The 144,179-nt window shown below is 38.2% G+C and overlaps 5 protein-coding genes and 2 long non-coding RNA genes across 20 annotated transcripts in view; 3 read left to right on the top strand and 4 right to left on the bottom strand.

Moving 5' to 3' along the window:
- Positions 1-13,532, top strand: part of ATP8B (ATPase phospholipid transporting 8B) — a 123,667-nt gene extending 110,135 nt beyond the window's left edge. For 5 of the 9 annotated variants that reach the window (XM_011152160.3, XM_011152159.3, XM_025302004.1 and 2 more), the window contains 13 exons: positions 1,666-1,724; positions 1,883-2,095; positions 3,237-3,442; positions 3,781-3,936; positions 4,118-4,760; positions 5,469-5,648; positions 7,384-8,125; positions 8,737-8,929; positions 10,104-10,255; positions 10,326-10,678; positions 10,980-11,205; positions 11,328-11,563; positions 11,651-13,532. In XM_011152160.3, coding sequence (XP_011150462.1) covers positions 1,666-1,724; positions 1,883-2,095; positions 3,237-3,442; positions 3,781-3,936; positions 4,118-4,760; positions 5,469-5,648; positions 7,384-8,125; positions 8,737-8,929; positions 10,104-10,255; positions 10,326-10,678; positions 10,980-11,205; positions 11,328-11,563; positions 11,651-12,070 — 3,779 coding nt within the window. In that variant the 3' untranslated portion in view covers positions 12,071-13,532. The remainder of the gene's footprint in view (positions 1-1,665; positions 1,725-1,882; positions 2,096-3,236; positions 3,443-3,780; positions 3,937-4,117; positions 4,761-5,468; positions 5,649-7,383; positions 8,126-8,736; positions 8,930-10,103; positions 10,256-10,325; positions 10,679-10,979; positions 11,206-11,327; positions 11,564-11,650) is intronic. The other 4 variants (XM_025302003.1, XM_025302006.1, XM_025302005.1 and 1 more) reach the window with 4 other exon arrangements.
- A 5,693-nt stretch (positions 13,533-19,225) lies between these two features.
- On the bottom strand, positions 19,226-22,983 carry Cdk7 (Cyclin-dependent kinase 7). Its single transcript, XM_011152167.3, has 5 exons — positions 22,529-22,983; positions 22,334-22,393; positions 22,024-22,132; positions 20,756-21,201; positions 19,226-20,682 (listed from the first exon to the last, which is right to left on the bottom strand). Exons 1-5 carry the CDS (start codon positions 22,580-22,582, stop codon positions 20,335-20,337), a joined length of 1,017 nt encoding a protein of 338 aa, XP_011150469.1. The 5' UTR covers positions 22,583-22,983; the 3' UTR covers positions 19,226-20,334.
- A 1,936-nt stretch (positions 22,984-24,919) lies between these two features.
- Positions 24,920-27,038, top strand: LOC105189820 (nucleolar protein 56). The gene is made up of 3 exons (XM_011152166.3): positions 24,920-25,070; positions 25,257-25,825; positions 26,058-27,038. The coding sequence occupies exons 1-3, from the start codon at positions 25,068-25,070 to the stop codon at positions 26,950-26,952; spliced, it is 1,467 nt and encodes a 488-aa protein (XP_011150468.1). The 5' UTR covers positions 24,920-25,067; the 3' UTR covers positions 26,953-27,038.
- Positions 25,100-26,342, bottom strand: LOC112589314 (uncharacterized). The gene is made up of 2 exons (XR_003113448.1): positions 26,160-26,342; positions 25,100-25,512 (listed from the first exon to the last, which is right to left on the bottom strand). It is a non-coding gene; the product is annotated as an uncharacterized LOC112589314 (long non-coding RNA).
- On the bottom strand, positions 26,669-27,954 carry LOC105189819 (uncharacterized). Its single transcript, XR_850291.3, has 3 exons — positions 27,729-27,954; positions 27,349-27,562; positions 26,669-26,779 (listed from the first exon to the last, which is right to left on the bottom strand). It is a non-coding gene; the product is annotated as an uncharacterized LOC105189819 (long non-coding RNA).
- A 581-nt stretch (positions 27,955-28,535) lies between these two features.
- On the top strand, positions 28,536-31,037 carry mRpS30 (mitochondrial ribosomal protein S30). Its single transcript, XM_011152171.3, has 5 exons — positions 28,536-28,683; positions 28,757-29,335; positions 29,573-30,165; positions 30,255-30,648; positions 30,798-31,037. The coding sequence occupies exons 2-5, from the start codon at positions 28,881-28,883 to the stop codon at positions 31,006-31,008; spliced, it is 1,653 nt and encodes a 550-aa protein (XP_011150473.1). The 5' UTR covers positions 28,536-28,683; positions 28,757-28,880; the 3' UTR covers positions 31,009-31,037.
- A 35-nt stretch (positions 31,038-31,072) lies between these two features.
- Positions 31,073-77,970, bottom strand: LOC105189822 (glucosylceramidase). 6 transcript variants are annotated; one of them, XM_025302013.1, is made up of 9 exons: positions 77,782-77,969; positions 44,641-44,779; positions 42,889-42,954; positions 37,930-38,245; positions 36,476-36,741; positions 33,628-34,056; positions 33,407-33,486; positions 31,852-32,141; positions 31,229-31,413 (listed from the first exon to the last, which is right to left on the bottom strand). In XM_025302013.1, exons 3-9 carry the CDS (start codon positions 42,935-42,937, stop codon positions 31,299-31,301), a joined length of 1,545 nt encoding a protein of 514 aa, XP_025157798.1. In that variant the 5' UTR covers positions 42,938-42,954; positions 44,641-44,779; positions 77,782-77,969; the 3' UTR covers positions 31,229-31,298. The 6 variants fall into 6 exon arrangements, with proteins under 6 accessions (XP_011150471.1, XP_025157798.1, XP_025157797.1 ...); XM_025302012.1 differs by lacking the exon at positions 44,641-44,779 and having other exon boundaries at positions 77,782-77,891; positions 77,948-77,965; XM_011152170.2 differs by lacking the exon at positions 77,782-77,969 and adding an exon at positions 54,725-54,856.
- Between the last annotated feature and the right edge of the window lie 66,209 nt (positions 77,971-144,179).

Here is a 144,179-nt window from a genome sequence, read left to right as displayed (position 1 = left end):
AGGTCAATCGCTCGAGAGATGAATGGGGAATCACAAACAAGAAAGAAAGTTGATACAAACATAGGTCCAAAAATGCGTTGTTTTCGAGTTATCGCCATTTTTATGTTAAAATTTGAAATTGCTTTGCTTTCGAATTTTTTTGGTTTTGGAATTTCGATGGTTTTTATGAGTTTCAAAACACAACTAAAGTCAAATAAAAGTTGCGGGCTGCTTTAGCACTACCCAGGATGCACCGCGTGGAGGTACAGTCCGCTTAGCAGCCCTTGGCAGAGATCAGGACCCCACAGTTCGTCACTCCTGTGGTAAATACCACAGTGTTATTGTACAAGCTTTGTTTTCGAACACCTCATATAATTTTTACGTTCACACACACACACACACACACACACACACACACACACACACGACAGAGAGGGTTTGGAGTCACTAAATACCACAGAAGTGACGAACTGTGGGGTCCTGATTCTGCCAAGGGCTGCTAAGCGGGCTGTACCTCCACGCGGTGCATTCTGGGTAATGCTAAAGCAGCCCGCAACTTTTATTTGACTTTAGTTGTGTTTTGAAACTCATAAAAACCATCGAAATTCCAAAACCAAAAAAATTCGAAAGCAAAGCAATTTCAAATTTTAACATAAAAATGGCGATAACTCGAAAACAACGCATTTTTGGACCTATGTTTGTATCAACTTTCTTTCTTGTTTGTGGTTTCCCATTCATCTCTCGAGCGATTGACCTCGACTTACGGAACATCTTGTATACAGTCATGACTTGGCGCTGGCCACGTGCTCGCTCGCTCGCGCGTCTCGTTTTCGTCGCCACGCGCCCTGTTCGTGCTTGTGCGCCACACTTTGCGACGGAGTTGTCGGAAACAATAAGCGTACGAAAGTTACGCAACGGCCATGGCGATCGGTGTTACCGGTTTTGATGCAAGTTTCAGCGGCTCGTGTCGTTTCCACGAGTATCAAGGTCGCGCGCGCACCCCGCTTGTGAGCACCCTTGTGGGTGACTTGTTAAAATCCTTAAATAAAACAGTAATATAACACGCGTACTCCCGCGAACATGAGACGGGAAGATGTGTGCCCGCTATGTCATAAGATCGATTCCATCGTTTTTCGTGGTGGTAGTGGTAGTATAGCGGTAATAACAGTAGAGTAGTAGTTTAGTAATAACAGTAGTAGTGGTGGTATAGTACGCCCAGCGGTATCCCGTCGAGTTTATGTCACACTTGGCATGACGATTAATAGTTTATCCAGTTACATGGAACTGCCGCAGTAGGCATATAACAAGCCGGTGTAAAGCAATGCACTTGACTATAAGAACGATTAACTGCGAAAAAGATCAACGGTCATAGCGCGAGCATTGTAGGTCTTCCGTTTCACGGCTGTGCTTACCTATACGTAACGCGGAGCTAATGGACGACTGAAATCATTTCGTTCTCGTGCACGAAATCGTGCCGAGAAGCATCGTCTTCCTCGTCGAAATAGTTTGTCGTGATAATCCCTTCCTCCCTTTCCGAGATACGGTATGGATGGCGAAAGTATGCCTGTATCACAGGCATGATTTGAGATGAGAATCATTGATGACGCGTTGATGACGTTGTTTTATGTTCTTATAAGTGTATAGACGCGCGCGATAAATGTCTTATTCATCGCATTATCTTTGCAGAAACAGAGAGGCGGATTCGCGCCAACAATCGGGAGTACAACTCACAGTTTAATTATGCGGTAGGTGGACAATTTTTCTCTGTCTTATTAATTCGCCGCGCAAGGGAGCTAAGTGCTTCGAGAAAAAAAAAAAATTGAAGCCGGTCGAAGCAACTATCGTAAGATAGATATGTCGTACAAGAGACGAGTCTCTCGAGCGTTTTTTTGTTCTTTTGCAGAATAATTATATCAAGACGTCCAAGTATTCGGTTCTGACGTTCCTACCGTTAAATTTGTTCGAGCAATTTCAGCGGCTCGCCAACTTTTACTTCCTATGCCTGTTGGTGCTTCAGATGATCCCCGCCATATCCTCCTTAACCCCTATCACCACAGCAATACCGCTTATAGGGGTACTCACGCTCACTGCCGTCAAAGATGCCTATGACGACTTTGTAAGTATCTCGTAATTGGTGCGTCCTCATTTTTTTCTTACTTTTTACGAAAACACAAAAACCAAAAGATCTCTCTTCTCTGTATTAATCCTTTGAGTGGCATACTTTTTTTTCTATCTGACAGATTCCTGCAAAATCTGGCATTTCTATGCTTTTTGGCTCTCTGATTACAAATCTGAAGTCAGATTTAAAAAATTCAAAATAGCAGATCCAATATGGTTGGCGTATAGAGGTAAATTAGTGTAAGTTTGTATAAATATAAAGCAGATACGCGATACAAAGGTTTCTCGTTGATTATGAATTTTGAGTCAAATTTATGAAGTTTACTAAACTATTTTGCTTACTTATAAAAGAAATATGGTGCGTATGAGAAATTCTGAAATAAAATATATATTATACTCCGATATATGAAACATATTCAGTAAAATTTTCAATCTCTAATCTTAAATATTCTCCAAAAAATTAAATTTTTTTTTAGAAATCACTTCTTTTTTAAACTTTATTTAAATAATTAAAAATGAATAGTTGGATATAAAAATCATAAAGTACATGAAGTAAATGAGATGCACAATATAAAGATTTTTCAAATCGTTAATTACGAATTCCATATCAGATTTGTAAGATTCATTTAAGTAATTTGTTTATTAAGAAAAAATCAAGTCTGTGAAAAATTTTGGAGGAAATATACATTGTATCTTGACGTGTGAAGAATATTTAGTAACATTCTGAGCTTCTAATTTTAAATATTTTTTAAGAAATTAAATTCTTTTTAATCGCTTTTTTGCAATTTTATTTATAAATAATTGAAAGTGAACAATCGAATATAAAAACCATGGGAAACATGTAAAATAGGTATTAATATATCAGAAAAATGTGAGATCATACTTATCTTCATTAAACCGTAAACAGTACGTAAAAAAATTGAAGAGAATAATTACCACTGCTGGTAAATCATCACTGCCATACAAAGGGTTAATGTTGATGTAATATCGAGTTGCAGAATGTGTCTCTTGCAAAATTTAGATTTAAAATTTATTTTAAAATTTATTTAAAGATAAAATATTTGTTTTTTAAACGTAGAATGTTACTGGCACTCTGCCTCTCTCTATTCCGAAACTCGACGAGACAATTGAATTTTCAGCAACGGCATAGCAGCGATTCTCAAGTAAACAATAGGAAGTCCCGAACACTGCGGGGTACTAATCTTCGTGAGGAGAAATGGTCGCAGGTCCAGGTGGGCGACGTAATCAGAATGGAGAACGACCAGTTTGTCGCTGCGGACGTTCTCCTTCTGACAACGAGCGAACCGAACGGTCTCTGTTACATCGAAACGGCAGAATTGGACGGGTATGGTCCATCAAGTCATTCAGTCATTTTAACCTTCATCCGGATATATAGAAGAGCCTTTGCGACTCTTTGATTAAAAATCAAATATAATGAATGAAATAGTAAATAGCCTATCTTATATATTAACGTTATTATTTTATTAATTAAATAAACTGAGTTAAAAGAAGTAAAATACTTTAGAATTATCAATTTCAGCTATTCTGTATTGAGAACCTCCGAGGTTCTTTCGCCTCCGTTTGTGTTATAAAAGCACCCTATTCTGATAAAAGTTGAGATACAATTACACGTGTTTTTTTGAGTAAGGGTTGCAATAATAAAGTGTGAAAAATCTGTTACAGAGAAACAAATCTGAAGTGTCGCCAGTGTCTGCCAGAAACTGCCGAGATGATGGATAATCACGAGTTGATCGGCCAGTTCGACGGCGAGATCGTTTGCGAAACCCCTAATAATTTGTTGAACAAATTCGATGGAACGCTCACGTGGAAGGGACGAAAGTAAGTACGGACGAAGCAGAACGCAGAAACAAGAACCGTGTGTATCTGCACAGAAAGCCGCGATTCCTGCTTGAAACTGGAAATATCTGGTTCTTGTTTTGTAGAGCATCGAGTTTACTCAACTTATTGTTTATCAAACCACGTTCACGCGTTCTTAACGTCCCTCGCGAACGTTTTGCAGGTACGCATTGGATAACGACAAGATTATTTTACGGGGTTGCGTGCTCAGGAACACGCAATGGTGCTATGGCATGGTGATCTTTGCGGGCAAGGATACCAAACTGATGCAAAACTCAGGGAAGACCAAATTTAAGAGGACCTCTATAGATAGGCTGCTGAATCTCCTCATCATCGGGATAGTGTTTTTTTTACTTTCTCTGTGTTTGTTCTGTATGATCGGCTGTGGTATTTGGGAGAGCCTTTTGGGCCGTTATTTCCAAGTGTACTTGCCGTGGGACTCGTTAGTGCCGAGCGAGCCCATCGCCGGTGCAACAGTGATCGCCCTGCTCGTGTTCTTCTCGTACTCTATCGTGCTGAACACAGTGGTGCCAATCAGTTTGTACGTGAGTGTCGAGGTAATCCGGTTCGTTCAGTCGTTTTTGATAAATTGGGATGAGGAGATGTACTACGCGCCCACGAATACGCACGCTAAAGCTAGGACTACTACGTTAAACGAGGAGTTGGGCCAAATAGAGTACATATTTTCCGACAAGACCGGGACATTGACGCAGAACATAATGACTTTTAACAAGTGTTCTGTGGCAGGCAAGTGTTACGGCGACGTCATCGACGAGGTCACCGGCGAAGTCATCGATTTGAGCGAGGTGAGTCGTTTGTTCCGTCTCTTGCGAAGATCCCTCGACTCGATGCTGACGACAGGGTACGTGTTGCAAAACGTTCACTTTCTTCACATTGTCTATTTACGAAATTATACCATTATTTCCGAGATATGACAGAGCAATACGTTTGTCCCACATTATATATATATATATATAGCTACGCTTTCAACGCTGCGTGAAAACAATATTATTAGTCACACGCTTCCGCTAAGAAGTTTTTGTTATATTGTATAGATTATGTATAGAATATTGTACAGAGAAGAATCACATATACTACACCACAGATATGTAAAACATATATATATATATATATATGTGTGTATATATATATATATATATATTCAACGTCGAGAAATTTGTGTCGTCACATATTTTTTTCTGATAGTCTCGTCTCAATTCGTTACATCCGATAAGTAATAGTCACACGAAGAGAATTGGTAGAGAAATCTCCTGACATCGCGAAACATCTCAACATAGTTCTACATTGCACGTGTCCTCGTGTGCGTTGTTTACGCAACAATCTGTTGAATATTTCTAGGTGTCGATACACACCTCGTCATGATTTACTTTCTACTGTCGTGACTACTTATGTTTTCGTTCAGTTACGTGCAAAACACATAATTTCAATACACGTGGTTGTACCTTTGCAAACGATTTCATATACATCACTTAGCATGTGTGTGCTGCATGTAGACGGACAGAGCCATTCGAACGCCGACGATGCGGTGGAGAAGTGGACAGGAATTCGTACGTCCAGTTTATACACCACTAAGTGGTCCAAATGTACGTCTTCTGGAACAAGCAGACAGAGTATCCAACACTACGCCGGAGCCTGGCATCAACGGCAGCCCAAAGATTCCACACAAGCCTTCAGTACGCATGTTGATAATTAGCACTTGTCTTGTCACGATCACACGACCTGTACTCCCTCATATACGATAGCGAAATTAGTTCATCCCCTTTGCTTATACTTCTGTAATACATACGAGGGTAGTCCCAGAAGTACCGGACCTGACGTATAGATAGCGGTTGTTGTTCGAAAAGAATGACTATGGTAGAAAATACCAACCTTATAAAGCTTAAGTTTGAAGTTTGACGACGCTACGTTGTTTAGTATTTATTTGGCAGCCATCAATAGTGAACGCTCTCAGTGAATTTGTAAATATGGAAAAAATTGGTCATCGTTATGTGATACAATACTTTCATTTGAAAGGCTTCAGTCCAACCAATATCAAAGCGGAGCTAGATTCTACTCTGGGGGAGTCTGCTCCTTCGTTTACAATAGTAAAATATTGGGTGGCAGACTTTAAACAAGGCCGTATGAGCTGCTAAGACAAACATCGCAGTGGTCGACCAAATGAGGTGACCACGCCAGAAATGACGAAGAAAATCCACAAAATGGTATTGGATGACCGTCGACTGAAAGTGCACGAGTTAGCAGACATGGTAGGCATTTCAAAAAGTGCTGTACATCGCATATTGACTGAAAATTTGGACATGAGAAAGCTGTGCGCAGGATGGGTGCCGCAATTGGAACAAAAACAGCGTCGTGAGGATGTTTCAATCGAGTGTTTGGCGAAGTCTCGCAGCAATAAAGCCGAGTTTTTGCGTCGATTCATAACCATGGATGAAACATGGGTCCGTCACTTCACACCTGAGACGAAGCAACAGTCAAAACAATGGACCAAGGTGGCTTGATGACTATTTTGAGGAGCTCGACGATTCCCGCTATAAACAGGGTATCGAAGCTATTGAACATCGCTGGGAAAAGTGTATTGAGCTAAAAGAAGACTATGTAGAGGAATAAAAATATTTTTTCCCAAATTTTTTGTGTTTTCTTTGTTAGGTCAGGTACTTCTGGGACTACCCTCGTATATATATGTATTACAGTGTATTACACTTCTACTTCCAATATCTATCGACATCTATATCACTTTTATTCGTTCGTCGTTGCATTCCTACACACACATATACACACACACACACGCTGTATATTTTTGTGTGTATGCATGTATATGTACATATATAACATCACCCTCTATAAATCCAAAGATTTCCATCTTTATTGCTGTTACTAGAACCGAATAATCATATCGGGTGTCTCTGGATTGACTTAGGAACCGTACTTGTACCCCACATATATTCCCTCTTCTTCCCTCTCTCCCCTCTCCCTCTCTTGCACGCTAAGGATTTACATCATGCTACAAATTAGACAATTACAAATGCGTATGCTTTGCATCACTTCTATCTATCTTCTCTATCGTACTACTAACGCGTTAAGGCTAATTTCTCTTTTACTATTTTCTTGCAATCTATGTGTGGTTTAAGGATAATGATATTCAACTAACAGTATGTACATCCCACGTCTTTCAACGAATCTATTTTTACGGAGACAAGGTATATATATAACCCTCCTTCTCGGTCAGGATTTCTGGCTTCTTTCGACCGGCGTTTTTTTCTTTCTTCTTTTTTTATTTTTTTTCTCTTATAACGGGGTTTCCCGATTTTCGTTCATGAGATTAATTTTCTTCCTTCCATATTAACTCCACGTCTGTGTGCTAGGCAAGACAGAATTCCTGAAAACCACGATTATTCGTACGTTTTACAGACAATGCCACCTCTGGATTTCTCGTTTAACAAGGATTACGAGCCAGACTTCAAGTTCTACGACCCTGCGCTGCTCGAGGCTGTAAAACGAGAGAATCAGGACGTCCACAGTTTTTTCAGACTATTGGCTCTCTGTCACACTGTTATGCCAGAAGAGAAAAATGGCAAGATCGAATATCAAGCACAGTCGCCGGACGAGGCTGCCCTGGTATCCGCCGCTAGAAACTTCGGTTTTGTTTTTAAGGAGAGATCGCCAAATAGTATAACCATCGAGGTAATGGGGAAGAAGGAGATTTACGAACTACTCTGCATCCTGGACTTTAATAATGTACGGAAAAGAATGTCGGTTATCTTAAGAAAAGATGGACACTTACGATTGTATTGCAAAGGCGCTGATAACGTAATCTACGAGCGATTGAAAAAGGACAGCGATGAGATAATGGCGAAGACACTGGACCACCTAAATAAGTTCGCAGGTGAAGGCTTAAGAACATTGTGCCTTTCTGTGAGGGACTTGGACGAAAGTTTTTTCAATAACTGGAAACAACGTCATCAGGAAGCAGCGTTAAGCCAAGAAAATAGAGACGACAAATTAGATGCGATTTACGAAGAGATTGAGAAAGATATGTCGTTATTGGGTGCTACTGCTATCGAGGACAAGTTGCAGGATGGTGTGCCGCAGACCATCGCCAATTTGGGTGTCGCTGGTATTAAACTTTGGGTGTTAACCGGCGATAAGCAGGGTAAGTTTGAAGTATGCGAATGTTATACAGAGAGAGTGTTCTAGTTTAAATAAGGTAGGCAAAAATCTCGAAAAATATGAAAGATATTGGGAAACATTTCAGACAAAAGTTGTTAAAATTAATTGGTAGAAAAAGATGATATAATAAAAAATTGGGATTCCATTAAGAGAAGTAATGATCAGTGAATATATTGAAAGTGGCGCCATCTGTAAACAAAATGATATAGTTGTTTTAGGTCCCCTTTGAAACTATGCAATTTTTGTTTGAAATGTTTCTTAGTATCTTTCATATTTCTCGAGATTTTTGCCTGGCTCATTTAAAATGAGGCATCCTGCATTTAAACGTCATATATATTTACACATGCGAACACTCACTCACTCACTCACTCACTCATTCACTCACTCACTCACTCACTCACTCACTCACTCATTCACTCACTCACTCACTCACTCACTCACTCACACTCACACACTCACACTCCCACCCTCCCTCCCCTCCCTCCCTCCCTCCCTCCCTCCCTCCCTCCCTCCCTCCCTCCCTCCCTCCCTCCCTCCCTCCCTCCCTCGCTCCCTCGCTCGCTTACTCTCACCGGACTTTGCAATTTTCTACAGAAACGGCCATCAATATCGGATACTCGTGTCAATTGCTTACGGATGATCTCACGGACGTCTTCGTGGTGGACGCCACCACTTACGACGGCGTGGAAACGCAGTTAATGCGGTATTTGGATACCATTAAGACTACTTCGACCCAGCAAAACCGGCCGACACTCTCCATCGTCACATTCAGGTGGGACAAGGAAAGGTCAGGCACATGAAAGAGACGGAGTACCAATCTATCAATTTCTTCTATTTTCCAATTCCAATTAACGCATTCATTAAGAGGAAAGAAGAAAAAAAGAGAGAGAGAATAAGAGAATTATCTTTCATATATACTGAATGTGGCACTATGTTTCATATAATGCTTTCTATGTCTTATAGTCGTGGCTAAGAATTGATCGTACTTAACTGCAGGAGAGTCGTGTGCGCTTCATACCCAAGCTAGCGAGTCGCGTAACGCATTCGTTTAAATTTATAATGACTGATCTAGGAAATGTATGAAAGAAAGATATCCATTGATTATCACTTCCGCATAATATAAGGATGCGATGACGAATTATATACCTTTTGCTAGTATTATGCGCTTATAATTCATCGTATATATGCGCACTGATTTTACATATTTTACCTTCCACTTGTCTATCTATCTCGCGGAATCTTCTCTTCGAAACAGTTGCATGCGTATATGATAGTACTCTTACCGTATCTTCTCTATTAAGAAAAGAAAAGGAAGAGCATTTTTTACGAAACTATCCTTCGTATCTTGTTTATAATCTGTCAGTTATCTCCGAGACTTATTACATTTATTATTGACAATTTGTAATAGTAATGCGGCTGTACTTTAGAATGGTAGTAGACTAGATCTGATCTTTTTAAACCACTTCAGATATTTTCCAGATACTGCACATGCTACGTCTGAGGTATTTCTATCTGATTACTCTACGATTCTTAGCGATATTTATAGTCATAGATAGGCTGAGAATTATCTCATGATGCTTGATACTCACTCCTTCTCTTTCTGTATGCTTAATAATTAATCTTAGTCGAATAACAATAACACAACTGGTATGTTGCTTTCATGTCACGTTTTTGTATCTGTAGATATTAATAGAATGCACTGTGTATTCGTTTATAATTAACGTGCATCATTCTTTTTAACGATGATAAGTCCAGTTGCAAAGTTTCTCATAATTTTACCGATAATCACAAGATCGCCGCGATTTATTGTCTCTTGATCCGACTTTTGTTTCAATTTTGTACATCGTGAACCGAAGTAATTCGCTTTAAATCAACTCTTCAAGTCAGATACCAGATCCATTGCCTTCCATTTTGAGAGAAACGATCTGTCTTTACTTGAAAGCTTTATTTTCTCTGCACAGCAGCGATACAGAGTATAATCCTAGCAGGGATGAGCAGGACGAGCACGAGATGGAGCATTCGACGGGATTTGCATTGGTTATTAATGGACATTCTTTAGTTCACGCGTTACATCCGAAATTGGAACATCTTTTTCTCGAAGTATCCAGCCAATGTAAGTCGGAGACGAGTGGCTTACGTTGAAAAAAACTATACTTGTCACTAACGGATCTGGGATCTTTCAGGTAAAGCTGTAATATGCTGTCGGGTGACGCCGCTGCAGAAGGCGATGGTCGTCGAGTTGATTAAGAAGAATAAGTCCGCGGTGACTCTGGCAATTGGCGACGGCGCCAACGATGTCTCAATGATAAAAACAGCTCACATCGGCGTTGGCATTAGCGGGCAGGAGGGACTACAGGCTGTGTTGGCCTCAGATTACTCGATAGGGCAATTTAGATTCTTGGAAAGGTTACTTTTGGTTCACGGTAGATGGTCGTATTACAGAATGAGCAAATTCCTTAGGTATTTTTTTTATAAAAACTTCGCGTTCACCCTCTGCCACATCTGGTTCGCCTTCTTTTGCGGATTCAGCGCACAGGTGAGACGCATATTAAAAATATATCACTACATTATCATAGCGATTACAGCGCAAAAATAATAAAAACACGGCAGTTAATAACAGATAAAAAGAGAGAAAAAGAATCACAGATAAAACGAATGATGATACGAAGGCGAATATGATTCTTAAGACTCCTTTGTCAGAGCTGTTCTTGCTCCGAAGTTGAGATTTTGAATATGCATACAGAATTGTTTTACTGATCGTTCAATCCTTGAGAATAGCGCGTTTGCTGGGAGTAACCAGGACAGCGTGTAATCAGTCATACATGTTTGCTTTATAGACTGTGTTTGATCCCATGTATATCTCCGTCTACAACCTATTTTACACGTCGTTACCAGTCTTGGCAGTCGGCATTTTCGATCAGGATGTCAACGATAAGAACAGCTTAATGTATCCGAAACTATACGCGCCGGGATTGCAGAATTTGCTCTTCAATAAGAAGGAATTTTGCTGGAGCGCTCTACACGGATTCTACGCTAGTTGTGTATTATTTTTAGTACCTTATGGTAAGTATCTGACGTTATCTGTGTGTCACTCTGAATATCATTTCTGTGTCTGCTTATTATTGCGAGCATCAGATTGTTATCGTTGGATCGTGACGAACTAAGTCTCATGTGCTTTTCAACAGGGACATACAGGGATGGAGTGTCGCCAAAGGGTTATGTACTTTCTGATCACATGCTATTTGGCAGTGTAGTAGCCACCATATTAGTGATAGTCGTGACCGTTCAAATAGCCCTCGACACGTCGTACTGGACAGTTTTTAATCACATCATGGTGTGGGGCTCGCTCATCTGGTATTTTATTTTAGATTACTTCTACAACTTCGTCATAGGAGGTAGTTACGTCGGCAGTCTCACGATGGTACGTCAGTCATTCGATTCTCCATTCCCGACGAAGTCGTGTGAAACGATTGAGAACGGTAAAGCTTAAGTCGATCTGTCACCGCAGGCTATGTCGGAGGCGACCTTTTGGTTCACAACGGTGATATCCTGCATAATCCTCGTGATACCGGTCTTGTCGTGGAGATTCTTCTTCATGGACGTCAGGCCGACACTGTCCGACAGGGTTAGACTGAAGCAAAGGTTGGCGCAGTTACGTTCCCGCCAGAGCCAGGACATACTGCGTACACCATCTACGAGGCGTACACGTCGTTCTCTACGCTCGGGCTACGCCTTCGCTCACCAGGAGGGCTTCGGAAGGCTCATCACGTCCGGGAAGATTATGCGCAAATTGCCAAATGGTGCTGATTTTAAGTTCGCTATGCCGTTTACAAACAACGTCACGAAGCAGGTGAACGTTGCCACTACGTCACCAAAGGATAATAGTGCATCTAGGAATTCGCACACACTGGACACAATTAATTTGTAGCTGAAACGTTTAGCCGATTTCTCAGCGGACACTGAAAGTGCAGGTGACTAGCGAGCTCCTCTTGATTTACTTAGTTACGGATGTTAGATCGAGATCTAACGCAAATGTGTCGTGAATTTGCCGGTTCCGGTGTATCCCATTGAAATCGTGTTCCCCCGATATCACTTTTGTGGTGATTGAGAGACGCAGGTGATATTGTACACAGTATTCGAGGGTATCTCGCGGAAGAGTCGATATCTGTGATTTTACGTTATGTTTAATTTATTTCCCTTTCCTTTTTCGTTCTTTTTTTCTTTCCACGCAGAAACGTTAGAGTTGTATCTTGAATTATATAAAGTGAGCGCAAAATTTTTCGGACAATTAGAATCCCTGTTGTGATCTACAACGTATATGCCTATAAACGACGATAGTGATAAACGTTGAAGCAAATGCAGGTAACTTTGTTAACGCGTATGTGTCTTTAACGCAATGGATTCCAGTGGGATACATTGAGTTACACTACAATAGAGGTAGCATATGCTATTTACGTCTATACATACATCACCGTTGAGCATTTACGCATCCGTTACAACTTACGATTTAAATGTTTTACGTATTCACGTGTTCAGTCATTTCTCAGCTATATTTTTGCACTTTTGCCGAGTAATAAATGTACGGAATATGCATATTTGATTTAACATTTTGGTCACACAATGATGATATTAGGCAGGTAAATGTTAATATATGTTCTATAACCGTATGGAAAAATAGCTTATGCTACGATACACAGATTTACGTTTTTAATGCTTAATATAAAATTCCGTGCGTGTGAGAATGATCTTGAATATCAACACACTGTGAGACGTTTGTTCGACGAGAGTCTCGAAGAAACAAACGACTATATTTTTTTCTTTTTTATTTCGTGTATTCAACAACGTTGAAAGCAAGTATTCGAAGGGAGAAGATTCAGCGAAATATATACATTCTCTAATTTTATCTACAATTCACGTTTGTTTTCGGACATCTGATTGATGATCAGGGTTTTACAGATTATAGTTACTTACTTGCGCGTATTATCGATGGTGTGTTAATTTGCGAGGCGACACGCAAAATTGCCGCGTAACTCACTATAGGCATTTCTCTCGTTGCAAAACTTGTTGTTTTGGATGGATGTTTGTTGGATGGATCGGGGAAAAGTATATACTCAGCATTTAGTATTTGCGATTCTGTGGTTAATTTTCGATTCGTTTTACCGGAGACGTTAGTACGCGAGGATAACGGTCATGCAATAACGGCGCAAAAAACAATTCGCGTTGTCATGCACTCCTTGTGTATATATAGAAATATATCGCATAGAGGTGTCAAAAATCTTGTAATATCCTATCTTGTACTATATATTAATCTAGTGCGAACACACACATGATTATTGTAAAAACGAAAAAAAAAGAACATGTTTACACAATATACTATTACGGTATAAGAATTATAGTTACATTGATAATTGCCTTTATAAAACATGGATAAGACAAACGATTTAAAATATTGTACCATAGCGCGCATTCATTGTAAATATTTTAAAGAGAGATAAATATATATATATATATATATATACATATATATATGTATATATATATATATATTATATTAAATGTTAAGTATACATTTTTTAAAAGAAAGTAATATATAGATAGATCGATTTAAAGAAATACGAAGATAGTAGCTATATTGTATTACACTATTGCGAATGAAGTTTGCCTTGGACTGACTACTGAATACATATAATATATTAAAGTGAAAAAAAAGTAATAGCAACAATGGAGTATGTATTTCTACTTTTAATATTACAATGAAGTCTAGGGAGGAATAGTCTATACGCGCGCGCGGGGAAAGTAATGTTCCACAATCAAATTATTATTTGAAACGGAGAGGACATTTCGTTTTGCTTTCGAACGTTGTGCCTAATCGTCGAACCACACACATTACACATACACGCGCACACACACACACACACATACACACACACACACCCGAGTGTCACAAGCTTCCGTAAAATTTCATTGGTTTACCGTTTTATGTTGATTAAATGTGATGTACACTCCATCTTCTATATGAATAAAAAAAGCGTATTACTTTAAATTATTAATTTCAAACATGGATATACATTCGGTGGTTGTACACCGATAATTTCTCTCTCGCATCATAATATGCGCATATCGGAAGAAAAGAGAAACGTGTTAGAAATACAATAATGATTTTTCTCGAGTAAGTTTCTCTGCAGCCTTTATCATTTCTCGTTCATATCGTATGACGTCGAATTTCTCATAAATATTACATTCTTGAGGAAATTACCGTTGCTCATCAGTAAGATGCAGGTTGTAAGCTACTTTCTCTATAAGTAAGTCGTTACCGTTATTCAAGAAGTCGCTACAATTTCGATTACTTTTCTCACGGAGTTCTGAAGACTTCTTTTCACGATTCGCTGTCGCTTACATCTCGCAAATGTATTCTACATGCGTAAAGCAACGATTACGTACTCGTTACTGTCGCACACAAATGTATAATTACGTTACCACTATCGGTACTAACGAAGAAAAATAACACCATTACGAGGTCGTTACTAAGAAAGATAAATGACGGTAATGATGTTACGGATAACATTGATTATATATATGGGGGTTTCCAACCCTGATAATAAGACGATAGTAAAACGATTCGGCAAATTTCACACGATTCGCATACAACTCGTCACGTTATAGATTGTCTCTAAGCTTTCGTGAAGATATCATGTGTTTCTGAAAGACGAAGCTTACAAATCAAGTAATAAGGCATTATCGAACGACTTTTGCATGGTGAAGATAAGATACTTATCAATAGTCATATAAATGGACTGAAAAAAAATATATATATATAAAATTTGACATATATTTATAAACTAAAGACGAGGAAGCTAAAATTGTATAAATATTTCGTCAATGCTACAACTGTGCTGTCACGGCAACTTTTCGATATTGACACGCATGTATAAACGCATTTCTTCTTCACACATGGAAAAAATAAGTTTACACAGTCTCATAAGAAGATGCACAGCCTACGTCTTTCTTGAGGTTAATTTATATGCACATCTGTCTTGGTATAATATATTTTTCGCGCTACTATAAGTAGTCCTTTAATTATAATTTATGCGAGATGGTTATATATATATATATATATAGTGTGCGGTATACGTTGGTTTGTCGATCACGGGTGACAATTTTCATTGTGAGATTGTTTCGAGATCCCGACGTAATCCGACACTTTATTTGTACGTGTTGTATATATTTCGGATGTATATTAAATGGTTTACTTTTAAATTTTCTGTGCTAAAAAACAAAAGGGCTAAGGAGCGTCTTCTACCGGCGTTTGACAATGCCCCTCTGTTTATATTGCGTGCGCGACGAAAAAGGAGAAATATATAGATATTATTTGGAAATCTCGGTAACACATTAAAACATATTGATGTGCTTACTTAATGTAAGAACGGATAAGAATTATAACATAGTCATAAAATGTTGTTGGTTGCATAAACTGTTATATGTATGTTACAATTCAAACGCTGAATCAAATTTGGAAGCGAAGCGTATCGGTCCGCTGCATGTGCTCTACTGATTACGTGATTAATCAATCAACAGTCGATCGGAACACGCGTAAAGTTCCGAAGGAAGTGACAAAAAAAAAGAAACATGTAATGATAATGATACTTTCGTATCTTCAGTATAGTTTTGCGTAACTGTATTTCTCATAGCAGTTTGTGCACACTTTTTTCTTTTGTGAACATATCTTCAAAACGTTTTCACGTTGTACGCGTTCTTTATGGGATACTAGTATATGACAATAATGCGAACAGTTAAATATAATACAAATACGCATTATATTATATGTGATTGCTAAATAGTATCAATTATATCTTTGCCTTATTTGAATATCTCTCGCCTGAAATAAATACTACTCTTTCAGTAATTTAGTTCTTCTTGTCGCATATATATATATATATATATGTATGTATGTATATGTATGTATATGTATGTATGTGTGTGTGTGTACAAAACTATTGCGTAATTATATATATTAAGGGACACTTCTCCGACGACCTTGAACTTCATATGTGTTGTCAAGGACATTTCCTTGAATAACTTGCGAAAAGTTTTAGTCGGCGGTCATTGTTTATTAAAAAGTTATTAACAAAAGAATTTTCATAAATGACACAGTCTCCTTTCCGCTCATATATTTATTTGTTTATGCATGTAAAATATTGTGTACATGTTAACGAAGGAGAAGCAGAATTCCTCCTCTTGCATTCCCCATTTCCCAAAAATAACCTATTTCATTCTAATATAACCTGACCTGACTTGATTTAACTTAAATTGCCGTTACTTTTGGTATTAGGAAATAAAATCAAATAAAATCGTTATATTGTAAGGTATTACACATTTATCTATTTTTTAATTTATTTTGTCATTAAATATAGATCAGTCTGTTTTATAAATAACAATGCGCTCAAAAATATATAAAGAATATTTGCGTTCAAACAAAAAATTAGCAAATAACTTCAGAAATAATATATAATGGTATTTTCGTCGAAGAAAAGTAGTCAGATGAAATGGCGATGTTACAAAGTGTTGTACATACTAACATAACTGAAGAAGTGCAATAACATTATCTCGCTTTGACTATTATTTATATTTATACTTCTTCGCTTACTATTACTTTTCGACGAAATAATTATAGATTTAATAGACATGTTCATAATATGTCCCACTTTACGTAAGGCCTCGCTAATCTTTTCAATATATTCCTTTTCTAGTATATTACAGACTCATCTATTTAGTAAAGCGAAGATTTAATAAATATATTTATTCATATTTTTTCTTTTAGAATATTATTTTTTGACTGACTGGAGATGTTTCGCCCTTCCCCCTATCGGCTTCACCCTTTGGACCTTCATCATTCGTTTGTAAAAATACCTGAATTTATATAGATCTTATAGATCTATATTAGTCTCTATATAAAATATATAAATTCAAATAATTTTACAAACGAGTAATGGGGGTCCAAAGGATAAATATATTTATTAAATCTTCGCCTTATTAAATCAATGAGTTTACAATATACTAAAAAAAGAATATAGTGAAAAGATTAGCGAGGCTCCTATGCAAAGTGAGACGTATCATGGAAAAATTATCAATATTATCATTAGGTAGATATAGGTTGATTTTTTACATAGATTTAACGTCGTTTACGTTTATAGATTTAATGTTTTATTACATAGTAATTATATAGAAATTTGCAAACTTCAGTGAAGTAAACTATTATACATTTAATTTTGCGGTAAAAATATTGGTCGATGTAGAACTTATATTTTCGGATTTTTTTCTATAAAAACTTACCTCTGCCCCCTTCCTTGAAACTTTGTACACATGCTTTCTTATAGTTAATTCTATTAATTGCTACAAAAAGTCGCGATTTTTAATGGAGTAATAATTTTTGGATATTTATCAAAACTTTTTTGTTAATAACTTTTTAATAAACAATGACCGCCGATTGAAATTTTTTGCAAGTTACTCAAGGACATGTCAAGGACCTTGATAACATATATGAAGTTTAAGGTCACCGACGAGGTGTCCCTTAATATGCATAACTACCAATTATTGTTTCTTTTTGATACAGTTTCTCTGATACACAGCATTTCCTCATTGACGCACCTGTCTTTCGTTTCTTCTTGTAGAAAGTCTCTTCCGCCGTCTTTTTACATTGTCTTCACGAAAGAGAATCTTTCATCAGCGTTAAGATTATTAAGATCAACGTATCGCACGATAGAGCCATGCAGAGGCGCGTTAAATCAACATTACGATTTAAGGTGGTCTTTGTACACAATGTACGCGCTAATGAGATCCAATATGGTCGCAAAAGTATACATGTTGTAACACACGTAGCGCGATAGAAGGACAACGTAGGAGAATAATCGCGATATCGAGTAGCGACATAATTAATCTTTATCATAATTCTTAGTTACTCGCGAGAACGACCAGACACGAGATCATTCCGTCGACGATATATTTCGGCGTGCCGACTGAATCGCTTCCGCGATCAGACGTGATCAACGCGTCGTAACAGGAGAAAAAATTCCTGTGTACTCATATTTCCTCCTGATTTCTCCGTGTGAATCACGATGTTCGAACGTTTCACAAGGAATCATCTCGATCATGTCCGACAAAACTGATCATCTAGACTACATTCGCTTCCGCATCGCGATCATCGTGTCCTTTTTGCTTCACTTCGTTACTCCTCCGAGGTTTCCGACGATTTAAATGCTGTAATATCAGCACGTACATTTATAAGAGCAATTACTCTCTGTCGATCGTACGAGGAAAATATCGCGCGTAGACATTACTTGTAGTTCAATCCGAATGAAGGGGACCACAGTACAATGCATTTTAACGTCGACTTATTATTTACACACTCCACTATGCTCTTCGGGATCGCTTCTACGAACGTCGATGAAGTGTTCGTTTTCGTTGAAAGAAGTTGCTTATAGAAGTTATTTCCAAGATACTCGCGTGATATTGGTCTAAAGAAACGAAGGTGTACTTGTAATATAGCTGACAAAGCGCATCGTGCAAGAGAAGAGACGTATAAATAAAAGGAGAAAAGGAAGAGAAAATGTGCTCCGTCACGGATTAAAATAATTTTACGAGAATCGATGTATATTTGTATGTAAATTAGCCGAGATGTAAATGAAAACTGTAATCTCCCCAAACGCATCATATACGACGAAGCCGATGGGTTGTGCGATTTATTTGACGAGACTTTGCATTGAGTTTAGTGATCAGGTCGGGAAGAAGACAGGACATACATATACACGCGCGCGCGCACATACACACAGAACACAAAGTATCAAGTCGTATTCATAGTATCCTCGGATACGTCTGTCACACTAAGTTGCGCTTCTTGTACGTAAGATGTGTAAGATACATAATTTCGCCCGGCTCTTCGCGCGGCCTGTCGTTAAATTTAAGTTGTCCGTTTTGCGTTTTGTACATCGAGAGACAGACAGGGACGAGGGGATGGATTTCCCGTTTAAAAGTCCGTTTAAAATTCACGGTCGACTCATGTTGATATGTGCATTAATAACGTAATAAATTAAGGATGATCTTGTACCTTTATTGCACAACAGCGTTTATTTACAACCGTGTGTATGGGTATACACAATTTGTGGTGTGTAATGTGTAGTACACGGGATGTACCTCGCGACTCAACCGGGAATGGGGCAGTTCTTCGCGAGAGAATGAAGTTTTACCGAAGTTTTACTATATATCTTTTGCTTCGCATTATGCGCATCTCTCCCTTCATGAAAAATCATCCTACTTTTAGCTGCACCAACATTTAGCACAATACGTATGCGAATCGTACACGTTGTGGCGGTAATCAGCCATTCTCGAGACGCAATGCAATCAAACGGTATAATAAGAGCGTGGACGTTTCACAAAATAATTAGCAAAACCACGAATTTAATGACATATCCTCTGATCAAAATTCGGAGTTCCCGCAAATTCTTTCAATAACTTTCCGAAATATTCACAACTTATTTCGTTTTCTCTTTTTTACTTTTACGAAAAAAATAAACATCTGTTAACAATACAGTCATATGCATTCAATGAGATTAGCGATTTGGATTAGCTACACGACGCTCTCGTGTTACCATTTTTTAAAGATCATTTCACGATTCACATTTCATTCGAATAACGAACATTTTTGATCTGTTTTTAAATTAGTAAAAATAAAATAAAAATAACAGATAGCAATGTTGTACTTTTTTCATATGCGTATTGTCCCTACCCGTTTTATACTCTCATTTATTCAGATTATTATTGTCGGTAAATACCTGCTGACGTGCTTAAGAGAAAATTACTAATTTATATTAGATACGGCCTTTCAAATATCAGATTGTTAAAACCAGATATGCCTTAATGTATAATCACGCATGTTCCGTACGCATGTATAAACATACATGTATCATTGTTTAAATTTTAGTAATATAATACTCTCGTACAACAAAATCGTCCATCGCGATGTGGTGCAGTTTGCACACACCAGACTAGAGATATATATATATTCCTTTAATCACCTTGAATTTATCACTTGTATTTTAATACATTTATGCATGACCGAAGAAAACATGATTAACTAATATAATAACTAATATACAAATTTTGACAGAACGATTTTATTTGTTCTAATATTAATCACTGTTAAAATTGCAATCTTTTGGCTAACGAAGCACCGTCTGCTGATTCTAACAATTTTCTCTTTAGACTGGGCCTTTCTTCTGGTTGCCGTTTAATAGCTGTAGGCAGAGGTAACTTGGGTCCAGGTGTTGGGGCAGGCTTGTTATTGAAGTACGGCATCTGTAACGCCTGATCGCATGTGCATCTTTCCAGTGGATTCACATTCAAGAGGCTAGCGATTAAATCTAGGAGGTCGTCACCGGCGGCGGTGAATATGTGCTTCAATGGCGTGCCGGGAAAGGGCTTAAATTGAATAAAATCCGGTAATTCGATCATCCCCGGCCACGTTTCTTCCGTTGGAGTACCTAAAGTCTAAAAATGATAAAACATTCAAAATGTGTTAACAGAAGAATTTATCAACGTATTCTTTTTTATATTGAACAACCTGAAATATCCTTGTAAGTTGGTCCAAATCAGATTCTCCAGGCAAAAATGGTACCCGCAGTAAAAGTTCAGCCAGTATACAACCCACTGCCCACATATCAATAGCAGTTCCATAAAGTCTAGCACCATAAAGTAATTCGGGTGCTCTGTACCACCTTGTAACTACTTGATGAGTATTGATTCGATTAGGTGAGCCAAAGAATTTTGCCAAGCCAAAATCTCCAATCTTCAGAACACCTTCGGAATTCACCAATAAATTATTTGGCTTTAAGTCTCTATGAAGTATCCAATTAAAATGGAGATAATCTAAGCCTTGCAATGTCTGAATCATGTATGCCTTGATGTTCGCTGCAGTTAGGACTATATTGTTGTCCTTTATTATTACTTCCAGATCAGTATCCATGAAGTCAAATACTAACGATACATTTGATTTATAACCAAAAACATCTAAAATTAGATAATATAATTGGATAATTATACATGTATAACATATACTGCCTCACACCATTCAGGCACACTTCGTTGCACTGAACTTGGCGCAAGGCACTGTCGTGCCTCTTGATAACTGGATAATTATACAGGATATCCAGGATTTTTTGGAAACGAGAAATTGTGAAGATTAATAAGGTAAAACTGAGAAGAAATGTCATGTACCATTTTGCAAAAATCACAATAGTTATTAATAATTAAAAATGACCACATCTAGAGGTTCTTTTTTAATTGATAATTTTAAAATTTGTGTACTTATTTGCAAAATGGTATTTAACTTTTCTTCTTAGTTTGATTTGATTAATCTCTACAATCTTTCATTTCCAAAAGATCTTGGACACTATGTATATGTATGTACACATATACATATACTGTGGTGCATCGTATTGTGCTGCATCAGAGAAAGTACTTTTCCTTCAGCAGTTCCCATCTACTGCTTTGTTTATGCTTCCTTCTCTAGCGAATCCGCTAGAGAAGGAAGCATGGAGGAAATACGCAGTAGACAGGGACCGCTGGAGGAAAAGTACTTTTCCTGACACAGCACGATATGGTGCACCACAGAGTATATATACACACACACACACACACATACACATATGTACACATATATGTATATACACATATAAATTATATAAGTACTTGTGTATATATGTATATATATACATACATACATATGCATATATACACAAGTGCTTATATTGTTTATATATGTATATATATATGTATATATAGCCTCCATTTTATACTTTGCTTAAAGAAATTTATATCAGAAATAATTACCCAATAGGCCAATGATATTGTCATGTTTTAATTCTTGCAACAGCTTGATTTCACGTAAAGCAGTTCTATTTATACCATCTCTGGCTTCTGCACGACTCCCTACTTTAATCTGTAAAAAAGAATGACAATTTATTATAATAAATTATATGAAATCATAATCATCATTCATTTTTAGTTTAGTCCAAAGTCGAGATCAACATGTGGTAAAATATGGAATAAATCTGCATATGTAATAAATTATATGAAATAAATATAATTATACAAAATAAATATAATGTAATGAAGTATATTATACAAGAAAGTAACCAACCTTTTTTACAGCTACAATATTATTTGTTTCTATATCCCTGGCTTTATAAACTGTGGCAAACTGAAATATGTAAATTATACATATGTATAAATTTATTAAGCAAATCTCTATGTTATATATATTATGAGATTATAACGAAAAAATACTTTCATATAAGTTATAATGTAAAGTACAGAAAAAAATATCAATTCTAACCTGTCCTTCTCCCAAAAAGTCGATTTTTTCATATCTTCGTACTTTTTCTGTCATTGTGGAAATTTGAGCAACATACAATAACGTCTCACTCTTTCTTTAGCATCCGCAATTTTTTCGCAAAAGTTTGAAAAGTTTTAAATAATGTACACTTCTAAAACAGAGACAATGACGCAACTCCGCCGTTGCGTGAATGCACTTAACGATTGAAAGTATTTTACATTCGTTTAACTCTTTTTCAGAATAATTTCATCGAATGAATCACTTTCTCGATGTTTAAAAATTTAATTGATTCCTATGTAGATAGATTCTTCAATTTCATTTCATGTTACTTAATTTAACTGTTATTTTAAGGGTCTACAGGAGCCAGAGACAAATCCAGCGTTGACTTTGGAGGCCTCGTGCGGCGAGATCGCGAACCAACACCGTGCGCGCGAGCGCAACAGCAGGAAGGTTGGGTCAAGTCAGTTTGACAAGGCTGTCACAATAATTTTTCGACTGATTCGCTCCAACGCCTGGTATTACGAACACTTTATTTATATATTATAAATTTTTGACGACCGAATTGCAAAATCCGGCTTTGTACCGATTTCGGAAGTAGTACGAAGAAGATGCTGCAACAATTTGATAATAATACGTATTGTCAAAGAGACGAAATATTGCATCCCGTAAAATAATATTTCGAGTGACTCGCAGCGATGCTTGATACGGCGGATGCTTTATTAATGTATGATAAACTTTTGACGGCCGGATTGCAAAATTTGGCTCTGTATGGACATCGATAATAGTTCAAGGAATATTCCATATCAATTTGGTGGTTACATATATCGTCAACGTGGCAAAATATCTTATATTTTAAAGTGGAAGCTGGAAAGTATTCATATACATACACACGGCAATACTTATGCACTGCTCATATATACGCTAATACTAATGCATTGCTCGCACGAACGCAAGGCAGGAAGGTTAGGTCATATAGACTGCACTATAGTGCAACCGGACTATACTTTCTGTGTTATCTACACTTACAAATTTTGCCATACGTACATCATATTTGCTTATCAAACATACATGGACATCTTCCTTATATTAATATCTAGGGTCGTACAGAGCCCGATTTTGCATTTAGGTTCTTGAAAATTTGTAATAAATGAAAATATAGGTTCGTGCTGCACCGCGAGATAAACGTTCATTCAAATTACTGAATCGATTTTTATTTCGACTTTTCTTCCAAAAAAGCGCTTTGTACGACCCTGCGGACGTTTTTCCTGATTGCAAATATCATACATATAAGGTGATTCTCTTCGTATTTTGTTCATAATTTGCAATATAATTTTGCCTAGTTCGCGAGTCTCCGCGAGAAGTCTCTAGTATGGCTCCTGTAGATCCTTAATATCATTTAATTTTGTTTATTTGGTGGTATTGTGCTATATATACAATTTAATGTATCATCAATAATAAGAATGTTAGTTTGTGCAAATAATAAGTGTATCAGCTTTTAAAGGAGCAATTTAATCTCAGAAAAAGCTTCGATTTCTTTATTTCATTAAAAGCCATTCATCTTCTCATGCTTTCCGTTGATTTTCGTTCGATCGTTCGTTCGGTAGGCAGAGCACAGACTTCTGCATAACGTCTTAAGGTCATTCTACAATACGTGTCGTAAGTCGTAAGCCGTAAGAACTGACCAATTATAGCCGATTATTTTTGTAATAATCGACTGTGATTCGCCAATTCTTACGGCTTACAACTTACGACACGTATTGTAGATCAGGCCTTAAACTCCGTTTAAAGCAAATTGTGGAACTGGGCCGTATGTATTATGTATTATGTGTTATGCAAAAGCCTGTGCTCTTGCCCTTTCTCTTACAGCTAATGTAGACGAGCCTTAAGAACTGACCAATTATAGCCAATTATTTTTGTAATAATCGACTGTTATTCGCCAATTCTTACGACTTACAACTTACGACACGTATTGCAGACCAGGCCTAAAGGCTCGTCTACATTAGCTGTAAGAATAAGGCTGTAAGGTTGCAAGACACGAAATGAAATATTTTCATTCGCTGACAGCTTACGTTACAGCCTTACAGCCTTACTCTTACAGCTATTGTAGACGAGCCTTAAGGCCGGTTGCACATAAAACAAGTTAGGGAATATCAGTAGCCAATCATTGTTCCAAAAATCGCGTGTTCGTAAATACTGACTGCGTTCCGATATTCACTGCCAGTACTGAAAATACATAGTTTATGTCATATATACTATAGATTTTCAGTGCTGGCAGTGAATATCGAAACGCGGCCATAAAAGGCTGCGTTCCGAAATTCACTGCCAGTACTGAAAATCTATATAGTTCACGTTACGTATATTATAGAATTTCAGTACTGGCAGTGAATTTTGGAACGCAGCCAAAGTCTGTGTTTCCGCCTATTCTTTTTGGGACGTCTCCGATGTATATATGTACATATCGGGCATCGTTAAGTCAATATTGAACGTGCGTTTTAAGAGGTCGTAGTATAAAATTTATTGAAAGAGTGAAGAGACGAAAATGGTGAGTACAAAATAAACAATTCTTACACATAATTACATTTTTTTTTAATGTACTTGTTTCTGCAGGTTAGTATACGACAACTCCATGTACATAACATATCGATGTTACCACTTGTAGCATCTTGGATTTAAATATATCAGGTGTACATACATAGATATCTAACGTACGCATTTTGGATTTTTCCAGAGGAAACTATATATTCTGTTTGAGCATGCCTCTGGTTATGCTGTGTTTTTCGTCAAACAGTTCGAGGAGATTGGAATGTTATTGCCCCAGGTGGAAGAATCCGTGACGGACTTGGCACGTTTTCGTTCCATTGTGAGCCTTGTTAGTTTCTCAGCCTTCAAGACTGCAGTAGCTGCACTAGAGAATATTAACAGCATCTCAGAAGGGATTGTACCAGAGCAGCTGCAGGTCTTTTTGGATTCTTGTGTGCCAAAATCTACAGAGAAGAATATTGTCCTTGGTGTTTCTGATCCCAAACTTGGTGCCAATATCACCGAAGTTCTGGGTATAAAATGTGATCACACCAATGGGATTCCTGAGATCATGCGTGGCATTAGATTTCATTTTCATGATTTGATTAAAGGCTTTACTTCCCACAGTGCATCAGTTGCACATTTGGGACTTGGACATAGCTATTCCAGAGCTAAAGTGAAATTTAATGTTAACCGAGTGGACAATATGATAATCCATACTATAGGATTAATGGACCAATTAGATAAAGATATAAACACGTTCAGTATGCGCATACGGTATGTATATTTTTCTACTTAACTACATAATTGAATAAATATATTTTGTCTTATATAACTTATTAAGATTAATCTTAAAGATTTCCACATAATTTAGTCTTCAATTTTGCTTAGTCAGTTTTAATTTGGTAGAATTTATATGAGAGCATGTCACTTTTTAGATAAAATTTATTCCCGTCCTTGTTTGAAATAAACAGGAACATAAAAATACCTTTTTCTGTTTATATTTCAGAGAATGGTATGGCTATCACTTTCCAGAATTAGTGAAAATAGTTCCAGAAAATCATATGTATGCAAAAATAACACAGGTGATAAAAAATAGGAAGGAGCTTACAGAAGAAAAGTTGGAAGCTCTTGAAGAAACTGTTATGGACAGTGCAAAGGCACAGGCGATCATTGACGCATCCAAGTCGTCTATGGGTATGGACATTAGTCTGGTCGATCTTATGAATATCCAGATATTCGCTGAACGCGTTGTTTCTCTGGCCGAATACCGCGAGCGTTTAGCTCAATATTTGCGAAGCAAGATGTCGGGAGTTGCACCGAATTTGGCATCTTTGATTGGCGATCAAACAGGTGCCAGATTGATCGCGCACGCTGGATCGCTCACCAATCTCGCCAAATTTCCAGCATCAACTGTCCAGATTTTGGGCGCAGAGAAAGCGTTATTCAGAGCGCTAAAAACTAGAGGAAATACGCCCAAATTCGGGCTGCTCTTCAATTCCACGTTTATCGGGCGCGCCGGTGCTAAAGATAAAGGCAGAATATCGAGGTACTTGGCGAATAAATGTTCCATGGCTTCTAGGATTGATTGTTTCTTGGATATACCGACCAATGTGTTTGGTGAGAAATTGAGACAGCAGGTGGAAGACCGACTGAAATTTTTCGAAACTGGAGAGATACCCAAGAAGAACATCGACGTTATGAAAGAAGCCTTGGAGGAATCACTGATTTCTATAGAAAGAGAAAATAAAGAATCTCCTAAGAAGAAAAAAGACAAGAAAAAGAAACGCAAGATGCTAGAGAATGGCAAAGAAAATGAATACCTGGAGAACAGTCACGCTGAACAGACTGACACACTCCCATCGAGAAAGAAAAAAAAGTCAAAATCAATATCTAATGATTAAATTAAAATGTGAACATTTAACTGTTATGATTTTTGTTCTACCTTGATTTGCCATTATTTACCATATGCATACATCATTCTTTTATTATTATTAATAATGTTAATAATATTATTAATAGTGTATTAATAATATTAATATATTGGATATCTTGCAACATTTTATCCTCTCGATAACAAAGATAAAATGTATGGAATCGTACTGCAATGTTAATGCGTGACTGTTCCATGTCTAATCTCGATTCATTATCTTTTAAGATTTGACATTATATACTTGGATTTTTTTCTGCACACGCGGGATTTTCGAAATCATTCGCGTATCCTTGTCGGAATAACTTTCAGCTTTTCGTGATTTTGATCCGGTTACTAATTATTAATTCACGATGTTATGTGTAATTACCGTCGTGTTTGAAAACTGGTCTTCCGGTGCAATCAAACCTGAGACGATGAGCTATTTTCCTCGGCGGTTTTTCGGGTGGAGAGCAACGTGGTATGGCAGGAAAGTAGCAGATTGTATAAGTGGCTCTATGAAAAATGCACTCATTCATTCATTTAATAAATGGCTGTGCGCTGGAAAACCCCAGGCTAACGCCAACCCGTAGACCAAATGTAATCTGTGTGAATAAAGTATTTGGAATCAATGACTGTTCCAAGAGATTATTCTTTGTGTACTCCTCAAGAAATGAATGTGAATTCTGGTTCAGATTCAATAAATGGCTCTGGGTAGAGCTGTTACACTCTATCCCCTACGCCAGTAAAAGAAAAACGGACAATACGTACGCGGTCCCCACAATAAAAAAAATATGCGCAGTTACAGGAACCACATCCAACCACGCCACGGAAGCGAACAAAAGACTTTGAAAAATGCATGATACCAGCGGCGCGATTCTTTAACTCGTTATTGGAGTTAACGACACTTTCGTTATCGTTAACTCCAATAACGAGTTAAGGATCGCAGAGAAACTTGAGAGCGGCCAATACACACGACATTTTCTGCGACACCGACTTTCCGCACTGGGAAAGGACGCCATCTGCATCCATTTTGAGAGGAGAACTACGATGCTACATCCACTTTCAGGTAAAATCTGCATGTGGTGGAGTCTGTGCTACATCCACTTTCAGGCGGTTTATGTCCGTGCTGCAACCACAGCTGCCATTTCCATGCCAGACTATGCCCGGAGCAGTGTTGGGCTCTGGCACGATTTTTCGCGCAGCGGAGCCTCCGTGCGCATGCGTAACGTGACGTCAGAGGTAGAAATCAGCTGCGTTCACAGTCGTATGTTGGGTATAACAGTAGGAGCTAAAGCTGCTAAAGGGGCCCTTTCTTGTACTTTTACCGTGTGTTCAAAGTGAATTCAGTGGAAGCAATGGAGATGGATGATCCACAGCCGTCGACATCAACTGACATCGAGGAAAAGAAGAAACGAAAATATAATAATATTTTGTCAATATCTATTACAATGCATAATATAGCAGGGCCCTAGCGATACCTAATATTTTTACGTCTGTGACGATTCTAAGCGTTGCCCAGTATGCATGCGCGAGAAAATTCTCGTCAGAGCCCAACACTGGCGCGGGCTCGTTTTCGCAGCACTGTAGCGAGGGCGCCACAAACGCTTATACATTGAAATACATGGGAGATTAGAATCCCTGCAAAAAGTATCGGAATCCTGCTAAACCTATAATCTAGCAAGTTGAAACTCATATAAATTTAATGTTTTTCATGATATAACTTGTAAGTATCGTCATGCCAACTTGTTTGTAAATATTGACGCCAATCAATGTTAAATGTACGTTACTCTTTTCAGATTAGAGTTATTCTTTAGAGGTTAGAGAAATTAATTTACGCTATTAGGTCAACTAATTGCCGGCTGACATAATCTCGTCAAGTTGTATCGATTATTGTGTTGTGAATCGTTTTTACTTAAAAGCATGTTTGTTCAAACTCGGCACAAGTTATTAAATACGATACTAAAATATGGCAAACAGTGGAAGTACAGTACTTCAGCGGTCACTGAAGTCAAGGATACATCCAATACAGAATCATTGTATTTACCTATTGAAGATACGAGCTTTAAAGCTAGAAAGAAAAAGATGAGACAAACATGGTACGAGGAGATCAAAAATTTAGAAACTGTGGAAGAGAAATTATTTAAGGTCAATATGCCACGATATTATGGCTGGAAACTGATACTTTTAGAAGAAAGCAAAATACCATACAATTCATTGAAATATATACAATATATCACGAGAACACATGTTATGAAAGAACCTGGTCTTCCAATTCATTACAACAATGTGATTTCCACTGAACAATTGGATAACATTGTAGAAGCGGTTAAAAATAATATAGCAGATGACATAGCTTTTGAACATTGTAGTCGATGGTTAGTATATTTATACTGTTTTATAGAGATCAAAGATTCTTTTGTTTATTATATATAGGGATGAGCAATTATGCTCAAATCACAACTATTATAATAGATTAGAAAACGAGATCATTTGATTGTTAATATTATAATTATTGACTATCAGTAACTTAAGATCATTTGTCTATATTCAAACTGCATATAGGCATTTTATATAAGCTTTATATTTTATACTAATAGTCTATAATACTGCAGGAGAAGACATGAAATAAGTGGTGAGGATTTTGAAAGTGAAAAGAAGCTAAAAGATATAGTCTGCAAAGCTATAATTGAGAGAATTAATAAGACAATGTTGGTTCATCTCTCTTTTAAATATTTGCATTTGTTAAATGCTGAAGTCAATATTGAACCAAGGTTGGAAGCATCTTGGGTTATAGGTTTAGAACCTTCAAACAGGGTAAAAAATAGCAGAAAATATAGAAAGTTACCAGAAGATTGTATTGATGAACCCTTTGATTTTCCTGTTCAATATCTGGGCCAGCCTGTTGTACATTTGAGACATAAGCATCCTCTGAGAGAAATTATTCCTTTAAGTGAGTGTGAAAATCCAGATTTGGATGTACCTACATACAAATATTCCCCTGTAGCACTGGGTTACATGTTGGATCGACGACATGTAACTAATATACCTGGATTTTGGCCTGGTGATGAAAATGAATTTGGGTTATTATCTTATCACAATTGTATTTATACTCAAAATAGAAAATTTGATGATATATCAGAGGCAAAAATAGTACAAGCCATATTAGCATCCTACAGTTGGTTATTGACTCAAGCTTGTTATCAAGGTACTTTTATACAGAATTATATTTTAAATATGAACTATATATAGATCTTGTATCTTATATATAATTACTTTGAATCTATACAATTTCAGGCTTTTCTACATACAATGACATCACATATCCACTGACTACTCAAACGATCATAACAGATGGACACTTGTGGTCGTTTTCCACTTATCAACTTAATACTCTATTAGTGCATTCTGAACACATAGATACAAATCCAAAGCGCAACATATGCTGGATTACTGAGCCGATGAAGTTGTTTGACAAGATAGAGGGTGAGAAAATTCACGGCTTAAATGAAGAAGTTCTCAGGAACCTGGTCAAATTCTACGTAAATGTGCCTAAAGAGAGGATAGGTGTGGATTTGAAGCCATATTTAGGGAAATCCACGAGAGTAATAGCTGATATAGAGCATGATGAAAGAAGAAACTGGCTCGAGAAACACTACAAGCATCTTGTGTGTAATAGACCACGGCATAGGTGCATATCAATGAATATATATATATATATATATATATTATTATCATTTTAAGAATTAACTTTCTACCAAAAACTTCATTTAAGTAGCAAACGAATTCATCATAAGGGACATACTTTATTGACTAATTCACGATGTATCTCTTTTTCAGACGAATACCTGAGATATATCAGTGGCAAAAGTTCTATTTAATTGATCATAAGACTTGTCCGATGCACAAGAAACGAGAGCCATTTGAACATGGAATCGATATATTCAAACGTAGATTAGACGATCATCAGCCATCTTATATACCAAAGTGCTTACGAGAGAACCCTAAAAAGAAGAAGATAGGACGATGGGAAAAGACGTATTATCCGTAATTTGAGGTATACACATATATGTTGGACACGCATAAATATAACAGATTATATAGAAAGGCGATCATTAATTTTTAAAATGATATTTATTTCGTACAATCCGTACAATTCTGTACAATCCATACCATCCATCTTGACATCTCAAAAAAATTTATCATTACCAACATTTTTATACAGTTTTGATTTCTTTTATTTTTTAACAGAGGGAGGGATTTATAGATACGTTTATTCCCGTTCAGCATTTGAGCTGTCAGATTTCCATATTAATGATTCGCAAGCTTTATATTTCAACTTTATGTTTTAGCTTTATATTTCAACGTAGTGAAAGATTTTGCGGGTAGCTGCAAATTTATATGTTTCCCTGGTATAGCCTTATCTTGAATGGCGATATCATAGGACTTCTCATCTCTGTGACAGAAAAAATGTGTTGGATTATTTCAAGAAGTTTAATGTGTTATCCTAAAAAATCGTACATGAGTCTAGGAAGAAATTCGGAAATTCGATTCCACATTCAATCCGACGACAGAATGTCCACGTACTTTTTATTTTTGGATAACATACATAATATTTATCGTGTCTATTCACACATATCGATATTCGTACTAACCAGAAACTTTATTGAAGTATTTGAATCTTGGCAATGCATGCCAATGAACCAAACTGATAGGATACGTATCAAGATAATGTGTCGTATCGATTTAATATATTGTTTAATATATTGTTTTCTTTCCATATTTTTAAAATAAAAATAGTTTAATATATAAAATTACTAGTTTGTATCCTTATTAAACGAGCAGGATAAATAGGACTATCGATATTATCAATATAAATGTGCTTTTTACTAACTTGTTGAGCAACACTAGTACAATATTATTCTCGGGCGTCGAGAAAGCTATGGCCTGAACAAGGTCGCTCATATCGGTCCCAAGACCAGTGCACCCAATTCTTGTGGAATTGGGTGAGACAAATTTGCTGACGTGATAAAGCGCATAATACATAGGTTGTTTGTAGAATTCGTCGTTCTCCGGCATTACAATAATAGGCGCATCCACGAAATTATTAGCCCAATTCGGTCCGCCGCTTTTGTTGAGCGCTAAATTCCAGTCCACCCATCCAGTAATCCAATGCGACAAACTCTAGAAACATCACTAATTCTGCTAATAGAACTAGATATACAAATAGCCATGCATACTGCTGTTGCCTCTATATACAGGATGTTTTAGATCAACCGCTCATCCTTTTTAAAATAAAGGGCAATAGTTTTTAGTAAAAATCCCAAAAAATGTCATGTCTAAATCGGGCTGTACTATTCAATGATATTTTCAACTTTCGATACTGACCGGAAATTGGCTATGCAGACCGAAAGTTGATTTTCTTTTTTAACGAAACCACTTTTTATTGCATATCTGGATTACATTAAAAAAAAAAGGATAAGAAACTTTTGTCCCGAACTTTTTTCTGAAATTCCTCCAGTGACCTTGAAATTATATTGAATTTGTGATGAAAAATAAACTTTTATTGTGTTTCTGGGTAAGTTTATTCAAACAGTGTTCAAATCGAGTACTGTTTTGTGCGATGCAAGCATCTACTCTGGTTTGGAAGAAATTTGCTTGAAGAATTTCATCAGCACCTAAAGATTGAATTGCTTCATTTATTTTGTAATCATATTGTCATTTGTAGTCAGATGTTCACGGTACCACAACATTTTTTATCCTTTTCCACAAATAAGAAACAAATGTGATCCATTGATCGGAGTGGATAATTTATCGGACCATATTTGTTTATCCACTTGTTGGAATTCGCACACGGATAGCAAGTTTGGCTTAAGCTTTGCGTGTGAAACACACTTTGATCACACTTCTAATATTTTAAGATCACTGGTGGCATTTCAAAAAAATGTTTAGGACAAAAGTTTCTTATTGGTTGTGGTATGTAATTCGAATATATAATAAAAAACGCTATGTTCCACTTAACATACTCGATTTCTGACTTACATAGTTAATTTTCGGTCGGTACTGAAAGTCGAAAATATCACCATTAGGTAAAGCGTACCCGATTTAGCCATGACATGGATTTTTACGGGATTTACGGATTTTACGAGATTTTTGCCAAAAATTATTTTCCTTCATTTCAAAATGGGTGAATGAGCGGTCTGGGCACACTTGTATAATAGTTATTGCATAATGTGGGAAAATTCCTTAATATCATGTAGAATTTGATTAATTATGTAAAGTTACATGAAATAATTTTTGATGTTTGTGAAAATTCTCACCGTGCATCTAGAGCTAAATAACGTAATTGATAGATTTTTTATCTTATGACTACGTCGAATGTTTTTCAAGTAGGCAAAAGCTGAGAATAAGCGTGTTTTCAGTTTCTTCGATTTTACATATGTACAAACCTCGATTATGTCCGAGAGATACTGCTCCCCTCGTAGCCAACACCCAAGAATCACTTTGTGTTCCTCGAATAAGGTACTACCTACAAGCAAGAAGGGAGAGGGATGGTTATGTTGGCTTATTTTGTGAATCTTTCCAAAAATGTTATTGTCGATGAATTATTAATGTCTACATCACCTCGATTTATCAAAACAATATGATGATACACGTGGCGTGTGCTTACCGGTGCACGCTTCGGTCATCAATATAAACTTGTCCGGATACATATCGTGCAATTCGTCTAATCTTAATGGCGAGATAAACGTGTCCGCGTACCAATGGACCGCGGTGCCACTGAATAGTTTCTTGGCTTTCTCATTCTCGAACACCTTTTTGGGGTACCATGGTGTCCCGTAACGTTGATCGTCTAACGTCATGTAAACAAGATTGTACCCGGCCTTGGCCAAGGTCGGAGCTAGGTAATTTGCACTAAATATCGCTCCCGTCTTGGACGACCAAAACATAGAGTTGAAAGGGAAAAACGGCCATATTCCGTTAAACGGCTCGTTGCCCGTCGTTATGCCCCACATCTTAATACCTGTCTCGTTATATGCGTCGAGAAATTTACAAATATAATCAGCATACCGTTGATAATATTCAAATTTTAGAGCACCTGTTGGATCATTGTATTGTATTACGCGATTTTTTTCGTATATATAGCTGTGACTTATCAAAATTACAAATTCGATTTGATTTTTCCTCAGAGATATGTGTTGTTAAATATAAAAATCTAAAAAACATGTACTTTTTGTAATACATATCTAAACTTAACTTTAAGGAGTGAAACCCTCAAACTCACCACCAATTAAGCTAATTGAATTAATAAAGCTCAACGCCCTTGGATACATTTCGTACATATGTATATGTATTATATGAATCAGCTATGTATATTAGCCAGTGTGGAAATATAAGGAAAGTGTGTCTCACGTATCTTTGTATTTAACAACACATTTTAAGGAGAATTACATCAATTGCAAGCAATATAAGTCCCTTGTAAGTTAGTTATCCCCTGTTTTTATCTCCTTAACTGTTCGGCGATAAAAATGCTTGTGTGCCCAAAGTAGTGATATTGACAATGGAGTTAAATTATAAACAAGGTAAATCTGAATTTGAGGTCAAAATTTCAAAATTTTAAATGACGAATTCAACATAGCGAGTCAAATATCCAAAAATTCATGACTCTCATAAAAATGTTTATTGGATTTCTCGAATTTGCCATTTTGAATTTGTGAATTTTTATTTTGAATTTGAAATCGGCGGCTTCAAAAATTTTTCAGTTATAATTTTTATGCAAATCGAACGATTTTTCGAATTTTCGATCTGCCACGTTGGGTCCGTCATTTTGAATCTCGCAATTTTGACCTCGGATTTAAATTCAGCGATCCTAAAAACAAAAATATAGTGTCTTATCTAATGTTCTAATATAGTTCCAATCACTTCGTTATAAGTATTTTTTTTTTTAATGCGCGGATATTTCCGTCATTAATAGCCAAGGAGTTATTAGGTAAATCGGGAAGTTCCGTCCATCTAGCGGCAAGTAGCTATGGCTAGAACTGTCGTTAACCTCTAATGTCTAAAACGAAGTTAATCGTTTGTTTTGACATCTGTCAATAATATTCAGTATATAAAGGTATATGTTTGCATTAATAACATTGTTTTTTACATTGCATCGAAAATGTCGAAATTTGAGCCAAATAAGCGTCATTTGCGCGAAGTGTTAATCTTTTGCTTCAATTGGAAGAAAACTGCAGCTGAAGTTCATCGAAAGCTTGTAGACGTTTATGGTGATAATGCTCCTTCCGATAAAACATGCAGAGAATGGTTTCGACGCTTTAAAAGTGATGATTTTGATATAGAGGACAAAGAGCATTCTGGACGGCCAAAAGTATTCGAAGACGAAGAATTGCAGGCATTGGTAGACGAAGACCCATGTCAAACGCAAAAGCAACTTGCAGAAGCATTAAATTGTACTCAATCTGTCATTTCCGATCGTTTGAAAGCCTTAGGAAAGGTTTACAAAAAAGGAAAATGGGTCCTATATGAACTGAAGCCAAGAAACATTGAAAGGCGAAACAACCACCTGCGAAATTCTGCTTGCTATGCAACAAAGAAAGGGGTTTTTATAACGTATCATCACTGGGGATGAAAAATGGATTTATTTTGACAACCTCATACGTCGAAAAACTATTTGCGATCCCGGTCAACCCTCAACATCGACACCAAAGCGGAATATCCACGGAAAGAAGACAATGCTCTGTATTTTATGGGATCAGAAAGATGTGTTGTACCATGAGCTGTTGAAAAGTGGTCAAACAGTCACAGGGGATCTCTACAGAGAACAAATGATCCGTTTGAGCCGAGCATTGCACGGAAAACGACTAGAATATGAAACGAGACAGCATAAAGTGATTTTGCTTCATGATAACGCCCGGCCTCACGTCACAAAATCTGTCAAGGAAACATTAGAAGCACTGGGAAGTGTTACCCCATGCGGCTTATTCACCAGACAGTGTCCCTTCCGACTACCACTTGTTTCGGTCGATGGCACACGCACTTGTTGACGAATGCTTCAATTCTTATGAAGACGTCGAAAAATGGGTCTCTGACTGGATAGCCTCCAAAGATGAGTCATTCTTTCACCGCGGAATTCGTTTGCTGACCGAAAGATGGAAAAAAGTCATCGCTAATATGGACAATACTAATATGGACATCGCTAAGATGGACAATATTTTGATTGATGTACTTTTTCATTTTGTTCCTTATAAAGCCATACGTTTTGCAAAAAAAACAGACGGAACTTTCCGATTGACCTAATAAAATAAACGAGCGCTTTCGGCAACGAAGCTCTCATAAGCAGACTTTATTTTTTTTCAATTCTCTCCTTTTTCCTTTCCTTTTCTTGTACGAAGACAGTATATTATCGTTTTTTTATTATTATTGTTATTTATTATTTATATTATATATTACTATTTATTATTATTATATATTTTATATTATATATTTATTATAATTATTATTATTGTTGTAATTACCCCATTTTATGTCGTCAGTATTTTTCATCCATGGTGGTGCAGACCAGGCAGTGGTAAATATTTTCAAATTCCCCGGCTTGGACATAACGCTTTTCATTTTATTCAAATAATCCATTTTGTAGTCGTCCTCCTTCGCGAGGTGGAAATGGCTCAACGTAAAATCGTCGGGCACGTCGTCGTACGTGTACGGTCTCGTCGAAAAGTCTGTACCCGCGATAGGTATGCGGCAAAAGACGTATTCGCTACCTTTATCACTATAATACGATCTGAAAATAATCATACATGAGAAGCAGTTACATGAAATGGGTGAAATTCATGTCGGATAAATTTTCGACAATGCAACACGATCGTTTTTGAGACACGCTTCTTCTTTCAATCTTATTTTTTTTCCTTCGAACGATACTGCATAAGACTCAAGACTCTCAATGAATCGCAATTCACATTTTTTGCACTCTGATTTTGCACTCTGTATAGACCTGACGAGTATAAACTTGTAATTCAAAGCGCAGCTTCTTCGAGACAAAAACGTATCTTCCAACAAAGCACGTCGCTTACGTTACGCGCAAATGTCCTTAAAATTTATTTTACTTATTTTTCTACCTCTTCGTCTGCGGCCTCGTGCAGACGTAGTCGTCTTATAGTTAATTGTTTGGATATAATTCCGGAGGGCGCCTATACATTTGTAATACACTTCTAAGTATCGGAAAGGTAAAGATAAAATATTAATTCCGGCAATTAAACGGAAGCTGAGTATAATGAATTTTGCTTTCTAATTATCAAATAATTGTACCCTTTTTGACGTCTACGTCAACATTTTAAGATTTAAGTAATTTAAGTAATATTTCCATGATCCCACAAAAAGCAAAAAGTTATTGAACAAATAAAGTTAGCAATTCAAACGATCTAACCTAACCTAACCTAACCAAACCAAACTCCTGACTCTAATCAAACTAAGCCTAACCTAATCCTAACCTAATCTAAATCTTACCCTTACCTAACATAAAAAGCCTACGACATACTTGAACATAAAGAATACAATATCCTTAAAATGAATTGTAGCATCAAGTTTATTTGCAATAAAATCGGTGCCAGTGCCTAGATGATTGAATCCTAGTGGAGACCTTTACGACTCAAGTTGCAAAAAATGGCAGTGTCTCATCAGAATAACTCGATTATCCTCAGAATTGATTAAAGCAATTAGACAAATTTATCCCGGCAAAGGTCGTTAAGTGAACTTATCACTAAGAAGCAAAACCCGGCTGAAAGAAGCAAAATTCGGCTTTTAACAAACAAATAAAATATTAATAAACAATTATCGGGACTGATATTTTATATTTAACATTCTCACACCTACGCAAGTGTATCCCAAAAATTTCAGCTCGCCAACTCATAAGAGCCCCTCGGAATTGTAGCCCCATTTGTTTATTTTTTTTTACTACATTTCATAATCATACTCGAGCAGCTTTTGTTGGGTCTCGTTGCTGAGTGTTCTGATGTTAAGCGCGGCGGCGTCAGTCATCGCTCCGCCGAATCCGAATATTTTTTGATATCTTTGAGTAATGTCTACTGTAAGAATAATTTCGTTGGATATGGGCTGACTGGAGAAGTTGCCGATTGAACGCTGCAACCTTTTGCCTTTCTTGGTGGAAGTATATGTGACATACTGGTTCTCCTTCACCTCTACATCCTGCACGGAGTCGCAGTACGTTGAATTACAGACACATACGATGGCACCCGGCTCGATTACACGACTCACGCAATCGTCATCACCTGCAACAAGGCGAGGCGATGAAGTCGGAGGACCTGACGATTCACTACCATCGTCGACACGCTCTACGCGACGAAAATCCTCGCGGAGGGTCTTTGGAATATCGAGCATCGGGCAGTCGGGGAGAATCGAAAACTAGGTTAGCAAAAAAGTTCTGGACTTTTTTTTGCAAAATTCAATCTTTATTTAAAAACAAACAAAAAAATATTAATCAGCGAAATATTCCATGCTTTCATCGTTGACCTTTTGCCATCTTTCGAGCAGTTTGCGAATTCCCTGATGATAGAAGCTTACCGGCTTCGAGCTGATAATTCGATCATCAATGCATTTTCGTATCTTTTCAAGTCACGAAATAACATATATATTAGCTAAGTGACGTTGCAGCGATCGGAATAAGTGGTAATCAGAAGGCGCCATGTCTGGGCTATACGCTGTGTGCGGAAGAAGTTCCCAGCCTAATGCTAAAGCTCGTATCAGACTACGGATTGGGATTGAGCATTGAATTGAAATTTAACCAATCAGGGCTATGTTTACTTATATATTTGAGATTATTTTCTTTTTTCCAATTGATCAAATATCAATCCAATCTCAATCCCAATCCATAGTCTGATACGGGCTTAAGGGTGCCGTCCCATGTAAAACGGAAAAGCGGAACGGCAAAATATCTAGTGGGGGTTAACCAATGAGAATAACTGTAAGAGATGCTAACATATATATCTCAGAAATATGTTACTTTCTATAGCAAATGTTAGTTTGACAGAATTCTAAACGTTTGGACAGCATTGTAATAAAAACATGTCATTGGTAAATTTTATCTTTGTAATATTATCACATTATTAAACGTATATTTACATTCAATTTCTAAGTACATGTGTTAATAACCAAAATAGTTTTATGAGTACAAAAAATAATATATGGCATATGATTAAGCTATAACAAAATATTTATTCTATTACATTTGTTGATATGATCTTTCTTAAATTTCTTACGTATAATAACATAATACGTAAGCTTTGTTCCGATTTCGAATAACTGTACCCCATGCACCGGAAAAGCAGAAAATCGTAAAAATGAAAAGTAAAATAAAAAGTAAAATAAAAAGGAAAATCATATAAGTAAAAATATTTATTAATCAGTATTTATCAATCACAGACAAAAAATGATTCAATCTTATAAGCAAAATATGTTAGTATATTAAATCGTACAAATTGTATACAATTTAGGTACCGTTACAATGAATTAATTAAAATTATAAATCAGTTAAAGTTAGAATTCTCCACTTTTTTCCGTAAAATATGCTCCATGGGGACAACGCGTAATCTGAAATCGGAATAGAATATTGGATGATTCGTTGCTCCCATCAGAACAGAGTGTTACATTATACGTAAGAAATTTAAGAAAGATCATATTAACAAATGTAATAGAATAAATATTTTGTTATAGCTTAATTTTATGATATATATTGTTTTTGTATTTATAAAACTATTTTGGTTATTAACACATGTACTTAGAAATTGAACGTAAATATACGTTTGATAATGTAATAATATTACAATGATAAAATTTACTAATGATATATTTTTGTTATAATGCTGTCCAAACGTTTAGAATTCTGTCAAACTAACATTTGCTATTGTTACGTCCGGAAAATTCCGTGCGATTAAAAACCTAATCACAATAGTATGACTAAAGGTACTTGGTGAATTTCCGTGCGAGTCAAAAAAATACTGACGCCAAACATGTTATCACGCGACGCGATAGCTCTAGAATCTCTGGAAATTTCGATGCTCCGGAAATATTAACAAAAATCCTTGAACCGACTCGGATTTGTTTCCCACCTAGCTCTTAGTCAACGTTAACAATATCACAAATATCCTAACCATAATCGAACCCAACTATTCCTTAACTTATCATTATTGGGCAACTTGGATAAATACCGATGTTTCCTTCTTCCTTCAAAAGATTGCTGCCACGTTTTTTCGTAAGAACTAAAAAATCTCGAAATTCTCTTATTGCCATATGTATTTTATCTCCTACAATAATTATCTTCGAGATACTGCAACGTACTTTTAAAATCCACGTAAAAGAAATCTTCGCAGCACAGTTCTATGACCATATTTGGGCATAAAATTTAGATTTCTGAAGCAACTCTCCCAGCCTCACCCTCTCAACCGAGCTGACGACTTGAGTAAAGTCAAAAGGTTTCTTCACTTCTCGACAGTCTCGCAAGCTGAAAAGTTCAAAAACTTCTCTTGACTTCTCAGTTTTGAATTTTCCCTTCATACCCCGCGATTTAGAACAAGTGTGGTCAAATGATCGAGATATACCTCACCCGTACCAGCCTAAGAAGCCAACCTCCTACAGAAGCCAATTTGGACGACCAGTTCTTCTGTTCAGGCCTTTTGCCGTTTCTACATCTCCATCAAGGCAGCATCTAACTTTCCAAGTCAGTGAGTCATTTCATTTCTTTTCTTTTTTCTTACTTAATTATAATTTCGATTTGTTTCTGTCGGGAGGGAAATCTTACTCTTCACTTTGTTTTTTCTCTGGATCCTTTCTCCTTTCTCATCATCGGACTTCCTTATTTCCTACTATGCGGTACACACTCCGCTACACAACATACACCCTGCCGACCGTTGTTATAAACATGTATAATTTTATACCGATCATGCGAACCTATTGTATATAACCTCGTTCCGGCAATATTTGTTAAAGTTATTTTAAATTTGCTTTCAATTCAACTTCAATAAAATGTGCCGTCAATTTTTTATAATTTATATTAATTTTATTTTATAATTTAAATCACGTTCTCTCTCTTTCCACTTCATCCCCGATTTCAACTATCAACTCGCGGTCCAGTATCAGGTAAAGAGATTTAGTTCTCTGACCTAAAAGTGGACCACCCGCCGTACATCGCGATCGGAGTAAACGGACTCCTCTGGTCCCTGTATCGCGCATACGTAAGTACGTGCGGGACTCGCAAGCGCGAGTACACGTTGCGTCTTCTTCCGGACGTAATTATAGAAAGTAATATGTTTCTGAGATATATATATTTGCATCTCTGATAGTTATTCTCATTAGTTAACCCTCACTAGACTTTTTTCCGTTCCGCTTCTCCGTTCTATATGGGACGGCACCCTGAGATATGATCCTGAGTCGCTTTCGCAACATGTAGTCGGGCATTATCATGAAGCAGGATCACTTTTCGACATTCTTGGCTAGTAAATGGCCTTTTTTCCTCCAACGCATCGCTCACATCGGTTAATTATTGTTGATAATGGTCTGCCGTGATTGGTTATCTGGCTGTAATAACTCATAATACAACACATCTTTCCAATCCTACCAGATGTAGAGCAAAACCTTAGCGTGGATATTGGGCTTTGGCGTCGATGTCGAAGATTGATCAGAGTCAATCCATGATTTTTTGTGCTTGGAGTTATCATAAAGAATTTACTTTTTATTGCCTGTAATGATTTTGTGCAAAAAATCCTTTCTCCGGAACTTTCAAAGCAAAGTAAGTGCGATGTCACACCGTCGATTTTTGTTGTCTTCGGACAGTTCATGCGGAACCCATCTGCCTTCCTTCTAAATCTTTCTGATTGCATGTAAATGTACGGAAATGGCTTGCCGCGTAACGCCAAGCTGCTTTGCAAACTCCTTTACAGTTTGCGTAAAGGATATATCCAGCAATGCTTGTAGTTTGTTCGTTTCAATCTTTTGAGGGCATCCAGTACGCGGTTTATCTTTAAGACTGAAATCACCTTAGCGAAATTTTTGATACCACCTTTTATATGTAGAATGACTTTCAGCGTTCTCACCATATGCAGCACAAATCATTTCAGCGGCTTTAGCAGCATTTTTCTTCAGATGAAACACGAAGTGGATGGAAAATAGAGTATGCTCTTTTGTTATTGCCATTGTGAACATTACTGATTTTTGAGGTTATGTGCATTAAACGCCAAATTGTGTGGCATTTTAAAAGGCCAAATATAAATGCCTCTAAACCGCAAAAGAGCGGGAGAATAAGTAAGATTTAAATTGGTGGTTTCGATTGTATGAAATCTAAAACCCAGAACTTTTGTGTTCACCTAATATACTCGTATCTCCCGTCACGAAATTAGGTTCGCCCATTGCGGTGTTGTTTCTACACGAGAGCTGCAAATTCGAGTGAGTCGTTTATCCTTGAAGTGTCGTAAGTGTCGTAGTTACGGAAATCTCGTATCAGGAGATCGGCCCATCGACGTCTCGTTGGGATTCATGACGGAAATTGGTGTCACTTTCCACGAGTGAACAGCTTGAATGTGATTGAGAGAGCCCACGCGTCGAGAAGGAAGCGATTAATGTTACTCAGTGAAACTCAGCGACGGAAAAAGAGCTAACTGTCTGCGATAACCTACTCCGTTAAATATATAAGTATATGGATAGTGAAGTTAATGTATAAGTCATGTTACTTGAATATGTATATAACGAAAGTTTCATTATACATGTGCCGATAATATGAAATGCGTAGAATTTTTTTTCGCGAAAGAATCTTGGATAAATTTCTATAGACCGCGGGAGCTCTAGTCCAGTCGTTCGTGTTCTTCGAATCGAAAAATGAAATTAAATAATAGCAGGTACAGTCGTGAAACTTCACTGTGCTTACCTCTTATCGTGACTGACGCGGCGATCAGAAGAATCAGTACGCGCATCATCCTTGATAATTGTCGATCTGCAAATGATACAATAATTTTTATGATAATAGTCACGATATACGGTTATTAAACGGAGTGCTCGTACGACCATCGATTTACGATAATATTTTTACTATCGGATCGCCATTACTGTACGCGACGCGTTAATCTGCAATATTAACATCCGCAATAATAACCGTTGTGCGTCGAGTTGCTCGAGCAGCAGTTTAATTCTGCGCGATGTAATGCCATCTTGTTTAAATAACTGTCTATTAGAGTACTTCATTACTGTGTAATTATACTACTTTATTACTACGTACTATTGTACTATTGGATCGTACTGGTAATGCATATTTATGTGTTATTTGTATAAACTTGTTACTTGCTTAGTGTCGATTTATCAAATCGACCGCACCATTTAATTGGAACCGTGATCTATCATCTGTCTTAATCATTCAAACGTACTTTTTAAATACTTTGAATTGAGATTTCGCTTAAAACGAGCGGATAATTATCGTACTCCGACGATTCTCGGAGTGGAAAAATTCACGGTAATTAATTAGATTAATGAACCAACTTCCACCCCTTTGACTTTGACATATGCTGTCAAAAAATGTCATGCTCCTGAATAATATGCAAAAAGTTTCAATCGTTGCTCATTGCTTATTAAAAAGTTATTAAGAAAAAATATTTAAATGAAATGTATATAATAATTTTTCTTTGCATACATATGTATACATATATGCGAGTTATGAGCTAGTCCCTCTCCTACATCCTCAAAGAATGTATTCTAAAAAACTTTATCTTGACCTAACCTAATCAATATTCACATTTCTTAAGAATGCACTTCTTCGTCTATCCGTGTACTAATTTTGAACATAACAAATCATGTCTTACAGCATTGACAAATTATTAAAAACTGTTATAATATAATATAAATAATATAGATTAGATTAAGGTTAGCTTTTTGAACGTTAGACATTAGAAAGTGCAAAGGAAATACACTCTCCCTTGTACTTTCCTCCACGTATACACGTATACATTATTTATAGACGTACTCGAGAAATCTATATGGTGTAAAATATGTGTCTTATTTATGAAATTCTTTTGTTCATCAATTTGACTGATGGGATTTTTTAATGTTATTCAAGATGATTTACTCAACATATGTCAAAGTTAAAATCACTGGAGGAAATTCGCTAATGTGAATAAATACTCTTTACAAACTTGTTTTGTTAATAAATTTCTATTAAACGACGAATGACACTTTATAAATGTTATGAATAACGGTTTTTAAATGTTACTTACAATAATGACCGTAATAACATATGTCAAGGCCAATGTCGTTGAAGCTGGTTTGCCAAATATTACCGAATTCACTTTTATGAGTCTACATGAGCCTCATTCTAGATGAATCACTCAGTCTCGAATGAATCGATAGTCACTCAATTTTCCGGATGAAATTTCACTCGAAAGAATTTAGAGATTACGATAAGTGGGAGTGTATCGAATGTATATTAATTGAATTCTGGATTTCAATGTGAGAAACCAAGGGTTCGGCCCATTAACTGTTCGATTGTTAGACGTGCGGTTACATTTATCTTGTCGAATTAAGTACATTATTTTAATTAATTATTTCAATTATTATTTAAAAATCGTTAATGCAATAAAAATCTCCTATTTTATATGTTGCGCGTGATTTTCGTGTTACGAATGGTTCGTACCTAAGTATCCTTTTGATAGTTTTTCAACAGTCGTATTACTCTATCCTTCGTTCTTTAGTGTTCTTCTGACGAACCCAGACTGGCAACGTCATTCGGCTAGTGGCCCCGTAGTTATCGGGATATGCGTGTTTAAGATAAGCTGTAGTGTGTTATATTTATCGTTAACATTTTAACCAATGCACATAGTATTAGTATAAACTTTAAATAACAAGGTCATTTCATCCCTGAAGTATCCTCCTCCTCGCGCTCGCGTTATGATAGGCAATAGCCGAAATGTATTTCGAGTAAAGATGATACGACGAATACTCTTGATATAATTCTTGGACATCATTAAGGTCCGTTTTCTGGCTTTTTCAATATATTTTAGTTTTAGTAATTTCCTTAGGCATAAAATGTCGATTATCGATCATCAAGTCAGGTAAGTAATACTATTCTCTGTTTTTAGTTGCAAAGAATCAGATATTTTGAGTGAATAATTATCATCAAATCTTCCGATTGAAATAGAGAGCTACGTTTCGGAGATATTTTTTCCGTTTCCCTTACGTAACTGGTCTAGCGCAAGTCGTTTATTTACGTATTCTTACAAACATATAAGTATAGAATATTATAAAAATATGATTAAGTTAAAAAAGAGCTAAATGTTTATTTTGACACGAAAACTGGTATTTATGCGTACTTGGGACACCTTGCTAATGATCTTGAACTTTATATATGTTGTCAAGGACGTGTCCTTGAGTAATTTGCAAAAAGTTTCAGGTGGTCATTTATTAAAAAGTTATTGATAAAAGAATTTTCATAAATGACATAGTCTCTTCTCCGTTCATTTATTTATTTGTTTATGCATGCAAATTATTATGTATATGTTGACGAAGCAGAATTCCTCTTGCACTGTACATTTCCAAAAAATAACTTGATCGATCTTAATATAACCTGACCTTACTTAATTCAACTTACATTGCTGTTACTTTTGGTATTAGGAAATAAAGTCAAATAAAATCGTTATGTTGTAAAATATTGCACATTTATCTATTTTTTAATTTATTTTGTTATTAAATATAGGTTAATCTGTTTTATAAATAACAAAAATAATGCGTTCAGAAATATATAAAGAACATTTGCGTTCAAAAATTCAACAAATAGATTCAAAAATAATATATAATGATATTTTTGTCGGAAGAAAGTAGTCAAATGAAATGGCAATATTATAAGATGTTGTACATACCAACATAACTAAAGAAGTGCAATAATATGATTTCTTTTTGACTATTATTTATACTTACATTTTTCTTGACTATAATGCACGATATTGTTACGTGCTATACAGGGTGATCCGGAGCAATTTCTTATCCTTAATATACCACATTCTTGAACAAATTTTAAGACCATTTTTCCTCTTGAAAAATGTTATCCGATGCTTAGTTACTGGCTATTATTAAGATAATTAAAATAAATGAAAAAAAATAATAAAAATAATAGATATTATTAAGATAAACAGTTCGTCTGTTATGGATCAGACATAGAAAGCAGGCAGGGACGGAACAATTGACCGTTCGCGCGCCTGCCGCATAGTTTGCAGAAACTTTGCCAGCAGCTTATGTATTTTTAAATAAATAACTTTATTGGAATTTCTACATCTATTTACTTGTAAATGTTTTACGCAGAAAACTTTGATTTGCACGATAGAACTATTTGTTATTAATTTCGTCTTATATTGCTCTCACAAATAAAGAATAATTACCTTAGTTATTCTTAAAAAGTCAATAAGTGAGCCGTTTCCTTTAAATACATTAATTTTTCTCTCTCGCGAATCTTTTACATTTCAACAAGATATATTTATGTAATATTTGCTCGACGTTTCATAAAGAACTTTTAGCTACATTTCTTCTGAAACTTTTAAACGTAACGTGAAGAAAAGAAAATTAATTCCTGTCTCGTAAAGAGAATGTGTAAATTATATCGATATTCGGTGCATTCCTTGCATTCGTAAGAAATAACGTGTATATATATCTACGACGAGAGAGAATAGTGCTCTCCAATATGTGTTTAAATAAAAATTGAAGATTCTGTTCTACTCAACACAGTCACGATGATATATGCCTGCCAATTTATGCAAATATCTGATAAATACGCATTTAAGTAATGCAAATATGAAAATTCACATTTATCATTTCTGATATAATTTTTTTAGGAATATTTTCCAAAAATTTGCATATCAGTATTATGGACTTTACGTCCGAAGAGTCCATGCTTTCGTCGAATTACAATTATATACATACATATGTGTATATATATATATTTCTTTTTAATACATATACATATATGTATATATAGGGTGTTCGGAATCTTTTAGAAACGAAAAATTATGAAGATTAATCAGACCAAACTGAGAAGAAAAGTCATTTTGCTATTACATTTTGCTACATTTTGCGTACTATTTTGCAAAAATCGCAATAGTTATTAAGTTATTAATGATTGAAAATGACCACATCTAGAGGCTTTTTCAACTTCTAATAACTTGAAAACATGCATATTTATTTGCAAAATGGCAAAGAACTTTTTTGTTCAGAATTATTTAATCTACAGTTATACAAGGTGTCCGGTAATTAGCTGCCAATCCGAAGTGTGAAGGTAGATTGGGTTGAGACAAACATAAAAGTCCCATACCGTTTTGCGAAATTCGCAATAATTATCAAGTTATTAATTATAGAAATCTGAGGAGTGGGAGCGCGCCGACATAGATGATTGGAGAAGCATTACAGCTGCTCAGGCCACATGGCCTCGTCCGCCAAGCGAAGGGGAGGATAACGCGTTGTTATTCGTTATTTTATCTCGCAGCACGCCGCCAACAGTTGCTGGGTCGACTGGGCCGCGTTGTAACCCGAGAGGCTGCGACGCTTCTCCAATCATCCATCTCAGCGCGCGCTCATTCGTCAGATTTCTGTAATTAATAACTCGATAATTATTGCGAATCTCGTAAAACGGTATGGAACTTTTATGTTTGTCTTAATCTACCTTCACACTTCGGGTTGGCAGCTAATTACCGGACACCCTGTATACAGGGTGTTCCATAATTGTAACACACCAACTCCATAGGGGCGTAGAACTAAACGAGAGGAACGAAAAAGTTCTTCATGTTCGCATGTACATGCGAGATATCGCTAAATGGAACAGATATTTTAAATCATGTTTATGCAAAATCTAGATTTCACAAATACGATACAACGTATCAACGATAAGATACGTGCAAATTATTAAACGTATCGAGGAGATCTAATTAATTATTTTATATGTTATTATCTATTATACGTGATTAATTTCTCGTGTATTATATAAAATTAATTGATTATTTTATTACAATAAGTAATTTTTGTTTGAATAGTGGCATGATATAAATTCGTAAATGCTTTATTATTCGCTATCAGGAGTTATTAATAATTTTAATAATTAATAATTTTTGACCAGCTAAGTCTGTTTTTAACACATTGACTGTCACGGAATTTTTCACGATTCTGGTCTAAAGAGCCAATTTGATTTAATCATGTTATATTATTAAAAACTTTAATATTAGTACATAGTAATAATTAAAAAGCTTAAAAAATGTTTTTTTTTTAAAAACATTTTTTTTCTCTTTCCTGAGGCCATCTATTCACATTTATACTGTTATGCTACGAGTTTCCTCATAGCTGTACAAATATGGCAAATAATGAAGGGACGAGATAACTCGTAGTTAGGCGTCCTGGACAAGTAAACAACCTACGAGATATCTCGTAGTTGGCAGTCAACGTGTTAATTAGACGTTTTTTATTACTTTTTCTGCTAATTTATGGAAGAAATTGTACAACGTTTTAAATCAAGTACATGACTCTTTATCAGTTTTACATTTCGTTTCACGTCAGCAAGCAAGATTATCCGTTTATTTATGGAAGACAACCTGTCATTGCAGATAAAAATCGGTTCAGATAATTAATGTTGTAATAATTACAAGACATATGTATAGAATGTTCGTCACAACATACATAGTCTGTCCCAGATACGATGAGACTGGTTCCATCAAAGTTCTTAGCGCAGCGATATCTATGAGTGAATGATGGTAGGTGAATGTTCTATCCTTCATCTACTTAACCTCAAAATTTGAGCGGATTCGGTTGATATTTCACTGTGGTTTGACATTTTATGTAAAGTCAGTTTGTGTACATACGTCGGTCGAAAAACCAACTTTTAAATTGGGTAAAAGTGGTGCAGAAACGTACGAAACGCTAAAAAATGTGTACGGGGATAAATGCATGTCCCGTGCACAGGTTTTCCGTTGGTTTGGCCGATTCCGTGACGGTCGTGAGGACCTTGCAGACGATGACCGAGCACCGTTGCCAAAAACCACTCGCAATGAAGAAAACATCGAGAAAGTCAAAGAAATTCTTCGAAGCGACCGCTGTGTGTCTGCCCAGATATTATCTGGGAGTTCTACAGCAATTGTGGACCAGAATTCGACGAGTTCGACCGGAATATCGAGAGCCAGGCAGTTGGTTTTTGTTGCACGATAATGCACCATCGCACAAAGCCATCATGGTACGTGAATTCTTGACCAAAAAAGGCATCATTGTTATCGATCATCCACCGTATTCACCTGATTTGGCTCCGTGCGACTTCTGGCTATTTCCCAAACTGAAATTGCCGATGAAAGGAAATCGTTTCGATACCATCCCGGTCATCCAAAAGACTTCGACCGCCATACTAAAGACCATTCCAGCCGATGAGTATAAAAAATGTTTCGAAAAATTTGTTGAACGTTTCCAGCGCTGTATTGACTCAGAAGGAGACTATTTTGAATAAACAAGAATAAAAAATCGAAATAATAAACGCTTTGTATTTTTTTAGACCAGTCTCATTGGATCTTGGACAGACTGTGTACGCCAAATATGCAGTAAGTACGGGTGAAAGTGAAAAATCTTCGGTAAGAATTCCGTAACCAACTCTGATCCGATTTTAATGAAATTTTACAGACATGTAGCATTTACTAAATGTAGTCGAATATCACAAATGCAAATGTGCGAATATGCGGGAACGTCTCGTTTCCAAGATATTTAATCTGTAATTATGTGGTTAAATGATTAATTTTTCCAGGTTTCCGTGCAAAAAAATAACTAGAATTCAAAAATATTTTGCGCTGATATGTTTTATTTGATTAATGTCTTACAAGAATCTAACGATAGGTTCAATATTTAGGGTTCAAAGTTCAATATGTTTGTATCTATCATTAGTAACAATAGCCGTTATATAATTGTAGATTAGGTCATTTTGAGCAAAAAAGCCATTTACTATTTTGCAAATAAATACGCAATTCTTTTGCGATTTTTCAAAATGGTATTTAATTTTTCTTCTCAGATTGCTTCATGATTAATTTTCATAATTTTTCGGTTCCAAAAAAATCCCGGACATCCTGTATATATAGGATGTACCATAACTCAATATGAGAAATTCGTGGAGACAGAGCAGATATGGAACTTTCATGTTTGCTTTGATTCGTTCTACGCCCCCACGAGCTGTATTAAAATTGTTCTGGGATACTCTGTATATTACATGCATACATACACATGATATATGCATAACTTTTAATTAAATATTTATATTAATTTCATATTAACTTTTTATTTATTTTTCTTAGAGCACTTTTCTTATAACGGAACTTGCTGTATAAGTTCACGAATTATGATATAAAATATGTTGTAAAAAAATAATTCTTTCTCTCTCTCTCCTCAGAATTCTCCATAATTATACTTTCGGATGTTTTCTGGTTTTCTCTTGTAATTTTCTGCGTTTTCCTAATGGAAATATGTCATATACTCCTGTACAGCATAATTTAATATCTTCTTAGTACATTAGCTTAATAACTAACTGCACCACCCAAAGATTTGCTGTGCACTGACTTACAGATGTTCGGATCAATCAGATGACAATTAATGTTGGTAGTAGTTAGAAATATTTACTCATGATACGTTGTAACCGGAAGAAATCTAAGTCTTGTTAAATTAAATTAAATATCACAATGTCGTGAAATACACACACACACACACACGTGCGCGTGCGACTTCTAGTTGTGCTACGAAGAGTCAGAGTGCGGTTGTTCTTTAAAACTTTCGTATTTTTTTAAACGTTCGTATTAATTTAATACGCGGCGAAACTCCAACCTTGACCTTGACGAGACACATAAATAAATTTTGCTGTTTTGTAAATTACAGATAATTATTCTCGTAAGAATTAAGAACAATTCCCGTGTGTGTATGTGTATGCATGTGTCAGATCTATTCTTTAAATTTACATCTGTACACTGGAAAGCAAAACGGTTTCGACAGTTTTTTCTTTACATTAGTAACCAGTCTAATTGTAAAATTTGGGAATTACTGCTCAAGGACTTGCGCAAAAGAGCGTAAGTCTCTCTAACCCCAACTGTGTGTGTTTCTTTAACCCCATTATCTTAAGACTGCTCTATGCATTAAGCAGTGATTGTCAATGATTGTCAATGTGATTGATTCTCAAATTCACAACTATACGGATTACCAATGTCACTGAAAAAAAAAAAAAAACTGGCGAAACTGTTTTGCTTTCCAACATACAGTTCGTCGTTGATCCACATTTATTTCCTGCGTTGGCAATAGTAGTTTTCATGAAGAAAAGCTCCTCCTCTTTCAGTTCATTTCTAAGGAGAAAATCGCGTATACCGTTCTGCTGATAATATATCATTCGCCGAAGTACTAAGTCCGCAAATCTCGTCATGAAAGCTTTATATTCTCCTACGATAATAAACCTTAAAATTGATTAAATCAGCGGGTCAGTGAGTCCAACGGGCATCCAACGAGACTTGCTTGTTTGTCGAAACGATTACCGATTAAAAAGTTAAAAGATATCGATTGAAAATGTTATACTGTTGAATAATCGTGAAACTCGCTATTGCGATAACGACTTGTTCTAGATATTTATCTCCAAAACATGTTTTCGTAAAGTAGTTTCCCGAGGGAGATAATCTGGTAATTACAACAACGATAGATTAACAATTCTCAGTTATGTACATGACGAATTAAACGAAAACCAACTATCTGTTACGGTATAAGTCGCTATCATATACAACGGTATCTCCTCAAAGTTACGTTACTCGTGATACGGGTGTTTTATTTACTCGGTTACAAATGATTTCTAAAAAATAGGTTAGATATTAAATACTCATGATTGATAATAATGGTGAAATAAGATAAAGTGAACAGATTTATGATAAATGTAGCACGATAGCTAAAATAAACGCTATTATATCAATAATATTTCGTTCAAGCAAGTACCTGTATATCGTTCCGTGAACATTTTTTTTTGGTTCTTAGCTAATTCGGTTTTAACTAATTTCTAGCACTTTAACATTAGCGATTTTAACTAATTTCTAGGTAGTTATAGTCGATCATATTATTATTGCACTCTTAGAAAAGCATAAGAAAATAAAAATAAATAGCATAAAGTTTAGATGTTTAATTATAAACTTGCTAGAAACAAATAAAAATGGAAAGAAGCATTTTCTTTTAGAAAAATTCGTGAATAAACTATTAGAAATCGACACATCGCAATCTTAACGATTTGTTAAGGACACTTGACAATACTTTACAAATTTGTTTCAAACTTTATCAAAATTAGGCTTCATCTGTAATAAGTTATTGAAATACTAGTATTATCTTTATTTTAATTTTTTTGGCAAATTTATCCTTTTCATATCAGGAAATATTTCTTGAACTAAAAAATAAAAAACCAAGAAGTAAATATATAAAAAGACATACAAAACAAGATCAATATAATTTTAAAAACTTAACATCACTATTATTATCCACTAATCCACCATTTTAAATGTCGACCTCTTTGTTGTTAGCAATCCAAAAAAAAACTTATATTTCAGATACAAAAAGATTTCGAGAAATCAGAAGTTTTAAATAATTAGTCCGTCATATTGGATCGGTCATATTGGATCTTTGAATTTAAAAATTCTGATTTCAGATTCGTATCAGATATCACAGAGCTCGGCAAAATATGCACGGCTGATTTTCGACTATCTCCGTCCACCGCTATTCCCTTTACCTCGCCGCTCAAGCCTCAGGAGCGTGTTTCCAATAGTTTTCACGTCACCCATGAAGTATTATTGTTGACGCGTTTTTTTTTTAAGTGGTATCCCTCTAGTAGTAGGCCTCTTCATTTTTCAAAAATGAAGTTTATAAAAAATGAGAAGTGTTCTTCTTTAAGCGACGATTCCTTACCACGTCTTATGCGGCTCGCTACATGCAATATCCAAATTGACGTTTCCACTCTTACCAATAAAAGACGTCGAAAATCAAATTGAATATTCTTCATTTAACATATCTTATTTCGCTTCTGTTCAATTAGTTACGGGTTGTTACAATCATCAGTGGATTAGGCTTACTGGGGATTCCACTTAAAAAAAAAACGCGTCAACAATAGTACTTCACTGGGTGACGTGGAAAACTGTTGGAACACGCTCCTAAGACTCGAGCGGCTTGTAGGCAGCGCGCGGAGCGGCGAGGTAAAGGGAATAGCGGTGGGTGGAGATAGTCGAAAATCGGCCGTCGCGTGCACATTTTGCCGAGCTCTGAGATATCAGATATCATATAATCAGTGACTCCGAAAATACTTAAATGCCATATTTCAAAAAATCCCATCGACAAATAAAATGTTAAAATGTTAATACGTTGTATTCCGTAGGAATCATCAGTGATCGGCGATGTCAATATTAGTAAAAGCATTTAATTTAAATAAATTTAATTTAAATAAATAAATATGAAATAAATTATGTTACAAATGATATTTGTGAAATCTTTAATATTGTCATTGTTATTACAATGATATAAAGAAACTAATGCATCATAGAGTATATTTAAATAGTTTTATTTGTAATTATGTACATGTCATACGCGCGTATTGTATTAAGTAATGTTGCGATGCATTGTATTAAAACATGGCAAGCAGAGGAAACATGAACCAGTGCAATCTGCACAGAAAATGGACGTTTCTTGTACGATTTTTTGCATTTGACGACGTATCAATTATAAGGGGACGATCTAAGAAAATAAATGCAGGAAATAAAATGCAAATCAATCAGCAGCATGTAGGAATACAATGGATATCATTACCTGATCGTTCGATAGACTCCACAAGAATGAGAGAAATAACTGAACTGTGAGAGAAACAATTGAAGTAATTGAAACAATTGACTTTGATAAAAATATGTAAAAGAAATCGGTTGAACATACTTCAGTGCTGTTGTGGATTATTGATGACTTCCAATAAAATAAATGCGTAAAACATGATAATACAGTTTAACTTACAGTTCAACTTACCGTTGTATAGAATTGGCTCAACATTCAACGTGTTAAATATTTTATCATGCATCGCTATTGATATTCGGTTATTTACATTCTTGAATTCGTCAAACGCATAAGTGACTTTATTAAACTTTTATTAACAGGAGAGAATAATTTATCAACATTGCTCGTGTCAAATAAAAATTATCAGAAGTTTGGCCTGATGTAATGTGTGCAAATTGAAGGGGAAGAATTCGCAATACTCTCTTTCTCAGATCGAGTTTGGCTCGTTCAAGCGCACGCTGGATGTAACGTGAAGTTGACACGTTTCGCACCAGAGAAAACGCACTGCGTTCGCAAGGGAATATTAAGCGTAAGGTCATGAAAGCGAAATCACACGACAGGGATAAAAACGAAAATAAGCGCGTGGAATAAACGCGCTCATGATAAGGACGTCCTCGACGTTTTCATCTCGGCGTTTTCACAATTCGTTCGGGATCACGGTGGTTACGTCACTGCCGCGGAGTTAATCGAGGTAATTACCAGCGCAGGCGGATCGAATATTACTATATTATAATACTATCTGTTCCTCATTACGTTGTAGCGCATGCTCGCGGGGAGAAGTTTTTTGCAATTAACTCGCTGCCCGCAAAATATCACACCGCCGGCTACGACCGGCCGCGACTTTTTGCCGTCGTCGTTTTTCCCTTCTCCGTTCCGTCGACTTTTCTTCTACGTACCTGTCTTCAAATCAGGCGGCTCTTACGTAACGTCATGAGTTTCAGTAGGTACGAACAAGACTCAAACGACCATTAAAAAGGACTCCATCGTTCATCGTGAATATAACACTGCGGAGCGATCCCACCGCGTAGCGCTGTATACAGTCATGTGCATTAATTCGCGCTGCGAGAGGAGAAGCGTCGTTCTCCCACTCCAGCCGTCATCTTCCGCCATCTGTCGGAAATCGGTCGAGTCTAGCGCGAAATGTAAACAAACACTTAGCGTGGTAATAAATGCCGATCTGCTAATAAAAATTTTCTTATAATATTCTGGAAACGTATATCGGCCTTAGAAATGTCTATTACGACTGTACTTGTGCGCGCGCACATGCAGATAATATTATTGCTTAGTGCTTGCACGCGGTCGCGTCTGGCTGATAACGGATACGTTTAAAATGTAGGTACGTTTAATAATTTACTAATTTAGAATTTTAGTTAGAATTTCGTGTTATATCGCGGCGTCAGCCGCCACTCATTTAATCGCGTTGACAGCCTGTCCGCGACTCGACTCCCATCTTGTCGATTTTAAAGGCTCTTTGTCAAAGCTGTTGCTCTTCTCTTATTAAACCGGTCAATATTGATTTCCAACGAGGCATAGTCGCTACGATATGTCTACATTATCATCGATGCAACGTCGATACGCGCGCGCTTATGTGAGTCTCGTGTATTTGCATCATAAGGAAATTTCCTGTGTATCATATCCTGAGATGAATATTTTCCCCTCGTTGAGGGCTGTATTCTCCTGTAAAGAGAATGGGCAGCTAAGTAAATAGATTGGCAGGTAGGTAGGTAGGTAGGTAATTAGGTCCTAACTGCGTTGTTAGTGGACTGCATGCAGACCGCATGCTATTCTTATATGCCTCTGAGTTACAATACGCGTTTATTCTCGCGAGTCGGTCTGTCTGTCCCGAGGAACTCTCGCCCGAATATAAATTAGAATAAAAGAGGAACTAGCCATTAGCCAACATACAAATCGATCTCTGTGCTCGTCCCTTTGGTAAGTGCTGTTTAAGAATTGTCATGAAAAAATAATATAAGCATTTTATCAATGACAATAAAATAATGACAACCCAAAGATATTCTGTCGATATGCAAATTTTATCCTGGGATATCCTGAGAAAAAGAAAATAATAGCTGAATTCTAACTTTTAAAATTTTTCAAGGATATCCTATCGAATATCGTGAGGACTTCTATAGGATATGTTATGGATATTTCTTAGGCGTCTAAAGAAAAAGGAAAAAATATTATGTATTGAATATTTTTGTTAACTCCGAATTGTGTTAAATTATCTTCCTTGTTTGAACTGTAAACATTCATGTGTGTGTGTGTGTGTGTACATTAATAGTTCAATTTTATTTTTAGAAACAAACAATTTTTGAATCTTTTTAAATCTTAATCTCTTAGAATTCTAAAATCTTTTGATTCTAAAAAAATTTATTAATATTCAATTTGCTAAGTCCGATTTAGGATCGAGTCAAATTTTTTTTATATTTATAATTTAAACGGGAAAGGGAGAAAGCACATATACAGGGTGCTAAATTTCAAACGTAACAGATAAAAAATCTCGAAAACTATGAGAGATATTAAAAAAAGCTAAAACACGTGTTCCGTGATTTCGGAGGAGAAAGAAAATGGCATTATCAGTTTTTTATTTGGAGGACATTTTCAAGGTCAGTTGAAGGTTAACTTAATTTTTTTAAATAGAAAGCCCAATTTTTTATTATATCTTCTTTTTCTACCAATTAATTTTAATAACTTTTGTCTGAAACATTTTTTATTTGCCTAATACTTTTTGCCTAATATTTAAAGAAAACTTGATAACTTTCTCAACATTTAACTTACGATATTTCGCTAACTATTCGTCGAAAGAAAAAATAGTATTAAACTTTTTTACTTTATTTACTATCAAGAATATATTACTATTAATAATGCCCTAACTTTTGTTAATTTAATAATTTTGAAATTTCCAAAGGCCGATAAGCCGATAATGGTCTTGTAACCATCATTATAAGCAGAATTGTCATGAAAGTATAATATAAGCATTTTATCATATAATAATGATAATACATGACACAATTGTCTACACTTGAGAAATAACAATTAATTATACAAACATTCATATTTAAGATGATAGGAAAAAGTAATAAAACATAAAATATAATTAACCTATATAGATATTCTTTCCATTTTTAACCATTTTGTAATCATCATCATAAGTAGAGTTGTTACGAAAGAATATTATACGCGTATTTTTTATAAAATAATGATAATACATGATGCGAAAAAATATTTTCTATGATTCAGAAATATAAATTTAACAAATATCCATATTCAACATGATTGAAAAGAATAATATCATTAAGTATGATTACAGTACATAGAAATTTTTTGATACGTGATAAATCATATAAATCAACATAGAAATTCTATCCACTTCATTCATGTTCAATTATTTTCTATCAAAAATTTTAAGTGGGGTTTATTCAGACTTATATCAATTTACCTTTAAAGCCGTATTAGATCTGCCATTTTGAACTTTTGAAATCTGATTTCAAATTTGTAATCAGCGAATTAGAAAACATAGAAATATGACAGAAATCCGTCTGGTAGGAAAAATGTGCCACATGAAAGGTTATGACATAAGAAATGTAAGCAATAATGGATTTTCTACGACAAGTCTTGAACCACAAGTAAATTGACCAATCACGATCGATTATTTTTTGGAATAATCGATTGTGATTGGTCAATTTGTTTATCGCTCAAGACTAACGGCTTATTATAGAAGACTTGTAAGACGTTAGCAAATCAACCAATCACAAGTGAAACGCAAGTTTTCTCACCGCTTTTGTCTAAGGCTGCATTCGGCCAGCACTCTACTAATGCTATTATCGAAACGGAGACGTTTTTCGGCGTTATGAAATCGATAATGACGTCACTCGAAAAGCAGCGTCACGTCATTACTCGCGCTATTTTTCGTTATTATCTTCGAACTGAGGCATAAAATCCCATTAGCGCTGATTAGCACTTATATTCTTCTCGAACGTTTTCTGTGATAAGATCAGTGTTCCAAAATTGAAATTTTCACTGAAAATTTACTGTGCTTCAAAAGACTATAAATTGGATAACGGAACGCAGCTATTGTCAATAGTACTTGTTTCTGAAATGAAAACTATTTACTGTGTAAAAAATATCAACCATGGCCCAAAAATATAAAACTATTGAACTTAATTTTGTGGATGACATAGGAGTAAATTATTACATTCATATATCGCTATATGCTATACGTGCACGGAAAGGTAAATAATTTAAGATAGGTTATGTAGGTATCCTATTTGCTGTGTGATCCAATTAAGTTGTAAGTAAAATAAAATCACGAAAATCCCTCGCCACAAGTGCGAGAAAATTGATTGCTCGTCTTTGATTCATATTGCTTTGTTTATACTAAGATCGGCCATATTGGAAACTTTTACTCTAAACTGTATTCGGGGTGCTTGCTATTGCTATCGCGCTATTGGCTGGCCGAACGCAGTTTTTAGCGTTTGCGTTTATAGCATTCATAACGTCTTCTCGAATACAGCCTTGCTGCTGAAGGTTTTTTGTTCGGACCCTTAGATTGCTGAAGATTGCTCAGTGTCTTTTTAATTGCACTTTTAACGCAGAGTAACGTACGAGAGCAGTTATTCTGCGCGTAATTCTTTTCCCCCAAATTTCTCCATTTCCCGACGGAGATTCAGACTCGCGTTATTCTGCTTGCACGACGCCCGATGAATATTCACGCGCGTCAAGAATATAGAGAACGCGCGAGATTCGGTTCTGAAGCGTTTCGCGTCGCTCCTGCGTCGTCTAACTTCACGTGCGAATCTAACCTTGCGCGAGAACGCTCGCTTCCCATGGTGGACAGACGTTTCCTCGACAATCGTACTTGCGAGAAGGAAGACATATATCCTAGTTGAACTTCCGCCCGCGAGACGCAATTTCGTCGAGGACGAGTCGGCTGAAGAGAATGACGTCGACATTGTCGTCGTCGTCGTCGTCGTCGACGTCAACGTCGACGGCAGCGATGGTGACGGCGGTGGCGGCGGCGGCGGCGGCGGCGGCGGCGGCGGCGGCGGCGGTGGCGGCGGCGGCGGCAGTGGCGGTGGCGGTGGCGGCGGTGGCGGAAACGACGGCGGGGGTCACGACAGGCGAGATAAAGGTAAGGATTTGAGAAGTGTGACATATTCAATTTTGCAGGAAGCGATACGTCTCTCCGGCTGAGTGTCGCGCGGTCTTTCGCTCGCACGGCTCTACCCGGACAGTCGTGCCCGCGCGTCTTTCATCCCGGAAAGACGCTTATCTCCGTCCGAGAGAGACCGAGGATCTCGGCTTTTTGCGAAACGCAACGAAATTTACGAGGCGAATTCATCATTTCCGTCACGTAGCCGCACGTCGATGAACAGAACGTGCCGCGCCACGTCTGCCTGCTCCCGGTAGTGTCGTCCCGAAACGCAGGAAATTGAAAACACTAAGGACGCGCGCCCTGATATCCCTCGGCACGTGCGAATGCAGATTGCACGCCCCGCGTTTTCGGCATATGCGAGTAGATCCCGCGGAACGGCAGATGCAATTCCGCGCGTACGTGGAACGAAGCCTTATAGATTCCTGCACGAAGGCTGTATCCCGCCGTGTCTCTCGCCACGATTACGTCTCTTAATTACGAACGGGTTTTTTGCTACGCGCGCGCTACCCTCTTCATTTGCGCGACGACCCCTTGAACGCTTGTCCTCGACAGATTATATACAATCCGTGTAAATAAACTTCCCGAGATGCGTTAAGGGAGAAATGCAAATAACGAGCAGACAAATACCAATGGTTTGCCAGCGGTTTGTATGCGGGATCGTGAAATGAGTATTACGGAGAATGATTGTTATGCTTTAACTTCAGGGAAATGCCGCTTTCAAATTTATGGAGCGTACCAACGTCGCAATGAATATGACAAAATAAATCGTTGGATGATACTAGAGAAAGAGAAGATAAATATTTCTTTCGTGAGTCTTGTAGAGAGAGGATTACAACAGGACATTTGCATTTAACTAATTCATGTTTTATGTTTCATCATTTCTTTTGTGTGATTGTATTACATATATACGTTATATGTCAATTTATCATTTTTTACTTTATTTTAAGAAAATGAGATTCAGCAAACGAGAGATTCTTGAGTTGCTTTCAAAATCATCAGACATAGATGTAGTCCTCACATACATTTATTATTGTTTACATTGTTTATAGAAAATTTTGCAAATTAATAATAATGATAATAATAATAATAATACTGAATCTCCCATGTTGAATTAAAAAATTTTTACTTCAGCAAAGTCGAAATAATCGCCCGCCATATTGGATTAACTATTCTTTGGATTTTGCAATATTTAATACAGATTCGTAATTAGCATCCTCAAAAACCCCTATGTGCTACGGTTAAAGTATATCCAATAATTTTTTTTAAATAATCTTTTGCCATATTGGATTCGCCATTTAGAATTTTGAAATTTTGACTTCGAAATTGGAATCAGCAACCTAAGAAACCATATATAAGCATAATTACAATTTATTTTTGTACATTTTAATGGGTTTGCCAACTTTTGGCCACGAAACTGATTCTCCTGGCCCACTGTGCAAGGTGTGAATCCGACCTTAGGGTGCATTCACATCTTAGCAGAAAAGCAGAAAGCAGAACAGCAGCAGCCAAGAGAGTGACAAAGAGAAAAACTTTCGCAAGAGAGAGACAGACTATCAGCGCCATTTCCGATTGGCTGCTGCCTTTCTGCTTTCTGCTTTTCTGCCTAGGTGTGAATGCGCCCTATTCTTCAACGTTACATTTTACATCTTACGGACAAAAGCGAAGGGGTTACGGAGAGCTAGATACTTGATTGGGATTAGTCGATTTCCTTATGCTTACGTCTTACGTCCTTACGGAATTTTATGTGTAATGGCCTTTACCCGCCAGACATTGCCACATCGCTGATTTTCATTTATTCAGATCGATGCAACACGGCTTACCCGGCACATGATTTGCTAATGCCGAGGAAGTCCGAAAATTGGTTGGTAATTTCATTGCCTCAAAAGATGTATCGTTTTTTAGAAATGGGACTCGACAATTACCTGAAAAGCAGCAGTGACGACGGATATTTTGATTAAAATGAATATGTATCGTTTTTTACCGTTAATCAAATAAATATATCTAAAACTTCGACGAACTTTTGTGCAGGCATCTGATATAAGCCAAGTCAAGTAGAATTAGATTCAGCCGTTATTCCGTCTCGTCTCTAAGTGGACAAAGCGAGAACATTTAATTAATTGGAATCAACGTTAATAGACGTTTGGCCGGGTCTTAACGTGATAAACGGCGTATCGCCGCGGTCTATTGCGCAAATTTGCACGATTTTGTTACACATCAGTGATACCGCGCGCGCGGCTGACGGCGGTATAATTCTCTCGTCTCTCTCGCAAAGTGGTATATATTTTAATATAACCGCCGGACGGGGGTTTGAAGCACGATCGACACGGAAATCCGTGCCATATATGACAAACTGTTCGCCGCAATTAGGAATAGGTGGACGCAGGACAAGCTCTGCGAATGTGTCGCGATAACGGCGAGTGTGTGCGTGCGTGCGTGCGTGCGTATGTGTGCGTGTGTGTGCGCGCGCACACGGATTGCAACGTTGTGCCACCAGTACCGATTGCGATGTGACCGATTGCGCGAATAGAAACGATAACACGAGCCCGAGATATAGATCGATCGATAAAATGTATCGGCTTCCCTCTTACATCGTATTTGTTTAAACTCCCGCATGCTAACGAACTTCTTCGTAATTTTCACGTAATTAACTTTAACGAGGACTCGAGCGACGCGACACCCGTAATTGCAGGCCCGTCGTTTTGACTTGGTAATGCTCCTTCGATTTGCGAGTCGTACTTGGCGAGACTGATTGATTTTTACCAACGATATGCGGTAGACGCGCACAGCTACTCTGGTAGGAATCGGTATGCAAATTTGTTGGCGCGCCCGCACGCGGGAGATTACCGAAATTAATAACGACGCGTGAAAGGCGCGAATCACATCAGCGGAATATGCGCTGCCGGCTGATTCGAGAGCGAAACTCGCTCCCACGTTGGCTGCACTTATTGTCGGAAATTTCGGCGGAATTCGTTCGATTTGCGTTATTTAACCAGACGACGTATTGTGCGCGCCCGACCGATAATTCAGCGGATCTGTCCCCGTATCGCGCGCGAAAATATGCAAAATCTGCGGACCGCGCGCGCGCGCGTGAGCACACAATACCAACTTATGACGCCATTCGCGACGAATAGCGACGACGTCGCGCGGCAAATAATCGACGCGGCTCCGTGAAACCGCACGTTGCACACGCGTTGCCGAGCGTTCCCTTCGTCGGGAATTCCGTTCGTATCTCGCGTAATTCATTTTCCGCGCTCCTGTGCGCTCACGAGAGATGTAAATTTCACGTTATTATTGAAATCAGTAGATTGAACCGTTAACCACAGCTGCCTGTACACGGATGTTGTCGGTTGCACATGAGGCCGTCGTGAAAGAAAAAAAGCTGAATAGTAAAGGGCGAAGAAAGGCAAAGAGGGAGAATGAGAGAGAGAGAGAGAGAGAGAGAGAGAGAGAGAGAGAGAACGAGAGAGGACAAGAGAAGGGGGGTCGGTGAAGGTGCTTTCCGAGCGGGGATGCATTTCGCGATTTTATCTCGTTCCCGACTTCTGCCAGCTCCTGCGAGCGCTTATGTTCACTTCGCTTTCATCGAGTACATTCGGTCGTTCGTCGCTTTATAATGCCGAAATTAGCGTCGAGACTGTACAGGATGTAACAGCAACATACAGGTCAGTATGACGGGTTGCTTGCCCCTATTCGGATGATAATGCAGAGTTTTCCGAAAAAGTCACTCGTTAACTTTGTTGATAATGATATCAGTTTGCAGTGTTCTCAGTTATGACAAATGCAACTAACTTTGCACCGTGATTGTTGTGACAGTTTATCGACCGTTTACCGACAGAAGTCGAGCCTCATTGAATTAAAAAAGATATTTAAAAAATGAAACTGAGAAATAAATATTGTGGAATAAAGCAGAATAAATAAGAGTAATATTTAAAGAGATAAATAATACAACATATTTCCTGGTTTTGCATAATTTCTTAATTGTTTTCTCACGTTAGAAAGTTCGATAGAAATTGGAGATTAGAAAGAACGATATAGAAATATTTAAAAGTCTTATATATTGTATTTCATCCATGTTTCTACAAAAAATCGCTTCTGTAAAAGTATGAATAGACTACAAATGCGGTATACATATTGGTTGTAACTTAATCGACCGCAACTATCGAACTGCAAAAAATTTCAAAAAATAGGCCCTATTTTCGATAAGAGTTGCCAAGATACAAGACTAATAATGTACCGAAAATATGTCGCTTGATAGTCGCGGTCGATTAAATTGCAACCAATATTTATACTGCGTTTCTAGTCCACTCATACTTTTGCAGAAGCGATCTTTCATAGAAACATAGATGAAATACAATATGTAAGACCTTTAAATATTTTTGTATCGTCCTTTCTAATCTTTAATTTCTATCGAACTTTTCAACGTGAGAAAACAACTAAGAAATTATGTAAAACCACGAAATATATTGTATTATTTATCTCTTTAAGTATTACTCTTGTTTATTCTGTTTTATTCCGTAATATTTATTTCTCAGTTTCATTTTTTAAACATCTTTTCTAATTCAATGAGGCTCGACTCCTGTCGGTAAACGGTCGATAAACTGTCACAACGATCATAGTGCAAAGTTAGTTGCATTTGTCATAACTGGGAACACTGCAAATATCATTACTAATAAAGTCAACGAGTGACTTTTTCGGCAACCTCTGCATTATCATCCGAATAGGGGCAAGCAACCCGTCATACTGACCTGTATGTTGCTGTTACACCCTGTACGTGGAATCGTATTAATATACGCGGACATGTGTCATTCGATGATCCGATGAAAGGTAAGAGCTTTGATATTTAAATCGAGAGAGATATATTAGGTGTTTCGGCTAATTTCCGCTATTCTTTTTGCTTGAAAAACACATTTATTTCAATTACAAAATGAATCGATTAATCAATTAAAGTATTTTCCATCGTTTTGTATTACTTTTTCCCATTTTTCTGGTAAAAGATGAATTCCGCGGCGAGAGAACAACTCAGGTTTTGAAGCAATCCTTTCATCCACCCTTTCGGATTTCTTTGTAATTTCGAAAGCGTGTGTCTTGAAGGCCATGCAGCATTGAATGGAACAAGTGGTAATCAGACGGGGCCAGATCTGGAGAATACGCGGCATGTAGAAGAACCTCTCATTCGAGCTCTGTCAGCGTTCCCTCGACGATTTTTGCAACATGTGTCCGGGCATTGTCGTGTAACAGAATCACTTTTCTTTTGTTGTGTGCGATTTGTGGTCGTTTTTTATTCAACGCTAGCTTCAAACTGTATACTTGTTGTCGGTATCGGTCAGCCGTAACAGTTCGGTTTTAAGAGCTCATAATATATAACACCTTCTTGATCCTACTGATCCAAATACAGAACAATATTTCATGACCATGAATATTGCATTTTGGCGTCAATGTGGATGATTGGCCTGGGTCTATCTATGATTTTTTGCGTTTAGGATTGTCATAATGAATCCACTTTTCATCGCCCATGACAACCCGGTATAAAAAACTCTTTCTTTTCTGCCTGGAAATTGGAGCAGCGGCGATGGATACACGATTTAGCATGTTCGTTTTCATGTAGCACTCATTTTCTTTCTTTTTTAATTTTTTTCATTGCATGTAAATGGTCAGAAACTGTCGAAACTGCAATATTTAGTGCCTCAGCCAATTTCTTGAGTGTTTGAGACTGATTTTGATCCAATAATGCTTGCAGTTCGACGTCTTCAAACTTTTTTGACTGTCCTGGACATTTCTTATCCTTTACATCAAAATCACCACTTTTGAATCATCAAAACCAATCTCTACATGTTGTTTCTGATGGAGTAGAGTCATCATAAGTTTCCACTAATATTTGATGTATTTCAACTGCAGTTTTTTTATATCAAGGTAGTGGAGAAGAACATATCGAAAAAACAACTTATTGCGTCCATATTGTATCCATATTGAATTGATTTAAAAACAATATTACTGCTTGCAAAAGTAAATCTTGGTGGACTGAATATTATTGAAAAACGTCCAACCTTTAATGTAGCATGAGTTCCGGCTGTCACAATTCATTATATTTGCAGCTGGAGCCATTTAAATGCGAACAGCGGAAATTAACCTAACAATAAACAGCTAATAATAAAGCGTTTTTCTTCGAACAATACCATCGAGTTGAAACACAAAACGGATGAACATCTTACAAAGGAGGAGCGTCAATAAGGACGTTTTTCTGCCCTTATAGGATTTTAAAAAAACAATTTTTTTTTATATTATATAATTATTAAGAACGTCAAAAATAACCATTAGGTGAGATTAATTATTAATCTGGGTTGCCATAGTATCTAACTTCTTTTTATGACTAATAGGTGGACGAATAAAATATTCTCGCTCATTATACTTTTCTGCCGTCATATTAACGTCATTTAGATGAAGATAAAGAAGAAGAATCGTCAAATTCCGGACAATCATCACTAGAAGATGCTTAAAAGTCACGATCGTAGTGTTTAATGTGTCTAAAAAAAGAAACAAAAACAAAAAAGGGAAACAAAACTTAAACGAAAGAAAACAGAAAACAAAAAGTAAAATAAAGAAATTAAAATAAAAAAAAAAGAAATAAAGTATCCACAATGATCGCAATCTTGACACAGTGTAGAGACTTAAGTTTGTAGATAACTAATAATGATCACCTATTTGTTCGGCACCTACGTGTCAGGACTGTCAGGAGTAATAAAAAATTAATTTCTTCACTATGAACTGTATCCATCTTCACCTTGGAGACGATACATCTTATGGTCTAAAATGACATTAATACGAAGGCGGAGAAATATGATGAGCGAAAATATCTAATTAGTCCATTTATTAGTCATGAAGAGGGCTTAGATATCATAATGATACATCTAGACTAATGATTAATTTATGAAATGAGTTCTTCTCATCTAGTGGTTGACTTTCCTCATATAATGAATGATCATGCAATATAAAAATAGTGTTTTTTTAAAATCCTAAGGAGCAGAAATCCTTATTAATCCTCCTCCTTATATTAATAGTTTGCATATGCTGAACGTGACAAAGCGACTTGTCAGATAATAGATTTTGCATATGAGCAATGTATATGATAATAGAGTACCGGCGATGAGTAATAGACAATGACTATCATTTATGATATCATACAGAAGCAAAACACGGCGTAATCGAATATTCATGACGGTGCCTGATTATATCCGCGATCAGCTGTTGTCGAGGAAAAGATAGCAAAGAAGTGACGAAGTCGCAAATATTCAATGTTCTATTTAAAAGTCATTCCTATTGTTAAGATTCCGCGTTTCGGTGTGTTTTTTCCCTTTTCTTTTTTTTCCACTTTTGTTGTATAATATTTTCGCTGTGATAAGAAACAAGACGATATTTTCGGCCTTACTAATTTTGTAAGATTTTGCGCTAGGATTCTTTTTATTTATGATGCTACTTATGCTGCTTAAATCATATATGTTTAAACTTGATAACTCAAATGCAGAAATGGTAACAGTATGCTGTTGTTATTTATATAAATGGTATCGTTTGTTAAATTATGTAAACTTATGTGAAAGAGTCTTGAATACAAGTGACTTTTATTTACGTGATAATTACAATATCAATTATTGTGGAAGATTATCGTGAAAAAACAAGGTCGCTTTTTATTGCGAATTTCTATTCATAGCGCGAAAGATGCGTCAGCTTTGCACCACTTCGAGTAAATAAAATGTATGGAAATAAATGCCGAATGAATGAAAATCATTCGGCGTCAAGTCAAGTCTGAGTTTCGCGAATTTCCTGCGACACGTTTCTTTGTTTTGTACAATCGATGTAAAAATTTGACCTCCCTTCAGCTTATTTTTATTTGACATTATCTCCTTTTCTCTCCTCGTTTTTAATCCTAGTAACGTTTTCAGACTTAGATAATCGGATTGTTCCTCTTACAATTCAATATTTTATATTCTACATCTAATGTTTCTCTTACAGACTTCCATATTTCTTCCTTACCTTCTTTATTTTTATTTATACCTATATTAACTAACAATCCTCTGATTACAATATTACCGTTATTTTCGTCTCTTTCCTTTTCGGCCACCTACTTCTTTATTTTATTCACCTCTTTACTACTAAACTTATTCTCATTGCTTCCCTCCTACTATTAGTATATCCATTTCTTCTATCACTATTTACATCTTCCTTTTCTTCTTCTGTTGTCCCATTTAATCATCTCTCCATTGTCCATTCTAATAAATCTTTTCCTTACTCCTTCTCTCAACTCTCCTAATTTCTCCTCCATTTCCCTCAACCTACTTTTCTTCCCCTTAATTCTCCTTTCTCCCAAATATTCTATATATACTTGTTTATCCTCGTTTATTCTCTTTTCCTTTTTTTTATTTGCTTATTTATCTTTCTTTTAATATATTTCGTTACATCTTTGCTCAATTCATGTCCTCTATTTTGAGTGATACTTTCTTATCATTACTCGTTTCCTCGTTCGGTAACAGTCTTTGCTTTCCACCTTGCCTCTTCTTGGCTTACCTACAATTCTTGAGTTTCTCGACTCCTTTCGCTGCTATAACCTCTATCTTCATCTTTACTTTTCCAACTGAATCCTGTCTTCCTACTGAGCGCTTATCTTCGCCTACACTTTTATCTCTTTTCTATTCCTATCCCTTTGTATTTATATATTTTCTAACCTATTTACTATTTATCTATTCTATTTATCCTGTATTCGCTTCTTGTTCTCATACTATATACATCAGTTTCCATGCTCCCACACATCCCTTAACCCTTTGCGGCATAGTGTTGCATATATGCAATACCTTTTAAAACTTTGAAGATTCATTTTTCTATTCAAAAGTTTTTCATGAAAATTTGCATTTGAGGGTTTTTGGGGTCACTGATTATGAATTTACTGACGGAATTTCGAAATTCATAATGGCGAATCCATTATGGCAAACCAAAATTTAAAAAATTTTCGATTTCTGTGAAAATTGGTACATAGAAGTTTTTGGGGTCGCTGATAATGAATCCGCTGTCGGAATTTCAAAATTCAAGTTGGCGGATCCAATATGATGGACCAAAAATTTACAAAATTTTTGATTTTCATGAAAATTGATATATAGAAATTGTCAGGATCGCTGTTATGAATCCGTTGTCAGAATTGGAGTAGTTTCGCCAACCTATGAAATCCGATAAATAATAGTATCCAATGTCGGAAATTTAAAAAGAAATCTAAAAACATATCTGTTTTTATTTAAGAAAATTTTTATTTTTGTCTTATTTTTTATTTTGTTTCTGTTTCCCTGTTTGTTGTTGTTTTTTAGTTTCTGTTATCTTTTGTCCTTTTGCTATTTGTTTTGTTTTTTGTCGTTGTCCTTTTCCCTACTTTTTTTTATTTTCTTGATTTTAATGCTTTCATAATTTTTTGTTTTCTCTTATTTCATTTTCCTGGACTTCTTATTTTTGTTTTGAGCGACCACAAAGCTTCTCCCTTTTGTGCACAGATGACAGCAAATCCGTAATCAGTGATCCCAAAAACCCCTCTGTACGAATTTTCATGGAAATCGAAAATCTTTTAAAATTTGGTCCACTATATTGGATCCGCTATCTCGAATTTCGAAATTCCGACAGCAGATTCAAAATCAGCGGCACCAAAAATTATTATATGCAAATTTTCATGAGAAACTGTTGAACAGAGAAATATATGCTTCAAAGGGTTAATCAAGTATCTTTTGTAGCCGATGTAATTGAACGTCTTTTCGCTGCTCGGACATAATATGCAAATTTCACAGTAAAAAGAAGAAAACGCAAAATTATTCAGCAACAATTGTCAATATTCTATTTTTTTCATCAAGAAAAGTTGGAATCCTTTTTGAGCTTATTACGTGAGACCTCAGAAAGCGTTAGCAAAAATTCCGAAAACATTTATGCTCCGATTTAGTTCGAATTTTGTAAATAGGCATTCTTTTTAAATAAAAAATAAATATCCAAAAGGGATATTCGACGACTTTAATGTTAAACTAGTTTTTTAGATATTTATATATATTAAAGGACACACCTCACCTAGCTTAACTTTGACCTTGATGTACTTGGTGAACAAAACAAAGCGTTTCGAATTTTTATCTCCAAAGATATTATTTCTAAAGAAGATTGTTTTAAACAAAAATTGTAAAATAGTATCTAAAGGGAAATATAAATTAACATTGTAGAAATGTTTTTAGGTAACGTTTTTCAAGCTCATTTCAAGATCAACTTAATTGTTTTAAACGGAAATGACTACTCCTTTATTGAGTATTTTTTATATCGAAAACTGAAAGACAGTTTAATTTTACGTAAAAAAAAGGTATCTTGGAATTCTTTTTCTAAAATAAATAATTTACAAGATATCCGTATTTTATAGTAGAACTGAACAAATCTCGAAAGTGCTAATCCTAACTTATCTAACTTAACCTAACCTAACTAAATCTACTCTATCCTATCTACTTTACCTAACTTCGAGGTTGTCTTATACGTGTATGCATTCCTCTCTCACAGTTGAATCCATGATCTTCCGAGTCGTCAGAAATCTTCTGGTATACTTCCTTATTATCTGAAAGAAATCTATTTACCAAGTTCGGCCTAAGTCGGAGCATGACCGTTTTCGGAACAACTGTCAAATTAGGAATAATTGTTAGAAAAGTTGCTTAATCTTTAAATCACCGAAAATCCTTCTGGTATACTTTTTTATTACCTAAAAGGAACCTATTCGACAAAGTTTGAACTAAACCAGAGCCAGATGGACGTTTTCGAAAGAACATTCAAAGCGATCGACCGATGCATTTCACGACAATGTCGCCGTGTTAATTACGCGCTGTCGGTTTCTTCGCCGACGAACAACGAAGAGTCGTACGTTCCTCGCCAGCACTGACTGTGCGTGTTGAGATCACGAGTGGCGGTCGTATACTTCCGCAAATACGTGCGAGAGCGAGTTTGCAATACGGTAAGGCGGCCAAAACACGCGATGGATGGACTCCGGGAAGAGTAGGCATTTTAACGCGCGCTCCATCGCGCGCAGCCAGCGGCTGCTTTGCATGGCCGCTTTGACCGCGCCGCGAAGCGTATTTTGTTTAACCATAAAACGCCGTTGTTCCCGCCGCCAACCGCGTCGAATTTCGTCTCGGACGTCGAGCTGCCGATCCTGCCGCGGGAAAATGATTCTCGCTCGTCGAGACCCACGGTAATCAAAGAATCTTTGGTTGCCAACAGTGCGAATTAATGCAGTCCGTGCTTGCGAAGAGACAAAGTAAAAACGTAATCCCGTTATCGTGTCCGCTATTCATCGACATTTATGCATTAATCATCTCAAACGAGTGTTTAATTACGCGTTTATCACTAATCGGTGAGCCATCATCGTCCCCCCCTTCCCTCTCGTCCCTTCAAAGCGAATAGCTTTTTTACGCCCGCTGACACACAGGCGGCGCATAATCTCTCGCGTGTCGCCATGTTTCGCACGTTGCCGCTATTCTTGCTCACGTCACCGTACGGCCTTTTATTAATTCTCGTCACTCGCCACTCGCATCCGGGACCACCGATGTTACCGGATAACGCAATAACGCCCCAATGCCCGCGATCATTCGAGCGCAAATTTCGATGCCGTTCGAGCTGTCCCTTAAAGACGCCTCGCCGGCAAATCGAAAGCCGATACGCCGAGCTCTACCGAGCTCTACCGAGCTCTAACGACGCGCATCATATCTCCTTCTCGCCGAAAATAAAATTCGTGTCCCATCGTCGCCACCTTCTTTCCTTATGGGATTAAGGATACTCTGTTCTCTTCTCTCTCTCTCTCTCTCTCTCTCTCTCTCTCTCTCTTTCGTGCGCGCGCGTGCACCCTGAGGGCAGGCGGATCGCGATTTCCTTTGGAGATTGACGATAAATCAAGCTTAAAATTGTTCTCGCGCTATTCTCGATTATTCGTTCTACCGAAAGCACGCCGTGCCCCTTATAACGCGCTTTAACGTAAAATACCCGAGCGATTCTACATTACCGTTCGGTGAAATCAGAACGCGGCGAAGGAGCCGATTAAATGCGCAGCATTTTATGCGGGTGGGTCGGCGATGGCCGATCGGAAAACGAGGGGAAGAGAAAAAAGATGGAAAAAAGGCTGACTCGATTTTTGGTCGGTCGCTATTTTATGCGATATCGCGTTACACGGCTCGATCTACGCGAGGCAGCGATTTATGCTCGCTATAATTTTAATAGGGAAATTATTATTCATTTCTCGTATCACGTATTAAATTCGCGAATATATAAAATATTTTGCTCTCTCTCTCCCCGCCCCCCCCCTCTCTCTCTCTCTTTTTCTGCTTGATTCATGAAATTTCATTCCATTCGCGTCATTTCCCCCCAAATTAAATAAATGTCGAGGGACGATAGATTCTCCTCTCTTTTTTTCTTTCTTCTCTTATTTTAGACGGACCTACGCACGTCGAATATTAAATCCCGATCCGTATTTCGCGGGCGAGGTTATTCCCCGTTTACTGCTACAAAACGCACACCTCGCGCTCTGTTGACGAGAGCTATCTTGCGTACCTTTGTTCTTTGTGCATATTACGAGTATTATCTTCGTTGAAACGATTTAACTTTCAATTGCTAATATTATCTGCACGTGGGCGATGCCGTCGGCGATACGGCGGGTACGACGTGAATACCGTGCGCGTATATCGCGAGGTCTGGCAAAGGAGAGAATGTTGTTTCTGTGTCGTTGTTGTTGTTCGTACAGGCTCGAAGTGCGCGGCCGTAGATAAGTCGAAGCGGCCGATCGCGCGCGTAATGCCAGGCGTGTGGGCGATTCGTTTTCTCGTCAGCGCGCGGCGGCGCGAACGTCCCGGCTGAATCCCCTCGAAATTGCTTCCCGGCTGGATGCCGGGGGCATACGTCCTGCCTTTTGTAACGGCACGCTGAACAGCTCGTTCCGGCGGGCGGACAGCTCGATAAGTGGCTACGATACGAATGAGGAATCCCCGCAGCGCAGCTTGCTTTGTATAAAACGACCAAGGGTCGGCCACGTCGAAGTATATGGGACTTGGTAGTGACCAGGCTGCAGGGACGAGTCGGGGGACGATGAAACAGCTTTCATGAGGGGATATCACGAGGGCAGCGGATTGCGGAATTCGCGCCTCTTGCTTCCGCTAATTCAGGCTTTTATGCCGATCGATGTACGTGTATCTCTGGAATTTTTCGAATATTTTACTCTCTCTCTCTCTCTCTTTTATGAGAGATCGTTGTTACCAAACTTGGACTTAATTTTAGCTTGGTACTTGAGTTCGATTTTGATAAAGTTTTACAAGCAGAGTAAATCCGGGATAGATAGACATAGGGGATAGATGGTCAATTGCTATAATTTCGTTAATATATGCTAGGCGTCAGCGCTGATCGGTCAGTTGTGAGTTGGTTGTACCACGAGTATGTATGTCTCTTCCTAATACACAAAAATACAGTTATTGTGAATAAATAAATGTTTTATGTTTCTAGTGACCTTCAAAATGTTTCGCACATCGGACAAATACCTTACAAATACCTTTAATATCTAAAATACCTTACGGTTTATTTTGAATAACAACATTAGACCTGGATTTAAACGACTAACAAAACATCATATTTGCATATTTAACCTTGAAATTCGTCACCGAGATTATGTTTCACGCGATATACGCTATCTCTCCAAACGGGGATACATGGTCCATTTTTTTCAGGACAGCCTATTTAGCGAGAAATAGCAAGCAATGGACATCGGATCGACGTTTTCTAAATACAGGATGGGCCATTTTCATTTATCCACACTGATAACTTCGAAGATTATGGAAATATCGAAAAATGTCCAAAAAAGTTATGGAGATCGTAGGGGGTCAACTGATGGTGATCTTGACTTTGACCTTGAAGGGCATTTTTAAAGTCAGTTGAAGGTCAACTTAATTTTTTTTTAATAGAAAGCCTAATTTTTTATTTTCTTCTTTTATTATCTTCCTTTTCTACCGATTAATTTTAATAACTTTTGTCTGAAACATTTTTTATTTGCCTAATATTTTTTGAGATATTTAAGGAAAACTTGATAACTTTTTCAATATTTAACTTACGATATCTCGCTAATCATTTATCGAAAAAAATGGTACTAGGCTTTTTTACTCTTTTTAATTACAAGAATATATTGTTATATATAAGTGCCTTGACTTTGTTAACTTACTGACTTTTGGAAATTTCAAAATCATCAAATTAACAAAAGTCAGGGCGCTATTGTAACAATATATTTTCGAGACCAAGTAGAGCAAAAAAGTCTAGTACTACTTTTTCTTTCGACAAATAGTTAACGAGATATCGTGAGTTAAATATTGAAAAAGTTATCAAGTTCGTTGGCCTCCCCCTCCTTTTCTCCACCCTACTCTCCCCCTCTTTCCCTCCTCTTCAACCTCTTTCCCTCCTTTCCCGCCTTCCTCCATTCTCTCACCCTTCTCTTCTTCCTCCACTTTTACCTTACTTTCCTTCAAATTTTCCGCGTCTCTCTCCTAGTTCCCAACCACACTACCAGTCTGCGCCACCTTTCTCAATCACCTATCTCTCTCCACCGTCCATACTCTCCCCGCTTCCTAACTTTACCAGCCCGCTCACTCTTCTCATTCTTCTGCCACCTTTCCACTATTTCCCTCCTCTTCCAGCCCTTTCTTACCCTTGTTCCTACTCTCTCCTACTATCTCCCACACTCTTCCCTTCTCCCCCACACTCACTATTTGCCACTGAATCCTTCGTCTAATTCTCGCCCTGTCACTCTCAACTCACACTTATTCGTCGCCGGAAACGGAAGTCCTATTAAGTTTTATTATTAGATTGAGTTAGGTTAGGTTGAATTGATAAATTCTGAATAGCGACTGAAGCTAACCAAAAAAATGAAATAAAAATTAGGTTCGATTATATTTATTAGGTTTGATTGTATAAATATATTATATAAATATATTAGATCAAATTTTAACTGTTCTTATTATTTAGATATTGATACGTGCATTTAATAGTTTTGTAATAGACTATAAAATAAAAATTTGTACTTGAATATCTTTCAATTCCCATTATTTTTCCATATCGAAATCTTGAAAATAATTAGTGAATTTGGATATTTAAAATTTAAATATCTCGAAAATCAAGCGTTTTTGCATGTACCCATCTCTGATATTTGACTACATTAATTATCATATGCAGTAACATACATTAATTCGTGCCGCGAAAGAAGAAGCGTTCTTGCATTGTAACCATATCGGTTGCAATGGCAATTATTTCACGATAGGATATGAATGTCAGAATAAGCCGTAAATCCAAACAATAGGCGTCTCTAAGGCAGATGCGCGTTTCCATAAAATTCAATTTCATAATAAATAATTAAAGCGTTTATTCTTGTTATTTTTTATACAATAAGACAGATATTATTGCATATGTGTGCATTATACTTTTGTCCTATAAAATATAATAAAAATATTTAAAATATTATAGAAATATTATAAAATATAGTAATACATAATATTATAAATAAAAAAAAAAGTTGCCACTGCGAGGACTCGAACCACTTCTCGGACGTAGACGACAAAATACTAGCGCGCGTCTTAGCTTCCGCGGCTTCCGCGCTTCATGATTATTGTTTCCAAGTTACTGTACTTAACATGTAGCTGCTTTTTTAATTGCAAACTTCTCGCTAATGAAGGCCCATGTACGCAAACCCTTTTAGAGTTTTTATATACTCAACCCCCCCATTCGAATGAAATATGACTCATTCACTGATCGCTTTTACGTGTCTTGCCATCTCCTTGTTAGACTGTGCGTTCTTCCAAATTTGAAGAGTGAGGGTAGAGCTTACGTAGAAAAGGATGCACGTAGAAAAGGATGCACTCTGTTTTGTCTGTGCGTTCTCTCTTGCACACTCTTGATGGAAAGGGAATAGGGGAGGCAGTTGCTAACCTGTACGACAGCACAACGGCTGTACCTACCTGTATATATCTTGGGGTGAGCTGAATGCACAGTGATCTAGGTTGATCATTATATTGGAAAAAAATAAAAAACAGACAAAAAAAAGTGCATCCTTTTCTACTGAACCTTACCCCCACTTCTTAAACATGCAGTCTAGGCATTTACTATGTTTATGGCTTTTTCTCTCGCGGCGCAAATTAATGTACATGACTGTACGTGTCATCAAAATTGGCATTGGATATCAAACTAAAGTCATACCCAAATTCGTTAAATTTCCATGGATGTAATAAGTTTAATTTAACGTAACATGAGGGACGTAACATGAATCGCACGAGGAGGGTACCACACGTGGGAGAGTATCTCGGGGTTAGAAGCATCAGCCTAAAAGCGGTTGCGCGACTTACGGTAAATGTGATATGATCCGTAAAAGTGGCAAATTTATCGGCGTGCGAATCGCCGATCTGGCGAGCATGTAAAGCGCCGATAATACTATCTTCGCGCGACCGAAGGAAGGCGACTCGAAGGGCGGGGAAGCTCGACGTCATAACGAGTTACAACCAGGACATTCCTGGCGGGACTTCGCCGATGAATTACGTTCTGCGTGCCAGTTTGATTGCTTAATGTTATTTATAGGTCATCGAAGCGACCGAGTGTATGCATAAAGTGCTTGTAGACGGGGGAAGGGAGATTAATGGATCAAAGATATCGGCGAATTTATGTTTACCAAGCTAAGCATTCCTTGAGCGTCTCACACAGCCGCGGGAGATTTCCTCCGCCGTTTCCGCGGGCGACTAAACGCGCGTGACTTTTATCTCCGCATGATCGCGTAAAAGAAACGCGAACGCTCGTCTGGGATTTGCAAATGCACGCATTTGTATCCCAGTCTGTTCGCATCGTTGACTTTGATCGCGTGAGTTTTCGCCGACAGAGTGATTAACACGACAGCCGCCGGTTACTCACGCGGTACAATTAGAGACGACGCAGTGATGTGATTACAAGCCGTGGCCACATTGAATTATGGCGGCGAAAAGCCAGTTGCGAAGTCAGTCTCTCAGCTATCTACAACGTTATTTCATCTGTTTGATACCGGCCAAAGTCCTTTGTGCATACGTCTGCCAATGGTCGATCATCAATCTGTCGACGCAACTGAAAGCGATACGATTTGATGTCGGTCGTTCCTCTTGACACGTCGGGATCTGTCGCGACACTGCGTAATGACTGCACATGAATAATAGACGCAGATTATCGGGCGCATTTTCCGCATGCGATCTTTCATCTTCTTCCATGAGGTAAACGCGTGCGCGATGTGTGCGCTTGGAAATGGGATTTACCTAACAGCGCTAAATGCACTCGAAACGCGTCAGACGCGTGGGATGTATTAGGCGACAGAGGAAAATTCAATGTTACTTTGGCAAGAGTTGAGGGTAAACTTTTTAACTATTAGGGGACTCAGATTCTATGACCTTGACCATGATATATGTTATGAAGGTTATCTCTCCGAATAATCTTCAAAAGATTTTAGCCATCGCTTATTGTTTATTTAAAAAATTATTTTAAAAAGTTTAATACGTAGAACGTACATTTTTTACACACACATATATATATATAGTTGAGTTAAGTTGAAGTAAGTTTCATTAACACTAAAGCATCTACAGCTTAACCTAACCTAATTTAAATATCTATTGCGAAAAATGTATGTTCCATTTAGGGAAACCTTCTTTGTTAGTAACTTCTTTAAAGAAAAAGAATAACAATTAATGGCTGAAACCATTTGCAAATTACTTGATAGGGAACTTATATACAGGGTGACCACTGGGAAACTGCTGGAACTAATCAGATGTCATTTTCGAATGTATTTAGTTATTATAAAAACAAAAATTGCGTTGAAAAGAGGACATTCTTTTTTTAATAGAGTTTTTAATAGATATAAATGAAATTTAAAAAAATGTTAGTGTATTAGTTTATTTTATTGATGAAAAATGATGAAAAATATGCTAGTGATAAACATTTTCAAAGTGTGCACCATCTGAATTTGTACAAAAATCTTCTGCAAAAACTCGTAAAAACTTTTTCTATTAATCAATTAATGTCTTTAATGTCATTTAGCCAGAAATCGTCGAAAACGAATAGCCTCGTCCGTGTAAATGATCAATTTTTCATCAAGATCTCCATTTTCAAACATTCCATTTATTGTCTTGCAAAATTTCACACGTCATTTCCTTATAGTGCGTTCGGTTAGCAATTTTTCTGTTGTATTAATATTTACTTTATATATTTCCCGATTTTTATATCCGATTGTTCATATTCAATTATCTATAAGCAAAGAAAATTGATAAAAAAGTGATTTAAAAAAATTAATTTTTTGGAAAGTATTTAAGATTAAAGGCTGACAATTTTTATTAAATATTCTTCACATGTAAAGATATAACATGTTTTTTCAAAATTTTTTGCACGCTAGACTTTTTCTTCATAAATAAATTATTTAAACTTTTGTAAATTTGACATAGAATTTGTAATCAACGATCTGAAAAACCTTCATAGCGCATATCTGATTTACATTTATTCAGACACAAATCAGCCCTTATATAACAATCATATTGAATTTGTCATGTAAATTTTTTGAAATCTAGCTTCAGATTTGTAATCAGTGAGGCAAGAAACATGGAAATGTGAAATTTCACAGAAATTCCTCAGCTAGAGAAAATATGGGACACGAAAGGTTAAATCAATTTTTCATGATACACGTCTAATATACGATGTCACTCAAGCGACATGAAAAAACGAACGTTCAGTTACCTTTAGACTTAAGAGACTGGCATGAAATCTGGCGCAGGATATCGGCTCTTGCATAATCTGCGCTCGCACAAAGGAGTGGCCACTTTTCTCTAATGAATTATTGAATATTCCTGGAACGAATTCAAGTTTTATGATGTACGTTACGCGTTATATACTGCATACTGACCGTGACCGCACGCGACTGTCGCGTCGTCGCAGCCGACGATCCACGCGCATCGTCGCTGATGAATCAGCGACGTGCGGTGAGTTAATCGCGTGAGTTACGATTAGTTAGCCCCACCGTGACGCAGCCCGAATTCATCTACCGAATTATCTATATTAGCGTTTCTCGCAGATGTCCGCAGAACGACCCGATTGTTGTACCGTATAGTAAGACAATAATCCATGTCGAATTTCGCCGAGCAGTGCGAGTTAGCGATGTCGAGCCTAATGATAAGACAGGCCATATCGTGTCGTTATCGGAATTCTATTTGTGGCCGATAAGTCGCCGCCGGTGAGCATCGCGAAGGTGCGCTCTGTTGTTCGGAGAGTTATGCGTCGGTGTGAGTGAAACAGACTCTTCTCTGATGCGAATTAGCGAGATGCGTTGCTGGAGCACGCGCGAGTGCACGTGTTCGTCAGGATGATTTTTGCGTTCGGACCACGGCAGAGCGCTCGAGTTTCTCGACCGCTGCCGTGAAACCGCTCTCAGTCGATAACTATAACGACTACCGCGTCTGCTCGATTCGATTACCGTTGTCTTTAGTTCGGTGTATTCGCGTGCGTTTGTGTGTGTGTAAAATAAGTCGTCAGTATCGGGCCACTTTTTTTGAGCAATATTTCTGAAACGATGTGAGCTAAAATTAAGCCGAGGAGGCTGTTACAAAAGCCTTTTGTAAAACACATTTCAATAAAGATTTGGTATGATGCAAGTCAGCAATAACTATGAGTTATCTGAGAAAATATTAAATATGATTCGTGACTATGATTGAACACTGGCGTTTTTTAGGCACATTGCCACTTTTATCGTTAGTAGAAAATTAAGTTATACATTTCACGAATGAGATATTTATTTATGAACAAATGTTATCGTAATAAAAATTAGGTATTTGAGAAAAGGTCACTTTTTATAAATAATTGCTTGTCTATATCCTTAGAATTATTTAGGTATTTGACTTTTAGCGTTGTGTTATGATACAGTGAAAAGAAACAAAACGGTAGTAATAATAGCCTCTGTATAGACAATCTTATCTTAAAACTATTAGGTTGGCAAGAAAGTCATGTCGTTTTTCACGAATAGTTGGCTTTATTCATTAACACTAAGTTTACGGACATTTCTTACATACCTATCTTTACGGACACGCGTCAAATTGACACATGAACGAAACCGCATATATTATTTAAAAAACAACTTATTTTATTTGAAAGCAACATAATTATACATTATTAACTTATAAATGAAACTATGTGATATTAATATTTACACAGGGTGTCCGGCAATTAGCTGCCAACCCGAAGTGTGAAGGTAGATTGGGTGAAGACAAACATAAAAGTCCCATTTCGTTTTGTCTAGACAACGTCGTCTAAATCAAAACGAGCACTTTCGCCATATTTTATTTTTTTGCTTTCAAAAAGGAAAGAACGCTATGTAAGCCCGTCGAATGTTATGTGTTGTACATGGCGAAGAATCCTTAACGCCACTGTCAGCGTTGATTTGCTCGTTTTCGTTCAGAAGATGTTTCTGTGAAAGATGCACCACGGTCAGGTCGGCCAATTGAGGTTGATGACGATAAAATAAAAACATTGTTTGAATCCAACCGCCATTATACGACACGGGAGATCGCTGAGAAGCTAAACGTATCACATACGAGTATTGAAAACCATTTAAAATAACTTGGATACGTCAACAAACTCGATATTTGGGTTCCACACGAGCTCAAAAAAATTCATTTCACCAAACGCATCAGTATCAACGATTTTCTCCTGAAACATGAGCAAAACAATCCGTTTTTGAGACGAATATTAACTGGCGATGAAAAATGGATTGTTTACGACAATATGGAACGGAAAAAATCATGAAGCAAATGTGATGAGCCGCGACAAAACATCTTCTAAACTAGACATTCACTAGAGGAAGATTTTGCTATCTATTTGGTGGAATTACAAGAGTATTTTATATTTTTTAAACTGCTTAAACGTAATCAAACGATTGATTTGAAATTGTACTGTCGTCAATTGGACAAATTGTACGAGGCAATCAAGCAGAAGCGTCCCGATAAGAATCAGAAGTTCTATGAGGCCAGAATCATGAAGCTACCAAACAGATGACAAAAGGTCATTGAATTAAATGGACAATATATTATAGAATAAAGTTTTTGCTTTGTATGGAAAAATCGCTTTTCATTAACACAGAAAAGAAAATGACATGACGTTCTTGCCAGCCTGATATATCTCAAATATATAATAATATTTTTAGCATAAAGACTTCTTTGATAATTAAGTTGATTAAACTCTGAGATCAAAGTTAAAATAAAAACTAACAAAATCTTTTTGTCTTCTTAAGCCTTGCAAAATGTGCAAAAATATTTTTATAAGTGAATGTTTTATGGGGTTGCTCAGGTTTATTTTCCATCGGTGACTCAATCACATTTTACAATCTACATTCTACAAATAAAAAAACATAAAGACTAGTTTAATTCCTTCTCTGGACAAATTAAATTGTAGATACTTATAGATAATTCAATAGTAGTAACAAGGAATAAGATCGCAAACATAAATTGAAATTAGGTTATGTTACAAGAAATTTTTAAAATTCTCCATAAAATATTAAGCTGAATATATTATGTGACTAAAACTTAAAAAAATTAGCGATATGTGAATCAAGAATTTTTATGTCGGATCGAATCTCATTTTTTAAATTCGATTTCGAATCGAATCGAATCTATGAAATTTCATTCGAATTCGAATCGAATGAAATCGTATTGAATCATTAAAAAATTTAACATGACTATTAAACATGCAAATAACGATGGAAGATTTTAATATGAAAGGGAATTATTGATATTGATGTAATATCATCTTAAAGTAAAATATATATTTAAATATTTAAAATAATTTATAATTAAGTTATTAATTATTAGTTAAGTTAATTACAAGTTAAGGGTTCAAACATACAGGCCCAGATGGCCCGTTTTGTAGCTGATGCACGCAAACGATAATGTATTTGATTCCTATTCGTATTATTCGGATTCGAAGCGAATCGAATTACGAGTACATTAGATTCGATTCGATTCGATTCGAATTCGAATAGTTCACACTTCTCCAAAAAAATATATATAGTAATCCTCGAAATTTTATATTTACTATTATTTGATTGGTTAAGTTAGGTTAGGTTAATAAAATATTTGTTAAATCAATTCACGTTGATACATGTCGATCAGTAATGACGCTCGCGGCGGTAGGGTGTTGCGTTGAAAGTTGCAGAGGATGTGAGCTAACTTTTCGAGTAAACAAATCGTCACACTTATGTATTTAGTTTTTCAGCTATTTTAGTGGTCCAATGAAGGTGTTGGTCCAATGGCGGCAACCTTGCCCCATATGTGTGCCCCATATGTGTGCGATTATCTCGAAGCTTCTGCAGGCGAAGTAATTTCGGCGGAGCCGCCACGCGAATTCTTCCGCTGCAACTCGGCAGCCGATCCTCGAAAGCGGCGCTGCGGGTTAGCCGTGCATATTTACAGGCGCGTTTATGCATATACGTAATGGGCGCGCGAGGAATTTTAAGCAGTTCGTCGGTGAGCATAGTTCGCGGCCGACGATACACACGTGCTGCGCCCGAGATATTAATCGCGACAGACGAACGACCGCGAGGAAAACCGTCCACATAGCCGTCCTCAGCGTGACGCGGTAGCGATGATGACGGCAGCCCGGGACTTACGCGGGGACCGCGCGCCCGCCGAAGTTTTTAATGAAAATTTGTAATTTCGCGGATCTTCCGCGGAACGCTGAAGTTTCCGGCCGCCACCCACGACGAAAATGTTAATCAAATGGTGAGCGGGCGCGCGCGAGCGACCAACCGACGGCTGTGTCCGACCGCGCGCGGTCTCGTTTGCATTTAAATATCAGTGCCGCCTTAGACTCGCATTAGATTCATCGCTGCGTCGCGATCTTCCCACGGTGATGAAGATATTACGGCCGATATCGCGTTCTGCTGGATAAACGAGCTCGATTAGTTTGGAGTAGACAGGTTCTGTCGAGCGATCTCAGTGATCTTTTAAGGTTCCTCTAAATCTTCGTTTCTTAAAACGAATAAAGTTTCACGGGAAGTAATAGCGAAAATACTGACTGAGTGTGTTATTTCTCCTTTCACAAATGTGACTGTTTAATTCGAACAGTCAATTGCAGTTTTTTAATTTTTTGTTTCCTAGCGACGGTGGAATCATCAGACATCCTCAGACGACCAATTACGCTCCAGTCAGCCAAAAAGATTTGAAGACGAGGAGTTGCAGAAGCTACTGAACGAAAATATGGCACAAACACAACAAGAATTTGCGGGAGTAAAACAGAAAGCTACTTGCGATCGTTTACATCGTATGGGAGAAGGGAAGGAAGTAGGTATAGTAGTTCCATACGAGCTACCTATTGACAACAAAAAGAGATTTTTTCCACAAAATCGTAATTGGTGATGAAAAATGGATTACGTATGAAAATCCTAAACGCAAAAAATCATGACCCTGGTCAATTGACAACGTTGGCAGCAAAACCCAAACGTTTTAGAAAAAAAGTTCTCTGTATATGGTGGGACCAGAAGGGTGTGCTGTACTATGAGCTCTTGGAATCAAATAAAACCATTAACCCTTTGTGGCGCAGGCGGACATCCAGAAACCCATCTATATTCCGTTAGTTTTTTATATTTTATGAGCAGTTTTAATTATCGATTTCTTAGCAATTATATTTTCTAGCTTCTTAAGACCCTAACTAGTGTAAAATAATTGTGATTATTTATAAATTCTTTAAATTTATTATTGCTAATAGTAAATAAGTAAACACAAGAAAATGTTTTTAAGAATAAATATATGGTAAGGCGAAGAATTAACTATTTTTGTTTGACAATTGATACGCAGGAATTTTTTTGGGGCGCTGATTACGAATCCATTGTCAGATTTTAGAAATTCAAAATGGCGGATCCAATATGGCGGGCCGGACAAATTCTACAAGAATATTTTAGAAATATACATTTTAGAAATAGGTGGCTACAGGTGAGAGAAAAGAGCGTATTCTATTCATTGTAAGGGTGCAAAAAAGTTATATAAACATTTAGTTTAGAAACGCTTCTTTTCCAAATTATAAATACTTTTTATTAAACACATCTCCAGCACATTTCAGTCGCATTATATTCGAGAGTTTCTGAATAATAATTATATCAATAGATGGATTGGGAGAGGAAGATTGTCCATTGTTTGGCTTGCACAATCTCTCAATTTGAACCCCTTGGACTTTCATTTATGGCGACATCTGAAGATTCTTGTTTATGAGACTCTTGTTACTATTGTGGAAGTACTCTGAGATCGTATTATCGCTTCGTATATGACAAAATATAAAATACTCTGAGAATTTTTGAATGTCTTCGACAATCCATGAGGCGAGGGATGCGTTGATGCGGAATGAAATAATTTCTAACAATTTTTTTAACGAACTGTTCTTATCAAAGTCTGTTATAAATAAAAAGTGGTGTTTATAATTTGGTAAAAAAAAGTCCCCGGATATTTATATAACTCTTTTTCATCTTTACACAGTGAATAGAATATTTTCTTAAAAAGCGCGGTCATCTATTTTTAAAACACCCTGTATATAATTTGCTCACGACGTCAGAACAAATATTTTGTTATGTGATGTGTATTATGGTAAAACATTATATAAGACGGTTAATATATTTTTTATAATTATATAAAAGTTGAATTGTATAGTATCACATATGTTTTGAGTATTTATCTTAGTGAGGCCACTGGTAACCCCCTGACCATTAATATGTCATTAATTATGAAAAATTATATAAAAAAAGTTGTTATATCTCTCTGTGAAGATTGTACTGACCCACATTTCCTTTGTTTGCTGTATTTTAATTACCATACATTACAATGTGGTCATATAACATATACATAGTTACAAATAAAACTATTTAATATAAATATGCTCTATGATGCATTAATTTTTCACATCATTGTAATAACAAAATGACAATATTGAACATTCTGCAAACACTATTTTTTTTAATTGAATGCTTTTATTTTTACTCCTGATATCGTCGGTCACCGGTGACCTCCAGCCACTGGTGACCCGGCGCTCTACGTATTAATCCTTAAAAGTTATTATAAAAAAAATTACGTTAATACTATCATGGACAAAATTTCACCCCAGTAAATATTTTTTTATTTTAGAAGTCAAAAAAGTCAAATACAAATGCGATTCAACATTTTATTATTGCTGAATATTAAATGGAAAGTAGAGAAGTTACATATTGTTTGCAGCGGATAATTTAACATTCAATAAGATCAAAATATTTTTTCGTATGAGATGAAATTTCACCTATGGTAGCCTTTAAAATAAGATCTTTAAATTAATGCTCGTTAATGTGCTAAAGTTAAGTGTCTCTTTTAATTATCGTTCCTTTCATTTCATTAATCAGTTACACAAATATAAAATACAAACTGTAGCAACCTTTGTGAACTTTATGATTTCGGAGATTTAATTCTTAAAAGTTATCACCAAGAAAAATTACGTTAATCCTATCATGGGTGAGAGAGAGAGAGAGAGAGAGAGAGTGAGAGAGAGTGAGAGTTAGAGAGAGAAAGAAATTTCACCCTTCAGTATATATTTTTTATTTTAGAAGTCAAAACAATTGAACGAATGCAATTAAATGTTCTATTATTATTGAACATTAGATAAGAAATAGAGAAATTATTGTTTTCAGCGGATAATTGATCACCTAATAATGAGATCAAAATATTCGCATGAGGCGAAATTTCATCCGCGATAAGATTAATTCTCTTTGATTTTCAATTATCTGCTGTTCTCGTGAGAGGGAAACACAAGTACTAACAAGTTCTATCAGCACACAGACGACTCGAGATCTGATCCCTCCGGCGATTGGTTGAGAAATGCGTGGCGCGTAACGCATAATTACGACTCGTACAGCACGCGAGCCGTGCATCGTAAACGACTTTACGATGCACGGCGCAAGAGCGGACAGTCTTATTTAGATAGCGCCCTATCTTGTGCGCAAGCGCGCGTGAGCTTTATCTCCCTATGTTTGTGGACAATTTTCGCGTCCATAACAATGGGAACTTAACTGCGTTGATTCGCGCGATCGCGTGGACTCGTCAGGCGGCGGGATAAAATGCGCTCGCTCCTCTCTCAACACCTCCGTGGCTCGGGGAATTTTAGAACAATTGTTATTGCAGCAGCATCGTTAAAACTATACTTAGACGTGCCGTCTTAGCCGCGGATGGAGATGATAAGAGTTAAAAATTCCAAGAAGGAAGGGATTAAGGAGCGTGTAATCCGCCGGCCCGCCCTGCAGGTGGCAAAATGCGGAAACGGTGCTCAGTGTATTCAAGACGGCGGCGGCGGCGGCAACGAAGGGGGTCGCTCCGGAAGAAGCACGGGATCATCCGCCGCGGGATAATGTAGAACGACGACGGAAACAACGCGCGGAGCACCGCGACTAAGCTCGCGCGCGCTCGAGCCGATGCGGCGCGTTCTCGCGACGTTCGTAAGAATAAACGCCCCGTTTTACTCGAGCGTGGCGAAATTAAATTCAACCAAGACAAATGGCACCGCCGGGCCCGAGGGCTGGGTGCGAACATGTGAGATGTAAATTAGTTTAAATTAAGGCGCTCACAGCGCGCGCGAGACAGACAGAGAGAGAGGGGGCGGGAGGGAGAGAGAGAGAGAGAGGGAGGGAAGGAGGGAGAGAGAGAGAGAGGCAGAGCGGAGGGAAGTACAGTCGCGGACGTCGCGCTATTAAATATATAAATACCGCCGTCGCAAAGCACACATACGGGCCGGTTTTAATTAACCGAAAGGGCACCTCCCGACACCGACAAATCGGCCGGATCCATCGTCCCGATAGCGCGACGACTTGCGGCCACGATAATCGCGCGATTTCAGCGAAATCACGAGGACGATTGCCGTCGTGAAGGCGAGATACCGTCGGCAGTGTCTCGCCGCGGGAATAAATCGCCCACCGCTGCGCGCGATTTGTACGAATCGCGCTGCCCTCTCTCCGTCGGAAACGCCTCCTCGTGCGAAAGCTCCGCGTGGGTCTGTCCGATTAAAAGCGACGTTTCTGAAAGCGACTGCAAGATTCGTGTTGTCGCAGAAAGAAGAGTCAATAAGGGCGTTTTTCTTGCCCCCACAAGATTTTCAAAAAACAATTTTTTTCCTTTTATTATTTTGTACGATCATTAGGAGTGTCGAGAATAACCATCAGGAGAGGAAAAGCTCGATCCATAAAGCTAAAATTAATTATCAGTCTAGGTGTATCATTATGGTGTCTAAGCCCTCTTCATGACTAACAAGTGGACTGATAAAATTTTTGTTTATTATACTTCTCCGCCATCGTACTAGTGTCATTTTAGACCATAACATGTCTTTAAGGTGAATGTGAATACAACTCATAGTGAAGAAATTAATTTTTATTATTCCTGACATATAGATATCAATAACAAATAGGTGATTATTATTAGTTGCCTACAAACTTAAGTCTCCATATTTCAAGGTTATGTTCATTGCAGGGATTTCTTTTTTATTTTAATTTTTCATTTTGCTTTTTGTTTTTATCTTCTCTCGTTTAAGTTTTGTTTTTTTTTTGTTTTTTGTCTTTCTTTGGACTTATTAAACACCACAATCGTGACTTTTAAGTATCTTCTGGTGGTGATTATTCAGAATTCGACGATTCTTCTTCCTCATTTTCATCTTTCTAGTAAGACAAATAATAGGCAATATCATCTGTATTATTTTTAATATCTCTTTATGGTTTAAAATGATATTAATATGATGGCAGAGAGGTATATTGAGCGAAAATATTAGTCCATTCATTAGCCATAAAAGATGCTTACTTACCATAGTGATATATCTAGACTAATAATTATTATAATTTTGGATTTATGGAGCGAGTATTCTGCCACCTAATAGTTATTTTTGACACTCGCGATGATTATTTAATCTTTTTATTTTGCTTTTTACTTCTTGTTTTTTCTTTCAGTTCTTTGTTTTTCTGTTTTTGTCTTTTTTTGGATATATTAAACACCACGATCATGACTTATGGTAAAATGCTAAAAGCACAACCTTGTTAAAAATAATAATTATTAAATAATAAAAATAATAGCAATGATAAAATGCTATAAGCGTAACATTACTTATCTATCCGTGCGCTTTTCGGCCGAGAGAGCCATTTTTCGTTGAGGATCAGGTGGAAGCATTGATAGCCGTGCGAGTGTCGCTACGTCCAAGCAAATATAACGCAGCTGGGACGAGGTACAACACTTCGAAAAGTTCGTATCGCGAAAACGTGGAGGAGTGATAGAAATTAATATTTTATTCGGAGAAAATTCCGTCGCCGGCACCTCGACAAGCCGCGCGAGCTAAGCCGAGCTTAATTAACGTAGAAACGTGGAAACGCAAGTTATTATTTAACCAGTGCAGCCTCTTGCGCTCGCATCAAAGAAATCCATTGTGCCATGCAATTTCTGATGTCAGAAGCTACATGCATACGATAACGGAGTAACGACTCTTTATTAACGGATCGGCGCGCGGAAGTTCTGCCGGCTACGCACTATCGTCGCGGAACAATGAAATCCTTTCTCCGTGTTTAGGCAGCGTCTCCACGCGGGATAACGATCTCGAAATTAAATTCTTTATCTATGGGGCGCCAGCTTACTCGCACGATGAGTCCCGATGAGAAGAGAGCGTGCGAGCCTCCTTCTTTCCATTCCGCAAGAAAACTTTCCAGCTGGCCCGAAGCAAAACGCGCAAGATTCTTACGGCAGCAAGCGCTCCGATATCTTCTTTTTTCGTACCGCTCTTTTTCTTCGGCGAGCTCAGCTCGGCAGCAAAAACTGCAGATTCAAAATGCCGCTAGGGTTTCGGTATTTCTAAATTTCTAATATAACCACGAGATTGTCGGCGGTTTCCATAAGCGGAGAAACAACATGGAGAAATTAACGTTTCAGAAAGAATTACGCATGTTCAGTCTTGAGAGCGAGGGAGGGGAGGGGAGATCAGAGATTCACGTTTATAAAAACATAAGAGAAGGAGAATCAATGAGGGCGTTTCTCTTCTTCCACAGGATTTGCAAAAAAAAACATTTTTTCTTGATTAGGATCATTGTGATTAGGATCATTAGAAATGTCGAAAATAATCATTAGGTGAGAGAAAATTCGATCCATAAAGTCAAAATCAATTATTAGTCTAGGTATATCATTATCATATGTAAATCCTTTTCGTGACTAATAAGTGGACCAATAAAATATTTTCGCTCTTACCGTTATCATCATTGCTATATCATCATCATCATCATCATCATCATCATCATTGTCATCGCCATCATCATCATCATCATCGTCATCGTCATTGTCATCAACATCATCATTATTTAATAACAATAATTTGTTAATAATTTGTTGATGTTGTGCTCATAGCATTTTATTATTTTCATCATTACTATTGTTATTTTCTATTGTTTTTGTTATTGCTATTATTGTTATTGCTATATCATTGTTATTTCATTGCTATTTCATATTCTTGACTATCCGAGCCATTCATTTCCCTCTGTATAAATCCTGCATAGAGAAATTATACGTCAGCAAGAGCTGTTTTCTTCGATAACTTATTGGGCACAGAGATCTCTCATGCGCTTCTGCTCAGAGAATTCCTAATAATGTAGCGTATGATAATGCAACGTGGAAACGCATGACGTGAGAGAGAGAGAAACGAGAATCTCCAGATTTAGCGTAGCCCGCTTCGTCTTCCTCACGGAAGTCGATGATCGTCCTCATCACATCCTTGTCAATAATCTCCGATGGTCTCGTTCCCTCTTTCTCAGCTTCTCCCGCGGCACGGGTCTGCAAAAATGACGACGGCTCGCCGCGCGTAATATGTGCCGCGCGGCAGCCCGAGCTGGAGGGGATATGCGGCAACGAGTGGAGGAAGGGAGGATACCCCTTTCCGGCGGAGGGTTCATTTCAGCACGTGTAAGCCCGTTTCACTTGCTCGAGCAACGGGACGCGAGCGCAGCGGAGGGGCCTTCCTCCCCTTCGCGGCTGGGGCGGGATTTCGCGTGGCTTCCGTAATATTTTCTGGTCACGTCCGGGATATGCATGAACTTTAAAAGTGGCGCCTTCGTGCTTACGGAATATTAAAGCCATTCATATTTACCGGAGACTAGATACTGTAGACACGTAATAACGCATTTCTTCTTGCCGCTCTCTCGTCCGTGCCCCCTATCCCTTACTCACTTTCCCTCCCCCCTTCCGCGCCACGCCGCTGAGAGTTGCGCCCCGCGTCGCTCCTTTTGCCGTTGCACTCGTTAAAATTATCGCTTCGCCTCGGATACGCCGCCGCCCCATCTCCGTCCCTTTTTCTCTCCTTTCCTCCCTGCCCCCAACCCTCACCTCCTCCTTCCGTCGCTACCATTTCCCTCATGCTCATGCACATTCTTCCTCTCGCCGGGCGTGATGTCGTTTTTATTCAAAAATATCGCGTTATCCTGCGCGAGTGTCACGCGGAGGAGGCGCACGAGCACGCGAGCACGTCTCGTAAGGACGCATAAACCGCGTGATAATGTCCCACAGCCGCGTTGCGTGTTCTGGCACATATATCACATTGACGGATTTAAAGGGGAGGCCATCATAGGGTCTCGCTTTCTCATTCTCTCGGGGACCCGCGAGAGAATCTCTGGATATATCTCAGTGGAATATCGCATGGTTACCTCTCCCCCTTCTCCCCTCCCCTTTCTCCCCCTCCCTAATTCCCTCTCTCTCCTTCCCCCCTCTCTCCCTCCTTCTCCCTCAGCTCCCCTCCCCTCCCTCTTTCGGCTCTCTCTCCTTCTCCCTAACGCCACCCTTCTACCCCCCTCCATATCCCTGCACTCTCCCACTCCCTCATGACCTTCTCACTCTCCCCCCTCACCTCACACCCTCTCCCCTCCCTCCTCTATTCCTCCCCCTCCCCCTCCCCCTCTCCCCTCTTACTCTCTCCCTCTCTTCCTCTCTCCCTCTCTTCCTCTCTTCCTCTCTTCCTCTCTTCCTCTCTTCTTCTCTTCCTCTCTCCCTATCTTTCTCTCTGCAGCCAATTTCGGATATCGCGGCATGAAGAAATGCGATGGAGAAACAAAAAGGATGAGAGATTATTGCCGTGAGAAGCTCCTATATCGAAACATAACCTCAATTTCTAATTCTTCTAACAACAAATCTTAATTCTGCGATGTCCGACTTTGAATCCGTGAGTTGTATTCTGCGTCTCGCGGTGCGAGAGGATGCGCAAGGTGTAGAAACGATCAAACGGCACCCGACGGACACAACACGGCTCCGGAAATGTCCGAGGTCTATCCTGGACGCGCTCATTATTTACCGGAAAATGTTCTCATCCTCGGGACTCACATCGGCACTCGTCGATAGATCGTCGAGTGCCGGGCGACAATATATCATATATATATATATATATATGTGTATGTGTGTGCGCGCGAAATCGATCGCCGGCGTGTGACTAATGTGCTCGCTCCACCTTATTTCTTGCTGTCACGACGCATTAGAGGTCCTCGGACGCTTTGAGTGCCTCTTTCAGTGCCGACCGGGTTTACACACGAACTCACTTTGGCAGTGCTCGCTATTTCCTTCTCGTTCCGTTAGCCGATTGTAAGAGAGAGAGAGAGAGAGAGAGAGAGAGAGAGAGAGAGAGAGAAGGAGAGGCGGCTTGGTCGATGGCCGCGAAATTATATCGATAGACCCGAAGTTCTTTAAGAAAGAACGAGAAGCGGACATGACACACGACGATATATTAGCCGCGAGCGCCCCGAGAGCGCAGCGGCCGACAGGGACATTGTTGAAGGTGCAAGGAAGAGAACTCGTGCGCGACGTCGTCAATGTAACGAGCTGTTCGAGGTTAACAATGAGACACAGCTAATGACACGAAGCGTGCTATACGCGCTTCGTTATTATTCTGTCGTTCATCTGAATTTCTTTCGCGCGCGCGAATGGACCCATGCGCGTTTCCAAGCGCAAATGACAGCGTCGGAGTGGTGCGGGGCCCGGGAAATGGCGCGGGAGGTAGCCTAATTCCCAACGCTGACATCGCGTGGAGTCTCGCGGATGTGGAAAGTGCCTGTCTCCCCGCTATTTCCTTTGTCCTCGAGTTTATTCTTGAGTGCTCGCACGTAGGTCTTCCTTTTTTACAGCCCGAATACCTGTACGAGGTATACCGGAGGAGAGCGTCTTTTACAGCACCGGTTACGACACTGCGCGCGCGGATCATGGAACCCTGCTCTCTCTCTCTCTCTCTCTCTCTCTCTCTCTCTCTCTCTCTCTCTCCCTCTCTCTCTCTCAGCACACTCCGAGTTATCCCGAGCCCCTCACTCTGCGGGGCTATTATCGCGCACGGGAGAAACCACCGGGAATATGCTTGCCGTTCGTATAAGGGGATTCACGACGCCAGAAAGTCTCTGTTTGTACGCCAAGAAGTGCTCCGAATTATCAAGGCTATGCGTCTTACTCGCGCCGCGCGGTCGAGCAATTCAAGCCGGCGAAACTGAGATTTTTCTCGCCCGCAAGATTGCATCCGCACACCGTGTGTATACACACGCTTCTCGCCGCCGTACAAATGGCATCCGGACATATGTGTGCATACGGGCACGCGTGTCTGTGTGTATGGTGCGCGTTCAGCACATACAAAGATATACAGGGTGTCCCGGAACAATTGTTAAGATGGATCCAGACTTGTGTCGTATTATCGTATCGTGGGATAAATACGGAATAAATGGGCATAGGGGATAGATAGTCAATTGCTATAATTTTTATTTAATTAATTATTTAATTTAGTTAATATATGATAGGCGTCAGCGCTGATCGGTCAGTTGTGAGTTAGATGTATCACGAGTAAGTGTGTTTTATTCTGATGCTCAGAAACACTGCTACTGTGAGCAAATAAATGTTTTGTGTTTCTAGTAACCTCCAAAATGTTTCACACGTCGGAAAAATACCTTGTGAATACGGTTTATTTTGAGTTACAACATTAAACCTGGGCTTGAACGACTAAAAAATATCATAGTTTAAACACATCACTTCGTATCTGGCGGTCACGGCTGATGCTATGGAGTAGTCATAAGAGAAAGTGATAGAATCAATAGATTTTTATAAACAAAATAGTACTCCTTGAAATCCAACGGATCCCCATCAAGTTTAATAAATTAAAGAAATATGATGCATGGGAGGAAATCGCATATGACACCGGAAGATCGGCTGAGCAGTGCAGAAAAAAGATAGAATATCTTCATCATCATTATCGCCATAAATATATTTGGTTAATAGGCGCTTCCACCGTAACGGAGCACCCATCCAACAATACCGACTCCAAGTCGATCATAGTCGTATCGTTTCATCTTGATACGCAGATACAATACGCAAAAATGATAATGTTTCGTCCACACTTGGCTGATTATGATATGCGATTATGATATGGCGATACGATATGGTGATTTGACACAAGTCTGAACCCACCTTTACAGAGCTCGTGGAGACTCTGATCTTGATTATGTAGACTGGATCAAGACAAATATAAAAGTCCCGTACCGTTTGGCGATATTCACGATAATTATCGAGTTATTAATTACGGAAAGCCGACAAGTGAACGCGCGCCGAGGTGGATAATTGGAGAAACGTCGCAGCTTCTCGGGCCACAGCGCGGCCCAGTCGATCCGGCAACTTTTGGCGGCTTGTGGCGAGACATAGATGCGGTGAGATAAAACACGAATAGCGGCGCGTTGTCCTTCCCTTCGCTGCGCACCAGCAACAGTTGCTAGATTGACTGGGCCACATTGTGGGCCGACCAGCTGCAACATTTCTCCAAGCATTCACTTCGGCGCGCGTTCACTCGAATACCTCTGCGCGCACGTACACACACACACACACACACACACACACACATACGCACACGCACAGAGAGAGGGTGGAGAGGGGGAGAGAGGGAGGGAAAGAGGGAGAGAGAGAGAGAGGGGAGAGGGGGTGAGAGGGAGGGAATGAGGAGAGGGAGAGAGTGGGAGGGGGAGAGAAAGAGAGAGGGGGAGAGAGTGGGAGGGGTGAGAGAAGGAGAGAGGGGGAGGGAGGGGGAGGGATAGCCGGGGGGGACATACATACGCATACATACTTCTATTTGAACTTTCTTTCTCTTTTACATACTTTTTTAACATACCTCATGGGCCTTTTCCTTAAGTCGTTCTCGTTATTTATCGCGGGCAGCCTTGTTTTTTCCGCCACATGATATTACTACCGGCGGCGGTTCGCGCGTGACGTAGCCCTTGTTTTAGTCGACTGATAATTACGCAGCAAGATCAATTGGGTTTAATCGCGATGAGCGCGGGCGCGCGAGCGAAACAGCGCAATATTTGCGCGGCCGTTGGGCGGGAGGGGAGGGCCGATATCCATCATTTTTCAATGAACAGAAATCGAGTTTTATCGAATCACTTGTTCGCCCATCCGTTCGTTCGTTTTTTCGTTCGTTCGTTCCGATTAATGCCCAGCATATTGGCAATTTGTATATCCTTCTACGCTCACTTGTAGCATTGTCTGATAATTTGGTGACAGTTACGAAATTAATAGCGATCCTTTACTTAGTGGGAAATTAATCTACATTAATTCCGGACGGAGTGTGATGAATGGACGGCTGCGCTCCCTGCGGAATCGCCGGGTTATCGTGCGACGCTCTCGCGTACACGGCACCCGCGACGGTGAAGTGTGCCAGCGTCGTTAGCGCTGCATTTTCCCTCGCGACATTCTCTCTCTCTCTCTCTCTCTCTAACTCTAACTCTCTCTCTCTCTCTCTCTCTCTCTCTCTCTCTCGCAGTAGATATAACTTAATTATTTGGACCTCGACGCCCGGAGAGAAAGAGAGAGAGAGAGAGAGAGAGAGAGAGAGGGAGAGAGAGAGAGAGAGAGAGAGGGAGAAAGACAAAGGGAGAAAGTGTCTTCGAAATATTAAGTGTACAAATGAATAATCCCAACTTTTTTAAGTGGCTAAGAAATGAAGTTTCAAATAATGAAATTTTCTCGCTCTTTTTACGGTTATGTAATGTTGACACATAGCTATTAAAAATTACATTCAATATGGCGGAAGGCTCAGCATAACCTTAAAAATTATTCAGTTCAGTACAGTCAAAAATAGAAACAGATAAGATGCATATCCGATACTGCATTCTTTACGAATTTTAACAAGGGAAAAATGCTGCAAGGGTATGCGAATCGATTTGTTCCTTTCTCGATGAAAGTGTTGTATCATACGATGTATGTGCATTTAGACGTTTAAACGGTTTAAAAGCGACGATTTCAATCTCAGTGACAAAGAATATCCTGGAGGCCCTCGAAAGTACGGCAACAATGATTTGGAGCAACTGCTCGCTGAGAATTCAGCACGAAAGCAAATAGAGCTTGCAGAGCAGTTAGGAGTAACGCAACAAATTATTTCCAAACGTCTACACGAAATGGGGAAGATTCAGAAAGAAGGGAAATGGGTTCCGCATGAACTCACTGAAGCCGACAAAAATCAACGAATGGCAGTGTATTTTTCTCTTCTCAATAAATAACGTAGAAAATATTTCCTGTGAAAAATTATTACAAGCGATAAGAAGTGCGGATACTCCGTGACAATCCGAGAACGCAGAAAGTGGGTAATAGGTAAATCCCGGCGAACCACCAACATCGGTCGCAAAGCCAAAACACTTCAGAAAGAAGATTCTGCTCTGCATTTAGTGGGATACGAAGGGCGCGATTTATTATGAACTATTAAAACAGAATGAAACAATTATTGCGGACCGCTACCAACACCAATTAATCCTTTTGAGTCAAGAATTAGAACGAAAACGCCTGTATAGTAGCAAGGGAGAACGTCCTGTGAAATTGTTGCACAATAATGCTGGGCCACACATTGCTTCTACGACAAAAGACATCATAATGCGTCTTGGCTGGGACGTCTTGCAGCAACCGGCCTAGACATCGCTCTTACCGATTACCACTTGTTCCGGTCGATGTAACGTGCCTTGTCCGATACGCACTTCAAATCAGTGTATGAAATCCGAAAATCGTTTGACGACTTTATCGAAGACACAACATTTTTCCGACATGGAACTCACCAGCTGCCTGAAAGATGGCTTAAGGTTATAGAAAACAACGGCGAATGCTTCGATTGATAAATTTGTTTTACTTTCTTCTAAACCTTCTTCTAAACTTTCTTCTAAACTAAAATAAACCTTGAATTTAGCTGAAAATTTTGAATTATTCATGTATATACACCTAATATAAACTTACAACTCTCCTCGCTTAGAAAAATATATTCGTTCGCGTTTGAAGGCCGCGGGAAGGGGAAAGGAAAGGAGGGAGAGAGGGGGGGGAGGGAAAGAAGGTAGAATGTAAATTCTCAGGGCATCGTCGAAAACGAGGGGGTCGCCTTGCGGGCCGTTTGGGCAGAATGAATGTGCTCATCCGCCGCGTAACTCGCCGCGCGAGTTGTCGAACGCAATTGGCGAAATGCATGCGAAGCGCGTCGCGCGCGTAAACGTCGGCCATAATTTACAGCCGGATATGCTCACGCGCGACAAGCCTGACGTCACGTAGCGCTCGGTAAAAATGACACGGGGAGCGTTTTAAAAGTCCCCGGGCACATATATATTCGGTGTTCCCGGCCGCGCGCGTCCTTCCCGTGCGCGGCCGCCAGAGACAGAGAGAGAGACTTTCGACGGTAAAACTGCCGCGCGCTGCGCTGCGATACAAATTAAACGTCATAAGATTTTACGAGAGCCAACATATTTTTTTTTTCGACGACCTACGCCGACAGTGGCTATCTTGCTGAACGACAGGCTGCGGAATATAAAGCGGCGAATTTGGGCGCACTTTCGCACGACGTGGATTGCCGGCAGTCACGGCGCACTTCGATTAAAACCGGGAGAGATGCACCCGTTTGAGGTTTCGTCTCTTCGACCGTGGACATTTCTTTTTTCTTTTCTCGCAGATTTGTAGCTGTTCGTTGATTTGATCTCGTGCGAATTCTCTCATCCAGAGTTCCTGTTAATCCTTTGCGTGTGGCGCATTTTTTCCCACCTGAGGCGGATTTTTGTGAAATCTTGCATTTCTATATTTTTGAGCTCGGTGATTACGAGTCTGAAGTCGGATTTCAAAAATTCAGAATGGCAAATCCAATATGGCCGCCATATAGGAGTAAATTTGTAAGTCTGAATAAATGTAAATCAGGCACACGATACAAAGGTTTTTCATATCATTAATTACGAATTTCATGTCAAACTTACAAACTTCATTCAAGTAATTTGTTTATGGAGAAAAGAATTTAACCCGCGAAAATTCTGGAAAAAATATATGTTATATTTTGACACATATGAAGAATATTCAGTAAAAATTTTGCCTCTAATCTTAAATACTTTCCAAGAAATTAATTTTTTTATCACTTTTTTCTACTTTATTTGTTTATAAATAATTAAAAATAAACAATTTGATATTAAAACCATGGGAAATATAAAATATTAATATACTAGAACATTGTGAAATCGTGCTTATTTTCATTGTAGAAAAATCGAGCAACGAAAAATTCAAAAGACTGATTTTTCAAGGAGGAAGATCGATTTTCTGAAGATCGAGTTTGAGATAGACCGTTTCTCGCTGACTCTTACGGTTACGGTTCATTGACGTCGATCGTAATTTGTGTCGTGCTCGTGCGACGACTTAAGCACAAGTTAAAAAGTTTCCCACGGCACACGTTAAAATTTCACCTCCACTCCAAGCAACTTTACAGCTTTGTCGTTTGTTTATTTGCCGAAACCGCCGGCTACTAACTTCGCAGGCGATCAGCGAGACGCGCCTTGAAGGCGTTTCGCGTTTGCATTCCGCGACATATTTTGCCGTCGTCGAGGGGTGCGCTTGTCAGGGGCGGCTTATTAATTTTCGTCTCGTCCGTCGGAGAAGACAGTAACGAAAGATGCTTCTCTGCGAGTTTTAAAGAACGGCATTGTTTCCTTGCAGCGGCGGTGGCGGTGATGGCGGCGCGCTCGTGCGTGCGCGAGTGCGAACGAGGCGTGAATAATTAATTAGATCAATAACAATCCCGCGAAGTGCTTGCGCGTACACCTCGCATGCCCCGCCCCGACGACCATACTTTACAACGCTCTCTACGGCTTAATTCGTGTCGTCGACGGTCGGCGAAATAATAAGAATCTCGGAATAGACCACCTGTCTGCTATCGCTTTTTTTTTTTTTTTTTTTTTTTTTTTTTTTTTTTTTTTTTTATTTTCACGTTTCTGCCGGAAAATGGAAAAATCCTGCCATCCTGCCAACGTACGTCGCGCCGTTACACACCGTGAATATCCTGAAGTTTTCCTGCAGTTATTCCTGCTCTCGTGTCAATGATTCTCGGCATTAATTAACATCAATTTCCAAGATCGCGATTCATTCGAACGAAAACACATGAGCCGCGGGCAGAAGGGTGCGCGATCGGACTTCATTATCTTGCGCTAACGCTAAATGCGGTTTTTTTTAATAAAGTCAATATTGTTGTCGAGCGAGCGCGAAGAATAATCTCGCTGGTGCGGCGGCGGCGGCGGCGCTGCGAAAAATACACGTTGCGCATTCTCGGATACGCTCGAGGGAAGACGCGCGGGAAATCGTTCGCGACCGGCGACCGCCTGCGAGATCTCTCTCACGCGCACAAAATATACGTCGCTTTTTCGACGCGAAGACTCCCACTCGCTTCTCCGTCGCGCGAGAATCCTTTTAATTGCGTTTTTATCACGGTGTCGTGCGTCCTCCGCGGCTCTCCACGCGCGATGCATTATTCCCTTGTCAGACACGCGCGACGGTCTTCCATACTCATCCCATGTCTAAATTACTATCCACACGCACGTGCACGCGCACATGCGCACGTGACGTATACAGGGTGTTTAAAGAAAAGGGTTCAAGACTTTAACGAGATCGCTGGTAACGACTCATATGTGAGCATCATGAATAGCTCTGCCAATTTTTAAAGGATTTGCATCAAACGTGATGTATTCATGTTTTTTTTGGGATCGCCGACTATGAATCCGGAATGAAATTTGAGAAATTCATAATGGCGGATCCAATATAGAGGCGCGTAAATACTTAATGTTGTCAGTTTTGGGAGAATATTTATTAAGATTCATATGCCAATTTGATTTTGTATGAAATCTTCTTTACGGATGGTTTTTCGGATCGTTGGCGACGAACGCTGGGGTCGAAATTTCAGGATTCAAAGCGGCAGATTCAATATGGCGGTTTCTAGTGACTAATGGTATTCCATTATGGGTACTTCTAACTTCGTTATTAGTTGGTGAAATATTATCAGGACTTCAGAATGCGTCGCAGAGACCGTGGTAGGATTTTACATTCCATTTTTTCTATTTTTTTTTATTTTTATGTGTTTAATTTTTCCATTTTTTGTTTTGTTATGTTTTTAATTAAGAGAAAAATTTTTTTGTTTTTGTCTGACTTTAAAATTCCTTATGCATGTTTTTCTGAAACATTGTTTATTTTAAATTGTATATCAAACGATATAAAAATATTCAGAACTGATTTTGATTTTATGGTTAATTTATTATAACGATTCGAAAATATTATACTAGTCTTGAGTGCATATTCAAAATGAAATATATGGATTCAAAATTTGGATGTTTTGAATTAATCTGTTATCTACGACCGAAAAACATATAGAGCTTGATATGTATCCATAGTGGAATATCAAAGTTAGTCACTTGAGGCTTCCATGTTGGTTCCGTCGTTTTGAGTTTTAAAATTTCAATCCTGGATTCATCAACGACCTAAGAAATCCCTTATAGATAAGTTTCCATATAAAGTACGAAATTATTTGCTCTCTCTGGTTTTGGCATAAAATGATTTCGGATCCACCAGAGAACAGGTTAAGAATACTTAATGGAGGGAAAAAGCCCTAACATACATGGGTCGCAAAATTAATATTGTCCGACTTATAAACAATTATTTATGTTGTAATTAAAGCAGGTGACTTACTCATTTCTGGTGTCTTCGTATTCTCTGATGTAATTTGTCTATATGTCATTTATCGGTGAACAGAGTACTATGCTTTAAAGAAAACTCCCTAAAAACTACTCTTCGCTCTTGCTCAGAGTTGCTAAACAAACATCTATTTTCTTCTCATTTATATATATATATATATATATATATATATATACACGTTTAACCAAGTAATTATTAATCACATATCCTCGTGAATAGTGAACAGTTGCAGAAAGCTATCACAAAGTTTTCACGGTACGGTAAGAATGACATCGCATCATTCTAATCAAGAAATAGTAGAAATACATTTCATGTATGGCCGTGCATCAGAAGCGACTGAGTCACTTGCTTTAATTAAGATAAATAATTGTTCATAACTCGGACAATATTAATTTTCCGACCCATGTTTATTAGAACTTTCTTCTTCCATGTTGTAAGTATTATCTGCCGTTAAAATCCTGAACCCTTTATTTTAAACACCCTGTATTTCTCGCTTCTCTGTCGAGTCTTTAAAGGGACCGTCTCGCACGTCGTATCGGTGTTCCGCAATGCGGCTGCTTAATGTACTCGCGCACCTGACAGCGTGAGCCGCGCGGAACGAGCGGATTTCCTTCTTCGCGATTAATATCGCTGCCGCAGATGTAAAGTGCATCAGTTACGTCATAGACGACATCATGTACCGCAGACGAACAGATCCTGATATAAAGCGATCGACACATGACACGAATAATAGCGACATCGATTACGCCGCTTCGACGGAGTATTCAGTCAATCTGCGAGGGAACGATAGATTGCTTTATCATCCGCGAGAAAGCACTCGTTCCGCTTTATATCCCTCGAGCGACACTCGGCGAGTATAACCTCGCTCGTTGAGCTTTTCGATTCGGAATTCTCACCTACCTTGGCTGCGACTTTCCAGTGCGAGGAGTCGTCTCGCGATCGCGGCAGAAGTTTCGTGGCCAGAATACACGCGGAGAGTAACCGCGGTCGCGAGAACTTGGAATTTCCTTAATGACGCACTTCTGGAACTTGTTGTGCGCGCGTGCGCGCGGGCGGCGGGGGGGATGGGGGAGGAGATCTAACTCGGCTGGAAGCAGGAAGTTATGCTTTATTACGTTTCGCTTGCATTAGCAGTTTCGACGCTCCGCGATAACCGTTTCCATTCCGCGAACGTTGCAGGGATGCGCGTCGCGTCCTGTATTTGTTCCCCGTAACTTTTCGCGCTCCATCTTCCTCGCGCGCGGAAACGCGCGATTTCACGCGGAACAAGCAGAGCTGCGCGGCATAGTCGAACGCCGACAGTTGCGGCGCAGCCGGTGAAAAAAATTTGCCTATCTAGACGCTTTCTCCTCGGCCGGTATTTTACGTCATTATGTATAATGTAATTATGTATACGTTAACGTTTAGACATGTACGTCTCTGTACGTTATTATATACAGGGTGTCTAAAAAATACCGGAATACCCCCTGGAAAACTTTGCAGGATCAAATTTTCATGAAAAACTTTAAATACAAAAGTTGTAGGAAATCGAGTAACGGACTTGATGGTGACCTTGAATTTGATCTTGGCCATGACCTACAAGGTCATTTGAAGGTCAACTTGAAAAATTTAAATAGGAATCCCTGTTTTTTATTACACTATTTTTTTTTACCAATTAATTTGAACAACTTTTGTCTAAAACATGTTTTTATTTGCCTAGCTTATTGCCTAGGTTATTATTTAAATAAGGAGATAAGGTTACTTCTAATTTGCGTCTCTTACCGAGTGTTCTCACAGTCGTTGCTTATCTGTAAGCAAAATCTTTTTTACTCAACATCGCGGATTTGCAATATGGCGAATCAATGTAAAATTAGCTTGGATTTGAATGAAACTCCTATTCCATTTTTAGGATTTTTAGGATCTCTTATTTAAAGTATCAGTTGTTTCCATAACTGCTTCTCGTCAATTGCGATTGTAAATGATTATTTTTTGTAGGGTCAAAGAGAAAATGCCTGCTCAAAAGTAACCGCATTTTCGCTTCAAATCGGTTGGTCAAATTCGCTTCAAAATAACTAAGTGATAGATATACAGGCTGATCGAACTAGGAGTGCAGAATTTGTTTTGTAAATGAAACAACGAAATTACCTGCCATTATCATTTTTATTACACCAATGTGTTCATTAGGAATGGGAATTACGTATGCAGAATAACATCTTGTAAATGACCGCCTCTACTATTTTTACAAGTTACTACTTGTTTAGTAAAGTTTTCAATAATTTTTTGCAACATAAAAGGTTGAATTTCGTCGATTTCTCGTCGAATATTTCTCTTTGAGTGCTCCGTAGTTTCAGGATTGTTGGTATAAACTAGCTCCTTCAAATAACCCTAAAGCAAGATCTTGGAGGCCAGTTAATGTCATCATTCCGCGAGATGACGCGACCGGGAAATGTACCCGATTTGTCAGCTTCAATTCTTGAGTCAGTGAAACTTTGTATGCGTGTAATTGCAAGTCTTTTGTTAAAATTCGTTGCGTAGTGCCATACGAAAGGTTAGCTTGTTAGCGAACGACGTCGAATTGAATTCGCGAAGCATATCCCACACTTTCATTAACAGCCGCAATGTTTTTTATCGAACGAGCATTACGGCGTCGTACATAAGCATAGGTTTATTACAAATTAAACCCTCGTTCTCAAATTCCTTAATTAACTTGCGAATTATATTGTCAGATGGGAAATGTTTTCTTTAAAAAAAAGTCGCAAAGTTTATGTTTCGTTTGCGTTATCAAACGCTGATTTTCATAAAATCACTGTACGGCACGCATGCGCTGCTGCACAATATAACGCTCCATTTCGATATTCTCTAACTTCTAAAACACAACAGACGAAGAATCGCGGCGTTGCAGCGCACACAATGAAAACGGCGCCAAATTTAAATCCTGCACCTTTTATTGGATCACTCGTCGTTCTCGAAGATGCAAAGGACGTCCACTTTCATGTCAAAGACACAAAAAAGATTGCGTTCGATCAATGAGAAAGAAAGAAAAACGGTTTATTAATGCACAGCGTGTAATGTTTAATGTTTTATTTTATCCCTTTCTATACTTCACAAAATTTCACGAAATGTAAATAAAATTGATTCGACTTTTTTATTTACATTTTATCAGCTACATTATAAATAATTAATTAATTTACATTGACATTGTAAATTTGAAAATTTCATCTTTAGATTCAGGGACTCGAAAAACCTATGGAAAAAGAGTTTCACTCACACTCAATAAACTTTAGCATTTTGATCCGCCATATTGAAATTAAGTTTTTGAGTTTGAGCGTAATTTCAATCAAACACGTATTTCTTTAAACTGTTTGTCTTTATCCCTTCACAGTTTTTAAATCAATCACATCGGTGCGACAAAGGTACAATTTGGGAAATCCCATGGTACAATTCAGGCAACCAGTTACCAAAAATATATCACTTGCAGAGGCCTTAAAAAAGACGTATTTGCAGAAAATATTGATGCAAAAAAATCTCCAAAAATCTCCAAAAATTGTAGAATCTCATAAACAAATCAAGGAGAACCTCCAATTAGTCTTTATCTTATTTTTATTAAATATTTGCAAATTATAAAAAAAGAATGGAAACTGGTCCAATATAACTGCCCCCCCCCCTCCCCACCCAATTGACACAGGACAACGTGGCTTGGCAGCAGCTTGTCAATATAAATTGATATCGAACTGGGCAGAAATATTCATTTTACGCGGGAACCGAAAACCGCGCGGGCAAACTGCAGCGAGTGCTTCCACGGAGCATACGATCGGCTGCGCATTTGCTTGGCTTCTATTTGGTTCCGACGGAGTTAACCTTCGGCAAATTTCGCACCAGGCTGCTCCACTCCGGATGCTACGATTTGCTTTCTATACCCTTCGGATCTCGACGTAATCCCGGCTTTGCCAAGCATTTGACCACGTGGCTCTCGTCTAACCGGCCGCTCGCTCGGCTATTACTCGGAGGCGGACTCTCGTGACAAACTTTAGTCATTACGATCGCTCTGTTTTCGAACACAAGGCCCTTTGTGCGGGCAAACCTTCCTTATTACCGATGCCGCGGCGGACGTAGGCGCGCGCGTGTGCGCATGCGCATACACGCGCGATCGCCTGTTTTTGCGTGTACGTACGTACCGCGAGCAGGAAGCGGCACATAGTTCGGCAAATTGCTATGGATTGATTGGAAAATCTAGCGTTTGGTGGAAATTATTTGGAGTTCGGCTCTGCGGACGGTGCGCAATGGAAGAGAGAGGGGGGGTGAGGGGCGGAAGGACGGGGCGGGAGAGAGGGAGGGGTGAGAGAAGCGAGTCGGTTCGGGGCTTCCGTCGATTAAACGAGCCGCTTGTCCGAGTCATTGTCTTCAGCGACTGATTAAAATAGCGCCGCGCGGCTTTTTCCGCTCGCCATTGAGAGGTCGCTTGATTTTCGGCTGTTCGCTAAATAGATTAATACAGCACTTCTCCGACCCCTCACCTTGCGCCATTGAGTGCTTGTTGCTCGCAGAAGTTTCCGAATGTCATTAATATAAGATTATCGAGCGCATGCGCGCGCAACTTCTATGAATTTAAATTAAACTGAGTCACACACACACACACACACACACACACACATACACACATCCAAACAGCGTCGCGTCTCTCTCCGGCTGTCGAGCAGGCGGAGCTGGCTCGTGAGCTGCTGAAAAGTCTCAATCGAGCAGCTCGCCCGTCCGAAGGACCGATCGTCCATCAAACGGCGGCAATGGCTGCGGCGAAAAACGCCGATCGCTGAGTTACACGTCGATTACGGGGTTCTTGCCCATTCGCGAGAGCTGGTACGCCGGCACAGCCGAGGCTTTGTGGTGGGGAGCGAGCATTATTATTAGCCGTGAGTATATTTATGGGCCGTGTTGCGCATGCATTACGCGCGGTATCGAAACGGCCCGTTCCTGGCTCTTACAGCAAGGCGACTCCGCGATACCCTCTATCCGCGCTATTAATCAGGCCGTAAGAAGCCGGACGAAAAAGCAGCGACCTATGATTTATAACCAGAGGCGCACCGAGAAAAGGAGACGGACGTTCGGCTTTAGATTGCGCCGCGATGTATGCCCATTGCCGCGATAAATAAAGTCAAGCGGCATTATTCCGCAAGTACGAGCGCACTCGCGTGAAAAATGATTTTCGTCGAGCTGGGCGATATTAAGCCGTAGGCCGAATTAATTACGCCCTTTATCGAGCGCCAGAGATTTAAATGCGTATCCGCAGCGAGCGGAGTGGCCGGCCGCGAGATGTGAGTCGAAACAGTGGCGGACGAAGATGCTTGGGGCCCCAGACTGAAGAATGACGTCAAAAGTGTTTCAAAATTGTTTCGTGAGGAAAGTCGAAGCTCAGATTTGAGTCAAATGTTATTATTCTTTACAATAATGTTATTGACAGGCAAGTGCATATTATTTGACAATAAGATAAGTGTTGCTTGTAACATTAAATATTATCGTCGTTTACTGCGATAATAATGTTACTAATGTGTAAGTATGATTCTTGCAAACAACATCTATATTATTTAGCAATAAGATGAGACCTAGACAACATAAGACTTAGGATGATCCTGAATATGTGTGTGTCCAGGATGTCTTGGGATATTTTCAGAATATGGAAATATTTTGAAAGTATCCCAGAATATCTTTTACATATTACGATAATCCTATTTTTTGAGATATTTTCAGAATATTTAATTGTGTTATTGTAAATATTTTAAATGAGAATTTTATATGCATATTTGATTTCATTAATTATAGTGTAACATTAGAAGTAATCATACAGAATGTTAAGTACTGTAATAAAATATAAATTTTCCATAAACATCCACTGCATATCGGCTAGTCTCAAATAGCACAAGAATTTAGACAGCATAATTTTCTGAAAGATGTCTCAAAAATAAACAGTAGAAATATAGCCTATTAAATTCACCGATTCCGAGTCGAGATATGTGTACTTCCTATTTTCCTCGTTTATATTATAAATTGCATTCGCAACTCGATCCTAAATCGGACATAACAAATTGAATACATTAGCTCGATTTCTTTTAGAATAAAAATATTTTAGAATTTTAAAGAGATTAAAATTTAAAAAGATTCAACAATTTTTTGTTTCTGATAAATAAAATTGATTTGCTGATGTATTCAATTTGTCAGTTCCGATTTAAAATCGAGTTAAATATTTTTTTTCTTTATATTTATAATTTAAACAGAAAATACATTTTGACACAATTTGACACAATTCGGAGTCAGTAAATTTAATACATTATATTTTTTTCCTTTACCTTCACCCCTCCTTCGCACCTTCTTCTCAAGAAAATCCTAACCTAACCTAACTTAACTTATTACATCTTTACATGTTGTTGAGTGTAGGTTTTAAAAATTTTAATCTTTTCAAGAAGACCCAACAATATATAAAGATACAATAAATTAGATTAGGTTAGGATATTCTTGGGGAGGGGGAGGGGCGGAGCTCCTCTCTCGCTCATATGTATTATGTTCCAAAATAACTTCCTGCAAGTTTTAGGTGTTAAATGTACATTATGTCGAAAAATTACGTTCTATTAATGAAACTTTTTTGTGAATAATTTTTTAATAAATGACGAACGACGGCTAAAATCTCTCGAATATTACTCAAGAGGCTGTCCTTAATAACATATGTCAAGGTCAAGGTCATTGATAGAGAGTTCGCTAAAATAAATATTTGCCCCAAATTTGGATATCCGCGAAATATCTAAATGTCCTGGCTATCCTTAGGATTTCCGAAGAATGTCATTGTGCTATCTGGCGTGTTTGCAAGAATCATATTAAACAATATCGTCATTCGCTGGGCGATAACAATGTTATTAACGGACAAATATGATCCTTGCAAACAACAGATTATTATTTAACGATGAGATAACTGTTGTTTGCAAAAATGATTAATACTTGCCTATCAATAACACTATTCGCACAGTGAATAGATTATATTCAACGATGATAACTTATCGACGATTCAGTTATAATTTATCGAAATGGTCGAATGCTTGCACGGAAATCCGCCAGTAAAATAACATGACGTCATCGAAGAGAAGCGAAGAGAGTTGTGCCCTAGAGAATATAACGACGCGTTTCTACCTGCGGGAGTACTTATGGATACGAGGGGCAGGATTATATTAACATTGTTACAGTCGTTGACAGCGGGACGCTCGACGAACGTACTTTTATAAGCGCTCTCCCGTAAACATAAAAGATCATAAGCACACGAGTTTATGACGGGGAAGAATGTCGACTATTCTTTACGAAAGTTTAATGCTCGGCCATCATTCGTCACGACTTCTTAATTTTCGGCATTAAATATGCCGGCCGTGAGGGCTCAAATTAAATTTCTGTTAAAACGAGGTCGGTTGAAATTGGCCATGAAATAACTTGTCCTTTTCACGCCATCGATGATTAAGCCAGTAAGCTTACGCATCTTATTCTTTTTTGTTTCTTTTTTTTCTTAATATCAAACTGCAAACTCGAAATTCTTCGTCGGCGCCGATTGTTCGCGCGCGATAGCCGTTGAAATTACGCGAAAAGAAGGGCCGCTCACATCACGCGTGTGCGCGCGCGAGACAATAACGAGCAGATTTGAGAGGAGATGCTCAAAATGTCAGGACTATGCATCCCGCCGCGATACGAGAAGTTTCGCAACGTTAAGCCTTACAGATCGAGGCGACGCGCAGCGTATTATATTTATATTTGCATAACGACGATACTTGCCGCGCGAGTACGACCGCTCGGAAAGCCGTGTATTCATGCCCAAGTACGGTCTTATGTATTTATGTATGAACGATATGCTAAGTGAGAGGGAAGCCCCACGGAGGAGGCGTCTATTATTCGTCGTAGCGAATTCCGTTCGCAGTCTCTCGAACGCGCTCCGCGAAATTCAATCGCACGTGCGCGCGCACGTGCGCTCTCTCTCTCTCTCTCTCTCTCTCTCTCTCTCTCTCTCCTTGATCCTTATTTCTTGATCATATCAACCGATAGGTGGATATCTGCAATTAGACGCCTCGCTAGCGAGGCTAGCGAGGCGTCTATTCATTTTGAATGAACTTCGCCGCGGAGAGGCGCCCCCGTAACGGCGACCTCGCGTAACAGCCGCTTAATACAACAAAGTTCGACGTTTATAATAATTGTAACAAGCGCAGCAGCAATATTATAGCGGCAACAGAGCACGCGGTAACTCGCGGGGCCACGACCAACCGGTGGTAACAAGTAATTCAATTAACCCGCTGTACCCTCGCTTTACGAGAGACCGTGAGCCGGCGGTGATCCGACGAGCTTGATGAGGTACGCGGCCTCTCCAAGCCGATAAAACGCGACCGCGCGTATTGAAAGATCATCGTAAATGTCCCGCGATAAAGTTTACAACGCGCGCGCGCGGCCGGCAAATTGTGCCGCTGTGGATTTACATAAGAATTACGCGCGCCGTAAACGTCGGCTCTTTATGATATCGCGAGCTTTATTGCGCGCGCGCGACGGCGACGCGACGCGTCGAGGTACACGCGCCGTTAATTAAATTCTCGTTACGATTTTCTCTCCAACCCCCTCCGTCGCTCCTTCTCTTCTCCTGCTATTCTTCCATTTTCCTCGTCTCCTTCTTCTTCGCCGGCCGCCGGAGAAAGGTATTTTACACGGCGGCCAGCTGCGGCGAGAGAGCGAGCTATACGCCGCGAATTGTACGCTGCAATGCGTCATTAATAACGGTCCTCGCGCGTCAGTTTACCGAGAGCGCTTCCTGCGAAGAATGCGTCATTGTGCCACTTAATGAGCCACGGCCGTGAGGCTGCGAGGCGGTGACCGCCCGGCTCAAACTCCCAGCTCTCGTGGCGAACGAAGGCGCGCCGCGGTGTCGCTGTCGACGCCGCTGGCTTTTTACCGCTCGCTCTCTCGCGTGCCTCGCGAGGGAGATTTATGCTCGGACTCGCTGTTTAGGGTGAAATCGTTCCGCCGGAGAGCTTTTATGCGCGCTTCGCCTTAATACGCGACGTCGTTATCCTATTTTCTACACTTTGCAGGATCGGTTGTATCGCGCGCGCATTTTGCGTCCGCTGCGCGCGAGCACCGTAACGACCGGCACGAGAAAATTAAAATTAAGCGAGTCTACGCTGCGCGAGCAAAGAGCGTCGGAATCGGCCCCGCGAAAGAGACCGGGGAATCGGTTGAATCCTAGTTAACGTCTACTAATATTTGCGGTGAGTCGAAAAGTGTATTTGCGCAACTTATCCTTTTTGGGAGAAATTTCTGTGAAAGAGAGAAGCGTCTCGCGGGATGTTTCCGTCGGCGGCGATATTTTTCCTTTCTACATAACTCCTTACTCTCCTTCTCTCTCTCCCTCTCCCTGGGAAAGTAAGATGCGCAAACACCTTTTACGTTCATTGCACGGCAGCCTTTTACGACGGCCTGTGCAGTTAATTTTTTACTTCGTTAAAATGACACGTTCATCAGACTTTCAGACCAGCTTGAGCCTCTCTTCTCAGGGATGATAGCGGGTATTACAAGTTGATTCTCCTGCAGAGAAATGGGAAAAAACAAAGTGGAAGAAGGAGGAAGATGGAGAGCCCGATTAGAAATTTGTGGTTCTGATCGAGTTAACCTCATTTGGTCATCAAGTTCAAATAAGGTGATACTTTTTAATTTATAAATATATACGCATACGACGTTCTTTGAATGATTAATTCGATATTGAAACGATAATGAAATTACGATCGAAGACAGGTCTATATTTATATATTTTCGACGTCGAATCAATCCGAATACCGAGATTGGATTTTCGATATTGATTCGACATCATATGAACCAAATGTTTCTGACTTTTAGAAGAGTTTTAGCCTGAAATAAAACGTGAGGAGGATTCAATAAGGTAACTTGATAAGGACTTGACTATGAATCCTTAATAAAATCTTGATATCCACTCTGTGTTACACGTTACCAGGATAATATTACCTTACTTGGATCTGATGACCAAATAAGGTTAACCCGATCAGGACTATAGGATAAATTTTTAATTGGATTATTTATTCAATCGTCATCAGGATATTATACGGTCTGACCTGATTAACATCCGTATTCATAGTCAGATCTTATATTTGAGGCCTCCTTATATCCATCTTTAGATGCTGCACGGATTATTTTATTCGCTACAAACCATCTGAAGATGAACTTAAGGAAGCCTTAAATATAAGGCCTGACTATGAATACGGGTATAAGATGGATAATATTATCTTATCGAGACCTGATGACTAAATAAGATTAACCCGATCAGGACGAGATAAATTTTTAGGCAAATTCTTTATTCAATTGTCATCAGGATATTATACGATTTAATCGGATTAAGAAGGTTAGAGGTTAGGTACCCCTCACTCACCCTATTAAGTCCTTGTATAATATCAGGTGTACCTTATCAAAATTCTAGTCGGGAGAGAAAGAGGCAGAGAGAGAGAGAGAGAGAGAGAGAGAGAGAGAGAGAGAGAGAAAGTGGCAGGCAAGAAATAACATATAGAATCGGTCGGATGCTCGTCCGTTTCCATTGTCCGTTAAAAGTCATCGAACTGCCAGTCAGTTAACCAAATCGCCGCGGCGTATAACGCGCCGGCGAATCGCTCGAAAACCTCCTGTCGGCCGCGTGTTATTTTATTACGGCCGTTGAATGGCGCTTGATTGACCGCGCCGTGTTTGCCAAACGAATTCCTTTTGAAATTCGCGACGCGACTTGTCCACGTGCAGGAGAGATCGATTTTTCGTCGCTCTCTCGCGGCAGCGGCCGTCGTCGGGCGAACCATTGATTTCGTGCCACCGTTGCCTCGGCCGGCGGCGGACGATTAGTACAATTGTAGATTCGATGGCCATTGTCTCGCGATTCGACCGGAAAAGCCGGTGCGATATTCGGTCGTCGCGCCGCTCGCGATCATCGGCGCCGCCATGGGAGTGAAAGGCGCTCGTGAATAAACACTCGCGAAGCGAACCTTTCTCTCCAACCCGCCGAGGATACGCGGTTTATATACCGCGTATAGCGAGTGGGGGCCATTCACTCGCGTAACGTAAATTATGTACATATATATGTGTGTATTTAGAACGAAGCAATTTGACAAGTGGGCATTCATATTTTACGGCGGTAATAGGGCGGCGTTTTCCCAGCGGGGAAACGGGGAGCTCGGGAATTCAATGGCCGCAAACGAGAAGAGTTTAAAATTCAATCGTACCGGCAAGCATCGATATAAAAAATAAATTCTCCGACAGTTTCATTAAGGTCACATTGTGCGCCCGATAGCCGTGATACGAATGTCTCGAAAATTGCTTTTCCCTTTCCCTTTTATTCCATTTCGCTCTTTCGCCTTCTTTTCCCGGACGCGGTCATTTTTCACGTCGGGCGCGGAATTTCGTTGATTCGCGCGCGCGCGAGTTTCTCGGCGTCGCGCCACGCGGCGGATCGGATTCCGCTCTTTCTATCCGATAAGGGATAATTGAACAGACGCCTAGGCTCGTTGCTTTACAATTGTAATGTCACGTGTCGCAAGATAGCCGCCGACGTCTCCATCTCACAGGGACAGCCGGCGGAAGTCCCGGGTAATAGCGGTTTCGGCTACTCCCATGTCGCTTTAGTTATCCAGGCGAATCTGTTTGCGCTCGCGGCTTCGTCTATTTCGCTGTACAAACGCCACGGGCGCGCGGATCCGCAGTTCACGCCGTAGTCGCATAGATGATTTGTTCGCGTTTTCTACACACAGAAAGAGAGACAGAGAGAAAGAGGGAGAGGGTGTGCTGTATGACAGTTCTTTTTGCATAAAAGGATATTTTTTAATCGAAAATTAAAATTGTTTCTACTTTTAAAGGATATTTTTGAAGGTCTTTTGCCTTGGCTAATTACATGTCATGTCTGTGTCGAAATGTCTGTTTTGTACTCCTGCGAACTTTGTATTTCGGGTAGTAATTTTAGTTTGCGCGAGTTGATTTAATTCCGTTGTCTAAATCAAGTTGAATTCCGTCGTTAAAGAAAGAGAGAGAGAGAGAGAGAGAGGTGAGAAGAGAAGAGTAGAGTAGAAAAAGTGGAGTAGAATTTGTCTTATCCCCAGGTTAATAAAATTCTTTAGAGTTACAACTGGCTGACACAAATTATATCGAGTACCAAAGTTGAAGAATGTTTATTAACAATATTGCGATAAGCAACACTTTGATAAAGAAAAATGAAGAATGTCTGAAACTCCAGCACATGCCGGTGTATAGCAATGCGCAAAATGAGTTTAATATTAGAAAATTACTTAAGAATATAATATGGTGGTTCGCGCGTCGAATCTTCGGCATATGTGCCAGCACGAAAGTATAAAAAACAATTTATCATTAAGCTCCTCGTTAGACTATTAAATAGCAAAAGGAATAGCACAAATGTCTTACTACTTAGCATAAAATTATGAAGAATGAGAAGTTGTCCTTTGCACATAAGCAACTTATAAATAACTTAGCCACTATTGTTAATAACGTTATATAAAAAGAAGGGGAGGAAAGTTTCCACGTGAGATATTGTATACACAGGATACGACATTTATATTGAGATGTCTAAATTATATGAGATATCCGAGATTTTTTGGAAACGAAAAATTATGAAAGTCAAAAGAAGTCAAAAGAAAAGTCAAGTACCATTTTGCAAAAATCGCAATAGTTATTAAGTTATTAATGATTGAAAATGACCACATAAGCCATAGAAGCTTTAATTGATAACTTGAAAGTTTGCGTACTTATTTGCAACATGGTACTTGACTTTTCTTCTCAGTTTGATCGGTTGAAGTTAATCTTCATAATTTTTCATTTCCAAAAGATCTCAGACACTCTATATGAAAAATAGAGCAAAGTTCTGAAATATTTCAGACAAAAGTCGTCGAGTTTCAAAAAGGACATGTGGCAGTGCTGTTGATTTAATTCTCGGGTAGAGTGTACAGATGAATTTTATATTATTAAGAAATACTCATTTTTTAAACACACACTCGTAGCTTTTCTCGGTGGCGAATTCAGTGGCCATACATTCAAAGTAATTCGAGGTCAAATGAACAGAGTTCATGAATATTTCTATCTTCTGAAAATTTCTTTCACGATATAAAATGAAGAACATAATGGAATATTTTCCTCAGAATACATAAGTCATTGGCCTGACTTAACCACCAAACTTAACATTTCCAAATGTTTTTTATCGGAGTTTCTTCAGGGAAAAATGTATCCAGATGTACTAATAATGTCAGAATGAAAGAATACGTTAGAAATGTTTGTCGCGATATTGACAGAAATACTTTATTAAACGTTCACCAATTTCCGTTAAACATTTATCAATTTTTCATTCAACATATTCAAAAGCATATCGGAGTTAATGGTCATCTCATTTCGAATATTTAATAAAATAAATTCAATTAAATTGAAAATTACCATGATTGAATGATTTAAATTCTGTTTCCATCATTCGACTTTCATTGACTTCGGATATGTAATCACTGAATTCATCATGAAAAGGACTAAAAACGGATTGACGGACGGTCGTGAAAAAGACTAAAAAAAAGATCTTTAAAAAATTAGGGTCCGTTGAATGATGCGAAGGTCAAACCAAAGCTCCATCGTACATTCTTTTTGGAACCTTGCAACTTTTGTCTGAAACTTTTCCTTTCATTTCATTTTGCTTTAATATTTATTATTTAATTTTTATGTATTTGGCGTCTCAATTTAAATATGTCACATGCTGTTGGAAAAAATATTAGAAAAAATGAAAGCTAGAATAGACTGCAACACAACATCGTTAGGATAATGATGGTTAGTAGAACGCAAAGCATGTCAACTACAATTGAAGGACGAAAAGTTACAGCTAAGAGCGTTATCTATATTAACGGTTGTATAAATATTATTTTATAGATGTGTTCAGCACTAAATAAATTCCCTTTATGTACGTAGATCATTGCGAAGTGGCCTCAAAGGCCCTTCTTTCTATTTCAAGAAGGTATTACCAGAGTGCACGCTGGAAAATTACAAGGGAAGAGACATGGATAATTATATCAGATAGGGGGTTCCAGAAATAGACAGCCTCGACAGTAAACGACCTTTCCGTGCATTTCCGTGCGAGAGGTAGGTACAATGATTCTGTGGCCGTTTACCCAAGAGATACATATTTCAGGAGGAAGAGTGAAAAAGTAAAAATATATAGATATGGAGGAATTCGAGTCTACAGCATGGAAAAAATATAAGTGCTTCACGTAAAAGAGCCTTCCGCACTTAACAGATAGCCATTTTTCCGCAATACCGTATGGAGTTGTACGTTCATCCCATCGAAGGTTACATAAAGCGAATGTACAGATTAGAAGACCGTTGAAATTTTATGTTAAACTCTCCTATGAGACCATTGTGGGCGACTGGATGGTAATCATAGTATGGAGTTATTAACCTGTAAAAGTTATCATCAAAGAAGATCAATTAATTAATGCTATCATATGTGAAATTTCATTCCAGTGTATATTTCTTTATTTTAGAAAGTAAGAAAAATCAAACAATGCAATTAAATGTTTTATCGTTATTGAATATTAGATGAAAAATAGGGAAGGTATTGTTTGCAGCAGATAATTTAATATTTAATAGGAGCAAAATAAAATATATTCGCGCGTGGGTGAAATTTTATCCATTAGTAGCCTTTAAGGATTAGGGTTGTTACAAGTCTCCTACGCAATTTAACATTGAACAAATCCCGATACAGTTTTAATTGGCATATATCTCTGCTAATCTTAGTGCATATGCGGTTTATATGTTTATATTTATATGTTTATATACATAACACGCATTTCACGACGAATGTCTAGTTCAATCCACAACACGGGAGACCTATGGTCGTCCCATAAGTAATGCGGTTTTTTAGAGTAAGCTCTAAAATAATGCAAAAATAAAACACATTCAACTTTAATTTAAAATATATTTACTGCTACTATTTACAACTCTCTTGTTCCCATCTTAATTTTAAATTTACTTTAGCGATAGAAGCTCTTATATCTTAGACTAAAGAACAAATCGAATTCTCTTTAGACATCATATTCCGAATCCGTTGGAACCATCTTTGACATTATTTACTCTCATAATATCTGCTTACACTCATAATACTGGACCATAAATTTTGCATATTTCATTTGTTGCTGCTGTAGCAATGGTTTCCTGGCGAAACTCTTAAAGCAAACTTTATGCCTTAAATACTCTTTCGACACTTTCAAAATAACATTTATTTCTTCACTCATAAATTTATGTGTTAAACATTTGATGGACACACAATTATTTAAGACACTTTATAAATCCTAATAATACATATACATTATTTGATTATGCAATAACTGTAAAATATTGCATCATTCATTTTCACCAATAAGAAAATACCGCATTACTTATGGGATGACCCAATATTTGTAAGTACGCGACGGAGTGGAGCATGCTTGTTCGCAGCGCCTGAGATATTTTCACTTTGTCGATCATTAGTTCCTCAAGAAGATCAACATTTTTCAGCTTCTCGATTTCAACACTACCGAAGAAACCTTCCCGATCTTTAGAAGTCAGATCGTTACATAATACGTCAGAGTCAATGTTACCAAAGTCTCGGTACGTTATCATTCTGTCAATATACATGCAAATCCTGACCGCATATTCGAGGTAAATGAGGTCGTGCCCTGAAAGGGAGGAGAGTAGATCGTCTCGAGGATACGATTTTATTTTTATCGTCTACGGCGCACACGTCGGGTCATATATGAGACGTGTGACTGGTGTGACATCATAAGACACTGTTGCGAATCCTAACCTGAAAAGATCTCAAAGATATCGCGACTGAAAGTTATCAATTGACAAGTTAGCGTTAAAATAGATAATGGAAGGAGTTTATAATTTACAACGAAACGTGAGAAAACTATTTGGGAAAACTATTTGGGACTTGTCAAAGTATCCTTCGGGTAATCACGGCAATCAACAACTTAAATGCAGACGTCATTAAAAATTCCACGATTAGATTTTGATAATATCATAATAAACGTCTGGTAAGGCGACCAGAGTGCATGCAGTAAGAAAAATTGTGATGGAAGAGCGCAACATCTTCTCTTCGTTTCTTCCGTTACGGTCGTTTTGTAATAAGTTATAATTATCTATATATAGAAATATTAATTATATTCTGAACATGCGATTTCAGCCATGTTTCTGAACAGCAATAATGTAGTAATATCTGTCCTTCAAATACGGAAATTCATGAAGATGCACGAAGATAGATCGTGAATTTACGTGACGTAACTTTACAAAGGTATTAATATTTCGATTTTCAGAAAATTGATTCTTTCCCCTCCAAAAATCGATCTGTTAAAGTGATTTTTCCTGTTTGATTTTGATTGTATAACCCAGTTGAATTCTTCACTCTTCAAACGAAACAACATTGATGAATGAGTATATCAACGGATCGAGAATCGATTCTCTGTTGAAAGAATTGATGTGTACGAGAATTGAAAAGAATCGGAACAGAAAAAGATCAATTTTCTGAAAATCGAGTCAAGTTCGCTCATCAAGAGTGTTAATAACTCTTCTCGGAGACTGCAATGAGGAGTCATTAGCGCATATTCGTCGGAAAGTCAAGGGTCAAGCGTAATTATACAGAGAAATTATACTATCCTGAACCTTTCAGCCATGTTTCTGAACAGCAATAATGTGATAATACCTGTTCTTCAAAAATACGGACGAAATCCGTCGAGATGCACAAAGATAGATCGTGAGTTTACGTGACGTAGCTTTATGAAAGTACTAACATCAGCGTTAATAACTCTTCCCGGACACTGCAATGAAGAGTGATTAGCGCACACTCGTCGAAAGGCTACAGGTCAAGCGTCCAGGCGAAAATCCTGCCTCTGACGGCTTCTGATGGGTCGTCATTCTATATTCTTGCGTACGTAGACTGCGCCGTTCTTCACTCAAGTGTGCTGCCAGTTATTGGAATGCACAAATTTTCGTGCCTCAAGCAGCAAGCCCCTTGAAGTCGAGCTTCTCACTGATATAGATGGATATAGTTCTAAAGGGCCCCTATGAGCCAGCGAGTAGAACTTTTTTGTAGCATACTTCTTTAAGTATGGGAAAGGTAAATATAAAATATTAGCCCCGGGGCAATTAGACAGAAGTTGAGTTTAATGAGTTTTGCTTCTTTTCTTCTTAACCATTAGACAATTTTTTACTTCCACATCAACCTTTTAAGAATTTAAGTGATATTTCCCCGTAATCCTACAAAAAACAATAAGTTATTGAACAAATAAAATTAGCAATTTAAACGACTGTTTATTGTCTTTATATCTTTCTTTAAAATTCTGAAATTTACTTAACTGTTGTTACGTAACAAACAGTATTAACAAGTCAGCAAGATTATTAATAATGATTAACGAAATTTAAAGATTGCATCATATCAAGATATTATTTAAATCTTTCGCCTTACTAAATTGATGATTCTATTATATAATATATTAAAATAACGAGTCTATCATATAATCTAACCTAACTTAATCTAACCTTATAACCTTGAACACATAAGGGATATAATCATCTTAAAGTGAACCTTAGCAACAATCAAGTTTGTTTATAAAGAAACCGGTTAACATCTAGGTGATTAAATCCCAGTAAAAACGATTCAGGTTGCAAAGAGGCAATGTTCCATCAGAGCAACTCAACTATCATCTCTGCGAGTATCTTTGGTGGTGAGAGAGGTGCGTCAAGTGAAAGCGTTCTCAACTGATTAAAGCAATTAAGAAAATTTATCCCGGCAAAGGCTCTTAAGTGGATCGCTTAGATTTATCGCTAAGAAGCAAAATCCTTCAAATTTGGTTTTTAAAAAACAAATAAACTATTAATAAACAATTAATAACTTGCCGGAACTAATATTTTGTACTTAGCATTTCCATAAGTGTACTTCAAAAATTTAATTCAGCTCTTAGTAATCCCTCGGAACTACAACCATACAGATGAGGCTCAGAACCAGATTCAAAAGATATGTAAGAGGATAAAGAAAAAGAGGGTCGAAGATTTTGATGAGCAAAAAAGAAAAAAAGATAGTCGGGTGAAATGCGTCATCTTTCCGAATGTCAATCTTCAATTACATATATTATACATTTCATACATATATTTTGGATATGTTACTAAGTACAGACTATGATAAGTCACTATATATAGTGACCCAGCCCATCTGACAAGCAAAAAAGGAAAAAGATTCCTTTGCAGTAGGGAAAGACAAATAGCGTTCTCGGCAGGACATGAAAATTTTGACTAGAAAGAAGGACAATCCTTTCCAAAGAAGGACATGGTCACCCTACGTAAGAACCTCCTTCTCGTTGAACGAACTTATTTCGATGAGTGTTGGAGGTGAACTCAGCCAAGATACTGCAGAAGTGGTACCGAAATAATATACGTCCGTGATGTCTATCGGAATCGCCTCGAAAGTTGCACAGTCGCCCCGATGTCGATAAGAATCGCCCGTAGGCTTCCACCATGCTGCTCGGTGAGCCCCGATATAATGAGCTCTTTTTTACAAATCTACGATAAGGGCTCGAAGCTCTTGGAGTCTCTTTCGAGTTGCAACGTGTCTCATCACCGAGACAACTTCGCAGTTACTTCGCAATTCTTCGCAGAGGTCATTCAAATATGACATGAGCCCCTCATTAACACTGTGCAATTCACTCAGCCTTCGACGTACGCGCTCATTTGTGACTTGAATCTCAGTGAATACTGATAGACATATTTCTAGAAAGTATGTCACCAAAAGGAGGACGGTGGACGGTCAGACGGAGGCAAATCGTCAGACCATTCACCAGGCTCCTCATGCTTTTCACCTGCGACTAGGGTTGCCAAATTTGTAGATTGATAGGGAAGGACTGTCGAAAATTTTGAGCAAAATTTGAGCAAAACGAAAGGTCAAATAAAAAAAATATGTTCAGTAAAATACGTTTGTTATTTTTCCGAACATTACTTTTCAACTGCAAACAAGGGTTCAGGACTTCAAGGATAGATAGTACTCACACAATAGAGGAAAAAGGTCCTAATAAATATGGGTCAGAAAATTAATATTGCCGGAGTTATGAGCATTATTTATTTTAATTAAAGCAAGTGACCTATTAGCTTTTGACGCTTACAAAGCTTACATATTTTCTATACGTCCTCCTTCCCTATTCATAGACGTTTCAGACGTTTCACATTTTTGTACCAGAATTGCGAACTTTTTCAAAAAATCCCAGCTTTGTTCTAATTATTTTACAAGCATTTTGTATTCTCTGCTGTAATTCGTCTAATATTTAAATAAATCCTTTAGTGAAAGATGAATTAGACAGACCAGCTCATAGCTTCCTCATTCTCCTGATTTAAATCCTTTGAACTTTTTTTATAGGGATTTCTTATGAGTATGATGTACTCCCTTCACATGGCATAGGTGAATTACATCAGAGAATACAAAATGCCTTTCAAATAGGATAAAGGCGGGAATTTTTCAAAGAGTTCACGATATTGAATTCTACAATACGAGAAGGTATAGGAGGATATGTAGAAAATCTTACGTAAATTTTATAAGCACCAGAAGCAGGTAGGTCGCACACTTTAATTAAAACATTTAATTTAAAATAATTTAAGTAATAAATACATTTTTTCATAACTCCGACAATATTAATTTCTCGACCCATGTTTATTTTTTCCTCCATTTTGTGAATACTACGAGTAATCACGTATCTACGAGTATTCTACGTATCTGCCCTTAAGTCCTGAATCTTTTTTGTTAAACACTGCATATTACTGATAAAAGTACGCTCAAAAGTAACTACATATTAATACTTTAGGATAAACTATTGCACATACTTTGCACTATTACGAACAGTTACTAACATCCGCGAAGTGTATGTTTCCGATTTCGATGAAACTTGGCATATTTGTAGAGTAGCTATCTATAATTTGAATTATTGAATAAAAAAAGAGAGCACACGTGTGGAGGAAACCGAATGAAGTTCTAAAGAAGCAATATGTTGTACCAACAGTCAAGTATAAAGGAGGTGCAATAATGATATAGACTTGTTTTTTATAGTATGGGATTGGAAATTTAGTAGCTAGAGATGGAATCATAAATGCTGATAAATATATTGACATTTTAAATGAAAACTTAGAAGGATCAATTTAAAAAATGGATCTCGATAAAGAATAGATGTTTCAGTAGAGACAATGATCCGAAGCACACAGCAAAGAAACAATTTTTCCAGAATTGTAAAATAGAAGTTCTTGAATGGCTTCCACCAAGTCCGGACCTTAACCCAATCGAAAATTTATAAAGTTTACTGGATGCAGAGATTCTATTAGAAAAACGCAATAATAAAAAAGAGTTTAAATAAATTGCAAATAAATAAAATTTCAAAGAATTGATAAACATTATCTGGAAAAACTTATTGAAAGTATGCCACAACGTTTACAAGCAGTAATAAAAGCAAAAGGCTGCAATACAAAGTATTAATACCTACTTCGTATAGTGTCCACTTAATTTTGATCATGTGCAATTTTATGTTATTACCATTAATCAATAAAAATTCTAATATATTATTTGTTACAATTGGTTTTTCTTTATATTTTGTCAAATTATACTTCGTTAATTTAAATAAGCAATAAAGGTTTGATTTTTTGACATTATTAGTTAAATTAAATTAACCTTTTGTTATTTATGATATCTGTCCATTTAATTTTGTCCATGACTGTATATACAGGGTGTATATAGATGGATTTAGAATGTAAAATGCTAACTTTTTCCTCCATTTAATGAATTTGATAAATTAGTAATTGCGCCTAACATGATTTATTTTGTTAATTGTTAAAAATATTTTTTTAACTTAATCAAGCCCATTTTATTTTTTATAAAAAACCGTACAATTTTTGTTTAAAAAGTTTTTTCCTATCTGCAATAATTATCGAGATAGCACGAAGGGAATGAAACTTCGAGGGGCAATTTCACCCCTTAAACCTAAGCCATTGCCGTTAAAAAAGATATAGGTCTTTTATTTTTGGCTACTGTACAGATATGCCAAGTTTTATTGAAATTGAAGACATACATTTCGCGGATGTTCCTTGTAAGTACAATAAATTACTATGTCAGTACATCTAATAAGCAAAAAAAACTTCTTCGACGTAATAGAGAAGAACAAATAGCGTCCTTAGTTGGATATGAAAATTTTGACTAGAAAAAAGGACAATCCTTCCCCAAATAGGACATCTGGCAACCTTACCTGCGACGCTCTCAGCAGTGATGACGCAGCGGGCATTGGAGTTAAACGGAGTACCGTAAGTCCTATTTACATTTTGCATGCATTATCTTATTGTATAGCCTGGAACAGCGTGCCTCGCTGATTGTTGATGCAAACTTGCGACAGATCCCATAGTGCTACGACATCCCGCGCTATCCCCAGAACGACGCGTGTAAATAAATACAGCGAGGACTGCGACAGTGAAGCGATGTTATCGATCACTGTGCAACGACTTGTAAATACCACAAACAGGTGTATATAAGAGTGTATTCTCCTGGATGCAGCCGACGTGTGTAAACATCTGTACACGTCGATATTCGGCGCAATGGCCGACTCACAGACTCGAGCGCAGCAAAGACTAAAGCAGAGCGTACAGAATAGGATCTACTAAAAAAACAACACTCACCTTCGTAGCCGTACAACGAGCTTGCAAGGCGTGTCATATATGCAGTCCATGTCAGTTCAAATTCTATACCGCAGAATAGTCATTGAAAGTACATTAGTCAATCTCACGGACAGCATAAATCCATTAACACTCGCAACTCGTCCGTGAAACTAATCAGATGTTTAGCCATAAGAACAGTGAGCAGTAATCCGCAGTTAACAAGAAAAAACTTTGATCTACTCACACCCTGAGTTAGTCATCGAAAAAGCGCATCAGTTCGATTACCAGCCGCGTAGTTGACAAAAAAGCGGGATCACAAATTGACTCGTCGATTTAGGTTGTCGTCAGAGAAAATGAGAGAGAGAGAGAGAGAGAGAGAGAGAGAGAGAGAGAGAAAGAAAGAGAGAGAGAGAGAGAGAGAGAGAGAGAGAGAGAGAGAGAGAGAGAGAGAGAGAGAGAGAGAGAGAGAGAGAGAGAGAGAGAGAGAGAGGTTTTCGACTGGTGGAAAAGGGGAGAAGAGAGATAAAGAAGAGATATTGAAGAAAAAAGTAACACGTGTTATCCACGTACCTGCTTGAGATTTACAGTTCGAGTATCTTCGGTGTTGCCATTAATCCTTAGTGTAACGGTGGTAAGTATACTTACCACCTTCTTCTTTTTCATTTTTACAATGGTTTATAGTCTTAATGGAAATAAATATGATGTCATATTTTTCTGATATATAGTTCCATTTTAAATGCCCCAGGCAAATATCTCAAAAGATGTGGAAGATATGGAAAAATGTTTCAGACAAAAGTTATATGGTTTCATGGGGGACATAAAATAACTATATCAGCTTATTTATAGATAACGTCACTATCGAGATATTCACTGATCATTGCTTTTCTTAAATGGAAACTCCAATTTTTTATTATATCATTTTTTTCTACTAATTGATTTTAACAACTTGTGTCTGAAACATTTTATCGAAGGATTCGATATTTCGCGCCTTGACTTTTTCGTTTCGCTGATACACTCATTTTTTATAGATGGCAGCTGAGCCACTCGCTCTGAGGGCGCTGTATGTTTTCGTTCTCTTTACTATATAAGGAGGTTGTATTTTCGTTGTTACCCTTGTGTGCAAAAAGTATCGTCTGTAATTCTTATGTTCATTTAATATATCTTTTGTATCGTATTACCTCACATTGTGGTTTTTAGTGTACATTCGTAACCCTCGTCACAATACATTTTTTTTAGAAACAAATTTTTTATAAATTCTTTATAAACTTTATAATTTTTTATAAATTGTTTGAATAACCTTTGTAAATGTGACATGAAATTTGTAATAAACGATCTGAAAAACTTTTATATTGTGTATTTGATTTACATTTATTTAGACTTACATTAATTTATCCTATAGACGTATAATAACTAGACCGTGCATTCGGTCGCCGAAAAGTCGTCAAATATTAGAAAGAGAGAGCATGTTTTGGGGTCATCATTTTGTCTTCGTCTGATAATGTTTAGAGTGGGGATTATTTGTATCGTTCCACTCCCCTCTACCTTCCTTTTTCGTCCACTACTAAAAGCTTCTTCACTCTACCACGCGTCTTTAGAAAAAGACAGAATGATACTCGTACAGCAACTATCTCTTTCTAATTTTTGACGCATTCTAGCAAAGAGAGACGTTGAGACCGCGCGGTCTAGATATTATATATCTATGAATTTACCCCTACGTGACAGCCATATTGGATCTGCCATTTTGAATTTATGAAGATGACTGATTTCAGCCAAGAAACATAGAAATGTAAGACTTCACAGAAATCCGTCAGGTAGAAAAAATATGTCACATAAAGTGTTAAGGGCCGTTCATATAAAATAACGTAAGCATAAGCAAATCAATCAATCACAGTTGAGAATGTAAGCGAGTTACCGTTTCGTTACGTTATGATTTGATCATTTGCTTACTATTTACGTTTTTCTATGTGCCATCGACTTAAGGGCCCGGACATACAGAAAAATTAAAACAGTTAGAGCCAATGAACCAATTACGGTAGAATATTTTTGAGCCGTAAGAAGAATAATCAATTTTGACTAACCAATTTCTCTGCTGTTTACTGCTGTCTCACTGCTTAAGTTTTCTGGATGTCAGTGTCCTAATTCGCGACGAGCTCTTTCGCACGCACGTTTCGCGGCATGCTGGCCCGAGCGGCCATGTTTGTGTTACAGATGACAAATCAAGAATCGTTCCTTGATCTCGGGAGATATTTCGCGGACGTCTGCCTGTCGCGGGCTCGACTCGAGAACCAAGCAGAATTACACAAAAAAGGAAAGAAAGAGACAGAGAGAAAGACCAGGGAGGGATGCAAAAAGAGAAGGGACGGGAGCCGAAAGAGAAACATACGCTAGGCGAGAAGCCGTGGTCGGCCGCAAAGGGCGAGCCTGCCCTCAGAGGCACGTCTTTCGCGGGCTCTAATGCCTCTCGCCGAAAATTACTCCCGGCATCTGCCGCGGGCTCTCCTCACGCCTTGATTATTTCGCCTTTCGAACTTCCCCTCCCGCCCCCTCCGGGCGATTCGCGTGCCTCACAAAGCTCGGATGTTCGCCGTGCCACCGGCGGAGCAAGGACGATAGGGCGCGGAGCTATTCAAGAAGCGAAAACGTTAAGGTCGTCGACGCTCGTGGCGGCTCCGGTGTGAAACGTGACTGCGCTTGTTCGTCGAGTTTATCGATGGACACCGCGCGGAAATCGATATGTCAGATATCAATGGCGAGGCTGGAAAACACACGAAAGCTCGCCTACGGCCGTGTTACTTCGCGTTCTTCAGCTCGCTCGCTCGCTCGTGAAAGCTGAGTTATCTTTGCTGACGCGCGGAAGGCCGGCAGACGGGAGAAACGAGGGGCCCGCCGCTGCCGCCGCCCCTCCCCCTCCCCTCCCCCCCGACAACCGAATAAATCCACACGGCGGGAGATTTAGTAACACTTAAGGCGCGTGTACTCGTTCGCCAATTTGTCTTGGGACGGAAAGGTACGAGCCTGTATATATCGAGCGCGATAAGGCGTCCCGAAATGCCTCCCGCTATATTATCGCTATCGGTCAGCCTTATTTACGGGCGCAGCGGGGGCGGCAAGCGTGCCGCCGGGAAGTAGAGGGCCCGGATACCATACGGCCGCTTCCCTCAGCGGGCGAAGAACAAATGGGGCCGTTGCTAACGGCGCGGGGCGTCGCGCCGCTTTCTCGCCGCTTCCTCGCCGGCCCGTGCCGAGCTGGAGGCTGCTGCGAGCTAGCGATGGAACCGATTCCGCTTCGGGGACTCTTTCCTTCGGCGATGCAGCTAGAGATTGCCAGACGGCCGGGATTTCCGAAAATGTTCCGGAATTTTTAAGCATCTCCCGTGTCCCGGAATTTAAGTCTTCTGTCCCGGAAAATCAGAATTTCAATAAAATCATAATCATAACATTTATGTTTCTAATTGATACCAGAGAGCAGTTATCGCGACTTATAGGGTCGAAAAATTCGACGTGCCACTTAAGAAAATTGATGTTAACTAAGCCATTCGCATAGTAAAAAAAAAAAGAAAAAAGCTTCTCTTTGCTGATACTTAATTCACACATTTGTTTGTTGCGAGTACACGGCAGCATCTCTTAGCCGTCTTATCCCTCTACCTTTCAAATTTAATTAAAATTCTCTAACAACCTATTTTTCAATCATCACCAAAAAATGTCCCGGAAATAGTCATTTTATATCTGACAATTCTAGATGCAGCTCTCCTCTTTGGTGCGACTGTCGACTTTGACTGTCGACAGTCGCTGAATGCGCAACTGTAACTGTTGGGAACACATATAATGTTACTTTGTGTATAGCTCCGTGCGTGCGCGCGTGCTTCGAAATTTATCATACCAAGTTTTACTTTTATATTCAATCTTTCACTTCTTTATGTTTACTATGTTTTTGTTTTGTTTTTGTTTATTTATTTTTATATTTATTTATGTTTACTTGGTTTAGGTTCATACAGGATGGCCGGGATCTTTTGGAAACGAAAAATTGTGAAGATTAATTAGATCAAACTGATATCCGCCATTTTGAATATCGACATTTCGACAGCGAATCCGTAATCAGCAACTCCGAAAAAGGACCTCTCGACATAGATGCGGAGAAGTGTCAAAAGGCCGTTTGTCGCACACTTAGTGAGTTAAGGATGGCTTACTTACGCCTCGTCCATTTTTGACCAGGTCAAATAAAGATTGGTTAATATACAGGGCGAGTCGAAAAGTAAGGTCAACCAACCAGAAGATGAAAGAGAAGCTTGAGTAGAATATGTAATATAATAACGTATGTAAACTTTTTTACATAATGTATTGTACATAAACTTTTCTTGTATTCCCTAAGTTTAATACGTATAGAAAATGTTGAAATCTCTTAATATTTTAGAAAATATATTATCTTCGACAAAATATATTTTCGACAAAAATGTGTCATATAAAAGTTGTAAAATTGTAACTGACGTACTTTGCAATAAAAGTATGATCTTGAATAGCGTTTTCAAGATAACATAAAGATTAAAAATTTGGGGATTTCAAGATAATCTTTACGTAATACATGACCCTGACGACACAATTCAAAGTCATATTAATTTTACTACGAAATATGTTACCTAAAACTCTACAACTCTTTGGAACATTGTTTTCGAAGATACGTATTTTTTCTTAAAATATTAAGAGATTTCAACATTTACCTTCTGACTCACCCTGTATACTTCGGCATATTAAACTAGCGTTAAATAGAATATCGTGATCGAAGGTAGGATTAAAATTTTGATACCCCGTGGCTTCGCTACATGAGATTGGGAGAAATCCGTTTGCGATTGAACCACGAGGATCATTTGTTCGGGTAACACTGCTCCATGCTGTCCTTTGTAGATTTTCACGCAATCAATATTACGGTGTATCGGGCTGGTGCTTAACGCGGAACCGCGTTCAACCGCGGTATTCCCACGTGAGCTGTTCCTGCGGCCGACGCGGGTCGACATGGAAATCGCGTTTCTTTTTGCACTTATGGCCGCAGCGATTTTGAAGTGCGTTACAAGCCGGTCACAGTGGGCCCGACAACGAGAGTATCGGCTGTGGTGATAGTAACTACGGAAACTCGATCGTCCGGGCCAGCGCATGTAACGTCGCGGAAATCGCCGCCCTGGGACTCGGCTGGCGAGCGCTTCCGTCGTTCCGGCGAGCGGAGTGCGGCTCGTCGCGGTGCCGCTCGTCGTGCGCGTGCACGACGAGCGGCGAGAGAATTTGCTGGGATACGTGCGAAATCCCGCGAAACTCGCGAGCGTGAGATACCGCAAAATTGCGCAAACGAAAGCGCTCGTGTAAATCGAAACGGAGCACGGTGGGGTGAATAAGGCAAATCGTAGAACGCAGCTAATAAAAATGGAACTTTAAATTTCAACGTATTATCATCAGAGATATTTAGTAAAATACTTATACTTTCCTTTCTCTGTATTACATAGTAGCTAACAAAAGTAGTTATGTACAATCCAGTGAGTGAGGTGTTTCTTTCTCCCTCCTCACATTTGTTTTAACCAAAATTTTACAAAAGTATATACTCATAAGACTACGTATATCTGATAATATTAGGTACCTAGAGGTGCCTAGAGAGCCTTTGCAAAATATTTATTTTCGAAGATGCGCATACGTTTGACGCGTGAAAGAAGATATTTCAAATACCCAACGAAACAACTATATAATAACAAAGATCAAATAAAATACGTTCCCGCTTAAGAAAACAAAAGTTTCTCTTAACTTATTTCCACAACTTTGTTCATAAAGTATAACGTCGTTGATTTTGATCTGACAAATTATATCGAAATTGTTCATATCGTTAGGACCTACAGTAAATATAAAACAAGTCATATATGCAGATCCCGTCAATGATGAAGAAGCTTTCCCATTCACTATGATAAATAATCGTTGATGTTAATGATGACTTTGTTGCTACTTGGAACTATAACTTCTATTTTATTTAACATTATACGATTTTCCTTGTGGATGATTTGTGAAAAAGAATTAAAAAAATTTAGAATTTAGAAAATATTGTTTACAAATTCTAAATTCTAAATTATTACAGGGAAGATCAATAAGAAGTACACAGCAAACAAAGATGTATTGCATCATTTATTATTAACATCGGATCCTATCCTAGTCTTAGATATAATTTGATAAAATCAAAGGAAAAACAATTATTATATTTCCAGGAGTGTGGGTCACGCTTGTCAGAGAGAATGAAAATTATGGATAAGCAGAATACAGATTCTGATTATTCTGATGATTCCGATGTCATATGAATGTATAAAAGTATATAAGAAAAGTATTGTTTAAAGATATAATAAAATACAAAAATAAGAAGTATAAAAATATAAAAAGATAAAACAAAATATAAAAATATAAAAAAGTGAAAGATATAAAAGTATGAAGAAAATAAAAAATATGGAATTAACAATACATAAATATGAAATAACTGTATATTATAAAAATATAAACAATATGAATATATGTAATGGAAAGAAGTTCAATGTCTCAGAATTGTCCCGTTGTTTGGAAACCGAGGAAACCGAGGGAAAAACATGCGAAGGAGATTAGCGCAGAGAGCGCGAGATTGTCGTTGGGGATATTTAAAAACAGTCATATTATATACGCACATTTATATCGCTGGGGAAGTGATAAAGGAGCTCTCTCACGGCGACCGCGGCAGAAAGTGCGCGATGTGGCCGACGGACTGGCCGGCCATCGTAATTTTCGCACGCCGGCTTTGTTCACGGCAATTAGCGCAATTAGCAATTAGCGAGGAGCGCGGAATAACGGGGTCGGAGCCCCTCCGGCAGAACGGCTTCACGTTGACTTTGCCGTTGACTCGGACGACGTTGTACATGTTTTATCGCTCGTTCAATCGACGCTATTACTCGCGAGGTTACTCGCGATCGTTCCCCGTAAATTATATCGCTTTCTTTCTCTCCGTCTTCTCCTTCCCTTCCTTCTCCCTTCTGATATCCGCGGTGTAAACTCAGCGGCGGTCTCCGACTTCTGGAAGCGACTTCTGGAGAAGCGGGCGGCAGGTTCGGCTTCCTCATGCGATTTGTTTCGCGTCACCGTGACTTTCCCAAGCGAAGATATTGACGGCCGACGATTTTCGAACGGGGACAAAGCGGGCCCGCGACAAGGCCCGCGCATTGTCGCTCCCCTTTGTTCGACTGCATCCCGCTCTCGGAAGAGGGACGGCAGTGAGTACGCGGCATGTTAAACATGCTGCAATGTGCCACATGAATGCCGCCTGGAACGTCCAACCGTCCGTGTCTCGCTGAAAAATCGACGCGAGTGCGCGAAACAAACGTCGTTCTTTTCGGTGCTTCCGTGCCGCGCGTTCGCGCTCGTCACGTGTGTATTCTCTCGCCGTCGCACGCGTTCATGTGCATAATTATGAAATATTCCCCGAATTTCTCGCGAAATTTCAGCGAAATGTATAATCTCGCTGCGGGAATGAGCGAGGATTCACTCCAGGCGATCGCGGAAATACCGTCGCTCTCGGAGTCACACAAGAGCGCGTGTTTAACTCGAATCTGAAATGACTTCTTAATCCAGACAAGTGAATGTTTTCATCGATTACGACGAGTTGCTTCCTGCGACACGGTGAGAGGCACATCGAATTCGCTCTTTGCTTTGGAATGAAAATGTGCACTCAACGATTCCGAGTGGGAGAATTCGTTCTGTATGAGCGAACAGTTGCTCACTAAAGAAACATGCGTTACATTTTCGATTTTCCGCTTTATTTGTTGTTAAAAAATTATAAACAATCTCTATATGGATGTACTCGCTCCAGCCTGTGCCTGGACCAGTAGAAATACGAAAAAAATAACTATTAGGTTTCTGACATGGGTCCTAGCAATGATTATCGGTGCTTCAAATTGGTTGAAAAAAAATTTTTTTTAACAGATTGTTGTAAACAAATTAAGGAAAATTAATTTTTCTTCATTTGTTTAAAAATTTGTCAAAAAGTTTTTCAGAAGAGCAATCGTCTCGAAGCTTGCTTTTCTTGACTATCACGATGTAAAAGCGATTTTCATTTTTACTCTTATTGTTACGTGTAATGAAGAATGGATTCTTTTCGACAAGTGTTCGGTACAATAGTTGGATAAAGATGAAGTGTTGAAACCGAACACCGAAGTCCGAATATTCACCAAAAGAAACTATTGTTTGTTTGGTGGTTCAACGCTGATATTATCCACTATAGTTCCATGAAACCTGGTCAATATCGATTACAGCGAGTGTCTATTGTAACTAACAGGACGAAACGATGAAGATACTTGCGATTAAACAACTGAGATTGGTCAATAGAGACAGGCCAATCCTCTTGCAAGACAACATTTGACCACATGTTGCACAAACAACGCTGCTCAAACTATAGGAGCTGGACTTGGAAATTCTCCGTCACTCACTGTATTCACCAGACCTTGCACCAACTGATTACTACTTCTTGCAAGCAATGGACCACTCTTCTTGCAAAGAAAAACACTAAATTCTCAACAAGCTGTGGAAAACACCTTCCGCGATTTCATCATCGTCACCCGCTCTTTAGGCTTCTTCGCTGCTGGCATAAATAAGCTGCCGTAAGATGACAGAACTGTGTCGATAGTTTAGGTGCATACTTTGATTAATTGTACTATTTTTAGTTTGAGATATAATAAACCAAACTTTTGATTTGAAATTGGACATTTTATACTTAATGACTTAATGATGTTTATTTGTCTAGATACAGTGAGCAAAATAAATCATACGCAAGTAAAAAATTTATTATTATTATTACTGTTTGTAATTTCTTTATTTGAAAAGTGATCAACATCGTGTTTTCAGTAAATTGTAGTATTTTTTATTAATTTTAATAGAATGATGTAAAAGATATGAAAATACTTCTTGGTTTTAGTAACAAAAATTTTTAGAACATTATTTTCGTGTAGAGCAAAATAAGTCATACATTTTATTTAACATATCTTAAGAACTTCTCGGAAACCAGTCCAAATGATACAGATGAACAAAACAACTGACGATCATTTTTTCTACAAAACAACACAACCTTCTACGTAGGAAGCGAGACAATAATTTCGATCGATCTATGTAAGCTAATTATTCGAAACCGGAAACAAGGAAAACTTTTTTGAAAAATCGTTGCAAGATATTCAATGTCCATAAGAGTCCAGCATATCTGGAAAAGGTATCAGTACGGATTGTGATGATTATGATCGGACATTGCCGAAAGCGGGTTACAACAGAGCAAGAGGATGTTAGAATAGTGAGAGAGATGAAGAAAAACTCCAAGATTTCGGCAAGAAATGTCAAAGAATCGTTGGATTTGGATATCAGTTATCATACAATTGCTCGTGGGGTCGGTTTGAAAAACTATATTGCATCCAAACGTCCATTTATTAGCAAGATTAATAAAAGGGAACGACATGAAGTCGCAAAGAAATATATCGAAAGCTCAGCAAGTTTCTGGAAAATAATTGTGCGGTCTGATGAGAGCAAATTCGAGCTGTTTAGACAGAAACGTCATTCTAAAGTGTGGAGGAAAGCAGAGGAAGTACTCACAAAAAATAATATTTAAAAAACTATGAAGCGTGGAGGAGGTAATTTTATGGTGTGGGAATACTTTGCGTGTTTTGGTGTTGTAAACTTAACCCATATCGAGGGTATAATGATAGAGCAGAAAAATCGATATCGACATCTTATACGAAAATCTTGAGGAATCGATATTGAAATTAGGATCGGCAAACGATTTCATCTTCCAACAGGACAATGATCCTAAACATACTGCTAAGGTATCAACCAAATTCTTTAAGAATTCAAAGAAGATAAAGATTTTTAATTTCTTTCTTTTTGTTTTAATTTTTTTATTTTACTTTTTGTTATTTGTTTTTTGATTAAGTTTTTTGTTTTTTGGACATATTGAACACTACGATCGTGACTTTTAAGCATCTTCTAGTGATGATTGTTCAGAATTTAACGATTCCTCTTCCTCATCTTTATCTATCTAGTAGAAAAATAATGGGCTGTATCATCTGTACTATTTTTAATATCTCTTAATGGTTTAAAATGACGTTAATATGATGGTAGAGAAGTATAATAAGCGAAAATATTTTATTAGTCCATTTGTCAGTCGTGAAAAAAGCTTACATATCATAGTGATATATCTCAATAATAATTGTCATAATTTTCGCTTTATGGATCGGGCTTCTTTACACGGTATAATGGTTACTTATGACATTCCTAATGATCATATAATATAAAAAAAATTGTTTTTTAAAAATCTTGTGAGGACAAAAAAACATCCTTATCGACTGTGTTTTTTTGGAGAGTATAAAATATGCGATATGTGTGTGTCGTTATTTGTCGCAGCAGGACTATTATTGCAATACTTCCGCTTACGACAATATCCTGTGTCCGTCTATCTTCCGCGAGAAAGTCGAGGGTATACTTCGTGAGAAACGCGCCACGCATCGTTAACTTCTTCAACACTTTGCCCTCCTGTAATTCAGCAGGCTTTTTTCAAGCTTTCTTCGATCCTCATCCCTTTAATCGATGCATATCGCGCGTATTAGCACACGATGATTATTTACGCCGTCGCGGCAGGTAGCGACGGAACGAGTTAATAGGGATCGCCGTCACGAATCGCCTGTCTAATGAGTTAACCTAGTCGGAGGTGTGTTCGCGCCCCGAGATATGCCATTTGGAAGAAAAATTATACAGCTTCCGGTTCACCACGGTGAAGGCCGACAGCTGGACGGAAGTATTCTACGCCTTTTTTTCTCTTTATCGGCACTCTCGATTCGTCGACGGCTTATCGCCGGCGTGCTAATACTTCGTCAATATAACTGAATGAGTCGGATAGTGTCTCGGTTCTTTATTATCGTTAGTAATTCGATTAGAAATTTTGATCAGGTACATCTGATATTGACAAGGACCTAATAGGATGCGTGAAAGGTAATCCTAATTAAGTCAGACCTTATAATGTCCTGATGGCAACTAAGTAAGGAAAACCTTTCTTAAGGTTATAACGATTGGATCCATATTAGGATCTTAATATAACAACCTACTTTTCTATTCAGAATAATCTAATCTACAATTATATGACGGCTATTGTGCCTAATGACAGGTTCAAGATTCAGGATTCAAAGTTCAATATATTCATATTTATCTAAATTTTCAAGTTATCGATTAAAAGAGCTTCTACATGTGGTCATTTTCAATCACTAATAACTTAATAACTATTGCGATTTTTGCAAAATGGTACTTAACTTTTCTTCTCAGCTCGTTCTGATTAATCTTCATAATTTTTCGTTTCCAAAAGATCATAGACACCCTGTATATATATTTTAACAAGTTACAATTAATTATATTTTCTCTTGACAATTTTAACAGTCTTGACAGACTTTTTTTTGATAGTATAAAAATAGTCGTAAAATTAAATACATTGAATTCCTCTGAATTTGTTTCAAATTATTTTTAAAATTATTTTACTGTTTAACTATAGATTAACCATTATAATATTTCGTTAAAAATCTAAAAAGCAACCATAGAATCACACACACATGCATACTGGTTCGCTAATATACATTAATCGATTTTTGGAAATTTCAAAATCATCAAATTAACAAAAGTGCTATTGTAACTATATATTCTTGAGACCAAGCAGAGTAAAAAAGTCTACTATTTTTTCTTCCGATAAATAGTTAGCGAGATATTGTAAGTTAAATATTTAAAAAATTACCAAGTTTTCCTGAAATATTTCAAAAAATATTAGTCAAATGAAAAAGTGTTTCAGACAAAAGTTGTTTAAATTAATGGATAGAAAAAGATAGTGTAATAAAAAATTGGGGTTTCCGTTTAAGAAAAGTAATGATTAATGAATATTTCGAAAGTGGCGTCATCATAAACGAACTGTTATAGTTATTTTATATCCCCTTTGAAACCGTGCAACTTTTGTCTGAAATATTTCTCCATATCTTCCATATTTTTCGAGATACTTGACTGTCAAAAATAAAATAGGACATCCTGTATATTGTATCAGTCGTCGCATACCTAATGTTGTTAAGTTATTTAACCCTTCATTGCGCTACTTTGCACATCTGCAAAGTAAAGTTTGAACTGGATTTTCTCTGCTGTCAGTCAGAGTTTAACATTGCCGATTGCTTTGCTTATTTGAATAGACGCGGCTCTAAGCGGGAAAAAAGAATTGGCCACCAGTCTGCGCTAGTTTTGCAGATATGTGAAAGTAACAAAAAGAGAAAGTGACAAAAAAATTATTAAAAAAAAAATACAAGTGAAATATTAAAAAAAAAATGTTTCCTGTATTCCTTGACCAATCCTGCACATGAAAATAATTATTAATGGTCATTTATAAAAAGTGCGGAATGAAGGGTTAATGTTTATTATACAATGTTTATTTATTTAATGTTAATGTAATAATATTCTGCAAACTTTATAAGAACACATTAGTTATAAGAATACAGCCATTGGAGTTGCTACGTCCTACTCGATTATCAAAGTTGAGCAACATTTACCGCGGTCAAGACAATAGAATATGGATCACTCGCGCCGTACAGTGGGACAAGTGACAATTCTAGCGCGACAAAAGTCAAATGAATAGATTTTTTTTATCAAAAGAGACTTGTCCTATGTTTTTTGGGCTGCTGATTCCGAATTTGAGTGTATGTTTTAATTTGCGCGCTTCTAAAGGCAATAATTCGGAAAAATAGACCTAAAAATTTGTATAAATTAATCTTTTTTTGGGTTTTCAAATAATAATGACTTAATATCATTGTAAAATGGTAAATGATAGATAATAATATGATGATATAATAATATGATGATTGTAATATCGCGTAGTACAAGCCTGCGTAGTACACAGAAGCGCTCTCGGAGCACGCGAGGATAGAGCGAGCTTGACAATTGTTCGGCGAGAGCGCACGTACGCATATGAGCCATGCTCTTTGCACTCGCTCCTGCATACCACCAAGCGACCCAGATCTGCCCTCACGTGCTCCGGAAACTTTAACGTAGTAAGATTTTTTCAAAAATAAGAAGTAAAATGTATGGTTTAGGAGTATCCTGACTAATTGGCTATGCCAATGCATCTGATAATTTTATTTTAAACATATATATTTAATCGCAGTAACAGGCTCTGTTTATTTCGTATCGTTGGCTGTTCTTAAAAAATAAATAATTTCTAGTCATTTCACGTTAAAAAAAATTATAAAATTTAAGTATTTCCGAAAATTGATAGCACGATCCATGGATTAATTAGCCACTTCTATGGAATGTTCAAAATGAAAACGGCTTTGCAACTTGTCGTCGTTGCATATAACTATACGAAATAATCAGAAATAGTTATTATTATAATGTACATGTCTTTTTACAGTTGAATAATTATTAAAGTATTTTTACTGATACTCACTTATAAGCATAAATTGCTAACATAATTGTACTTACTACAAAACTGCAAGATACCGCAAGTTACCGCAGATCTTGCTCAGAATAATGTGAAAATGTCTAAAGTATGATGACATGAAAGCTGTTTTTCGGCAAAATCCGGTAAATTTTTTGTACAGCACAAAATATGTCCAAATTTAGAATAAAATTAACGATAAAATTAAAAAATTATAACGACAAATAAAAACAACTGAAAAAAATACTTACCACTGAAAGGAAAATTGTTATTATGTACTAATTGCACAAAAAAAATCACAATTATTTATATGCACATTTACCAACCGTTTTTTGCATTTGAATATATACGTGCACGCTCCTTCACACCAACGCATAAGTATTCAGGCAAGAAGAGTATAATCATTGTCGCACTTGACAGCAAGTGTATTCGCGATAGGCGACTTTTAACTGTTATTTTGATTGAAGAAAGGTTATAGAAAGAGATTTCCAACATTTATTTTGTATTTCGCGAGTATTAATGTTTTTACTTTTGTCGCGCTAGAATAGTCATCTGTCCCACTGTGCGCCGCTCAGAATTGAAGTGCTGGGATGCGCGACGTTTCGAAATGTGTGATAATTCTTTCGGTTCTAGTGGTCGCGAGACGTGAGAAAATTTGGAGTAATCTTCTTTTTTTTATAAATATATACATACATTGCATAAACATACGTTTCTTGAGTAATTAGTTCAATATTAAAATGATAATGGAATTACGGTTGAAGATAGCTTTTGACGTCGATTCAATCCGAATGCCGATATTGGGCTTTCGATGCTAATTCGACGTCGTATAAGCTAAATGTTTCTGACTGGGCAGAAGAGTTTTAATCTGAAATAAAAGATGAAAAGAATTCAACAAGGTAACTGAATAAGGACTTGACTATGAATCCTTAATCAGATCCTGATATTCCCGCTACGTTATATGATTCATTAAGATTTAATAGTATTACTTTATCCGGATCTGATGACCAAATGAGGTTAAACTGATCAGGATCATCGGATAAATTTCTAGTCGGGAAACGACTTCTCGTTACCGCGGCCGCTGCAGTAGAAAGTGCGCAACTGGTTACATCAATCAATATAATTTGTACTTTGTTTACTTTTCTACTACTTTGCTCGTTCGCAGGTTACATTAATAACAATTAATGCTGATTGTTTAATATTTGAACGTACGGATTTTTAGGTTGCAATTCAATTTTTTTTTCTCGAGAAAAACAGGACAGCGTTCTGTATCGTATTTGTATCTTACGAGGATGCGATGATTATTCAATTAACGATTTTAGTTATGCTTTTCTTAATTCATGCAAATCTCACAATTTCGGTATTGATAGAGGCGAAATTGAATTTACTGCCATGTACGAGATATCGATAGCACGTCTCTATTGACACGGATTCGCGCGAGACTGCGGAGGATTTAAGAAAAGTATCACCGAAATCGCTAATTGAATAATCCTCGCGCCTTCGTAAGATGTAAATAACATATAAAGTACTTTATTCTGTGTTCCTCGATAAAAGGAAATTGAATTGAGGCGCATTATCGATATATCGTGCATCGCGGTAAATTCAATTTCTTTTTTTCGAGGAAAACAGGATAGAGCAGTTTGTATAATACCTTATTTATACCTTACGAAGGCGTAAGGATTATTCAATTAGCGATTTCAATGATATTTTTCTTACATCCTCCGAAGTTACGCGCGATTCCGTATTGATAGAGACGCGCTATCAATATCTGGCGCATCGCGGTAAATTCAATTTCCTTTTTTCGAGGAAAACAGGATAGAGTATTTTGTACCGTATTTGTACTTTACGAGGCGCGAGGATTATTCAATTAGCGATTTCAGTGATACTTTTCTTAATTCCTCCGAAGTCTCGCGCAATTCCGTGTCGATAGAGACGCGCTATCGATATCTCGCGCATCGCGATAAATTCATTTTCCTTTTTTCGAGGAAAACAGGATAGGGCTGTTATTCTAAAAGCGGTCATGCTCCGATTTCAATCAAACTTGGTGAAAAGCTATGTTATAAATTAGAATGGAAGATTATAAAAGAATTTTTGGCGACTCAAACGTTAAGTGGTTTTTCTTAACAATTTTAAGTTGAGCAGTATTTCTATCATATTTTAAATCTATTTTATATCATATCTTATATCTATTTTATGTCTACGATTCAAACAAAGCGTAGTCAACAATCGCGTGCGTAGTGCTATTCACTGTACTAGTATGTGCATTCGTGCACTGTGCATACTTGACGAGGGCGGGCGGGGTGGGGGCGGGGCGCGCGTAGCGCTAAACGTACTTGAAACTTACGTGTTTGATCAGATGCGTGCTACATTGACCAAAAAAGTTTCGTAAATGCGTAAGTTGCAAGTGCGTTTAGCAAGTGCGACGCGCTACGCGTACTCCCTCTTACTTGTCTCCTTTTTGTCTCCACCAGTATATTGAGTTGTAAAAAATCTTTTTGCTATTTTTTTTATTTGTTGCCGCCGATTGCGTTAATCATGTTTAAGTTTTAATGCGTGGACATAAAATATGATAAAAGTACTGATCAACTTAAAATTGTTTAAAAAACCACTTAACGTTTCAGTCGTCGGAAATCCTTTTGTAACCTTCCATTTTAACTTATAACATGGCTTTTCACTAAGTTTGGTTGAGATCGGAGCATGGCCGCTTTCGGAAGTTTCGCCCAGGATAGAACATTTTGTGTCTTATTTGCACCTTACGAGGACACGAGGATTATTATTCAATTAGCGATTTCAATGATACTTTTCTTAATTCTTCCGAAGTCTCCGTGTCAATAAAGATGCGCTATCGATATTTCGCGCACCGCTGCTCTCTATAGCAACATTTCGACGACCCAGAAACGATCGTATATCACGTCTGAAGTGGCCACTCGGTTCTCGGAGTTTGCTTTTCCTTCAAAGAATTCAATGGCTTCGCAATCAATACAATTCCCGTTTGTTACTGCGCGTTGTAAATATCACGTCAGCCTGTTTACCCACGCTCTGAGGAGGAGCGGAAAGTTTCCACTAACGCGCCACATCGCCCCACCTCTCCGCCCCACCCCTCCGCCGTTACCGTTGATTGAAGTCGCTTTTTAATTATATTCCTAGCCGGCATTAACGCACCGAAGCATCGTTGAAAAGTGCTCGCCGGCTTGCGAGCTTATTGTTGCCAGACCGTTACTCGTACGGAACAACGCGTCTGTGTTCCCTCAAATATCCGCCGTACACCGGCGTAATTGTAATTCGTAATATTGAAAACCGAAATACACACACAAAGGCGCTTATGTAGTTTTTATTGAGGCAACGAGAAATTGCTTCTGCCGCGCGCGCTTATTAACACGCAGCCAAGGTCACTATTTGCGCGCCATTGTGTTATATTGCCGGCCAAATAACAATAGCGTTTTCGACGGCCGACTTTTTCCGTTTCGTTTGTCCGCTTGTTGCACGTTCGTCGGCCGATTCGACGCGGTTCGATCGATTAACCGTGACGATCAGCGGCGGATTAGAAGGAAAAAGAAAGCAGGAGGACGAGGGAGAGAGAGAGAGAGAGAGAGAGAGAGAGAGAGAGAGAGAGAGAGAGAGAGAGTGAGAGGAGGGCAGGCGAAGGGAGAGAGGCGAAAAGAATCCGATCGGATTATCCCCGTTAAGCCGCTAAAAGGCGAAGCCTTGCTTAAATCGTCAAGAATTCCCGCGAATGCAACATACTCGTATAATTGAATTGGAGAAATCGCCCGCCGCGCGTTCCGCTCGAGCGTGTAGCTCGTTCGGCCGCACGCACGCGCTTTCACGGCCCTCCACGTAGAATTAATCGAATTTTGTCGCGCGCGTGTGTTGCATTAAACGGGTCCGCTAACAATACAGACGAGCGATTTGCCTGGAGCCTAGACCCTGCTGATAAAAACGCGCGCAAGAGCAACGGAAATAATTGCAGCGGCGGGCACGCGGGCGAGCGTGGATCGGTGAAAATATTTTAAGCCCGCTCGGCTCGTCCAATTAAAAGCCGTGCGCGCGTCTCTTTATGCTCGCTTTTTGATTCCACGGCACGGCAACGCTATGCGGCAACGCGACTGCATCCGAGTGTACGATGTGTGTGCACGAATGCGTGTCGCGCGCACGCGCTTCCTATTACGCGTTGTTCTTTGCGCCATATTTCGGTTTTCCGCGGGCCCGGTTCGCTCGCTCGCGTGCATTTCGCGCGGGCCAACCGGGGCGAGAAAAAGCCCGAGCGAAAAAAAAAAAACGACGACGACGACGACGACGACGCGTCGCGCCTGTTTTGCATATCCGCGAATACGTATCCGGTGATTTATTTAATCGCGATCGGCCGCGCCGCCGCGCGCCACCGCGCGAGGATTATGGCATTAAAAATAAGTGAGCCGAGTGCAGCGCGCGCGCGCGCGCGCGCGAGCTTTTATGCGGGCGCATTTCTAAGACGAATTATACGGTAATGCGATGTTTCTGTCGGGGAGCTCGTTAAAAATGCGCAACCGCCGCACGTGCGGTTATAGCCCCCGAAATTACACGGGGATAAATATCAGCAGTGGAGGCGGCGGTTCAGCTCGTTCTCTTCCTCGGCGAGACCGAATTCAGCCCGCGCTAATTCGCGCCATTTGTTCACTTCCGCGCGCAAACGTAAGGTCTAGGTTGATTTTTTCTGATTTTCGACAATTTTCAGTCTTTATATAAAAATCAATGGAATAAGATTAATCAATAAAGTATTCTCCGTTGTTATCGATGAGCTTACGCTATTTATCGGGCAGCTACCGAATTCCATCACGATAGAGAGATGGCTTTGAGATTATAAAATCATCGATGAAAGGATGGGTGTCAATAAGACCGTTTTTTGGGTTCTCTTCGATTGGCTTGATATTGTGAGAAATTATTACTGTTGACGCGTCTCACAACCTTCTGAACCCGTTTTTCGATCGGACAATTATCGAAGATAGAGCAGTTTGAAAATTCTCGATTCGCTACACTTTAATTCAGAACTCGTCAAATTTCTCTGAGATATTAATAAATTTCAGCCATCAAACTTTTTCAAAAACTATGCATATGTATGATGTCGAATATATGTAAAAGTTGTTGACCTAGCCCATTAGACTGACCTTGAAAATGTTCTCGCGTGAATAAGACCAATAACATGGTTTTCGCGTCCTTTTTTATGTTTCTGGCAATCATAAGGAGCTTTTCTATTCCGCAATCTTTATAGGTGTGGTATTTAATATACAAAAAGGTATTTCTGCATCATCAATAAATTCATATGGACACGATATCTCAAAATGTGATTTTCATAAAAGATAAATGGAATTAACACTTCAAAATGATATTTTGCGAGCATGTATGAGAAAGAATTATGTGAATATGAATATAGAGAGTGTTATATATCGCTCTATGTATATACATCTATCGGTAGATTATTTAGCATTACCTAGGATGTACCACAAGGAGGCAATCTACACTATGCTCCACTTACTCTATTGTATACATAGCTATATACAGTTATGAACATTAATAAAACTGATTTGATCCTGTTGCTACTGCTCTGTCATTCTGAAGTATTAATTCCATTTATCTTTTGTGAAAATCACATTTTGGGATATCATGTTCATAGCATATGAATTGATGATGCAGAAATGCTTTTTTGTAAATTACATACCACGCCTATAAAGATTTCGGAATAGAAAAGCTATTTTTGATTTCCAGAAACATAAAAGAAAGCACGCGAAAACCATGTTACTGATCTTATTCAAACGAGGACATTTTCAAGGTCAGTCTAAGGGGCGCTAGGTCAACGACTTTTACATATATTCAATATCATACGTATGTATAGTTTTTGAAAAAGTTTAATGGCCGAAATTGATTAATATCTTAAAGAAATATAACGAGTTCTGAATTAAAGCAAATCGGGAATATTTAAGCTGCTCTATCTTCGATTCTAATTGAGCGATCGAAAAACGGGTTTCAGAGGGGTGTGAGATATGTCAACAGTAATAATTGTTCACAGTATCAAGCCGATCGAAGAGGGCCTAAAAAACGGCCTTATTAATACCCATCCTGTCGTAAGTCGTCAACTGTCGAAAAATGTGTATCAGACAGTGCGTGTTGCATCGATCGAAACAAGTGAAACCTGATGGAGCCAAGATGAAGAATATGCTGCGCGTGGGAGAACTTCACAGCCCAAGTGTAAGATGATTTCCTTTGTGGCTTCTGCTATGCGATTTACCATTGTCGTGCAGCAGAATGATTTTACGGCTGCCTTGTCCAGTAAATGGCCTTTCTTCTCAATTGCATCGCTCAAACGTATCAAACGCTCTTGGTGAATCTCGGCTTTAATGGTTTTACTCGATCCTAAGAGCTCACAGTACAGCATACTTTTCTGGTCCCACCATATATAGAGAAGAACTTTCTTTCCATTTGGGTTTTGCTGTCGACGTTGTCGGTTGACCAGGGTCTGTCCATGATTTTTTGCGTTTAGAATTTTCATACATAATCCATTTTTCGTCACCAGTTGCGATTTTGTACAAAAAAGTCTTTTTTGTTGGCGAGCAAGTTTTTTCAAACCGAAAAGTTTCGGCATGTGCAATCAGTCACAACATTTTCACCATAAACAGCATAAATCATTTTGGTTGCTTCAGAAGCGTTTCTGTTTGAATGAAATGCAAAATGCGTCGTGTATCGAATATGTTTTTTGTTGGTATCCATCGTGCTGAACGGTGCTGATTATTATATGCATCAAATCATGTGTTATTTCGAAAAGTTAAATACCAACACTTTAAAGCCGCAAAAGAATATTTATATTTCAACATCAAATTTTGCTCTGAGCTATGTAAATTTCATCGGAAAGAATTAACTGCTAGACCTAACAAATATTGAGAACCCGCACGGCTCCCTGAGATACTCCCCTATACGTTTTCCGTCTACCATTTCCTTACGACCTGCTCGGCATTTCCGGTTATTAGAGACGTCGGCGCGTGTGCTCCTGCTTGAAAATTCAAGTAAGTTTCAGCGTGACGCGAATATCGCGCACCTATATCGGATATGTACCACTTTGCGCCCCCCTTGCCCCCCTTCTTCTCGGCAAACTATCGCGACATACACGGTCGTGCGCGTGTAAGACTCTCTCGACACATTTTCGCGGGTGCACGTTCAGCATAATGAGCGTATTCGTTAACAGAAAGAAATATAGTGACGGCAGAAGTAGCAATTACGCGCGCGCACGTAACTTCGGCGCGATTCATTACCGGATTTCTCCCCCCCTTCTCTCTCACTCTCTCTCTCTCTCTCCCTCTCTCTCTCTCTCTCTCTCTCTCTCTCTCTCTCTCTCTCTCTCTCTCTCTATTTCTTTCTCTCTGTCCGCGGATTCTGCCGGAAATATGTATAAGAAGGAGAAGAAGGGCGAAAGGGAGGAAAAAGGTGCGCGAAAAAAATTATCCACCGCGCGTTGATGTGATTTATGACATCGCGGCGCGTTATCCGCGGCGCATTCTCACCAAACCGCCGGAGAAGTATCTTAGGATATATGGACTCATTAATCCGTCCGGCTCTCGCCTCTTCCTGCAGTTCGTTGAGGGCACTCGCAGTTTTTTCCCGGCTCACGTACAACTAAACTGTTGACGTTAACCCCTATCACCGACTTTTAATTTATTAGCATAAAACTTCGATCTTTCTCCCACTCTCTTTGCATTTTCTTTCGCGTGCTTCTTTGTACGCTATGCGTTTGTATTTATTCCCACCTGGTGTTACCTTCGGACGTACTATAACAAATTACGATATATTAGGAAATCAAAAAAGTTCATGCAGTTTTGTACAGTAAAAATTAAACAATTTCAAGCAGAAATTTTCAGAAGAGATGTTGTAATTGATGTACGAATAAATGTTATGGTTGATATATAAATGAATGATCAATAACTTTTTGTTATCAGTAACAGAGGATTCTTCTTCCTGAACATCTTCACTTCCTGGTGCATCTTTATGCGATTTATCGCCAGAAGAAAATTTTTTTTAAACCACTTCTGTGTGCAATCCGTTCTTTTAGCACATCTTCTCCAAGTGCTACGCATACCTTACGACATGCTTCTGCAGCTTTTGACCCACAACGAGTTTAAAGTCGTAAAGCAACATACTCGAATGTAATTCGATTCAACAGATATTTTCAAAGCGTGAATAATCACAAATCAGGAGATCGTGCCATAACGAAGTTCACCAATTAACTGAATTCAAACAAAAACTACACGAACTTTTTTGGTCACTTAATCTTATCGAGCACCATAAAGGATTATCGCATCATTTGAATTTGACAATACCGATTAATTTTTTATTAAAAAAAAAATATTTAGACATTAATAAATTTCTCCTTTTTGCTTGATTTATTAAAACAGCAGTTTTTAAAATAATATAGAAGAAAGGATAATATTATGGCCTTTTTATTCACATCTTATACAATAATTTCGTAATAATCAATATTTTAAAGAACTGAGAACTGAATAACTATATTTAACACAGCATTGTTTAATCGATTATAGACTCAAATTTATTTAATGTTTATTACTTAGGATGTTATTTATAAAAATGTAGTAACACAGCATAATGGGTCGGCGAGAAAATAGGGTGGTAATGTGGCCTCCCATTAAAACTGATACGAACAATTGTTTTCGTTTAAAATAATATAGTGTTTAATTATGAAATTATATAGGTATCGACTTATCAAATAATTACTTTGATATAAAAAGCTCAAAAAAGAGAGAGTATTTATTAGAATTATTATGGAGTCACATATTAGCATTAGCAAAATGTCATGCTATTTCATTTAACTTCGTGTAACTTGAAAGATGTACAGCCTAATAAAATGTCAAATAACAAACAAAATACTCAATTGCACACATATCCGTGTAATAATCCGTATAATAATACGTTCAAGTTTAAAAATAATGAGGAAACGTGTCTAATTAAATGTTAAAATGTACCGTGGAAAACATTTCGAAATGCTCGAAAATAAAAATGCGTTATAAAAAGCTATTGTGTATTAATATGTTAGCATCACTGTGCTAACGGCAAACTACTACTAAACGAATGATTCTATGAATAATAATAAATAATAAATAATAATTGAAATCCGCTACTTAATAACGGAGATATTGAGAGTGGCCATAATATCTATAAAGACCATAATACACCGCCTTCTCCTCTATTATTTCAATTTAATTAAATTTATGAAATTTCATATAATTTTATAATTTTATCTTTTTTAATTTGGATGATTTTATATATTTACAGGAAATTGTAATTTTAATATGATTAAGTTTTAAATGTAATTTAATATAATTAAGTTTTAATTATCTTAACCCCTTAATCGTTAATGATGGAAATATCTGTGGAAAGCAAACTATTGATGACGAAAATATCTGCGCATTCCAAAAAAAGAAGTGCTTACAACGGAGCAATTGAAACACCATATTTTTATTTTATTTTTATTTTGTTTTTGGGCCCGCTGAATCCAAATTTGAGGTCAAATTGTAAGATTCAAAATTGTAAGATTCAAAATGGTGGAGCGGAAATTTAAAAAATCGTTTGGTTCAATTTTGATCTCTGACGCAAATCTGTGCTATATGAATTCGCACGCTTGACAAGTCTCAACAATATTCGACAATTTATTGCATCGAACTCAAACAAAAATTGTACCAATTTTTTGAGTCCCCTAACACTTTTTAGGTAGACAGCTTGTTATGTTTAACGCAATGTTCTCTCATGGTATCGGTCTTATGATCTTTGCATTCCCCGCGTCATTTTTCACAGCTAAAGTTGTACGCTTAGATATGGGCTTCAAATTCCCTTTTGTTCTCTTACTATAAGCCGCATGAGGTTCTTAAACCTTGGAG

This window comes from Harpegnathos saltator, unplaced genomic scaffold (genome assembly GCF_003227715.2).
Source record: "Harpegnathos saltator strain DR-91 unplaced genomic scaffold, Hsal_v8.6 scaffold462, whole genome shotgun sequence".
NCBI classification, from domain to species: Eukaryota; Metazoa; Arthropoda; class Insecta; order Hymenoptera; family Formicidae; genus Harpegnathos; species Harpegnathos saltator.
The sequence above is the reverse complement of the archived record's forward strand: the minus strand, read 5'-3'. Positions and strand labels throughout refer to the sequence as shown.

Bases quoted from the DNA above. Each gene is read 5' to 3' on its own strand.
- LOC105189820 (XM_011152166.3), top strand. The intron at 25,826-26,057 runs GTATGTATATTT...TTTATATTTCAG, and splicing joins ACGTTCAGTATGCGCATACG to AGAATGGTATGGCTATCACT.
- LOC105189822 (XM_011152169.3), bottom strand. From the start codon at position 42,937: ATGATGCGCGTACTGATTCTTCTGATCGCCGCGTCAGTCACGATAAGA. The intron at 36,742-37,929 runs GTATGATTATGA...GATTATTTTCAG, and splicing joins ACCCAACAAAAGCTGCTCGA to ATCGTATTATAGTGATAAAG. The intron at 33,487-33,627 runs GTAAGCACACGC...TCTTGCTTGTAG, and splicing joins GATGACCGAAGCGTGCACCG to GTAGTACCTTATTCGAGGAA.
- mRpS30 (XM_011152171.3), top strand. From the start codon at position 28,881: ATGTTTGTTCAAACTCGGCACAAGTTATTAAATACGATACTAAAATAT. The intron at 29,336-29,572 runs GTTAGTATATTT...ATAATACTGCAG, and splicing joins TTTGAACATTGTAGTCGATG to GAGAAGACATGAAATAAGTG. The intron at 30,166-30,254 runs GTACTTTTATAC...ATACAATTTCAG, and splicing joins GACTCAAGCTTGTTATCAAG to GCTTTTCTACATACAATGAC.
- Cdk7 (XM_011152167.3), bottom strand. From the start codon at position 22,582: ATGACAGAAAAAGTACGAAGATATGAAAAAATCGACTTTTTGGGAGAA. The intron at 22,394-22,528 runs GTTAGAATTGAT...TACATATTTCAG, and splicing joins ACTTTTTGGGAGAAGGACAG to TTTGCCACAGTTTATAAAGC. The intron at 22,133-22,333 runs GTTGGTTACTTT...TCTTTTTTACAG, and splicing joins ATATTGTAGCTGTAAAAAAG to ATTAAAGTAGGGAGTCGTGC.